At 34.6% G+C, this 135,366-nt stretch overlaps 24 protein-coding genes, 2 long non-coding RNA genes, 2 other non-coding genes and 1 pseudogene across 36 annotated transcripts in view; 17 read left to right on the top strand and 12 right to left on the bottom strand.

Annotated features, from left to right (window-relative positions):
* Window positions 1–5,176: 5,176 nt before the first annotated feature.
* LOC133677767 (calcium-dependent mitochondrial ATP-magnesium/phosphate carrier protein 2-like) lies at window positions 5,177–8,955 on the top strand. The gene is made up of 4 exons (XM_062099874.1): window positions 5,177–5,880; window positions 7,268–8,053; window positions 8,149–8,239; window positions 8,379–8,955. Exons 1-4 carry the CDS (start codon window positions 5,466–5,468, stop codon window positions 8,569–8,571), a joined length of 1,485 nt encoding a protein of 494 aa, XP_061955858.1. The 5' UTR covers window positions 5,177–5,465; the 3' UTR covers window positions 8,572–8,955.
* Window positions 8,956–12,284: 3,329 nt separating this feature from the next.
* On the top strand, window positions 12,285–12,366 carry TRNAS-AGA (transfer RNA serine (anticodon AGA)). The gene has a single exon. It is a non-coding gene; the product is annotated as a tRNA-Ser (tRNA).
* Window positions 12,313–16,074, top strand: LOC133678321 (pentatricopeptide repeat-containing protein At5g61800). 3 transcript variants are annotated; one of them, XM_062100611.1, is made up of 2 exons: window positions 12,313–15,339; window positions 15,408–16,074. In XM_062100611.1, exon 1 carries the CDS (start codon window positions 12,527–12,529, stop codon window positions 14,138–14,140), a length of 1,614 nt encoding a protein of 537 aa, XP_061956595.1. In that variant the 5' UTR covers window positions 12,313–12,526; the 3' UTR covers window positions 14,141–15,339; window positions 15,408–16,074. The 3 variants fall into 3 exon arrangements, with proteins under 3 accessions (XP_061956595.1, XP_061956596.1, XP_061956597.1); XM_062100612.1 differs by having other exon boundaries at window positions 12,313–14,720; window positions 14,994–16,074; XM_062100613.1 differs by having other exon boundaries at window positions 12,313–14,720.
* On the top strand, window positions 15,322–15,873 carry LOC133678877 (uncharacterized). The gene is made up of 3 exons (XM_062101384.1): window positions 15,322–15,339; window positions 15,408–15,530; window positions 15,622–15,873. Exons 1-3 carry the CDS (start codon window positions 15,322–15,324, stop codon window positions 15,871–15,873), a joined length of 393 nt encoding a protein of 130 aa, XP_061957368.1.
* Window positions 16,075–17,046: 972 nt separating the features above from the next.
* On the top strand, window positions 17,047–17,908 carry LOC133678490 (uncharacterized). Its single transcript, XM_062100793.1, has 2 exons — window positions 17,047–17,190; window positions 17,289–17,908. The coding sequence occupies exons 1-2, from the start codon at window positions 17,173–17,175 to the stop codon at window positions 17,772–17,774; spliced, it is 504 nt and encodes a 167-aa protein (XP_061956777.1). The 5' UTR covers window positions 17,047–17,172; the 3' UTR covers window positions 17,775–17,908.
* Window positions 17,909–18,267: 359 nt separating this feature from the next.
* On the bottom strand, window positions 18,268–18,338 carry TRNAG-CCC (transfer RNA glycine (anticodon CCC)). The gene has a single exon. It is a non-coding gene; the product is annotated as a tRNA-Gly (tRNA).
* A 3,519-nt stretch (window positions 18,339–21,857) lies between these two features.
* LOC133677982 (calnexin homolog) lies at window positions 21,858–24,765 on the top strand. Its single transcript, XM_062100122.1, has 6 exons — window positions 21,858–22,170; window positions 22,287–22,356; window positions 22,785–23,908; window positions 24,000–24,071; window positions 24,160–24,270; window positions 24,374–24,765. Exons 1-6 carry the CDS (start codon window positions 22,078–22,080, stop codon window positions 24,518–24,520), a joined length of 1,617 nt encoding a protein of 538 aa, XP_061956106.1. The 5' UTR covers window positions 21,858–22,077; the 3' UTR covers window positions 24,521–24,765.
* Window positions 24,766–26,269: 1,504 nt separating this feature from the next.
* LOC133677981 (ribonuclease TUDOR 1-like) lies at window positions 26,270–33,431 on the bottom strand. Its single transcript, XM_062100121.1, has 17 exons — window positions 33,273–33,431; window positions 32,619–32,793; window positions 32,356–32,430; window positions 32,144–32,257; window positions 31,952–32,056; window positions 31,039–31,245; window positions 30,705–30,914; window positions 30,521–30,628; window positions 29,549–29,719; window positions 29,267–29,464; window positions 28,839–29,189; window positions 28,523–28,753; window positions 28,253–28,441; window positions 28,039–28,116; window positions 27,759–27,953; window positions 27,155–27,532; window positions 26,270–26,766 (listed from the first exon to the last, which is right to left on the bottom strand). The coding sequence occupies exons 2-17, from the start codon at window positions 32,775–32,777 to the stop codon at window positions 26,578–26,580; spliced, it is 2,958 nt and encodes a 985-aa protein (XP_061956105.1). The 5' UTR covers window positions 32,778–32,793; window positions 33,273–33,431; the 3' UTR covers window positions 26,270–26,577.
* Window positions 33,432–37,975: 4,544 nt separating this feature from the next.
* LOC133678878 (uncharacterized) lies at window positions 37,976–41,004 on the bottom strand (annotated as a pseudogene).
* On the top strand, window positions 40,944–42,539 carry LOC133678753 (inositol polyphosphate multikinase alpha-like). Its single transcript, XM_062101241.1, has 2 exons — window positions 40,944–41,127; window positions 41,355–42,539. The coding sequence occupies exon 2, from the start codon at window positions 41,375–41,377 to the stop codon at window positions 42,308–42,310; it is 936 nt and encodes a 311-aa protein (XP_061957225.1). The 5' UTR covers window positions 40,944–41,127; window positions 41,355–41,374; the 3' UTR covers window positions 42,311–42,539.
* Window positions 42,540–43,156: 617 nt separating this feature from the next.
* Window positions 43,157–44,021, top strand: LOC133678754 (germin-like protein subfamily 3 member 4). Its single transcript, XM_062101242.1, has one exon. It carries the CDS (start codon window positions 43,243–43,245, stop codon window positions 43,906–43,908), a length of 666 nt encoding a protein of 221 aa, XP_061957226.1. The 5' UTR covers window positions 43,157–43,242; the 3' UTR covers window positions 43,909–44,021.
* A 2,118-nt stretch (window positions 44,022–46,139) lies between these two features.
* Window positions 46,140–51,964, bottom strand: LOC133678738 (respiratory burst oxidase homolog protein C-like). Its single transcript, XM_062101220.1, has 12 exons — window positions 51,168–51,964; window positions 50,894–51,053; window positions 50,749–50,797; window positions 50,511–50,624; window positions 49,980–50,402; window positions 49,522–49,905; window positions 49,345–49,440; window positions 49,142–49,257; window positions 48,935–49,037; window positions 48,651–48,721; window positions 47,055–47,611; window positions 46,140–46,653 (listed from the first exon to the last, which is right to left on the bottom strand). The coding sequence occupies exons 1-12, from the start codon at window positions 51,712–51,714 to the stop codon at window positions 46,544–46,546; spliced, it is 2,730 nt and encodes a 909-aa protein (XP_061957204.1). The 5' UTR covers window positions 51,715–51,964; the 3' UTR covers window positions 46,140–46,543.
* Window positions 51,965–57,708: 5,744 nt separating this feature from the next.
* On the top strand, window positions 57,709–64,648 carry LOC133678097 (uncharacterized). 4 transcript variants are annotated; one of them, XM_062100294.1, is made up of 12 exons: window positions 57,709–59,250; window positions 59,521–59,655; window positions 59,777–59,921; window positions 60,574–60,849; window positions 61,063–61,324; window positions 62,019–62,185; window positions 62,277–62,387; window positions 62,797–62,848; window positions 62,936–63,042; window positions 63,128–63,256; window positions 63,411–63,500; window positions 63,762–64,648. In XM_062100294.1, exons 1-12 carry the CDS (start codon window positions 57,842–57,844, stop codon window positions 64,281–64,283), a joined length of 3,405 nt encoding a protein of 1,134 aa, XP_061956278.1. In that variant the 5' UTR covers window positions 57,709–57,841; the 3' UTR covers window positions 64,284–64,648. The 4 variants fall into 4 exon arrangements, 2 of the variants coding, with proteins under 2 accessions (XP_061956278.1, XP_061956279.1); XM_062100295.1 differs by lacking the exon at window positions 63,411–63,500; XR_009835898.1 differs by lacking the exon at window positions 63,411–63,500 and having other exon boundaries at window positions 62,804–63,042; window positions 63,762–63,900.
* Window positions 64,649–65,179: 531 nt separating this feature from the next.
* Window positions 65,180–67,850, top strand: LOC133678507 (pentatricopeptide repeat-containing protein At3g26782, mitochondrial-like). Its single transcript, XM_062100821.1, has one exon. It carries the CDS (start codon window positions 65,301–65,303, stop codon window positions 67,449–67,451), a length of 2,151 nt encoding a protein of 716 aa, XP_061956805.1. The 5' UTR covers window positions 65,180–65,300; the 3' UTR covers window positions 67,452–67,850.
* Window positions 67,851–68,565: 715 nt separating this feature from the next.
* LOC133678582 (chaperone protein ClpD, chloroplastic-like) lies at window positions 68,566–74,648 on the top strand. Its single transcript, XM_062100946.1, has 12 exons — window positions 68,566–69,732; window positions 70,060–70,220; window positions 70,316–70,545; window positions 70,680–70,788; window positions 70,863–70,993; window positions 71,743–71,844; window positions 71,935–72,216; window positions 72,319–72,422; window positions 72,533–72,827; window positions 73,211–73,444; window positions 73,654–73,887; window positions 74,178–74,648. The coding sequence occupies exons 1-12, from the start codon at window positions 69,080–69,082 to the stop codon at window positions 74,487–74,489; spliced, it is 2,847 nt and encodes a 948-aa protein (XP_061956930.1). The 5' UTR covers window positions 68,566–69,079; the 3' UTR covers window positions 74,490–74,648.
* Window positions 74,649–79,365: 4,717 nt separating this feature from the next.
* Window positions 79,366–81,996, bottom strand: LOC133678963 (metacaspase-1-like). 2 transcript variants are annotated; one of them, XM_062101499.1, is made up of 5 exons: window positions 81,439–81,996; window positions 80,603–80,933; window positions 80,283–80,403; window positions 79,980–80,186; window positions 79,366–79,778 (listed from the first exon to the last, which is right to left on the bottom strand). In XM_062101499.1, the coding sequence occupies exons 1-5, from the start codon at window positions 81,824–81,826 to the stop codon at window positions 79,707–79,709; spliced, it is 1,119 nt and encodes a 372-aa protein (XP_061957483.1). In that variant the 5' UTR covers window positions 81,827–81,996; the 3' UTR covers window positions 79,366–79,706. The 2 variants fall into 2 exon arrangements, with proteins under 2 accessions (XP_061957483.1, XP_061957484.1); XM_062101500.1 differs by having other exon boundaries at window positions 79,366–79,766; window positions 81,439–81,995.
* Window positions 81,997–83,721: 1,725 nt separating this feature from the next.
* On the bottom strand, window positions 83,722–86,448 carry LOC133678980 (superoxide dismutase [Fe], chloroplastic-like). Of its 3 annotated transcripts, XM_062101523.1 has the most exons (7): window positions 86,093–86,448; window positions 85,943–86,006; window positions 85,781–85,855; window positions 85,499–85,687; window positions 85,224–85,395; window positions 84,828–84,854; window positions 83,722–84,571 (listed from the first exon to the last, which is right to left on the bottom strand). In XM_062101523.1, the coding sequence occupies exons 3-6, from the start codon at window positions 85,781–85,783 to the stop codon at window positions 84,838–84,840; spliced, it is 381 nt and encodes a 126-aa protein (XP_061957507.1). In that variant the 5' UTR covers window positions 85,784–85,855; window positions 85,943–86,006; window positions 86,093–86,448; the 3' UTR covers window positions 83,722–84,571; window positions 84,828–84,837. The 3 variants fall into 3 exon arrangements, with proteins under 3 accessions (XP_061957507.1, XP_061957506.1, XP_061957508.1); XM_062101522.1 differs by lacking the exon at window positions 85,943–86,006; XM_062101524.1 differs by lacking the exons at window positions 84,828–84,854; window positions 85,943–86,006.
* Window positions 86,449–86,591: 143 nt separating this feature from the next.
* On the bottom strand, window positions 86,592–88,838 carry LOC133678979 (probable pterin-4-alpha-carbinolamine dehydratase, chloroplastic). Its single transcript, XM_062101521.1, has 3 exons — window positions 88,327–88,838; window positions 87,079–87,271; window positions 86,592–86,926 (listed from the first exon to the last, which is right to left on the bottom strand). The coding sequence occupies exons 1-3, from the start codon at window positions 88,684–88,686 to the stop codon at window positions 86,835–86,837; spliced, it is 645 nt and encodes a 214-aa protein (XP_061957505.1). The 5' UTR covers window positions 88,687–88,838; the 3' UTR covers window positions 86,592–86,834.
* Window positions 88,839–91,764: 2,926 nt separating this feature from the next.
* LOC133678298 (uncharacterized) lies at window positions 91,765–92,424 on the top strand. The gene is made up of 3 exons (XR_009835950.1): window positions 91,765–92,029; window positions 92,108–92,168; window positions 92,237–92,424. It is a non-coding gene; the product is annotated as an uncharacterized LOC133678298 (long non-coding RNA).
* LOC133678297 (metacaspase-1-like) lies at window positions 92,404–94,812 on the bottom strand. Its single transcript, XM_062100580.1, has 5 exons — window positions 94,219–94,812; window positions 93,411–93,741; window positions 93,091–93,211; window positions 92,774–92,980; window positions 92,404–92,583 (listed from the first exon to the last, which is right to left on the bottom strand). The coding sequence occupies exons 1-5, from the start codon at window positions 94,622–94,624 to the stop codon at window positions 92,524–92,526; spliced, it is 1,125 nt and encodes a 374-aa protein (XP_061956564.1). The 5' UTR covers window positions 94,625–94,812; the 3' UTR covers window positions 92,404–92,523.
* A 5,260-nt stretch (window positions 94,813–100,072) lies between these two features.
* On the top strand, window positions 100,073–101,841 carry LOC133677895 (uncharacterized protein At1g28695-like). Its single transcript, XM_062100032.1, has 3 exons — window positions 100,073–100,342; window positions 100,576–100,962; window positions 101,111–101,841. Exons 1-3 carry the CDS (start codon window positions 100,229–100,231, stop codon window positions 101,609–101,611), a joined length of 1,002 nt encoding a protein of 333 aa, XP_061956016.1. The 5' UTR covers window positions 100,073–100,228; the 3' UTR covers window positions 101,612–101,841.
* Window positions 101,842–105,791: 3,950 nt separating this feature from the next.
* LOC133678075 (uncharacterized) lies at window positions 105,792–106,558 on the bottom strand. Its single transcript, XR_009835895.1, has 2 exons — window positions 106,255–106,558; window positions 105,792–106,161 (listed from the first exon to the last, which is right to left on the bottom strand). It is a non-coding gene; the product is annotated as an uncharacterized LOC133678075 (long non-coding RNA).
* Window positions 106,559–107,103: 545 nt separating this feature from the next.
* LOC133678074 (probable pterin-4-alpha-carbinolamine dehydratase, chloroplastic) lies at window positions 107,104–109,286 on the bottom strand. The gene is made up of 3 exons (XM_062100260.1): window positions 108,796–109,286; window positions 107,547–107,739; window positions 107,104–107,394 (listed from the first exon to the last, which is right to left on the bottom strand). The coding sequence occupies exons 1-3, from the start codon at window positions 109,153–109,155 to the stop codon at window positions 107,303–107,305; spliced, it is 645 nt and encodes a 214-aa protein (XP_061956244.1). The 5' UTR covers window positions 109,156–109,286; the 3' UTR covers window positions 107,104–107,302.
* Window positions 109,287–112,094: 2,808 nt separating this feature from the next.
* On the bottom strand, window positions 112,095–114,563 carry LOC133677794 (metacaspase-1-like). The gene is made up of 5 exons (XM_062099918.1): window positions 113,961–114,563; window positions 113,138–113,472; window positions 112,823–112,942; window positions 112,491–112,712; window positions 112,095–112,266 (listed from the first exon to the last, which is right to left on the bottom strand). Exons 1-5 carry the CDS (start codon window positions 114,352–114,354, stop codon window positions 112,207–112,209), a joined length of 1,131 nt encoding a protein of 376 aa, XP_061955902.1. The 5' UTR covers window positions 114,355–114,563; the 3' UTR covers window positions 112,095–112,206.
* A 2,128-nt stretch (window positions 114,564–116,691) lies between these two features.
* On the top strand, window positions 116,692–118,861 carry LOC133678880 (pectinesterase PPME1). The gene is made up of 4 exons (XM_062101385.1): window positions 116,692–117,177; window positions 117,416–117,622; window positions 118,202–118,446; window positions 118,705–118,861. The coding sequence occupies exons 1-4, from the start codon at window positions 116,692–116,694 to the stop codon at window positions 118,859–118,861; spliced, it is 1,095 nt and encodes a 364-aa protein (XP_061957369.1).
* A 1,417-nt stretch (window positions 118,862–120,278) lies between these two features.
* On the bottom strand, window positions 120,279–122,055 carry LOC133678881 (taxadiene 5-alpha hydroxylase-like). Its single transcript, XM_062101386.1, has 5 exons — window positions 121,552–122,055; window positions 121,305–121,446; window positions 120,981–121,274; window positions 120,678–120,871; window positions 120,279–120,590 (listed from the first exon to the last, which is right to left on the bottom strand). Exons 1-5 carry the CDS (start codon window positions 122,053–122,055, stop codon window positions 120,279–120,281), a joined length of 1,446 nt encoding a protein of 481 aa, XP_061957370.1.
* A 3,155-nt stretch (window positions 122,056–125,210) lies between these two features.
* LOC133678577 (polyadenylate-binding protein 1-like) lies at window positions 125,211–129,002 on the top strand. Its single transcript, XM_062100936.1, has 6 exons — window positions 125,211–125,528; window positions 125,634–125,736; window positions 126,106–126,176; window positions 126,817–127,008; window positions 127,227–127,351; window positions 128,483–129,002. The coding sequence occupies exons 1-6, from the start codon at window positions 125,385–125,387 to the stop codon at window positions 128,526–128,528; spliced, it is 681 nt and encodes a 226-aa protein (XP_061956920.1). The 5' UTR covers window positions 125,211–125,384; the 3' UTR covers window positions 128,529–129,002.
* Window positions 129,003–130,069: 1,067 nt separating this feature from the next.
* Window positions 130,070–133,103, top strand: LOC133678578 (mediator of RNA polymerase II transcription subunit 31-like; the record flags this gene model as incomplete). The annotated part of the gene is made up of 7 exons (XM_062100939.1): window positions 130,070–130,153; window positions 130,249–130,310; window positions 130,411–130,508; window positions 131,012–131,108; window positions 131,293–131,371; window positions 132,026–132,300; window positions 132,429–133,103. Coding segments are annotated over 7 exons (708 nt in total), but the record flags the coding sequence as incomplete, so codon positions are not given.
* Window positions 133,104–135,170: 2,067 nt separating this feature from the next.
* Window positions 135,171–135,366, top strand: part of LOC133678576 (glutamate dehydrogenase 2-like) — a 4,161-nt gene continuing 3,965 nt past the window's right edge. Inside the window, exon 1 of the mRNA XM_062100935.1 lies at window positions 135,171–135,366. This exon is cut by the window's right edge and continues 348 nt beyond it. The gene's annotated coding sequence lies outside the window, so the exon portion shown is untranslated.

Here is a 135,366-nt window from a genome sequence, read left to right on the forward strand (position 1 = left end):
ATCTTTAATTTTTTTATGGATAGGTTGTTTGGAACAATTATATCATTCTTGAAAAATCTTTAAATTTTTCTCATAGGCATGTCACCTAGAACAATTAGACCATTCTCAAGAAATCTTTGAATATTTTTTACAAGCAAGTCGGATAGAGCTATTAGATCATTTTTAAAAAATCTTTGAATATTTTTTATGGGTAAGTTGCATTGAACAATTAGATCATTTTAAAAGGTCGTTTGTAACAATTAGATCATTCTTGAAAAATCTTTAAATTTTTCTGCTGGGCAGGATACTTGGAACAATTAGATCATTCTCAAAAAATCTTTGAATATTTTTTACAGGCAAGTTGCATGAAACAATTAGACCATTTTGAAAGGTCGTTTGGAACAATTAGATCATTCTCGAAAAAAATTTAATTTTTTCTGATAGGCAGGTCACTTGGAACAATTAGACCATTATCAAGAAATCTTTGAATATTTTTTAAGCGTAAGTTGCATGAAACAATGAGACCATTTAGAAAAAAAAAATAGATTTTTTATAAACAGGCTAGTTGCCTTGAACAATTAGACCATTTTGAAAATTTTCCAAAATTTTCACAAACGGGCTTATTGCCTAAAATAATTAGACCACTTGAAAAATCTTCAAATTTTTCACAAACGAGTCGGTCACCAAAACAATTTGATTATTTTTTAACTTTTCACATCCAGGCTAGTCATCTAAATAATTTGACCATTTTAAAATTTCTTGTGATAAGTTTAGTCACCTAGATGACTCCATCTATTTCAAAACATCATTTTCTTTAAAACCTTACTACATAAAATTTTTTACAAAATTTTATATTATAAGCATTGTAAAGAGAATAATAATTATGGTAACCAAATTTCTTACCCCAATTTTTTTATATATTTTAAAAAGCATAATTTTTATAACATAAAAAAAGCATAAGGATGTCATTTTGTCCGTGCATGGAACACTAGTGTTGTAGAAGCAAGTATCCCTAAAGATCATCAATTTTAATTCTTTAGCAGAAACCAATCCAGGTATGAGTCGCTTTGAAATGATACAGTAAGAATCTTGCTAGCAAGAATCCCTCCAGATTATCTCCAACCTATCAAGAGTTATTCCCTCGCACAAATCAAGCATGCGTGATTTTGCCTTATATATATAATATTTAAAATTGTGATAATGATTTTTTTTAAAAAAAGGATATTTTTAACATCATTATAATCTAAAATCATAAAAATATAATAATTTAAAATAAAAAAATATTTTTAACATCATTATAATCTAAGCGTAAAAAAACAAACATATTTATAGTACTTCTAGTATCTCATAATAATAGGAAAAAAAAGATGAAATTTTCATTTATCATCTTTAATTATCTATCATAAAACAAAATTAACTTGACAGTTTTCACTTTAAAATATGATTTTTTTTAAAAAAATTCAGATTCTATATTCATGGGCTAGATAAATAAAAAGAATAATGAATTGATATAAAAATAAGCTTTTATGAGTTAAAAAAAATATTTTATAGTAAATTCAAACTCAAGCTTAAACCCAAGACCTGAAACTATGGCTTGAACTCATGTCGAGCCGAGAAAGTACATGGCTTATATTCAAAGCTTACTTCTCTTAGAGCATTTCCCTTCTAAAAACATTGGTGTCGAATGAATCTATTTTTAACTTTCAACTTCTCCCTATACAAAATATAAGAAAAATCCAGCAGTTTTTCATTATCTCATGACATGTCGAATGAATGGATGCAAAATAGTCCAACTACATATAGCAACCGTATCAATGGAACTCATACTCTTCTCTAGTGGAGCCACAGAGATCTATACATCAATAATTTGTCCGAGTAATTGGAAATTATTCATACTGCCATAGCTTCCAAGCACTCTTGTTAGGCTTTCAGGTATCAAGTCGAGTCGCTTTCTGAAATACCGCAGCAAATGCAAGTGAACTGACGATGGATTCGGCCCTAGGGGCAAGGACAAGTATGAAGAAGAATTTCTTCAGCAATGAGAGGTCGAAGGCTCTGACATTTGCAGGTTATATAGGAAAAGATTTATCTAGGCCCGTAACTACTCATCAACAGCATTGAAATTTTGAGCCAACTGATCCATTTAACAAATAACAAAAAGCACGTGTTTACGAAGACAGACTTGAAGCTTAAAACTGTACATGAACAGGCCTTGCATGTACACAGAGGAATGCAATCTATCGTAAAGAAAAAAGAAAGAGATGAATGCAATCATAGTCCAGGTTCAATTCGTTTACAGAAAACCATTTTTCAAGTTCTATCTTGCACTAGCATTAAACCCTGCCTGGCCAGCAGGTCGACTCACCCCTACCTCTGGTCTGGTGTTAAAAATAATCAACTTTAAATTGGCTTGATTTAACGTAGTTAACATGATAGGCAACCCCAATCAGATTTTTATTTTTTTTTTAAAAAAAAAATATCTAATTTTTTTCTTATATTTTCTTAAAAGAATTATTGACCTGAATTATAACTCGAATTTTACTTTGATCGACTTGAATCGAATTTAGACCTGTTTATTTTTTATTTCAAACAAGGCCTAAATATAAATGAAATTATCACAGCAATTGTAAGTGAAATGGTATTTTCCCACTTGAGAATTACGCTAAAGAAGATCTGTTCTTCACAGGAAACGAACATCAAAATGTGGATTTGTCATTTTATGTAAATTTAATGGTCATATTTACCAGCAATACGTGAAGTATAAGCATTTTAGACTTTACTCGGAATAAAGTTTTTCTAACCTGTGAATGCCTGACTTGAGGTCCTTTCCTGGGGATGAAACATTCTAGTTCGGTAGGATTTTGACTTGTGTTCGGGGGCCAATACGATGACTTTGACTGCGTTTTTCTAAATCTTGATCGTGTTGACCGAGTTGATTTGTAGCTCCAACCATGCCCAATCATTCAGCATTACTATATAATATTCCAAAATAAATAAAATGAAAATGATTTTTCTTACTAATTATTATCTAGAAACCATGTTTCTCTAAAAAAAATTACTTCAAAATGTTTTTACCTCGCATTATGGGATGGTTTTGGTAGGCTTCTGTAATAGGAATAGCATAATATTAGATTCTCAAATACCAATTATATATACATATATACACGAAAAAAAGAATCAAGAGTACGCATGGGTCGTTGCATTATAGCATGGAAATGCGATTATAATTGCTTTTCAAAGTGTTTTTCATGTTAAAATATATCAAAATGATATTTTTTTTATTTTAAAAAAATTATTTTTAATATCAGCACATCAAAACGATTCAAAACATAAAAAAAAATTTAATTTTAGCAAAAACAAAATTGAAGTTTTTAAAAATATGATTTGCATTGCGTTTCTAAACAGCCACTTAAAGTGAGATCCACTTTTAGATCCTAATATCAAGATTCTTGTATATTTTTATATTTTTTTTATTAAATTTTCTTGAATTATACTTAATATTGATAATTGTTTTGTATGAAATTAAGATTATACATACACATATGAGTTGAGAGAACGACCAGGTAAGTGGTTAATATTTTATGTTATTATTTATAAAATAATTAAATATAGAATTATATTAATTCTTCATTTATTTTTCTTAAAATGAATTTAATAAATTAATTATATAAGGATTATCTTATCGTGGTGCCACGGAAATTATGACTGTTATAACTATAAAACATCAAAATCATTGATATACTTGAAATTAATATCAAAATAATTATTATTTATTATTATTATTATTTTGCCCCTGCAAAAACTAAGTATCAGACCACGGTAATTATGAATGCTATAGTCATAAAAAAAAAATTGTTAGGCAACATATGATATTAAAATATTCTTATGCTATAATATGCTTTAAATATCAAAAATATTATTTTATAGCTATTTTCCTTTTAAAGACGTTTTCCTTGAGCCTTGGTGCAAAGTGCAAAGACTTGAAAGGATGTATAAAGGGACAGGAAAGGTTGTTCGCGCACTTGTATAAAGTGATTAATTTAAAGGTGTATTTGGGGAGTATGATTGTTGTTATTTTAAAAAATATTTTTTATTAAAATAATATTTTAATAGTATTTTTTTATTTTTAAAAATTATTTTAGAGATTACTCCATCAAAATAAGTTAAAAATATAAAAAATAAAATTTTAAATTTTTTCAAACGCTAGCCTCGAAACAATCCCTGTTTTACCCCGCCAGAAAATTAGTGGTGTTTCTGGTGCGTTGTTGGTATCGATTCTGTGACCTCTACCCCACCCCCACGCTTCAGAAGGATTCTTGACACGTGTTTGTTGCCAAGTTTTTAAATATAGAATTTTACGATGAATACATACTCAAAAATAGTTATTCAACTATCACAGATTATTTCCATAACTATCCCTGCCCGTTATTTCCATGTGCCCATTTCAAGAATAAACGTTTGGGACATGTTGCAAAAACATGTTTTAAAAAATTTAATTTTTTTTATATGTTTTAGATTGTTATAATTTTTAAAAGATAAAAAAAATATTATTTTAATGGAAAAATATTTGTTGGGCAAATCTCATATTAGCTTAGTCCCCCAAGTATATACATCTTTTTTATTAGGTCCCTCAATTAACAATCACATCAACATAATCCCCTGCTTATTTCTGTTAAAACAATTAAAGACAATAATATTTACATTTTTCTAACTAATCCTGATTTTCTCAACTCTTGGATGTGATATTTGAACATTTCTTTCAATTTAAGACAAGTACAAAAAATTAAAACATAATTAAAGTAATTAGTCTAAAAGAAGTACTTCCACCTCATATGTTTGAAAGAATTAGTATGGATTAAAAAAGTACATGATTAACACGAGCTTTGACAACTTATCATAAATATATATAATATTTTATCTATTTTTATATTTTATATTTTACAATTTAATATTTGATTTAGATCATAAGCTTCTTATTATTTATAAATATATATAATTTTTAATTTGTTTTATTAAATATGCATATTAATTTTTATTTTGCAATAAAAATTTATCTGAATAAAAAAATCAAAATGAATGTGATTTTAGATTTAATACTAATACTAAAAAATTCTCCAGACATGTAAACTAATTGATTAACGAAATCAATCGTGTAATAGACTCAACTGTGAAGTGTATATATATATGTTTAGATCTTTTCCTTTCCCTCCCATCCAAATTTCTTACTTGAAAAACCCCCCGTGTTCATTACAACGCTAAATCTCATTTACATTTGACCCTTCCATTTTTAAAACCCAGAAAACCAGATTCATTTAAATTTATTATAGCATTATAGCATAAATTAAAAAAAAAAAATCAACCTTGGAAAAAACCCAAGAAAAGCAGAAACCTTTTTTCGTGATCCAATCTCCGACACGTGCCAAACCTTGTCCGAGGCGGGTAGCGCGGTTGAGCACCACCATCGCCACCACGTTACCTTGCCAGAGATGGGAAGAAACCCGAATCGGAACCCAAATCAAACCGGTTGTTGCAACCCGGTTAAAAAACCAGGCCCAGTATCCATAGATCATGTGCTACTGGCATTGAGAGAAACGAAAGAAGAGAGGGATGTTAGGATTAGAAGTTTATTCAGTTTTTTTGATGCAGCTAATTTGGGTTATTTAGATTGTGCGCAGATTGAAGCCGGCTTGTCGGGGCTCCAAATCCCTGCCGGGTATAAATACGCCAAAGAGTTGTTGGAAGTTTGTGATGCAAATCGTGATGGACGGGTTGATTACCAGGAGTTTAGGAGGTATATGGATGATAAAGAAATGGAGTTGTATAGGATCTTTCAAGCTATTGATGTTGAACATAATGGCTGCATTTTGCCCGAGGAGTTATGGGATGCTCTTGTTAAGGCTGGTATTTATTTTCATTTTCTCACTTCTTTTTATTTGGGTTTTTTCGAGTTCTTTCCGAATTGGGTTTTTTATTTTGTTGATTTTTTTTATTGTTGTATTAGATTTTGAGATTTATTGGGATTTTTTTGTAGCATTTGGGGATAATGATTAGGCAGTGATGACAATGGTTGATTATTGCAGCGTTTCAAGTAGTCTAAATTTGTAATCTTAGTAGTTAGTTAAAGGATTTCCTTCTTTAAAGCTCGGGGAATTTGGCAATGTATTTTAATCTACTAAGAAGATTCTGATACTTAATGGTCTTTTGATTCTTCTGTTGGTTTGGATTCTATCATGTTGAACAGTTGGTTGAGGTTATGCTAGAGGACTGGGGGTTCAGCTGTTTACTACAGATTTGGAAGCATGATGTCAACTGAATTAATTTTGTTTAATGTTAACCTGATTTATTTTTTTCTAGGGTTTGGATGACAAAAAATGGGTATTTTTCTCGTTTTTTCTTTTTTTTGGTGATTTCAGCCAAGTTCTAACGCTGCATTTTTTAGATTCTTATCTATGTCCTGGATGATAGACCTGACCTCTATAATTAATTGGAGTCATGTTGCAATCATTTGTTAGCCTGAGTTAAACTGTTTTCTAAGCAGTTTGGTGGGTTCTAGATGTCTGCTTTAGTTATTTGAGGGAAATATATGGAAGCAATCGAGAAGCTTTATATGTGGAATTTTTTTTTTGAAGATTGTAGTTGCTATAGGGTATGTTTGTAGGGCATGAAGTGCTTAAGAATTGGGATATAAGTTAGGAAATGTTGTATTTGTTTGCTTAAAACTTGCGAAGGGACAGCCCCTGTGGTTCTTTGGAGTGGAAAGATGTCTTTGGTGGTACTTTACTTAATTCCTGTATGAGTTTGCCTGAAATTTGCTGGAAGCACAAAACATTATCTGGTTTTTTTGTTGTTAAAATGGTGGTATCGATTGTGAACAAGTCAAATCTTTGGTGAACCTTCCCTAATCAAGCAGAAGTTGCTACGGCGCTTTACAAATGGGAGTTTTTCTTGATTTCAAGTATCCTTTGTTTTCCTCAGTAGTTGCCTTGAATTTTTTAACCTTGTAGGATTTTAGTCTTGGAATGTTATAGAACTTGGTATGCCATACGTCTGCCCCTACCCTATGTGTGTAAGTACAACTGTGATATTTCACTGCGCTGTTTGTAATTGTTTCTTAATTCTTGAGTTCAGATAATTATGATGAAAATTAATGTTTATGCGTTGTGAGATTTTTCTTTCTTGTTCTTTTTCCCCAAGCTTTCAGTGCAAGCAAAGAATTCACTAGCCCAGTTGCCTTGAATTTTATCCTTTTTTTTTCATCATATAAGCCCCAGCAGTTTCTTGTTTACAGGGATTGAAATTGATGAGGAGGAGCTTGCCCGTTTTGTAGAGCATGTTGATAAGGATAATAATGGAATTATAACTTTTGAAGAATGGAGAGATTTTCTTTTACTCTATCCTCATGAAGCTACTATTGAAAACATCTACCATCACTGGGAAAGGGTATGCCATGTCGATATTGGAGAGCAAGCTGTTATTCCAGAAGGAATCAGCAAGCATGTTCACAGGAGTAAATATTTTATTTCAGGGGGTATAGCTGGAGCCGCTTCTCGTACTGCAACTGCTCCTCTTGATCGCCTGAAGGTTGTCCTGCAAGTTCAGACTACCCGTGCTTGTATGGTGCCTGCTATTAACAAGATATGGAAGGAAGAAGGTTTCTTGGGTTTTTTCCGTGGTAATGGGTTAAATGTTTTAAAGGTAGCACCTGAAAGTGCCATCAAGTTCTATGCTTATGAAATGTTAAAGAATGCAATTGGAGAAGTTAAGGGGGGAGACAAGGTTGATATAGGTCCTGGTGGGAGACTTTTAGCTGGTGGTATGGCAGGTGCAGTTGCACAGACTGCTATCTATCCTTTGGATCTTGTGAAAACTCGTTTACAAACTTATGTTTGTGAAGGTGGAAAAGCGCCACATTTGGGAGCACTGACAAAGGATATATGGATTCAGGAGGGACCTCGAGCATTTTATAAAGGTCTCGTGCCGTCTCTTCTTGGCATTATCCCATATGCTGGCATTGACCTTGCTGCCTATGAGACTTTGAAAGATATGTCGAAGACATATATACTGCATGACAGCGGTACATTTTTCTCATGTCTATTTTGTCATTTGATAATTTCCTTTTCTTTCTTGACTTTTTGGGAGTTGTGTTCTGAAAAACTGTGTTTTCTACAGAACCTGGTCCCCTTGTTCAATTGTGTTGCGGAACAATCTCAGGTTCCGTGGGAGCAACATGTGTTTACCCCTTGCAGGTTATTAGAACCAGGTAACATTTTATTTCTTGAAAGTCCTATGCTACCCTTGCTCTTTTTCACTCTGGGGTTTTCCATCTATTCTGCCTTTCCATCTCAACTAGTCTTCAAATCATGTAATATTTATTGTGCTTCCTGTTTTTTTCTTATCAGAATGCAAGCTCAACCTCCTAGCAATGCTGCTCCTTACAAAGGGATGTCCGATGTATTTTGGAGGACATTTCAGAATGAAGGTTATAGTGGGTTTTACAAAGGAATTTTTCCAAATCTTCTGAAGGTTGTGCCAGCAGTAAGCATAACGTATATGGTTTATGAGGCTATGAAAAAGAGCCTAGAGCTTGATTAGGGGTTGCAACTGTCATACACTCTGGCATCTAAACTGATGCCAGATCTGGAATAACGTTTATGGTTTATCAATGGTTTTTTGATAACGAAAATTAAGAATAAGATTACTAGTCAAGTAGGTGATACAATTTGCTGAATTATACAATAGGCAGTAATCCCCCTCAGGATTCGGGGCTCATAGTTTTGTCACTGGGAGTTTTTCCCAGATTATTATTTTTTGGCAAGTGTTCACGAACAACTTTTACTTGAGTTCTTTGTATCTGGCTGCAAGGTAATACCACAATAGACAAGCGTTATTGTGGTATTACCTTGTTATTTGTATTTAGCTGACGATTACAATACGCTTGTTATTATTTTGTCGAACACCAGAAAACTTTGCACATCATATTTCATTGCATAAACATTGTATTTTACGTAATTTCTTAAAACTCGAGGAATGAATGGAAATGACATGATACTACTGCGCAGCCAAAAGTAGATGGGAGTGGATGATATTGAGCTGATACAACAGCAAGTTACTGTCATTTTTTACTCTAGATTCATGCACAAATCATGTCCTGTCGCCAAGATTGACAATCAACATTGTTTGCACTAGTGCTGCGCACTGTTCTGTTGTATTCGTCAGCTATGATCATGAATCGTTTGTGTTATTGGCTGGTTGGCTAAACATTATGCAACCTTAAGCAGTACTTAGCTTATCTAGCCATCTCTATGGAAGAATTATTTTTATTAACAAAACACGGTATGTCTTGGTCATCATTAGTTTTTTTTTCAATTTACTTTTAGGTTGATTTGAAAATTCTGATTTATAATTTTTTATTTCATTTTATGTTGGGTTGTATAGTAATTTCATGAATTTAATTATTTTTCTTTTTATTTTAATTTTTAATATTAGATTTATTAAAAGTGGGGTTTTGTAAATTTTGTAAATTGTTTTTAATGAATTTATCTTGATATTATAATCCAGGTCATGAGTATAACAAATTAAATGAGATTCATTCAGGTTCTTTTAATGGTTTTTTGTTTTATTGATTTTGTAAAGTCTGGTCGCCTTCCCATTGTAAAAAATTGTTCGTCATGGTTCAACCCAGCGCGGCTTTCACGCCACATGGTTTGTTTCTGACAATCCATAGGCTTTAAAATGCGTCTTACAAGGTTAGATACCAACTGTTTTAATATCCTGACTCTGGATGCTCTTCTCTTGATGTGGGATGTTACATCGCGAGTTTAACAAGTTAGCTTAAGTTAATTTTTTAATTTTTTATCTTTTTTAATTGATTTATTTTTCTATTTAATCATTCAATATTGAGATATTAAGTTGATAGAAAATTAAATTTTATAATTTTTTTATTTGTTTTTTATGAAATTATACTCATAACCCAAGTTATGAATTTGATATGAATTTGATAAGTTAGCTCGAATTAATTTTGATAGTTTTTTTGGTTTTTTTTCAATTTTATCATTTAATATCATGTTGATTAGAAATTAATCTCCATAATTTATTTTAATTTATTTTTTTATAAGAACATGATTAAAATAAATTCAATATATCATTATTTTAATATTTTTTTAAAAAAATATTATCTAATATATCATAATATATTCAATGCTAATGATTATTATTGTTTTTTTTAGAAAACATGAAAGTAATTCTTGGATTTTTCTTTTTATATTAAAAAAAGATTCATCTAACTCAATATGCACCATGGCCAATGATGTAGTTTCTACTACATGGCTTGACCAATGTGTCCCTACTAGGACAGGTGATCCGGTACTGCTGATGACCTTGTGCTATTGAGTTTGTAGGCTGATTATTGATGCCCGAGGACTGAGCTGTTCATTTCTTAACATGCCCTTTAATTCCACGCCCACTATGTGCTTGTCTGTGTGTGAACCAGCGAAGTTTGAATTACAGGAAATCAAAAGAGGGAGTATTTTCATGTCTCGATGGTTACGCAGGGATTTACTCTGTCGCCATATTCGCTATGGTCAGCGCTGGAGACTGTTGTGATTGAACAAGAAGGGAATCTGTGGTAAATCTACAAAACTCAAAGATTTTGTGCATCTGATTAAAGGGGAAAGAAACTAATAATAACATCAAGTACGTAGAAAACTCATACTAGCATCATGGAAGGAGTCACATTTTACAATAAAAAGTACAGCTTGGCACAGCTTCAACCTACCAGTACAGGAATCTTGGTTGAAAACATAAGCAGTTTATGCCAAGGATGGCATGAACACAAAAGAACTAAGAAAACCCAGAAGAAAGGCATGACCTTCCCTTTGCCTTGATGACTTGCCTTGTGTCCCCTTGCATCCAGTGAAGGAAGAAGAGGGTAGTTACATTATCCAACACTTGGGATTCTTAGCACCATCTTCTTCCTCTTCTTTCTCGGCATGGTTCGGTGCTGGAAAGCAATTAGTTCAGACAGAAAGAAACCCGAGGACTTTGGATTTTGCCTTGGTTCAGTCTATCTAACATTCCCAGTATATAAGCCTCTTGGACCCAAGAAACAACAGTGAAAGTAAACACACTTAAATCTTTCTTTAATCCATACTTTACCTAAATTTCCGAACATAAAACCAAAGAGAACAGATCAACAAAGAAAATTAAAACTTGAAAAACTGGTCCCACGAGGCATCATTCTGTAAATGAGACATGCTTATCCCACTAAGGACCATATGATTATTCTTCTTTTATGTAGATTACACTGCTCTTTCAATTGGGTGAGGGATTCCACGTGGAGAAAAGACAGAGAGATGGATAATAAATTGGAGAGTGCCAGAGAAAAAGTTAGAAGACAAGTGTAGGGCTAAGCCATCAAAAAAGGAAGAAAATTGTAAACAATTGAAAGGTAGTTAAAGATGTTCATGGCAACAAAATAGATAATATACCTCTGCTTTTTACAAGCAAGAAGTGCTTTGCACCGTCCACTTATTACCCCATTTTTGTATTTGGACGTGAGAATCTGTGCGTCAAATAGCACTAATCCATGTCAAGTTGGAGAAGTTTTGAAGCTAAATGTGGAAAGACTGTGCATGGAGAATAGTCAAAAAGACAAAAGCTAATATTGATGAGAAGTGGTAATGAGTGAGGATATATTTTAATATGTTTCTTCTCTTTGCCCCTTTCAAACAATCGACAGTACCCTTGGATTGTGGAGAGCATGGATAAGCTCTTCTTTTTATGTACAAGTAAGATGGCCTTTTCTGCAACTTACAGCTTCATTTTCCCCTTTCAACTTGTGACTCTTGTAGTGCAGACAAATGATAAAATATTATGATAATACTGAAATGGAAAGATTTCTGCTGCATATATGTAAAAAACAGTGAGCCTACTGCATCGATTATATCTTGATTGGACCTGTCGACATAGACACGAGCTGGACAAAAATTTCTCCTCTTTAGAGGACCTAACAGGTAGACATCTAGAAACTATAATTGTCGACTCGACTCACCTTTTACGTGCTTGCAGATGCAGCAAAAAACCATAAATGTAGATAGACTCTGGTCGCTCTATGCTTTTTTTCCTGGACCATTCCCAAAATGGAAAGTGTTACAAGGGACTGGCGAAATCAAGCCCAGAAAGTATTTGCTTTCTAACAGTGTCCTGTCCACTCAGGCCTTCCTTATTCCTCTGAGGCCCATTTTAACTTTGGATTCTGAGAAATATAAATAAAATAACATTTTTAATGTAAAATCTAATACAAAAAGGTGGACGTGCCGGAGTGGTTATCGGGCATGACTAGAAATCATGTGGGCTCTGCCCGCGCAGGTTCGAATCCTGCCGTTCACGTTCTTTTTCCTTTTCTAGCTTTTTAAACCACGATTATGCATGCCGATCGCCAAACCATCAAGCGCAGCCTAATTTGCCGAGTTTTTGCATGTAAAAACTAAAAAGAAAGAGCAAGAGGGAGTGAGAAGAAGAAACCAATTCTCAACACTCTAAAAACTGAATGTTAATCAGCAGCAGCAGCAATCACATAACACCACAAAATTATCACTCAATAATCATCAAATTAATCAAACAATGCAAAACAATCTCACAGCTCCACCAACTCCATGCTTACACCATCACAAACACACCCCTTTCTTTCCACTCCTCTCCTTCTCTTTTAACCAAATTCCTCTACACTCTCACCACCAAAGCCAAAGCCAAATCCTCCACTTCTCTACTACACTATGCAAAATCTATATTCAATTCTATACAAAACCCATCTACATTTTGTTACAATACTATCATTAGAGTCCACACTCTCCTCTCTTTCCCTATCCCTGCCCTCCATTTCTTTACTCAAATGCGCCGTCTTTCTGTCCCTCTTGATTCTCATTCTTTCCCTTTTACCCTCAAAGCCTGCGCGCAGCTTGGCGGGGTTTTTTTATCGCGTTGTCTTCATTGTCAAGTTCTGAAATTTGGGTCCTTGTCGGATTTGTATGTTATGAATTCTCTTATCCATGGTTATATGGCTTCCGATATGTCAAATGATGCTTACAAGGTGTTCGATGAAAGTCCTCAACGAGATGTGGTTTCTTATAATGTGTTGATTGATGGGTTCGTTAAGGCTGGTGATGTTGTGAAAGCTAGGGAGTTGTTTGATTTAATGCCTGTGAGGGATTCTGTTTCTTGGAATACGATTATAGCTGGGTGTGCAAAAGGAGATTATTGTGAGGAGGCTATTGAATTGTTTGATTTTATGGTGGATTTAGAGATTAGGCCTGATAATGTTGCACTGGTCTCAACGCTTTCTGCTTGTGCACAGGTAGGAGAACTTGAAAAGGGAAAGAAAATTCATGATTATATTGAAAGGAATGCGATGAAAGTGGATGCCTTTTTGTCAACTGGGTTGGTTGATTTCTATGCAAAATGCGGGTGCGTTGACATTGCTTTAAAGATATTTGACTCGAGTTCAGACAAAAATCTGTTTACTTGGAATGCAATGCTTGTTGGCCTTGCAATGCACGGGTATGGTGAGTTATTGTTGGAGTACTTCTCGCGAATGATAGAGGCTGGGGTAAAACCAGATGGGATTAGCATTTTAGGAGTTTTGGTAGGGTGCAGTCATAGTGGTCTCGTAGATGAAGCAAGGAAGCTTTTTGATGAGATGGAATCTGTTTATGGAGTCCCTCGAGAGCCAAAGCATTACGGGTGTATGGCTGATTTGCTTGGACGGGCTGGGTTGATTAAAAAAGTGATGGAAATGATAAAGGATATGCCCAGAGGAGGTGATATGTCTGTGTGGAGTGGTTTGCTGGGAGGATGTCGAATTCACGGGGATGTTGAGATTGCAGAGAAAGCAGCGAAGCACTTGATGGAGTTGAAACCCGATGATGGTGGGGTTTATTCAATTTTGGCTAATGTTTATGCTAATGCAGAACGATGGGAAGATGTAATGAATATCAGGAGATCATTGAGCAGTAATAGGGTGGTAACGAAGATTGCTGGTTTTAGCTTGATTCAATTGGATGGGGTTGCACATGAGTTTATCGCAGGGGATAGCTTGCATTCTGAAAGTGATAAGATATATATGGTTTTAAATGCAATAAGAGAACATCAAAGTGAACTGAGCTAGATGCCTGAACTTTCAGAATTCGAACACGTATTTGCAACATCTGCATTAGCTATATTGGAAGGGAATTTTATATCTGCAAAAATGACCATCAGCTTGTGATGCACGGAGACAGCTGGCTGTTAAGCTAGAAATTCTTGAATGGGAACAAATATGTGGGTGCTCTTACAATTGGATGACTTTTCTAATCAAAACATACGTATGCAATTATTGGCGGCGTTACTCAGGACAGTCACCCTGTAAAAGAAAGACAACTGTAGTGGAAATGCAAGTTGCGAACTTTCAAACTTCTTCCATCAACAGTGGAAAGCCAATTTTTTCAAGACATTAGCTACTGTCCAAGCAACCACTTATCTCAATGCCAACTGACCACACATCATAAAAGGCAACCAATCCTGTGGCAAGAATGGGTATATATTGTGCGGCATAGCAGAGATCTGTACATTGATTGTTCAGAAGGCAATCTGCAGTATGAATATGATTTCGTGTCTACTTGATATGTTCAATTACTAAAGAAAATAAAGAGCTTCAGAGCTTCCCTCCGGAAACTTGCCAAGTTCCATAGCGCGTTGCTCATCTTCAGGTAGCCTGTTATGACTGATCACGCCCTGCTTGTACCTAGAATACAAAAGTAGAATGATTCAAAAGTTCTAATGAAAATTTTTGAAGCTTTTTCCTGATTGGGTACTGAGAAATGGACTTCGTCCTCGTGGCGATATAAACCGATTGACATGACTCTGAAATGAATTATAAAAACCCTTGGTCATTGGCTGTATGCTCCTCACTTGATGCACTGATAAGGTCTAAAAATGTGCTAGTAGTTGGAGCAGCTAACCAATACTGTGCGTATCTTCAGGAAAACAACTTGACTGTTTGGAAACTTGTACTGGAACCTGAAGAATCGACGTGCCTCACCAAGGCTTGAAATTGAAAGCTGAAACCATACACCTCAGCTCTAAGCGGGAACATGAGCTGCCACTTTGTAAGGCACTATGCAATTAGGATAACTATCCGTTCAGCTTCTACGTAGTGTAACATGGTTCCAGAAACTCTTCTAGCCTCCTGTCTATAAATGCCAACAGGAATCTTAGAACAACTACCAAGCATGGCCAAGAACCCTTTCTAGGTTCTATGAAATAAGTAGAACTCTTCACAACACATCTAGCTCTCCTTACAAACTAATCATGGCTTTTAGATCAACTGTAAGTGATTGCTATTTATCTGTTCATTTCTTAAAGTTATTTCCTGACTTGATTGCTACATTCTGCAGGGTTACTGGAAATGGTTGACAAGTCGGTTAAGAGGAAATGCACATGCAACATCAACCTCGCCAAAAAGGCAGGTGTATGCAGGTCCAGCAGCTGATTTTGGCCATCTTGATCTTGTTGAAGAGGTGAGGAAGACGTCAGTGAAGGCTGATTTCACATTCACCGGGGTTAATAATTTTACAAATCTCACTGGGTTTAGCCTCCACAAAACAGCAGCTGCTGAAAGCACCAAATGTTCGTGTCAAAAAGAAGTTAAGGGAAACAATTCCTGAAGTAGTGGTACCAGATAAAGTGGTTGACGAGGGCAAGAAATTCGTTGAGAAATCCTTCTACAGGAAGGCAGCTCACGTTCAGGAGTTTGAGATTGGTATTCAGTACATGCCTAATCCCATTTGCAAAGATGTTTACGCTCACCCTCTCAAAGCAGAGACACTAAAATCTGTGGGAAGAGAACCTCAGCAGCTTTGATGCATTTTCCTTTACCTTTTTTTAGATTTAGGCACTTGTTTTCAATCTTTTTTACAAACTTTTTTTTCCTCTTTATCTTACCAAAGCTCGAGGCGAAATTTTTGTACTCAATTGTAAATTTCACCCTAGTTAGTGATGAATGCAATGGTATGTAGATGGGGTTACTTTAATGAGATAGCTAATATTAATTTCATTGTGAAATATTAGTTTGTTCTTAGGTTTCTAATTCTATAGGGCTAGTTTCAGAATGTTGCTATGCTCCTTGCCTTGTTTCTGGTCTCTGATTTTGGTGCGTTATTCTATTAGGTTACTTTTGTCAGCTGAAGGAAGGAGTCGTTTCGTTTCTAGGTTTCCAACTCCAATCTCCTGCAATTCCAATTCTTTCGAAAAAATAGAAAATGCATTTGTTGCAGGGGATGGCTTGCATTAGCATCCTGTGAACGGTTTGCATGTATTTGGTCCAAGTGAGAAAATATATTCATTAAATTGCTGGATCTGGATATAGTAGAGCAAAAGAGCCCAAAGGACTCCTACCATGCGCTCCTGTGGGCATCTCTGTCTGCCCCAACTTAAAAGCTCATGCAGAGAAGTTGGAGCAATGAAGTTATTATACAGAATTGGGGCTGGTGGGAGATGAGTCATATCCATATCCTTTGCAATCTGATCACAAAAACTTCTCTTTAAGAGTTTAGACGATTAAGGTTTATCAGGAAACAATAGTAGAGTTGAGCTTTGCTCCCCGCTAAAAAGGCCAGCCCAGTTTTCCTTTCCTTGAACAAGAAAATGTCATGTTATTACCACAGGTCTGCCTTTAAATTTACCTGGTACTGTAGCAGGACATGACGTGCCACTTCCTGAGCCTTCTACTTGATGCTGTCCACTCTAACACTTCGAGGGTACGTGGAAGTATGACAGTTGTTTTTTCTTTTTATTTTAAAATATATTAAAATAATATTTTTTATTTTTTAAAAATTATCTTTAAAATAACACATTAAAATAATTTAAAAATATCAACAACAATACAGCATATTAATTTAAATTAAAATAAAAAATAAAAAATAAAAAATTTCCAAAAACATTTACCCAACCGCACACTGCCGACAACAACTATCCCTGCAGATTCCACACTCTGCTACGTGGCTCTAGAACTCTCTCCGTCTAATCACCCTCTCCTTTTTATACCCTCAAGAACCCAAAACCTTCACCTCAGCAAGCAAACAAGCCAAGCAAAGCCAAGAATCTTGAAATATTTACCAAATCTTTGTGTTTCCCTCTTCAGGAATCCCACCCAGCAATAACATGGCTTTTAGATCAATGGTGGGTCAATCATCATTTTTATTGCAATCTTTATCACTTTTAAGTGTACTTTACATATTTGCTTAGTCCCTGACTAAATTTGTTCCTATGGTTTGCAGGGATATTGGAAATCAATAGCTAGTCGCTTAAGTGGAACAGCAACCTATGCAACCTCAACCCCGCCAAAACTGAAATCATATGCACCAACAGCTGATCAGTTTGGACATCACTATCATCAAGAAAGCAAGCATGGCAAGAAGGTGAGAGGTGACTTTGTGCCAGTTTATGTGGCACTAGGGATGATAGCTGTATCAATATCACTTGGTCTTTACACTGCCAAGCAACAAGTACTGTATGCACCTAATGTTCGCGTAAGGAAGAAGACTAGAGAGACCATACCTGAAGTGGTTGATCCAGATAAAGTGGTGGATGAAGCTGATAAGTTCAGAAAGAAATCATTTTTCAGGAAAGTAGCACATGTTCAAGAGTTTGATCATTATGGACTTGAGTATTTGCCTGATCCTACTAGTAAAGATGTTTTTGCACGTAAGCCTCGTGCTGAGACCCTTAAAGATGTAGGGGTCGATCCTAAACTACAGCTTTGAGCTGCTATGGAATACGCATCTCGGATGGGATCAACCCCTTTTTAGCTTAAGAGTGAGGCTCTAGGACCTCCTTGCTTAATCAGCCAGTGTGAATGTAAATAGAAGTAATTGAAATAATGTTGGTGTTTCTTCGATTACCCGCCTTCATCATTGGATAATGTCAGTTCTCATGTCTTATCAGTCTGTGTCAACTGCGAGCTGGTTCCAAGCCTACATGACGAGATAAGGATAGACTGCAAGACCAATGCGGTATGGTATAGATAAATTTGGTCCGTTTGGGAACGTGACTCAAAAAATTTAAAATTTTTTATTTTTGTTAAAATTTAATATGATTAGTACAATTTGAATCATTTTAATATGTTAATGTATATATATTATAGTATAAAAAATTATTTAAAAATACCTACAACTACACTATTGCTGTATAGGGCACAAAATAACGAATGTAGATGAGGCAAAAAAAAAAAAGAAAAGGAGAAATGTAAAGAAAAAATGCGCATCCGGGGAATCGAACCCCGGTCAGTACCGTGGGAGGGTACTATGATACCACTACACTAGATGCGCTTGTTGATCATTTGGTGGTGTATCTATATATTATTATGATAAATCATAAATAGTATTTCATTAACAGACTCCTATGTTAAGTATTGAGTATGAATATGATAATAACTCGACTCGAATATCCATCATAATATTCAAATTCTTCTTTGTGTGATGTGATAATAGGTGTGAATAATTTTTGTCATTCTCTCTATATAATATTATTTAATATGAAGCTATGAAGGTCAACATATTCAAAATCAAATTATTGGAAACAAATTCTAAATGGAGATATTAAATTAAAAAGAAGATGTCTTTTGTAACCATGAAGTACATTTATATCAATTGAAACTATTACATCCAATTATTTTTTTTATTATTAATAAAGATTATTCAGATTATCTTATATATATCTCGATTAATTTTATAGATCTTAAAATTAATTATTATGTAAATTTTTAGTAGCTATAAAATTTATAGAATTTAAACTGATAACTTATAAAAGATAAACTCAAATATTAACCAGTTGAGTAATATTTTTCAAGATAAAATTATCTTGGATTCAATGGCTGAAAACCCATATAACAACCTGTTTTATACGGTGATGATTAATTAATGATCTGAACATCAATTTTGAGAGCCAACCCCTCGTGGCATAAAGATGGCTCATCCCCCGGACAATGCACTTCACTCTTGTGAGATCAGTGGTTTCATCAGGCGTCCATTTTCACAAGTCAGCGAAAGAGAGAATGAGAGAACGAAGAACAACAAAAGGCTGGAATATAAATTGACAAAAGCACAGTGGCCCAGTAATAAAACGTGAATGATAAGATGGAATATTGTTATAATCTCTTCATAATCCAATCCTTAAATGGATTTAACCCCGAAATCTTTTTTGTCGTGATATTGCTGGACCAACTTGACGTGGGACTCAAGACACCTTGATTCTCGATGGATTTAGATTAGATGCGAAAGCATTTTCCCGGTGAGATTATAAGGATGTGTTTATAGTGGAGAATGGACAGTAAAATGCATATCTCTGTTTGCTTTTGGTATTAACTGGTATTAACTAAGATTCGATTATAGACATGAGAGATAATGTATTGGTTATACAGAGATTCGACGAGAATTTTAACAGCAAGTGGGCAAACCAGTCTATATAGACTCCTTGAAGGTTCATATTTTAGTATAGCCAATGAAGAAGGCTGAATTTCATGGATATTAATCAAATGGTTGGAGAAGCTTTCAAGGGAGATAGAAAGCTTAGCTCCCAATGGCCAATGGCATGTATACATTCAATAAATTTAACTGGATGCATGGCTGGAAATTAGGTTTCAACTTGCTTTCTCTCATAAGATAATTCTTGCAGACTTCAGAGAGATTATATGTTAAGGGAAGAGCAGATATAAAGAGCCTGCACTTTCAAACATAAAGTCTTGGCAAATTCCGCTCAGGAATCTTTTAGCTCGGAGCAGAATTTTATGAACAATTCCACAAGTAAATTTAGTTTTTGTATGGTGCTAACTGATTCACCTCACAAATGGTTGGCTACAACGTTTTTTAAGATCTTAGAGATTCAACTATCAATTACTAATAGATAGAAGATCATATCTAGACTTTCAAGCTCTTCCCTACCATGGACTGGATGTCTGGATGTATATATGGATGGTGAGAGAGCAGCAGGGAGCCATAACCTACATATACTAGATGGCTAAATACCATTTTTTATGCTAGTTTAGTTATCATGCCACTGCTACATCTCTCCCAAGGGTCATTGCCATGGCACTACGCAAGTAATCTAGGTAATCATACGCTAATCGAATGTTTACCTATTCCTCATCCCATTATAATTTCCTTTCTGACATTTTAAGGGAAACATTTATAATTTTTTCCATATTCATATAGTTCTATAATGAATGGTTTACAACTAGCAAGGCTCTGGCCTGGTGCAACACCGGCGTAAGAATTCATGAACCACTCTTGTGATGCAGAGTGATTGTCTCACGAAAACGAAAGGGCCACTCGCCAGTAAAGAATCCCATTGAAATTTACATGTAAAGAATCGTGTGTTTAAGCATCACTTTTGTCGCACAAGCCTAGATAGTGCAAATTCTAGTATGAACAAATCAGGAATCGCTGTGGATATTAATTCCCTGGCCAAGACCCCTTTTTTCACAATGTAATTGTCCTAACCTCCTTATGTACATTAACAACAAAATTCTCATCACTAACAGCTATCATGACCAACTTTGATGGGGTTGTCAAGCAGATTTAGCTCTCGCGTTAAACTCGAAGAAGTAGTATATTTGTTCTTGAGCCAGGAATGGTTTTCCCTACCTAGTTACCTACACGGAACTGTTCTTGTAGCCATTATGGTGGTCAAATGTCATCACCACTTGGAAGGGGCGCTGTGTGATACGTTTCTTGGATGGTTATTTTTCGATAACTTCCCTGTGATTAATGAATTTTTAAAACAAACTTAAGGCCACAAGAGCAAGGTCTTGTGGCCTGTAGACTCATTGAAATCGCAGGCAAGATTCTTGTCCTTCTTTCTTGGACTCTTAAACAAATCTCTTTTTCTCCCCGTTAATTCATTGGAAAATTACATGAGATTTCTGAAGTCTCAATTTGTCTTTTGCTCAACATGGATAAGATGAAATAAATTAATGGCAAGTAGCACAGCGTACTCTGTATAAATGGTGCCTATGATTCCCTCTGACCAGCACACTCCATGGCTCTCTATTCATAAGAATGTTGGAAATCCATCTTTTTCTTAACTCTCTCCCTTAACTGCTATTCTAGAGCTTCCTGAGCTAACCCTTGTCAGGTGTTTCTGTGTAGCAGTCAAGGTGGGAGGCTCAGAAAATGTTGGTTTCTTTGCTTTTCATCACATGAGGCTGTTTTCATTAGGTAATGAAGGCAAGCACTGGTTCTGATCGTCACAGTGACATATATCAAGTATGTTTAGCAGCTGACACCACATAAATCTCACTCTCACCATTTCTTTCTCCGATTACATTGCATCACATTCTATTCTAGCACTAGACAATGCCTTGAATCTTGCTGTTGTTCTGCATTCTGTAAGCAATGTCATTGGATTTCCCTTGAAAAATCCACCACAAAGGAGATGAAAAGAAGTAAAGGTTGAGTCTACCAACTCTATAGTCTATAATTTAATTTCTATTCTCAACTGTTATTGCTGTTGTTTTTAATGATTAACTCCTTTACATTTAGAAAAGTTAAGCTCGACCAGAAATTCTTATGAAGTTTCCTTTGCTAGTTGCTCAAGAACTAATCTGTTGAGAGCGTTTCAAATTTTTTTTCACTTGGAATAGATAGAGCAGCAGAAGAAATGGCTTCTGCACTGTGTAAAAATATTGGGCGCTATTTGTAAGAATGGGCCAAAGGCCACAATGGGTCTCCACACCAAATTGATTTGACCAAGTCAAGCCCATCTCTGAAAAATCACCGATTTCCTCCTTCCATATTCCAGAAAAGGCCGTCATACAACAAAATTGCTGGTGGTTTCACGTGGCGAGAAATCATTGGTCGAATTCACGTGGCGCGTACTTTCATTGGCTCAACCAAAGGAATGACGAGCATCTTCAGATCCAAAATCTCACACTATATGTCTTCACCCTCTCTCAGTAACATAAACAAAGTCCATCTGATCGAGCCCCTTCTCTCTCAGTTGATCTAGTGTTAGATCGGAAAAGATCGAATAATCATTAGATTTAGGTTTCTTGAGAGGACGAAGGAGAAAATGAGAGAAGCGAAACGTATCACTCTCCGATTGGCGATTGTGTTGTTGTTAGCTTTCGTTTCTTTCAATCAGCTCTTTGCTGACGATGATACGGTAATTATTGTTGATTAGCTTAATCACCTTCTATTAAGCTGTAAATTAATCATTAATGTGTGTTTTTGTTCATGGATATCTGATAATATTTTTTTTTTTATCTTTTGTGTGTGTAGATCTTTTATGAGACGTTTGACGAGTCGTTCAGTGGAAGATGGATTGTTTCGGAGAAAGAAGACTATAAGGGTAAAAAGAACTAAGTGATTTACTTTTTAGTTTATTTTGGATCTGAAGTGTGTAATTTGATTTCTTTTGTTTTATTTTATTTGTGGTTATTGTGGATTTTTTTTTAAAATTTTTGTTTTTAATTGTAATTATGAGCGTGTGAAAGCTGATTTTTTTCTTTTTTTACCTATTTGTTACTATACTTTATTAGGTGATGAATTATAAATAATAATGAACATCCTGCTTTAATTAATTTCAATTATTTAACTGAATTTATTTCTGTGAGTTTGCTTTTCTTAGGCACGATGTTTAATATTGGTAAAATATTTAGAAAGGAAAATAAAAATCTTTGATCATAACTGTTTGTAATTACTATTTTGAGAGATGAATCTATTATCGGACTAGACCCATTTGTTTTGCTGGTTGTTCACTGTGTTCTGGGTTTTTAGGGGAGTGGAAGCGTGAAAAGAGTGAGGGACATGATGATTATGGACTTCTTGTGAGTGAGCCGGCTAAGAAGTATGCCATTGTGAAGGAACTCGATGAGCCTGTGAGTCTTAAGGATGGAATTGTCCTCCAATTTGAGACTCGCCTTCAGAGTGGGCTTGAATGTGGTGGTGCGTATTTGAAATATCTCCGACCACAGGAGGCTGGGTGGGTGCCCAAGGGGTTTGACAGTGAGTCTCCTTATTCGATTATGTTTGGACCTGACAAATGTGGTACCACAAACAAGGTTCATTTTATCTTGAAGCATAAAAACCCAAAGAGTGGGGAGTATGTTGAGCATCACCTCAAGTTCCCACCTTCCGTTCCACACGACAAGCTTACTCATGTGTACACGGCCATCTTGAAATCTGACAATGAGTTGCAAATTCTGGTTGATGGAGAGGAGAAGAAGAAGGCAAACTTCCTCACATCTGATGATTTTGAGCCCCCACTTGTCCCTGCCAAGACAATTCCTGATCCAGATGATGTGAAACCTGAGGATTGGGATGAGAGAGCAAAAATTCCTGATCCTGAGGCAGCGAAGCCAGAGGACTGGGACGAGGATGCACCTCTTGAAATTGTAGATGAGGATGCTGTGAAACCTGAAGGGTGGTTGGATGATGAGCCTGAGGAGATTGATGATCCTGAAGCTACAAAACCAGAAGATTGGGATGAAGAGGAGGATGGTGAATGGGAGGCACCCAAGACTGATAACCCAAGGTGTGAGGAAGCCCCTGGTTGTGGTGAATGGAAGAAACCAATGAAGAGAAATCCAGCATACAAGGGAAAATGGCATGCTCCACTTATTGACAACCCCAACTACAAGGGTATCTGGAAGCCTCAGGATATTCCAAACCCCAACTACTTTGAGCTTGACCAGCCTGACTTTGAGCCCATTGCTGCTGTTGGTATTGAGATCTGGACAATGCAGGATGGCATATTGTTTGACAATATCTTGGTTGCAAAGGATGAGAAGGCTGCAGCTTCAATTAGGGATACAACATGGAAGCCAAAGTTTGATGCTGAGAAGGAGAAACAGAAGGCTGAGGAAGCAGCTACTGGCACTGATGGTCTTGCTGGCTTCCAGGTAATGCGCCGTGCAGTCTTTGCTTTTATTTGCTGTTTTTATTGATTGCTATGTTGGGATCATAATCTAAGCCATCATTTTAATTCTGCAGAAGAAGGTGTTCGAACTCCTATACCAGGCTGCTGAGCTTTCTTTCCTAAGCAAGCACAAGGACAAAATTATTGTAAGTTAAATACTTAACCTGGTTACTTCCTGTCTAAAGTTTGTGGGTCGTTCATGAATTTGTCCTCAATTATGCAATTTCCATGCAGGAACTCATCGAGAAGGCAGAGAAACAACCGAACATCACAATCGGTGTCCTTGTCTCCGTTGTGGTGGTGATCCTTACTCTTTTCTTCAGGATAATTTTTGGTGGAAAGAAGGTGAGTCCTGAAATCTCAGTCAACCCTCTTATTTTTCTCACTTTAGCCGCTTCTTTCTCCAGAGATTGATCGGAGACTGATGTTTATGTCATTGTGTTTGTAGGCTAAGGTGGAGAAGAAACCTGAGCCAGTTGCGGAGACATCCAACAAGGAAGGAAGCAGCAGCGGCGATGAGAAGAAAGAAGAGACTGAGGCCGAGAATGAAGCTGCTGCTCCTGCTCGCAGGAGGCCATCGAGGCGTGAGAACTGAAAGACGAGATCAGAGGGCAGAGAATGCTTAACAATATTCACTTTTTGTAGAACTTGAGCTTAGTTGTTTTTTTTCTGGATGCGTTCATGGCTATATTTTATAAAAAAACATGGGAGATGTATCAGAGTGCAAATGACTTCACCTGTCAGTCTTTGAACAGACTGACAGTTGCCTTCCCAAGCTTTAGCCCTTTTTCCTGCAAGTAATTAATTAAGCTCCATATAGTTTCATGGGCTTGGTGCTAATGCATTGTAAGAATCATACCTATTTTACACATGGCCACTAGTTGGAAGCAGCACTGCTATAGATGGCAAAAAAAAATTTAGAAACTCCCTTCGAATCAACGATGGGATAATTAGAAGAAAAGCTAAAATGGATGAATAGTGTTTTTTGTAGCTTTAAACAAAGTTTGTTGCTTATTGCTACTGTAAAAATATTTTTTTACTTTTAAACGGTAAAAACTTAAGTTTTGAAATGGGGGTTTTTGTTGGTCTTTTTCACTTTCTTATTAGTCGTAGGGTACGTGTTTTTTCTATTTTTTTAAAAAAGTAATAATACTCTTCTCCTCCCAGAATTAACAAAATTTATAACCGTTAATCAAGAGTTTTTTTAATTTTTTACAAGCTTCTTACACAGTAAAAATATTTTCTTTTATCCCTGAGATCAAAAATTAATTGAGTTGCTAGACAAAGATGCTTACAATTTTTCTATGATTCATATACAGTGAAATCATGTTTTTAACCTTTAAAAACATTTAAAAACAAAAATAAGTTTTGCCTTAGGGGTATTTTAATATTTTTCATATTGATATTTTGTGAGTGTTTTGGTATTTTCAAGTTCTCTTTTCAATTATTTTTATTTTTAGAAATTTATTAGCGTGTGTTTTAAATGCGTCAATGAGTGAGTATCATTTACGTCATTCAAGTGACACACGTAATACCACGAGTGAGTATCATTTATGTCATTCATTCAGGTGGCACACGTAACACCACCTGCTAATCAAATCTAGTTATTTGTTGTCTTATTGGACATGCTATCATTTATTTCCCATGGTGTAGTGTGTGTAGATGTATTGTGGTTTTTTGTTTTTTTTTCCTTTTTTTTTTCTTATAACAGTTGGAGTATATTATTATCCTCTTTATTATTTGATTTTCAATTTCAATTCTCATTCTTTTAATTTTATATTTCATTCTTATTCATTTTATAAAAGTTTTTTCTTCAATTTAATCATTCAATTAAATTTTTTTTTTATTTCAATTCTTATTCTTTTAATTTATTATTTCAATCTTATTTTTTTATAGATTTTTTTTAATTTAATCTTTTAATGTATATGATTTTTTTTCAATTCGATCCTTTTACTTTTTATTTTTATTTTTTTTCTTGACTCTTTTATCAAAGATTTTATAATTTTTAATTTTATTCTTGAAATCAAATTTATATTTTTTTTCAATAGTAATAATATATTTTTTCAGTTTGGTTCCTTTTCTTTTTTATTTGTATCCTTGGTGGTTTATAATTTTATAAATCAAGTTTATAATTTTTTTATTTCAATAACAATAATAATAATAATAGTCATAGTTTTTAATCATTCAAATCAAATTTATAATCAAATTTATGATTTTGTTTCAATATTAGTAACTATATTTCATAATATGAATCTGGCTACGATTCATATAACACCCTACAAGGTCCACCTGGCTGACGAATGCATGAAATGCTTGAGCAATACTAAGTGCAAAACTCCAGTGATAATAACAAGTCCAAAAGAAAACACTACTGATACATTATCAATTTCGTTGAAAAAACTGTTTATAATGTTGCGCATCACGACTGAGTGTAGTTTCACCTTATTAAGACGTGTAAAAAAAATTGTTTCCTCTGCTACAACGAAAATTTTAGAACAAATAAAAAGAAAAGGAAGACAAAACTTGAGTTCGAGCTGAAACATCTCTGCATTCTCTTCTACACCAGATAAAAACAAGCCTACAAAATAAAAACTCATCTTAGGCCAGTTGGGTTCTTTTGATCTGAATTTACCTGGAGTAAACAAGTTAAGATCACCGACGGCCACCAGCCTTCTTAGCTGGAAGGACCACATCCTCGTCGTCTGACTCGATATCCCCATGCACCCACAGCCCACGCCTATCAGCCCTGGCTTCATCCTGGAATTTTTCCAAATTATCTAGGGCTACCTTTCTTTCCATAGAGTCCCACTTCTTCTTCTTTTCTATCCTGGCAAGCCCTTCCTGAAATATCCATGAAGTAAACTTAGCCAACAGAAAAGGTGAGAAAACAGAAAAAGTACTAAATTCTTGTCAAGTTTCATAATGCATGTTTTGTTGTTAACAATATATTTTATGCTTTTTCAGCAACCGGATGAAACTAAACTAAAATACCATCAAGCTATTCGTATTTCATGATCAAACATTCATGCAATCCCTTTATGGATACAGAATAATGTCAGTTATGGAACCTTCAGTAACCAATAATAACAGAGATTCATCCAATGACAAGGCGATTAATTTTCCTGAAGTGTAAGGGAACCTGTGCTCCCAAAACACAAGGCCTGCTTTTCTCATCTGGTTTAACATTCAAGCAATCATCCTCAAAGAGCATGAAACACATTACTCATACCTGAACTAAAGAAGCATTTAAGCTAATTTCTGAGTCAACAGCAACCAGAGTTGCAATAAGAACTGGTCCAGTTCCCTGGCCTTTAACTTTCCCTGCAGAAGTATCCCTTTCTTCTACCTTTGCCCTAAATTCGTTTGAACTGTTTAATGTGTTATCACTAAAATACTGGGCTGCTTCTGGACCACAATCCTCCTCCAAGCTTGGAACCTTGATGTACGCTAAGCTGCACAACTGAGCAAGACCAGATGCAGCTGACACTGATGGATCAAGAGGCCGTAAATGACTGTATGGAACCTCCTCTTGATTCCCGTAATCAATGTAGAATACCTCAAACTTGTCCTTGGGTGATTCAACAGCTCCACGAGGTGCATTCACAATCTTTACAAGTCAAAAGAGGAAAGTTTAGCTTAATAACAAGCATGGCGATGATATGGATCCAACAGTCTTAACAACAAAGATAAAGAAAAAAGAAGGCAAGTGGTGAAAGAATAATATCTACAGAACAGGAGAAAGGAAAATTATATTGATGAAACCAAACTGTGAAGGTTAAGATTTAAGCTTTGAGTGGATGGATATTGAAACTAAGTAGGAGGCTAATTCTCACCATTGCTCGGTTCCATGAATTATCTGCGCTAAACTGAGCAAGCACAATGTCACCCCTCTTGGGGTTAAAAGCACCAATTACAGGAGCTTCTTGGAGACTGAGGGATGCAAGTTGCTGCTGAATAGAGGCTATTTTCTGGTCCCCAACTGTCTGGACATAGAACCTACCACCATCCAAGACTTCTGTAACCACTACCTGAAAATAGATATTAAGTAGAAAAAAATCAGAAGCTGTTTTCTAAAACATGACAAAAAGTTTCATCCAATCATATGTCCACCACCTTGAGCACTTCTTTCTGTTTGCTTTCAACAGCTGGACCATTATTGACTTCCTCTCCTTCAACATATTTCTCCCAAATCTGTAAGGATTTTCAGTTTTTTTAAAATCAAAAGTGTAAAGATCATCAAGAAAAGAACAGCAGAGTATAGTGCATACTTCATGCATTTTTCAATGCAATCATCAAAAGATCAATAAGACATGATAATACAACTTGCCTTCAGTTTCTGCCTCTTGGCAGATTGCTCAGCCTGTTCAAGAAGGTGAGCCTCAGGGATCCTATCAGTGCCAAAGGAAGTTTGGAACTTTGCAAGGCCAGCCTCAAGAAGAGTCACTCCCATGTTAGTCCTCGACTCCCATAGCGATCCCAAGAAAGTTCCAGTTCTATCAACAGTTTCCACTTCAATCTGTGTGAAGGTGTATTTATCAAAAACAAGGAAAGCAATCAAATGGCAAAGTAACAGCATTGGAGAGGGTAAAAACACTACCTCAACATCTCTCTGCATTATCTTTCGTCTCATGAGTGCAATTGCTTCTTCTGAGTAGGGCTCACCACGACCAGGGCATCTAATGCCAGAGAATGAAAAGGCAATGCTACATGTTTCCTTGGGGATTAGTAGTTTAAAACGATGACCACTAAGGACATATTCGACAACAGCAGAGATCCTCCTATTTTTGTGCATGTGTGGCAAGAATTCCCTTGCTTTCTTGGACGATGCCTATAAGAAGCACATAAAGTTTATATTTTGGACCATGCAAGGAAACAAAAGAGATTGGCTCTAGCACAATTTTTATATTTCAAACCGTGGTAAGGTCTGTAATATGTGAGACTGGAGGGTCCTTTGCAGAATGGATCCCTTTCTTTCCAGCAATAGCTCGTGATTCAGCAGCAAGAAGGGCATCATAGAAGTTTGATCTTTCCTCAAAATCTCTATGCCGAATCACAGTGCCAAAGCCACGAGAAACAACCAGCTCAGCAACATTAATCCCCGGTTGCTGGCCATCAGCAGTGGATGGAACTGTCAAGGCTTCATCACCTTTAGAGTGAGACAACAGAAAGATGGATCCAAAATCCATAACTCTTGCATCTCCAGGAACAGGGGCAGCTGTGGGTCCATCTGTCATCTTCCTAGAATATTCCATTCTCACATTCACCTGAAAAACAAATGATCATTACAAGTACTGAAATTCTTTTAATCACTGGAATGAAAAGGTAGGTGTAACTCCCACACTTGTTGGCCAATAAGACGTGTCCTCAGAAACTCCTTAGCATCACGGGCATAAGGAGCAGGTTTTTCATCTCTGCGAGGATTACCCATTTTTGGACACCTAATGCTTGAAAGATTGACACGTCTCTCTGCCAATGGACTGCCATAAGGCACGGAATCATCGGCCACAATAACACAATCACCACTTACAACCTCCACCACCTAACAAAAACATAAATGTAGCTGAGAAGAAATCTCTACAAAATTAGAGGGATTGGAACTAAGAAGTAACGGACCAACTGCTACCTTTCCTGTAAAATTCTGGTCGTGAATTGCTTTTGAATTTGTAGCAGGGGGTACATAATTAGTCCACATCCTCAAGCAGCTTTTCTTGGCTTGAAGCTCTGCAGTCTTCAGCTGCCGTTTAGCATCTTCTTCCATCATGTTGGCACTCCATTCAACAAATTTAGCCAAACCCTGTATTAGGAGAGGAGGTAGAGGGAGATTCAGAATACCCATATATCTGGATGTACACTGAAAATACTATTAGAAGTAGGAAAGCATCAAACACGAAAAGACATTCTTAGAAATTGAGTATTGGAAGCTGCATCATGGAGCTAAGAAGGTTGTCCCAAGCCAGAAGTCAGCATGCAAAGGCGGCAATTTAGCTGAAAAGAAAGGAGTCTAAGTGGGGAATATGCAAACCATTTCCACTATACCCATTTTAATTTTCCAATCAAGCATTTAAAAATTCATAAGCAACCATTAACTTGCATCTAGCACATGAGATACGCACCATAAATCATTCCCATGCAACAGAAAACCCAAAGCACATAGGCTGACATTTCTTTTAAGGTAATATAAACTACTAACAACAGCTCAAGATATACAAACTCTACAGGAATCTAACTAGAGCACAAACTACATCTTTCTTCCTTTATCAATATATGCAAGAGTTTATTTTTACCCTATGCCCTTACTCTATTCCAGAATGATAGACCCCTCCACGCTCTATTTCACAATGATAGACCCCTCCACCCTGCTCAGCAAATATCAACCCTAAAACCTATTCAAGCTCCCTCAACCTTTCATTTCTAGCACTTGACCCAATGCCTTGAGGCTGAATTCAGGAGTGGATATGTACAATTATGCATTAGATGACTGAAAGGGCTAAGGCAAACAGCAAGATGATATAAGGCAACTCTTTCATCAGTTATTTTATGAAGATTAATTAGTATCAATGACTAACATAATGAAGCAACACAATTCAGCACATACATTTTCCACAAGCTCTAGTGCCAGGTCCTTTGGAGATTCCCCATCGGGATAATATACTGATCCAATCAAATTGCTGAACTTGTCAACACCTTCCAGAACAATGCGAACCTACAAATCCAAATAGAATTTAGTCCATGTTTAAAAAATAGCACACAAAATTACAGCTAAAAACTTATTTACTTACATCCCTATTCAAAGTACGGAGCTCCGTAAAATATTTGGCTTCCATCCCAAATGGGTCAGGAGCAACTTCTGGGGGTGTTGTTGAGGCTGCAAGTCTTTGTGCAGATGTTAAAGGAGCAAGAGCTCCAGAAGCATCACCATTTGTTTCATTAGAGATTGTTTCTGTTTCAGCAACAGTTTCGACTGCAGCTCTTCTACCCATTGATGGGGCCTGATTTAATAAGTTTTAATGTTAGGTATTTAATGAGTATTCTCTGACAACAGCAAATTAGACTGACAGGAAAGCTACAACTCAACATGTAGGGAAAATGCAAAACAGAGTGCAACAACCATACCTGGATTCCGGCAACAAACACTTGGACAAATTGAAAGTCTGGAAGCAAGTAGACACGGACAGTGCTACCATCACGAACCTGCTCCACAATGCCTTGCATGGGTCTTCCCTTATTTTTAGCTAGCAGATCCATGGCATCCAAGTTACTAGGATCACCAATGGCAGAGGGGGGTAGATTTCTGATGGATGCCTCTGAGGCTCCTGGTGCCTAGGATCAGAAATACAAGGTGACAAAGTCCCATAAACTTGCATTACAAAAACATGATTGAAATTCCTAAAGCAACCTATTCTCAAATTTCTAAATGATTTCTTTGAAATGGGAGTTTTTACAATTTGTGTACAGTGGGTGCGGTGTTTACAGGACAGGCGGGGTGTGTAACAATTATCAGCAAATAATTATTGAAGATGCTACAGATGCTGTATTTCTTTTTCTTGAGCTCACAAACATGCCCAGCTCAGCAACTTCAAAGAAATCATGCCATTAAATAATTGAATCTTAACCAATCAGATTGTCTGAACAGTAACTGATTCCAAGTCACATCAAACAATGAGTAAAGCATATCTGCAGAATGAAATTTCAATTTTCACTATTTGAACTCCAGTGGCAGAAAAATCCAAAACGCTGACAAGTATCAAGTAAGCATGATGTATCCAAATGAAATTCTAAATGATCAGAACAAAGCCATTCAGCTGCAACCAAAGAGGTAAAAAACTGCCCATTGTGAATTCTTCAACTGGTAAGCGGTAAACATGTGAAATCATCATTCAATAGCCTCTAATCATAGCTACTTAATAACGCTGAAATTGTTTGATTACGGTAATGACATTTGTTCAGTGCTACTAATGAGTCAGAAAACAAAAACCATGAACCAGAAACTGAAATTTGTAATGGGTGGGAGGGTGGGGGCGCTCACCTTACTCCATCGGCCAAGACCCTCCTGTTTAGCTTGTTCTTCAAGGCGTAGGAGGTCAGCAAGAAAAGGACTAGCTTCACCTTTTTGCTGACCCTGCTCCCTGACCTGCATATGACAGATTCAGTAAGCTCCCGCACAAAAATTAGTTCAAAATCATATCAAGGTAACATGTCAAAACAAAAACGATTTCACCTTTGCCCAGCCTTCAGCCACAACCAGCAATGCAACATTTTTGTCACCAAGGAACACAGAGCCAAATTCTCTTCCGATGGATGGGACAGCATAATCTACCTTGAAAGTCACTTCCTGTGAAAACAAAAGGAAGTTAAGCCACGCTATCATCCTGATTAACCAAACAATAATAATAATCCATCAAACAGATGACATATTTCAACAGCATTCACCTTTCCTATGCAGAGGTTTCGCAAATACTCTCTACTCAGCCAGGCAAACGGCTCATCAACACCACCTCTACGAGCCTAACAATCCCCAAAAAAAAAATTCACAAAATTAAACTTCAAAAAATAGCACAAAGAATCTAATTTCCCACTCATAAAAACAAAACTTACGTAATTAACTCCAAAATACGGCATTACAATCATAAAACCTCCCGTGCACAATCTTTCTAATTATTCTATTGAAATATCATGAAAAGCACGAGCTTTACCAATCTGGGGGCAATGAGAGAGGACAAAGTGATAGTCTTTTCCGGTGGAGGGCCAGGCTTATTGATTGTCACGGCCATTATCACCAAGCTATCTCCTGAAGGAACTGCTTTCACTCTCCCTCTGTACCATCCTGTAGCCCCAGCTGTCGACGTAGCCATTCTCAACAGCTAAGATCTACATATTACAACAACAAACAAAGTAAAAAACAATCAGATAATATTTTTTTCTTAAAAAAGAAAATTATCCTATCCATAACTCCCATTATTTCCGTCCACAAATCATAAAAAATCAAAATTTAGCTCAACATTAATTAATCAATTGACATGATCAAGCACTAAATATCTTCTTTGAAAAAAGAAAAAAAAATAGCTCATTCTTAATCGCCACAATCAATCACTAAAATTATCAATATTTTTTAATTTATTAAAAAACAATCATAACAACATGCACTGATCAACAAAGAATTTTTAAAAAACAACAGATCCGTTACATTGAATTAATCAAAACTCAAAAATTTAAACAAATCATCAATCTCTTCATAGTAACTCGATCTGTAATTCGATTTCAAAATAAATTAATTAATCACAGAAACCGCAAATTATAAGAAAAATCGATGAATTGATTAACCATTAGGATTTTTCAATTGTAATTACCTCGATCTCTGTGTATATTATTAAGACAAAAATGCTGTTTTTATTTAAAGAGAAAAAAAAAACAGATCCAGAGAGGGAGAGAGAAATGTTTTAGATAGAGAAAAGAGCAGAGGGAAGGCGAGAGAGAGCAAATTATGAAATATAATAAAAGAGAAGAAGAGGGAAGGGAAGAGGAAGTTAGCAGTTATAATATCCTTGTTTTTAGTTGTAATTACCATAAATGCCCTTGGAGAGATTGAATTTGAGTATAAATACGAAAAAGAAAATCTCTAGAAAGTTGGGATTGGATTCCGTGTGCTTTTTTATTTCTAATTTAATGCTTTTGGCTAATCTGTTTTGGACACTGGATGACGTGGTGACATTTACGGGCCCACCTTATTTAAGCTTGGAAATGGGGTTTTGTAAAACCTTGCCTATATTAAACGATCTTGCTGCTGGTTTTCTACCTTAGATTTTGGACCTGCTTTTTTTCGTTTGAAAGTGTTTTTTAAAAAATTAAAAAAATATATTTTAAATATTTTATCATTTTAATATATTAATATTAAAATATTTTTAAAAAAAAATATTTAAATACAAAACAAGATTTTAATCACATCAAATATGATTGCGGTTATTTTTCAAAATATTTTTATTTAAAAATGTATCAAAATAATTTTTTATTTTTAAAAAATTATTTTTAACATTAGCGCATCAAAATGATCTAAAAACATAAAAAAAATATTAATTTAAAGTAAAGAAAAAAATAAAAAATATATTTTTTTTAAAATTATTTTTGAAATGTAAAAATAAATTGTAAATTAGTAGGATTAATTATTTTTTTTGTAATGAAAAAAAAAAACTTATCCTGATCGTGATGATCATGCATCTATGTATGTTGTGATCTCATGATATCAATGTTTGTTATGTTGAATACATTTTCGGATGACATGGAATGTTGCAGTAATTTATTGTAGTAGTTTCAAATCATTATGTAATTAATTTTTTACTAGTACTGCAGTGTATATATTTTTTAAAAATATATTTTATTTAAAAATACATTAAAATATTTTTTTTAGATTTTTTTTATATTTTTTACAGCAATAATACTAAATAAAATATCAATTTAATATTTTTTTAAGACATATATACTTTTATAATATATCCAAAATTACATAGAAACGCAATGCAAAACCGATATTAAATCATATAATTCTAAATTCTTGCATCGATTTTAGATAAAGAAAAAAATATTTAAGCATTTTTAGTGGTAGCTAAGCAAACTATGCTAGCTCTCTATTTCCATGTGATAGCCTTTATAGAATAGATAAGTTGAATGACAAGGGATTTAATTTTCTCGATTATTATCGTATCGATACTGTATATGTCACATAACATCACGATGTCACCATGCATGACAAATAAATAATATAATTATGTTATATACTGTTGTTGTTAGGGGTGATTATTTTCGGTTCAGTTTGATTTTTATTAAAAAATAATCAAACTGATTTTTTTTAAAAAAAATCAAAATCGGTTCAAACTGATCGATTTCGGTTATTTTAGAATAAAAATCAGTTGTTTCCGGTTTGACTCGGTTTTTTTCGATTTGAATTCAATTTGGTTTTTTCAGTTTTAAGTTTATAAAACCGAACCGATCAGTTTTATTAAAAGTTCTAATCAAATTTTTTTCACGACTCAATTTTTATAATTTTTCAAGTTTTTTACTCATTGTTATAGCTGAAAGTTAATAGTTTTTAAATCACTTCGTAAACTAGATCACATGACTTAAATATTTGAAGTTAATAGTTTTATTGAAGATTAATTCTTGGTCATTCAACTCCCAAGAAAGTCATTTACATTAAATTTTTTTAATAGAAAAGTATTACGATGCAAAATATTTTTTATATTTATTTTAATTTTTAATACTAGCACGCAAAGACATGCAATATATATTTGTGGTAAAAGAAAAAGAAAACAGACACTGCTGGGGTTCTTACAGTGGTGAGTTTACTTGAGTGGAAAGAAAGGCAGTTGAACTAGATCCTGGTCTCTGACAAACATGCTAGATGCGTGATGCTAGTGTGTAGTGACTCGATCTTCTCTCCCCTGCCACGTCACCTATTTTAAAGCTGAAAGTGACAGTACAAGGAAGGGTAGTAGATGCTTAACTTGTGCAGGCTACTAGGATCCTATCCTTGATTCTTCGGTTTCATTCCTGTTTTTCTTTTCCCTGCAAGGACAACGTGATAAATCCCGCTGGGCTAAATTACAATTTAGTCCCTATTTTTTCTTTTGTTATGCTGGGTCCTCCTGTTTTTTTTTTAATCACAAGTTAGTCCCTTCAAGGTAATTGATATTCTAGGGATCAAATATATATTGATTGGCAAGGGTAAAATCTCGCGTTTACAGTACAAATGGTGGCAGAAAAAATTAAACACGAATCCTTTCCGGTTTTCACTGAAAAAACAATAGTTTTGGAGGATGTGAAAATATGGTTATGGTTTATATCTAAAATATTATTTATTTTTAAATATATTAAAATAATATATTTTTATTTTAAAAAAATTATTTTTAACATCATCACATTAAAATATATAAAAATATTAAGAATATATTAATTTAAAATATTTTTTTTTAAAAGTGCGAGGTTTCTAATTTTTAAGTCAGAAAAAAAATGGAAATTTCTATAAGAGATGTACATCGAAGAGATAAAGTGGGGCTGGTGGTCACGATCACACTACTCCACTCGCCCATTGTCGTTGATTACAAAGTGCGGCAGCCGGTGATATTTGACTATCTTGTCTAAAGGACTATGGATGGGGCTCAGCTTAGAATGACAGTGACCGGCGATGTCTTAGTGGTTACCGGATAATGTGATAAATGATATTTTTAAAAAATATTTTTAAATTGAAAATAAATAATAATAATAATTTATTATTTTAAAAAGTATTTTTTAATTATAAATATATTAAATTAATATTTTTTAATATTTAAAAGAAAAAATAATTTAATATCTTTATGAAAAATAATTTAAAAAACAGAAATTAGTGTAATATCAAATTGTTAGAGAATAATATAAATTATATCCGGGAATCTCATCTAACAACTTAAACTATTAGGTTGAGATAGTTGTTTGACATGGTATCAGAGCCTTGATGACCAAGCGGTCACGAGTTCGAATCTCACCATCCCTATTTATTTGATAAAAATTAAACACAAGGTAATGTGGGCCTGTGCGAGTCTCATTATCAAAAAGCTTTCACTTGAGGAGATGTGTTAGAAAATAATATAAATCATATCCTAAAATCTCACCTAATAGCTTAAACTATTGGGTTGAAATGATTGTTTGACACAAATGGTGTGTATTTGATAAAAAGATACATATTATATTCACAAAATATTTTTCCATTAAAATGGCCTTCAAATGCAAATAATTGTTTTTTTTTTTAATTTCAACTAAAATCAAATCCTTTGGTTTTTCAGTACAGCAAACTCTTCAACGAAGGCACATCTTTTTTAGGCAGAACAGGCCCAGATCCAAAATGTTTTTGAGCCGAGCAGGCCTAGAAGAAGAATACTGCATGGAGGAGTCCATTTCACATCTAGAAGCATGTCTTTCTTTTATGCATCAGACCAAGACATAATCTTAGCAATCTTGTATTTTAGAACCCATTTGACTACGTGGTAGCGTCTATATTTTCTGTGGCTAAATTGTATAAGTTATTTGGTTAAGTAATAACTATTTATTACTGTACATGGAGCTCATACAATACTACGTTTGAAACACAGGAACAAAGAAAGCAACTAGGAGGTGCTTTCTCCACGTTGCAAGAAAAGAACCATGTTTCACTGTTCAGCGAACAGTGAATGCATGATTCTACTGTTTATTGAACAATTTTTTTTTTAATAATCAGTGCAGTTAAATAATTTCATTCGTACTGAACATGAACAATAATTTTTTTTATTTTTTTAAAAAATTACTTTAAGATGCATTACATTTACTTGTATTATAATCTCAATTTTATTCCTGATAATATTTTACCTAATTTTATAGTTTTTATCGGATGAATTTTGTACGTAATGGAATTGTAGATAGTTTAATGAAACAATAATTTTTTTATATATAAAGTATGATTTATTTCACGATATAATAATAATAGTTAACTCCATAATATTTAAATTAAAAACCATCACTATTAATATATATTTTGTAAAATTATTTTATAACCTCAATTTTAAAAGCATTTTTAACCAAACACATTAAACTACTTTTTCTTCAACCTCAATTTCAACCACAGTTTTAACCAAACACCTATTTTTTCAAATCAATCTCAACTAAAAATACTTTTTATAAAACAATTTTTTTTAAACCACAACTACAACAACTACTATACCAAACACACTTATTAATGTCACATCAGAACAGGCAGCAAGACATTGCTTTGCTCATAGAATCCTGCTCGCTACTGTGTAGGCTTCTTTGCCAGAAGTTCTGCTGTTTCATTTCCAGAAACCTAACGAAAATACTTGTCTTTTTATATGCAAATTTTCCGAGAAAAGGATGAATTTAAAACAGAAAAGATGCAATCTCTAACCACTTGTATTATTTTTACGTTTTTTTTATAAAACCTTTCTGCTTCATCCACCGCAGTTTCATTGCCCTGCCACAATAACTGCCGCACAACAATAATGTCAGGATACAAAAGATGTTGATTAAAAAGCTTTCAGTGATGCCGCCTTCTGGGGCGGATGATAAGTGTTGGTGGATCTGGTATACTGTCATTTGGCCCAAGATTATCGATAGGTGGGTGTTGCTTGTGGTGATCGGTGACTGATTGGTACGTCATTGCTAATGCTAGAGCCTGCGAGAGCAGAACAGATACAAATAACTAATTGGTTCATTAACGATGTTAAATGATGCAACTTTCAATCACAAAAGAGCTGTAAATGTGCAAAATAATCAAGGAGCTTACAATGTGTTCATGGTTAGGACGAGCGTAGATGCCAGTGGTGATGGTGGTTCTTCTCTGAGTACCCTCTGAAGGTGGGCTGGCTATACTTTTAAAGCCAGTTGGAACAGCAATTACTGGAAGACCAAAAATATTTCCCAGGCAAACTTTCTCTCAGTCAGTTGCATTACCAATTAATGAACGCATCGACAGTGAAACTTTCTTTCACTTCTCGAATTAATTTTCCCCGAGCCCTCTGTGCCTGTGGAGAAGATCATCTAAATCTGAATATATGGCATATCTCAAAATAAGTATTAGGTTGAATCTTGCCAACATTCTCCACATTGAGCAATGTTCTCAGCATTGCTCATAACGACTGTTACTGGCCTATATATGCTACGAATTCTGATGCATTGCAGAACTTACCAAAGGCCCATGGAAGGACTGCACCACAGCCATTTGCTTTGTCATGCCATGGACCAACCTTTTATACAATCACGGCAAATTATCTAGCCCCTTAGGTCTCTATTTATCATACAAATGACCAGATTCCAGATTTAACATATATAGTTCTCTTTTTCAAAGAGAACTACAAAAATTGACTCCATTTTAAAATCATATGGTAGAATGGTAGATAGCACACCTGCACATAATCAACTGCTGGAATCACGCGTGCATGGAGCAATTCGGTTGGCCATTGGTCTTGAGCTTCTTCATAAAGGTCATCTTGTCTGGCGCGTTGCCACTCATCAAAGTGAGCCAACATCCCAACGTCCATGGTGAAATTTAAGATACCTTGAACAGAGTCGACGGTGTAGTTCAATTTAAAAGGAACCACATTCACGCCCTTTGATATGAGAACATGAACAACCTGGCATCCACATCCCAATGAATTAGTTCAACTTTATGATCTGCAAGAACTCAATCTCAGATTTGCCAGTCAGTAAATTCAACAGAAAGCAGCTTATCTCGTAAGAATTTCATGATCTGCTTATGGCTGGTGTTATCTGTCTTTGATTTTCCTTTTCTTTTATGCCCCTGGATTCAGTAATGCGATATTTAAAATGAGGAAATAGGTGTGCTAACCTCCATTTCGGCATCATCTGTATATCCAACAGTAAGCCTTTTAATGTCAACAGAAAATGGATCATCAAGGGGAACATCTCTTGATGAGAGATCACCAGGATCCTTTCCTCGAATGGCATCCAGAACAAGTGCACAGTCTGCAGCATTTCTGCTCCGAGCTTATCCTGCAAAACAAGTGTGATTTAGATTCCACAGGCATTATAGTAACTTTAATTCAAATAAAATTACAAGCTACCAACAGGAATTAAAAAAACAAAGATTAAATAAAATTAACACTGTAAACTTTAGTTCATAGCAAAATAAGAAAGAAAGTTTGGACTTATATTGATACCATTATAATATAAGAAAAAAAGAGGGACATTTATGTAAAAAGGTGATGGACATGCTCGTTTGTTGTATATGACTTTGGCAGCGCAGGTCTAAACATTCTGACCGTTTCTTTATTGTTGATATTAAATATCATAGTTATTAAAAAGGTGATGGACATGCTTACACGTGGTATTTGTGAAGGAGATATTTTTATTTTTAAAGATTTTAAAAGTGTATTTTATTTGAAAAATATTAAATTAATGATTTTTATTTTTTTATGATGATTTTTATATGCTGATTTTAAAAATAAAAAAATCTAAAAAAATTACTTTGAAAAGTACCTTACATACCTAACACTATAGTGTTGTTAAATATTTTAATTGTATATTTGATATTAGATAAGTTGATCCAATGATAATTTATTTAGATATGTTAGGTTTTATTTTGAGCTGTTCTGGATAATGATTTAGATATTTTTTGGTATTGTGTTTTCACTTGTATTTAAATGTATTTTAAAAATAATTTTGATATGAAAAGCATTAAATTGATAATTTTTAGTTTTTTATGATTTAAATATCCTAATATAAAAAATAAAATAAAATTTAAAAATATTTTAATATATTTTAAAGTAAAAATACTTTTAAAAAATACATAGCACTACAATGCTAAATACACACTTATTAAAACTTAGATAATCTAACAGATTGGTTTATAACCTAGTTGATCCAATTAGGTTAATTTTGATACATTTTTTTAAAAAATTTTTATTCAAACCAATGTTATTTTATTTTGTATTTTATTTAAAATAACATTATTTTAAAAATAACCATGGTTTTCGATGTGATTAGAGATTTACACAAGTTAGTAATTAGAATTTATTTGACAAATTATAATTAGTATAATTGCTTGTCTAATTTTAAGGGATTAGTCAAACAATAAAGAAAGTTTTTTTTTCCCTTTTACCTTTGAGTTTAAACTTTGGGTTAGTTAATTTTTTAAAATGTATTAAATTAATAAGAGAGGAATTGTGTTTTTTTTTTAAATTTAAATTTTTTTGTTTAAAATTAATTTTTTATATTTTTAAATTATTTTAATACTGTGAGGTTAAAAATAATTTTATAAAAATCTATTATTTTAATATATTTTTAATTAAAAATCACTTTAGAAACAATTATTTTTTTTTCGGAGAAAAAAAAACTCTGACCTTTACAATACTTTTACGAAAAAAAAGTCCAAATAGAAAAGGTTTACTAAATTCTCTTTGCACCATCCATTCTTCAATCCGTTGACCTCGACTACAAGAATATTTAATCCACCGTCTTTTTGAATACTTTTCTGATACACATGCACGTACCCGATTTTTTGCAACACGAGCTGCCCAGATCCCGATTCCATCCAGCTACAGTCATGACTCTTTTTACCCTTTCAACTGGACCCACCCACAACTAGATAGAGCAGAGGAGAGGAACTCACCCTCTCCACTCACCACCTTCAGCATTTCAGCGACCGCTCGCTCTGTCTTCTCTTCGAAGGTAATAATAATTCTCTCTCAATTTCCAATTACTTCTTGAGTTCCATCTTTTAGGGATTTATAGAGTTCGATCTTGCTAATTTCTGACTCTGAATTTATGTTTTTTTAACTTGGGATCTTAAGGTTATTGTCGGTGCTATGATTTCTTGTACACAAGTGTGTTGTCTACAAGATGCTTGATAATATGATAGAAATTTCATGCTCTGTATTTTGCTTGATTTTTGACAGAATCAAGTGCTCATATAATAATGCTTAAGGTCCCAGATCACCAGGTTGCGGGTCACCAAGGTAGTCATGGCCAGCCTGGTCCCCTCATTGATGATTCAGGGCGTTTCTACAAGCCTCTTCAGGACGATGACCGGGGCGCGATAGAGGCTGCGTTTTATACCTCCTTTTCGTCGAACACGAGGGTTCCAGATCACATCCGAAGATTCTTTCCTGTTTTTCACGGGACTCAGCTAATAGAGGCATCTGATGGGTCTGGCCAGCGGCCGCACCTTGTTTTGGAGGATGTTGTCTCTGGTCGTTCGCATCCCTCGGTTATGGATGTTAAGATTGGTTCTAGAACTTGGTACCCTGAAGCTTCTGAGGATTACATCCAGCGATGCTTTGAGAAAGATAGGAAATTTAGTAGTTTGTGTTTGGGGTTTAGGATTTCTGGGTTGCAGTTATATGGAAGTGAAGAGTCTGAGTTGTGGAAGCCGGAGAGAAAACTTGTTCAGAATCTTAGCGCGGATGGGGTTAGAGTGGTGCTGAAGAAGTTTGTTTCTTCCAATTCGCCAATTGATCCAAATTTGAACCCTGATTTTGCTTTTGCGTCAAGCGTTTATGGTGGTTCTTCTGGGATTTTGGCTCAATTATTGGAGCTAAAGTCATGGTTTGAGGATCAAACGATGTACCATTTGAATTCTTGTTCCGTTCTCATGGTGTATGAAAAAAAGAAAGTGCTAAAAGGAGGGAGTTCAGATGCTGAAGTTAAACTTATTGACTTCGCTCATGTCACAGAAGGCAACGGCATCATTGATCATAATTTCGTGGGTGGGCTCTGCTCTTTGATAAAGTTCATCTCAGAGATTCTTACCAGTCCCGATGAGTGCACAACTAAAGTATGTTTGCAGAACTCTGACAACAAAAATGAGATTCTTACCAGTTCCAATGAGTGCACAACCAAAGTTTGTTTGTAGGACGAGAACAACAATTGAATCCATTGAAGGAATGTAGTATTTCCAATGTTATAATGGTCAGGCTAGTTGACGTTTATGAAACTGTTTTAATGAATTTGCACAACTTATTGAAGAATTTTCTTCCCTGCCACCATTCTACTTTTGGCTTGGGAAAGAAAATCAACGACTGTAGACCCTATTGAATTTTTATTTCCCCACTATCCGATCTTCTCACTTCGTTATTTTGCTAGTTCGATTCTTCTGGCTGGCCAAAGATTTTCTCTAGTTCTTGCTGTGTAGGACAGGATATCCATTCCATTATTGCTGTACATGTTGTAACGTAGTTCTAGGTGATGGGAAGAAAGATTATTTGCTTGAAAAGAAAGGGGAGGGCATTGAAGGAGATGGCCCATGGCGACTAGTGAATTGGCGCGTTTGAGTTGGAGAGGCCCATGGCTATGTTGAACAGCGTGCATATTTATATAGGAAAAGAACGGAGGAGTGTTTGAACTAGCATTTTAGCTCCTGGTAATTGATAGTGCATCTTTTTGGAATTAAACTAGCGAAAATTGCCAGCTTATTTAATCACAATTTGCTGTCAAAATCCCAAGGTCATGGGTTGCATTCAGTAGAGCTACTTTGCTTTCCTGCAATGGCAAGAAAGGTTGCTTACACAGGAAATTCAAATAATTACGTAGTTATTTGTTAGTGACTCGGAGATTAAACAGAAGTAACAGTGGGGAACCATCTTGGTTTGTATATTAAGATTTCAGGAAATCCAGCTGACTTCAGCTAATCTTTCTTCTAAGCAATGCTCTTCTTACAGGATAATCCATTTGAGATCCAGAAGTGAACTCCAAGCCTCGAAAAAATGACTTGTATTTCTTGCAACCTCTAAAAACTGCGTATAAAACAAAGAAAAACATTCACCAACTCCACAAAAAGAAACCAGGATGAAATTCACACTTTTCTTCTGCATTTTCCTGTGCCCTTGCATCACTATCTGCTTGGCAGACAGCGATAATCTTCAGGATACTTGCCCAACAGCTACTATAGGCATGCAAACTGTCTTCATCAATGGCTTCCCTTGCAAGAACCCAAACAGCATCGTTGCTTCAGATTTCAAGTCATCAAAACTGAGTCATCCTGGTGACACAGGCACATTCTTCCGTTCATCACTTACCCTTGAAATGGCTGCGGATTTCCCAGGTCTCAACACTCTCGGCCTCTCAATAGCCAGGACTGACCTTGAAGTTGATGGTTTGACCATACCTCATTCCCATCCAAGAGCATCCGAGATATTCTTCGTTAACACAGGTGTGGTGTTTGCTGGCTTTTTCGACACTCAAAGCAAACTATTCTCAAAAACTCTCAAGCCAGGAGAAGTTTTTGTGGTTCCTCAAGGTCTGCTCCACTTTTTCATCAATAATGGCGATGAGGCTGCAGTTATTTTCTCTGTACTTAATAGCCAGAACCCAGGGGTGGTAAAGATTGCCGGTGCAGCATTTGAGCTTGATGATGAGGAAATGGTAGATAAACTAGTAAGGAAAATAAAATCTGCTGCTGCCTTGGAGGTCAAAGCATCTGGCATTCAGAATGTGACTTCGACTGACTTTTAACATATTCACAGTCAGTAATCAGAACATTGTAAGTCATTACATGACATGTGAGCTAAGTATATACCTATTTCTGTGTGTTTTCTATAGTTAAAAGCACACTATTTGCTCAAGAATATTAGCTATGCAGCCGCAAATTATTTGATTAGAAATCAAAGAACAAAGGGAGACAAAATTTAACGAGTCTAAAACAAGAACCCTAACATTTTTTTTTATTCAATAATTATTATCCAATTGTCATAAAAAAGATAACCAACCTTTACAAAAAAAGAAAATCAACGTGCATGAGAAATAAAACAAAATCTAAAATTAAAGCTGGGAATCCAAAATTAAAGAGGAAAATAACAAAACTAACCAAATCAGTATCTCTTGGATTCTTTCTGAAAAGCTTTTCCGAACCTGAGCTAAAAAAGCAAGCTGAACCTCTATAAAACAAATCCTACAGATCATTTTTGTTAAATAAACCGTTTAGCGTGGCTATATACTATTTCTTGAACTTGAACCTATCCATCTGGTTCATAAACATCTGCAATAAATCCGCATCCAAATATTCAAAATTGCCTACATCACTTTGCTGAATTTGTTATACAGTGATCTATAACCAAAATCTTGTTTGGAATTCATTCTGAGAAATACTATATAAGTAAAAAAAAAAAATTGTATACCTTTTTCTTTGATGTTAAAAATATCAAAATATCCCGGAACTAAATTTTATACACAAATAAATCACTAAAAAAAGATCATAAACAACATTCTCAGAGATCACTTGCAACCTTTTGGTCTATTGTTACTCGTGTCTAGAAGTTTTTGAAGTTGCTGAAGATGATGATGATATATTCAAGATCATACAAAGCATTGTGATCAACTCTGGACCGACCTACAAGGTCACCAGCTCTAGAAGCCACCCATAATCAAGAGATACAGCTTGAGGCTGCAATGGAGGATGACAGAGGTCGATCTACTGCAGATACTTTCAATAATATTAAGAAGATGGAGCTTGGGGCATCGACAATTGTAACCTCTGGAATTGAACTATCACAAGTTCAAGAGCTGCAGCAGATGACTGAGAAATAGATTCTTTTGATTGCTTTGTATTTTAGTTTTCAATGATAATTGAAAATCATTTCTCATACCTTTTCTCTGCAAGATATATTCAAAACACAATTGAGAATTACCACTCAAAAAAAATCTCTGCAAAATCATTCCAGCCCACCAATGCAATAGACCAAAGCTTGACTTCAAGCAAGTTAATGAAGCCCAACTTCTAGAGGCTCTAAAGGAAACATAAATGAAAAATAAGGCTCCATTCTTACTGTGGGAGAGCATGGTTATTCTTGTGGAAGAGGCTGATATTCTAACACCCTTCAATTATATAATAACATACTACTAGATGCCGGGACCGTCTACTCTATTTTTCTCATTAAATATTCTAACACCCTTTAATTTTTAATTCAAAACAACACCATTTTGAAAAAAAAAAAAAAACAATTGACCCTATCAACTCTTTAACCCGTGAATTGACCTGCTTAACATGAGTCAGGCTGAGTTTGATGACTATGGAGGCTAAAAATAAGAAGCAACTTAAGGTTCTCCTATACGCTCAGGCTCCATTTCGCCAATATCCTACAATATACTGCGTGTATTTTATGGCTTCTTAATTAAATTTTCGTTCTATGATCCAAGCTGTCAGAACTCATGAACGTATTTCTTTGTGTGCTGGTATAGAACATACATACCTTCTCAGTTTCATCTCTTCTCGAAAGTTAATACGAATGTTTATGATATAGTACTAATTATTATTCCTTGATTGTTTTGGGAGATGACAGGAGCCTCACTCCCAAATCTTTGCTGGTGTATACAGAATCCAGGTAAGGTATTGGACATGTGTATTTGATTATGCTTTAAAATATCCAGGACGTTGATGGGATAGTTCAATTCTGGACGAGAGAGCAAGAAAATATCATAAACCTGGTTTGGGTTATTAGTCAGTACGATTAACTTGGATTAATAAAAATGATGTTATTATATATATATATATATATATATATATATATATTTTTATTTATAAAAGTTAAATCGAGTTTTGACATGGTCAAGGTTAACCCACGAGCAACTAGATTAAACTGGGTCAATTCCAAGTTAAATTTTTCTTATACCTGGTTTGAGCCAAGAGATAAATTAGCCGAGTTTCAAATTAAGCCATGGAAAATATAATGATTGAACAACAAGAAAACTAATCATTCAAAGAAGTTATTAGTCAGAAATGGCTGGTATCATTACATACTACTCATCAATCTTATTAAAATACGTTCACTCTTCTATCCAAAAAAAAAGAAGAAGCTCACATTTATTTCCCTTGTGTAGAGATAGGTTAGTAATGAGCATGACGCAATTTTCTTATATTTCCCAACTTTTATGGTGGGTGCTCCTCCATCAACCAAGGCACTATCTGTATATATCGATATTCTATTAATGATTCTAGAGCAGACTTGATAAAGAAAGCATTATGACAAACATTATGGTCAAATTGCAGGTGGGCCAAAATCTTTGGCCCTGATGGATACTGCGATCAGAGTGGATCGAGCTCGAGAGGACTAGTCTTGGGTGTTTCTGCTCTTGTTTGTCCATCGAAGCTTGGTTAGAAGTTTTCTTTGTGAAAATCAAACTTGGTACTGGTCTTGTGAGAGAAATCCAAGGCTAGTTGGCGCAGCTCTTTTGTCAATGCTGGAGCCCCGCAATAAAACACTCCTGCAATTGTGAATACACACAGATATCTCAATTTTCATTTCTAGAAGAGATGAATAATGCATGGCATGGATCCTGTGAGAAGGATTTCATTTGTTATCCTCAGCAAAAACAATAATCTGTCCATATCTTTCTTTTGTGGTATCAGTATCTCTCAACTTTCTAACCTGGACCCAGTAAAAGCACCTGCTTTCACATTAATAAACCTTTTTCATCTTCTTTTTGAGGAAGTGACAGTGTAAAGAAAGATTACTTTTCAAGCACAAAGAAGATTTTTCCTCTTAAGAGCAAAGGACTCAAATATGCAAAAACTCTGAATTAGTTCAAGGAATATGGAAGATTCAGAGCTAGATCTTGGCAAAAACAACACACAATAAACTATAGGATAGGAGAGGTGCTCTTACCAACTCTAGAATCAGGGTGGTTAAGCGCTGTGCGCTTGTAGACATTACGCCAATTAGGCTTGGCGAAGTGAGACTTGACTCGCGTGCCAGAGACGATGTCCACACCATTCTTGGCGTGATTTATGGATTGAAGCATGGCAATCAGAGCAGACCTTGCGTCACCCTCTTCATAAACACTGGTACAATAGTTGTGAAGCTCTATAACATGGTTATGGTCTAGTTCAGCCACTTCATTCATCACCCCTTTAAACCAGTCAAAGGATCCTTGCTCTCTTGTCACCCAATAGAAGTATGCTCGCCTCGTCTTGAAGTTTTCTTTTCTTTTTTGTGTATAAGGACTTGGGATTTTAGTTGATGGGCTATTGCCTATTCCACCAGCACCATTTTCTACTGCATTTTCTTCTTCCTCCATCGTCCTAATGTTACTCACTATGTCCTTCACAATGCTGATCATTGGGGTTGCTCCAATTCCTAGACCAACAAGCAATACCACCTCATATTTCTTGTAGTCCTGTGCTGGTGCCCCATATGGACCGTCAATCAAGACTCTTGGCAAACTGTTCATGGGATAAAAAATCAATACATCACTATGCACAACCTAAAGGAGAAACATTTTTTTCAAGGCAGACATCATTTTTGCTAGAGAATAGCCACACGATAAAGTAAAATTTGCAGTCCATGCTTGCACATCCACATCTTGTGGGTGGACATTAATCACATGTCTTTTTCAATGATGTGACAAGCTGTCCTTGGTGACAAGATTCATCTCAACTGTAATTATCCACTCAGCGTACAATAATAATGTTTAATCACTTGGATTTTGGACGCGCAGAATCTTTGAAAACACAGTTGGCTGGCTGTTCGTAGCTGGGCTAATTAAGTGCATGGACAAGTATTTTTCAGACTTGAATTTGTTGAATAACCTAGTAAACTTGCTCTCTCTTTTGTCAATGATAATGCTAATATATTATCTTGTATTCTGGCGTGGTAAAGACTAATGATGCAAGAGATAACTCTGAAATGGACAGCATCCCATACTTTCAATCCGAAGCAGGATTGGAGGTACAAATAATAGAAAAGCTAAAGGAAAACATATTCCAAGTGAAACCAACCATGATTGGTCTGGTGGTCCTCTCATTTACTTGGTTGTTTTCCTTCCACTGATGCCTTTTGCAAGTTATGCAACAAAAAGTAGACTATAACTGTACTCCATTGCTCTATATTTATGAAAGTAAGGTAGATCATCTAGCAGCCCTTGATAGTTGATAGAGTGCTTGGATGAGACTAAAGGCCATACCAGCAAGTAGCCAACACACACAGAAAGTGATGCAAGCACTTGCTTTACTAGGGTAGGTAAGCAGCACTGAGGTTGTCGTATCCCACCACCTAATATTCGCTCTGGAATGAGATGTTTGACCTAATGTAATGCTTGTCAAGTATATATGCATACCAAGATCTCCTAGCCCTCTACAGGGATTCCTTTCTTTGAAATGGTTATAATATTATCATTCATGAACCTGCGTTAATATTTTTCTTTTCCCAGTATTTATACGTGAGTAGAAAATATCATTTCTTCGGTTAAAAATTAAAGCTTACTTTGGGTTGTGTCCTTGGAAGCAATCAGCTCTCAGAAGTCCACTCTTCCCATCAGGAGGTGGCTGACATACCTGACAAAATTAAGAAATGCACCAGGCAATTAGCCACAATTAGCGGCACTGAAAGTTCAGTGGAAACATATGGTTAAAAAAAAAGTCAGCGAGAAGATTAATTTGCATCTACTTTTTTTGCAGTATCTTTTAGAATCTTGGAATGAACAAGATACTATGTAGTATAGCTTTGTTATCTAGAAGAATGACAGATGCACTCGTCAGAAAACAAACCTCTGAGAACACTGTTCGAAGCTGCCTTGTCCAATCACCGAGAGTTCTAATGTGAACACTGAGGTAGTCATCTCCAGGGGCTGAAGTAATAGAAAATGGGTGCCTGTAGACATGTGATTTCCCATAAGTAAAGCAATGACAACAACATTCTTTGAAGTGTTTACAAATGGACAGCATATGGAGTGGCAATAATTTGAAGTCACCAACCATTCAAATGGAGAGACAGCAGCGCAGTTGACAAACATGTATTGCCCACTCTTGTATCTAAATCCATGAGGCTTTGACATGTGCAATGCCAAGACATTTCCAGGGTAAAGTGCCACCTTCAGAACCACCAGAAGAACATTAGCACAGCTTCTAAGATTCTTTTAGAAACACAAGTTTGCGTTGAAATGGTTAAAATCAATTACTTTTTGTATGGTAACAGCCTTAATGCTAGATCTCAGTGCTCTAATCAATCTTTCACTGCCGTAAAGTATCACAGGAACTGCCAAGTACATCCAGGTCTGCCAATGGAGTTGGAGGTTTAAGGGCGGGCTAATTTCAATGTAGTGAAAAAGAATGTATGACAACTGAGAGGTACATACCGTCTTCTTATACCATTTATGAGTCAGGTAGAGGTAATAACCATGGGCGACGAGCAGGGTGTAGACGATGACGAAGAGATGGTGAGAATACCAAAATGCATTAAAACCAGTGAGTTTCTTGAGCCATGTTGGCAAATTGAGCTTATTACGTCTGAACCAAGGGGTGGCTAGGGTGAAGGCTATGGCCATCAACACAACCATTACGATCCCGGTTACTCCTTCCTTTGACTTAACAAAATGCCAGTAACTTGAAGGTTGATCCCCGAAAAATTGCTGCATAAGCTCCCACTTTTCTTCACTTGCTTGAAGAAGACGAGGGAAGTCGCACGCTAAATGTGAAATCCCATGGATACCAACTCCCACTGCAATCCCCACTGCTATCACCTAAACATGAACACCACCATTAGCTTTTTTTGCTTCCAATGTAGTAGAGATAAAGTGTAGATGCTAGATAGTACCTTGTGGAAATTGAGATTGTCGTCAAAAGGTACCACAACGCCTAGTTTGGTCTTGTTCCTGAGCCAGGTGAGGGTGTTTCGGCAGACAGGTAGTAAAATTAGAGCCATATTCAGTTTGAGTGTCTCTGCTGCTCCCTTGGCCATGCATACACAATGGCCCATTACCTCATATGCCTCTCTTCGTCGATATTGTATATACTTGTATGTAAATAAGCTAGCCATGACAACAATCCATAGAGCCATTACCCAAACTCTCTGCCAGTTGTCTAATAAGAAATATTTTGTGCTTCTACACCATCTGTGTAATGGGTTGCTATCCAATGTAGGCTTAAGCTTCTGGCTTAGCATATGGCTCAGGTTTCGGCTTTCTCCTCTTACAGACTGGTTTGATCCTTGCAATAGAAGCATTTCCAGGTTCTCTATCTGTTTTTTTTTTTGGAACAAGAATTATGCATAATTAATGACAGTATCAACAGTCTGCATAGCAGACCCTCAACACATTAATAATGATTTCAACTTGTGGCTTATTACCAAGATGTATCCATGATTTTCTGGATCCAATTCTTCCATGATCAATGCTGCATATTCCTCAGCTTGCTTCTGGATATTTGACAGTTTATTTGCAGAAGCACTAAGGGTGATGATCTGCATATATAAAATTCCAAATTATCTTAGTCCAAATCTTTTTCTGACATAAAGCACATGCTTTGATTCAAGACAAAAGAGTAAAACCAAAGAATTGTTTTGTAAGGCATTCAAAAGACGGTACCTCTCTGACTTCCTCTTCTGTGATTCTACCATCAGCATCTTTATCCACCCTGCATTTAACATCACTTGGCATAAGTTTCAGCTTGAAAATCAATACAAGGTGAAGGACTTTTCATTAAAATGAAAGACAATCTCTGATCATTTACATGTCAAAGAAAGTTTGGAGCCTGGAGTCAAAACTTTGATTGGAAATCTGATCCCAGAATTCCCTCAGCTCAGCTTTACTGATCGAGTCGCAGTGCATATTCCGTTTCCTAGCCAGCGCATTAAACAACTCTCCTGCAAAGTCTTTTGACTCCTTCATTCCTGCCATTGCACAAATTTACACAGATTCTTCAAAAATCGAGACTAACTACATGAAATTACATGTAATCCAAACATTAACATATATACAAGGGAGAAGGATTCACAAAGAATTACCTATACATTCACAGAATCGTGCACGAGGAAGCAAGCCATCAGTAGAAGCAGTAATTTCATCGAATCGCTTCTCCACAGCAGCCCATCCTGCCCCGCCATCAGTCTTGCTGATAAACTTTAGTCCTTTTAAAGCATGAGCCGCTGCAGATTTACTCCTGTCGAGGCGACCAGGAGGAGGCCTCTTCGAGAATGAAGCCAACCGCTTTATTTCATGAGAAACCTGTCTAATTCTTGCTGAAGCAGTTCTCACAACATTGGAAGCAGATCTTTTCTCTAGACCTTTGGCAAGTAATGCCATCTCAGGATCTTCCTCAACACCGTTCGCAGCTTTAACACTGTGTACAGCCACGGAATCATTTCGGACATCAAGGGTGATCTCCACGTATTGTTCATCTTTGGATGTGGTCGTGCCTGGTATGTTAAACCTTGCACTCTTTCTTCCCGGTCTTTTATTAAGAGGTCCACTCAATGGACCGCTGTAAGCTAACCTTTCGCTCCCTGACATCTCTGAATCAGATTGATGATCTTCTCTACCCATATCTTGCATCTTAGAGACAGATTTAAACAAGTTAAATTGTTTCAAGCTCTCTTGATGTATTCAGCTCTAGACTCACCAGAATTCTAACACTGCGAAGGATGTCTAGAGTATGTGACAGTTTTACAGAAGCAACAAAAACAAAAAACAACTGCTTTAAAGCTGAATTCTGGCGGATTGCTGTAAAGAAAGAACGTGGAGACACAGAGAGGGATTTTTTTCCCACCCTCTCTGAGTGTTGGGTCTGCTAACTTCTGTCCTAAAGTGAGCCATTACCCGTTATATAAATATCACTTGTAGAAGTTGTATGTCACTGTTGACAGAAAGACAGGTATATGAATATACAAAAAACCTATTATGTCAGGTAATGACGTTTAGATAACATAATCATTGTTCTGAGGAAAGAAACTTCACAATAATCGCATTGAAAAGAAATGAACTTAATGAAACTGATGAACGAGTTATATGTTAAAATTTTTGGAGAAAATTTTTATTATAAAAAAATGGAAATACAATTAAAATATTCAATTTTTATTTTGCATGTCTTCACTTACTAAAATGCTATTAAAACATTTTATACTGAACTGAATTGAAAAAAAATAAACTAAAAAATATTCCCTTCAAATAAAAATAAAATAAAATAAATTGGAGCAAGAAAATAAAAGTAAAAATATATATATTTCCTAAAATAAGCTATTGCATCAGTTTTCCTAGATAAGAAGAAGCTCATCTAGCCCCACAAACAAGATTTCAAATGACAAAAAAAATGCAAACAAAAACAATACATCAGTTTCTAGACGTTATTTTGTTTTAAAAGGAACCTCCTTATGCATTGCTTTCTACACAAACACGTTCTATTCTGCAACTTTTTCTAGTTATGGTGGTTCTGTAACATAATAAAATAAAATAATGATAAAAAATCATTGGACTTTGATACCAATTAACATAGATGTGAGCGAAGAATAACAAAGTTTACTACATGTGAAGACCCTCAAAAAGATCAAAGACACTAAAATTATGGGGAGACAACCATAATATATATATATAAAATTCATTTATGTCTGTATTTTTCAAAAGGCTATTACAACCATATAGAAAAAACTAGAAAACCCTAATAATATCGAATAGAAAAAATTTTCTCTTCAAATAAAAAAAAACTAAAAAAACATCATAATAAAGAATAGAAAAACAAAAACAAAAAAATGTATATTTTCTTAAAAAAGCTATTGCATCAATCTTCTCAAGTTGGAAGGAATTTGCCCCCGAGTTCACTCTTTTGTTAAAAACTATCCTTCATTATGAACATCATTTTATACATGAACCACCTCATCAAAAGTCTTTATCATCTTTGTATGAGTCACCTTATCATGGGTTTCTAATACAACACATATGTATAAATCATTTCATTGTGTGTCTTACTAATAGGATTTCAAATGACAACAATTGATGTAAAAAAAAAAAAAAAAAACAACACAACAGTTCCTAAAAGTTTGTTTTCCTGAGAGGGAACATCCACACCCCCTCCTGCACAAGTACATTATGTGATTACTTTAATACAATTATATTTTTATTTTTTATAAAATAATATAATTACTTTAATACCCTTAAAACAAGACCAATTAAACTCTCATCTAATGATTTTTTTTTTATCATTTTACTTTGTTTTCATTATAAACTTCAAGGGTATTAGGAATAGTATTGTAAATTGTATTTATTAAATATAATTAAAAAAATCATGTTGGCACATGCGATGCACGCACCAACATATGGGCTGCCTCCATGCCATTCAGGCAGCGTGTAAGAGGCTATCCAACCATCAAATATTGTTTTTCTGAACAAAGTTTGAAAGATCTTAGCGTTTTCGACTCGATGAAATAGTATATGATGGTTTGACGCAAGCATGTTCTCAATAAAAAAAACTTTACCCTCTTGCTATGAGTTCCTGTAGTCTCCCTGTGCTTAGAATGGAAAAAACGTGTAAGGAAATTAATTAATCTTTGTTTTCTTGATACAACTAATTGCAAATTCTTGCATTATTAACCTGATGAAAAAGGTGGCTGTCATGTAGTAATAAAGTCACACGCACAATCCTCAAACCCCTTGGATTCCTTTTTTAACAGTATCCTTCCTTCTATGTTAAGGGAAGAAAAATTTGGAGACTCCAACACGATACATCTCACCTGTTTTGCTTCTTGCAAGAGTACCACCCGACAAAATAATTCATGTATGGTAAGGAAAATTATAGGTTTTAAATAGAAAAAAATTCTAAAAACAAGAAGAAACTGGGGTTTTAAGCAGTCCTAAACCCAGCCTATATTTAATTTAACTATATATTAGTGCTATTAAACATGAGCCGGGTGTGTTACAAAAAACTGGAATGATTTTTTTAAAAAAATTTAAAATAAAGTTTTTTTATTGACTCGGATCAACACTTGGTTTTATAACTTTGTAATATATATTCCTGATCGGTGGCTTCTGCAAATTTACATGTGCTAAGAACCGAGTAAAAAACATTCCACTCGATGCACAAGCAGAGGAATGGCCACCACTTCCTAACCGCGTGTGAGTGTTAAAGATGGTCAAAAATTGTGTCTTCAATGTGGTTAAAAACATACACAGCAAGCATAGTAAGACCATTATTTTCTTTCCATGGCTTTGACAGCAAAGTTGATGGAGACCATTTTCCTTCAAAATTATTTCTTCAAGGCCACATATCGCTATCATTTCCCCTTGGATGTTAGCAAGGACCATCTCATTGTCCACATGGATTCTAGAGGGCTACCTGCTTATTTCACATAGATTGGTCGGAAAATACGGTGATTGTTGTTATCAGTCGAACTTGGTTGGCGCCATCAAGTTGGATCACTAAACTAAAAATGAACCTGCAAAAAATGGAAGATTGCCACTCTAGATGTTGATGGAGAGTAGCGAAACGCGTCAGATTTGATTTTAAGCTGAGCTCTCCAGATCTGTGGAATGATGATGTGTCTGCGAGAGAATGGCAGACACTTGTTAATCATGCACTGTTCCAAGAGTTTCATTTCAAACCTTTTTAGGTATTAACCTAGCTAAACTAGGGTAAAATAGTAGATCGGCTCGTGACCAAGTTAATACAAACAAACTTGGATGATATATGATATAGTGTCAACTTTAATGATTTCTTTTAAAAGAATAAAAATAATATTATTTTTGATAAAATAATTAACTTAGGTTAACATTAACATGAAGCATGATTCAATAATCACATCCTAAACCGAGTTAAATAACAGTCGAGTTTGACGATAATAATTTTTATAAAATCCCATTTATAGCTCCCTGTGTATGTAATTAACTAAATTAATCCAATAACATACAATAATTAACACAAACACTTGTATAAATACATACAAAATGGTATAAATGGCCAAGTTCTTTCATTTGGGATTGGATATGGAATGTTATCCTTTCCCATTTCTTGAACAATGTTAATGTTCGGTCTAACAATAATAAATATTAGCTTTGGAGTTAGAAATCTTGAGAATATTTGACCTAATTAGCAAATGGATATGCTTCCTACCTTGTCATTTACAGTTCAACTCCAAGATCTGTCCATGAAATTAAGCCTATTTTCCCTATGATTTCTTTTTTTCAATCTTAATGGATGCATGAATGTTTGCCTGTTGGATCAGAGAAGAAACTCAATTTGATATGCCTGAACTGGGACAAGACAAGAATACTCTGATCATCAAATAAAATAAAAAAGGGGCGTTTATGGACGCGAGAATTGCCTTTGTCAGCAGATACATTCAAGCTAATTAAAAAACTTGGCATGAACATTTGAACAGTTCTGGTAGTAGGTGAAGACCCTCGACCGTCCATGGCGCATTACAGTAAGGAATTAAAAAAGATCCTAGCAAGGGGAAACATGCAATACAAAATTGAGTTTGACGAACACAAACGTGGATATGATTTATTGGGTTGACAAAGTGGGCAATGCCATGGTTTTTTTTCCCCCAAGAAACATCTCATTTATTCAACTTTAGACTTTTTTTTTTATTATTACTGTGGATGTTCGGGTCAGCTTGCGCACACCTCGACTAATCCTACAGGTTCTGAAGTTAGCGGCCATATAAATCTCCAGTGATCATCATATCAGCAACTATAGGGTTCGAACCTGAGATCATAGAGAGAGTAAATTTTTTGATCTTAATTTTTTACCACTAGACTACCTACTAGATAGTTAACTTTAGATTTTTGATGTATATATGTCTGTATCAAGAACATAATAATAAAAAATTACTCGTACCTAACCCTTCATGATCATGCCTATGAGATCATGGTTAAATATTAATTTGTGCCCTAAGGAATCACTATATTGCATGCATGTCTTAAATAATTGCTTGCATAGTTTAGGTAAACATTTATGAGGTAGCATGTGGCTTCTATGCCGATGCGATGCTAGAACGACGGCGACTGTTTTTCTGGGATTTAATTTTTTATTTTAGTTGCCAGGGATAATTAATATGTTAGCGTGCCGGTAAAATAAAGAGGTATTATTAAAAAATATTAATTTTTCTTGAATAACTACAATTTCTTGGACAGTTTAGAATGCTATAAATATAATAGAAAATAAAGACTTTTTATTTTTATAAATATAGACACATTATTAAATCATGATAATTTTTTTTCTCTTTCTACTATTATAATAATTGTTGTCATTGCTCCATATTCAAAATTTTCTGCTCTTATGTACTTTTCCTCATATATATATATATATATATATAAACAAAGTCTTTCCCTCACGGTATTTTTTTCAACATTGCCACACCACATTTTCTTTCCCTCCAATCTAAACAAATTCACTAGCAAATGCCAGATGTCTGAAGACTGCATTATACAGCACCATTAAAATAAATCCCATTTCGACCCAAACATAGATACTACTAAGCCCGGATTGTTTTTATGTTTTAAAAATATTTTTTAAAAAAATTTATATTTTTTACTTCAAATTAATATTTTTTTAGTATTTTCAGATAATTTTGATATATTGATGTCAAAAATAATTTTTTTAATAAGAAAATATTATTTTGATATATTTCCGAGTAAAAAACATTTTAAAAAACAATCGCAACCACACTCTCAAACACGCAGAGTAGAGTGAGGGTAATGTTTTTTTTTAAAGTATATTTTGTTGAGAAATTTATTAAAATAATATATATATTTTTTATTTTTAAAAAAATTATTTTTGATATCAATATATTAAAACGATTAAAAAACATATAAAAAATTAATTTTAAACAAAAAATAATTTAATTTTTTAAAAAACATGATTTCAATCGCGTTTCCAAACGCTAATTACATATTTAGAAGCAAACAAAATCATGTCTCTTAGTATTTGGTATCATGATTTTCAAAATTACTTTTTAATTGAAAATATATTAAAACAATATATATATATATATATATATTAAAACCATTCAAAAACACTAAAAAAAAATTCAATATTTTTTTAAACAAAAAAATAATTTAAAAAATAAAAAAACACTCCTCAACTTCACTCTCTCTAGGAGCATAAGTAACACAAATATCATGATGGTCTCAAAATTTTCGTCGAAAAGAGAACAATCGAGACAAAACAAGACGAGCAAACTCTATTAAAATTCAAGTTACACCTCTCATTTTGGCTGCTTTTTCCACCAAAATTCAGGTTTAGCAGGTGAGTTGATTTTAATTAATTAATTTTTTTTATAAAAATTTTAAAATAATTTTATTTTAATAAAAATAAACGAGTATTTTCACTAACACAGCCAATCATGTCTCTAGTCGGTTTAACAAGTTGACTCACCAAGCTATCTGGGCTGACGTGCATGAAAAAGGACTATTCATAGGGACTGAACAGGCTAACGTAAGCCCAGATATATCAAAGCTGAAACAATACGCATCCCCACAAGCCCATTACCCGTACCGAAAAAAAACGACACCACCTTAAACAGCCAACGACATCCTCACACAACTGACACCCCTCACATTTCCATTTAGGAGGGAAAATCAAAAAACTCCCCTCAAACTCAAAATCCCCCGCTTCAAAATCCAAATTAGGGTTTCACAGTCCACAATTACTACACGGAGAGAGAAAAACAAAGCAAAATCCTTTATAACCATGAAGGATTCAATTCTTCCTTCCAATAAAAAAAGAACAATTGAAAGGAAAGAAAATGAGAATCTCTCATCAAAATCCCCAATTTTGCTAAAAAAACCCAAACAAATTGCCAGATCAGCCCTAATTCGCCTCCAAACTTTCAATTTTCCTTTGATTTCACCGGTCACGGGTTCACCTATCAGCTCAATCAGCCTAGTACCGGACCGGCTTTACACTATTGGTCGAACCGGTGATTTTCAGTTCAAAAATCGGTGTGTGAGTAAGCAACATTGTCAGATTTTATTTGATAGTTACAAACGCAAGATTTATATACATGATGGTGTTTTATTATCGAAAACTGTTGATAACAGTGGAAATGATTGTGTTGTTAGTGAATTCAGGAGAAGGTTAATTTGTTGTGATGATAATGAATTGGAAAGTGAGAGGATTAATGAGGGTCTGAGTTTTAGTGTTTCATTGAATGGGGTTTTTGTTAATGGGGTTAGGGTGAAGAAAGGGATGGTGAGGGAATTGTGTGCAGGGGATGAGGTTTTGCTTGTTTGTGGTAATGATGGGAATTGTAGTTTAGGGGGTAGAATTGGGTTTTTGATTAAAGGGGTTGCTTTTAAGGAGGAGGTGGTTACGGGGCCGAATGAGGTTCGGGTGGAGAGAGACTGGTTGTTTGAGTCGATTGGACAATCACAAGGATTGGTGTCCAGTGGTAGTGGAAACAAAAGGGTTTTTGCTATCCGGGGAGATGAGATTATGCTTTCAGATTTTGATTTTCAGAGGCGGAAATGTGGGGGTGCTATTGAGAGATCCAGATTTCTGTTGAGTCAGTGTAGAGACGTGCTACATAGTGATGACCCCATATCTTATATTATGCAATGCAATTTATTAGATTTTGAAATGGATGTGCCTTGTGTTTGTATTGACAAATCAAACTACTCTGTTGATGTTGTTGTAAGTGATAGAAGTAAATTCCCTGCTCAAAGGGAAAAGATGGTAAATGGTGGTGTGCCTTTGGTCAGGGATGAAGTGCAACATCATAACTTGCAAATTGATCAGGATATCCATACTGATAGAGCAAAGAATGAGAGAGACCATGTTTGTGCTGGAGGTGGCCATTTATATCAAAAAGACGTGTCTACAGTTTGTTTTGAGAGTTTTGTTGCCAAAGATGCTTGTAAGACTTCCTCATTGAATGCCATGGCTAACGAGAGTGCACCTGGTGCCAACAGCTTTATCCAGATGAACACTTGGAAAAATTGTTGTCCGCCACCCGGGAAGAAGTTTTACCTGAATCGTCTCCAATTTATGGACCGTGGTTCATTCACCCATCCCAACGTTGTTTCCTTGCCAGAACTTCTCTATCCAGTTGAAAGCATTTCAAGAATATTTATTGCAACCTTTACAAGTGATATTTTATGGTAAAGTTTTACAATTTGTTTCTGTTTCTTTCCTCTGCTTCATGTTCATGTATATCCGGTAGAAAATCTTGAGACCAGCAATCCATTATTCTGTTGTGAGCTTAACCATGTAACAGATTTTACAACTTCACTGGCTACTCCCCCGTTAACCATTGCTGGAGCAGTGACTGGATTCCTTTATAGTTTTCCATTTGATATTGGTGTAATTTTCTGTTTGATTGGTACATTCAATTATGTTTGTCATCAAGTCTAACAAGGATCTTTTCACAGGTTTCTATCACACTGTGAGATTCCGTGCCATCTGCCAGTGACAATTGCGTGTCATAACACCGAGAGATGTTGGAGTTCCAGCCCTGATAATAGAACCTCTGTGCCTTACTCGGATTTTCCAAACTTAGTTGTTGTGTAAGTAGTTGTTTCATCTTCCCATTTCATTAAGGCTCTCTTTAAGTTGGTTACTCCATACATAAGCTTTTTGTGTGTTAATCTTTAATCTTTCTGCCTTCTGGTCCAATTTCTGTAATAGGTTTCCCCCATTCCCTGAGTCTATAGCATTTGGTCAAGACCGCAAGAGACGAGGGATTGCTTGCCATCATCCAAAATTGCTTGTTCTGCAAAGAGAAGATAGCATTCGTGTTATCATTACTTCTGCAAATTTAGTGTCTAATCAGGTTGTTGCTCAATCTAAGGTCATTTTCTATATGTTATAAGGTGTTCATAAATGTGAAATGAAATGTTCTCTTTTATATGGAAGGAGACATGGATACTTACCATACAGGATGAGAAATTAGTCTTTAGAGTGGTCAGTTTAATGGTTGCAATTGAAAGTTTCGATTTCTTGGCTTCTTCTACAGCTTTCTAGAAAGTGCTGTTCTTTTTTATTTTTTTTGGGGCCTGATTGGGGGACCAGGGGGCATGTCAGCACTACCATCACATAACTTGCTGCAGAATGTACCACGCCTTACCATGAGCGTGGAAAAACCCCATAAATCTGGCGGGTCATTCTTAATGATGGAATTTTGAGTTTAGTTTTGGTGTCTCTTGTACTAGTGATCTACTTCATTTGTTGTACAGACTAATATCATTTGGCATGTGTTATAATGCAATGAACTTGACAGTGTCCCAGAAATTTTAATATGATTGGATTTTATTTTGGTCATAATTTGAAGGAAAACCTTGCTAATGCTCGTTGATCTTTGCTAGTTTGGCACTGTTTCTTTTAATTTTTTACTTAATTAATTATATTTTAATTAATCTGGCAAATTACAAACTGTTTGGAAATAATTACAACAATGTTATCCACCATTTCATGCCTATTTACAGTGGAATAATGTGACCAACACAGTGTGGTGGCAAGATTTTCCGGCTAGAAGTGCACCTGATCCTTCACCTCTATTTATTCGAGTTTATGATGGAGATGCAAATAAAGATTCAAGATCCGATTTCGCTGCTCAGCTGGCTGGCTTCATGGCATGTCTTGTGATCGATGTACCTAGTCAGGCCTATTGGATTTCTGAGTTGACAAAATACAACTTTGAAGGGGCAAATGGACATCTAGTTGCTTCAGTACCAGGGATTCATTCTCGCAGATCTCCCAATGTGAGTATCTTTCTTTCTGATGCATGCATGCATGCATGAAATGTGTTAAGTTTTCTTTTGAATTGAAGCAAATTTTTAATTATTAAGTTGCTGTCCTATTGGCTGTTGGAATCGCAATAATATCCATTAATGACCAAAGCTTGCTTTTTTCCCTGACAAGGAAAGGTGCTCTGTATGGTGGACTCATATTTCACCATTTAACTCCTTTTACAGGCTTATCAGTTGCCATCAGGGTCATCTGGTGTGCAATTCCTTGGCTCAGTTGAAGCTTCTGTTGTTGGATTAAGCCACCTTTTTCACACTGCAGCTGACAGAAATGGCACGCAGCTGAAGCAACTGGCTGCTTTCCTAGGGAAATGTTGTGAAAATGTATATGGGATGTCAGAGATTGTTTTGAGAAGAAACCTCAATGTGCCTGCAGATGTGAATGCTGTGAGCATTCTGGTTCCTAACCCCGATCAATTTTCTGAAGGAGGTGAAGCCCATTGCTTGATTTCATACCTTTTTACTGCTTTCTTTTGTTCCCTGTTTTTTGTTGTTTCTCTAATAATACATTCTTGTGATGTTTCGTAAAATATAGCTGTAAGATCTGTATGCTGTTTAAAATTTTGCCAAAAAAGTTTCACGTGTCATGGGAAAACCTTGTGCTTCATTTTCACATACTGGGTAAATATATCGTTTATAGGTCAATTAGTTTTTTTTTTGGTGCTACTGTATAGGTCAATCATTAAATAAAACCATCAGGAAAAATGTTTCCTCCTCCCAGTATGCATGATCCTTGAGTTTAGCATGACCGTCTCTCCAGGCTGAGTCACTTGCCTGAATCTAGGGCTTCCTTGCATTATGGTGCTTTTCTATTTATGCCATCCTGGAGTCTCTCATGACATTTTCTCTGTCCAAATGTATTCAGTTATTTAGTTTCTAAATATTTTAGATCCAGTATTGGCCTTCTCTCAACTTGGGTTGTTTTTCCATCCTTACTCTCATTGTGTCCATGCCTGTTGTAGTTTGTGGTTGGATTCTGTTAGGTTGCCAATAATATGTGGAACTCCTTTTCTTGTCCTTTGTATTTTGAGGATACAAGTAATTTTGATATCAGGTCATGTTATAGCCTGCCATTTTATGGTTTGGTGGTAGACTGAGTTATGCTGCTTCATTTCTTGCACTAGATTGTATTCAACTTGGTTTTCTGCCTAGAAATGTTGCAAAGTGGGTTTCTCCATTGTGGGATAGTGGATTCTTCAGATTCTCTGGATATGTTTATCCTAAAGAAGCCCTTGCTGCTGCTTTAGGAGGAAGCAACAGGAAAGTGCATCTGATACTACATGTGGCACAGGCATGTTATTTCTGTCAACGATTGTGCTAATGAATGTTCTGTATTTTGATTTTGGTGTGGTCTATATAAATGATATTCATGGCTTGTCCAGGGGCCTTGCTTTCCAAATATGATGAGTTTGATGCGAACTGAACTCGTTCTTGCATTTTGCTCTCTTGTTGCTTCAATTCAGAGGTGTACTGGCATTTGGCGACTGGAAGAGGTAATAGCAGCAGCTTTTAATTCTTAAGATGACAGAGTATTTGGTCCCCCACCTGCCTTTGATAAAGCTTTAACTGCTCTCCTATTCCTGATCATTTGTGCATATGCATAGCAACGTTTTTCTTCATGCCTGCATCCTCAGAACCATCTTCTGGGATGTCATTTTGTCCATGAGGTTTGGTGAAGAGCACCCTGCAGATTTGTAATGCAACATGCCACGTGCATTACTTTACTACATGTCTCTACATTTGACACTGAAGCATAATGAAGTGCATTTTAGTGGACATAAAACCCTTACAAGTATTATAGGATGTTGCAAACTTTAATTGTTAGCTTGGTTAGTGCTGACTAGAATGTGTCTTACATTATTGTTTGTGATTTCTAATGATTTCCTCTTTAATTTTTACAAGGTTCTAGGTCAGTACAAATGGCCTGATTCTCAACAATCTGATTTCATTTATGGTGAGTGTCTTTCACACAATCCTTTTTCTTCACCAGACTTTGAAGAACTGGTTTCCTCTCTTTTCTGATGCCCATCCTGTCCTCAAGGCTCGTCCTCTATTGGATCTGTCAATGCACAATTTCTGGCTGCGTTTTCAGCAGCTGCTGGAAAAAGATCACCAGAACTCTTTGATTCTGAAGAATCTGATCCAGAGGTAATATGAATGTTCTGCTGCAACTATGGAGGAAAAACTGAAGTCATGTTAATTTTTATTCACTTGTTCATTGATTTCTCAACAGTGGGGCTGCTGGAGTGCTAGTCAAGAGTTGAGAAATCCATCAATCAAGATTATTTTTCCTACAATTGAGAGAGTGAAGAATGCATGCAATGGGATCTTGCCATCGAGGCGCATTCTTTGTTTTTCGGAGGTACAATGGCCTTTTGGATTGGCTTCTAATTATGTTATGTCACATGTGGATACTCTATATGCTACACTGTCGTTCCATTTGTAAGTAGTTCATCTGAGAAAGTTGCACTTATATTATTTTCCCCTCCCTTTCCCCATCTTTTCTGTTACAACAGAAAACATGGCAACGGTTGAGAAGTGTGGGGATACTTCATGATGCAATTCCTCATCCATATGATAGAGTAGGCCAGCCAATGCATGTTAAGGTAAATTCCCGCCGCCCTCTCCCCTCTCTCATAGGCTGAGAAATATACATAATTCACGATGCAGAATCTTGTTTTTCTTGATCATACTCTATTTTTTGGTGGCACCTTCATAATTCATTGATTTACACTTCTCAAATTACTGCTCTCCTACTTATTTATTTATTTATTTTTTGCCTATTACTTCCTTGACCATTATTGTCCCTACTGTGTGCCTATTGATTGTTGAATATTAAGAAACTGAAAGAAGCAAATTGTAAACAGGTTGCACGGAGACGCTTCCAGTCTACAACGAATGCATCTTCTTTTGGTTGGGTTTATTGCGGGTCACATAATTTTAGTGCTGCTGCCTGGGGACGACTAATCTCTAATCCATTCGGTTTGAAATCAAAGGAAACTGGGAAAACCAACACTTATTCGAGTTCGAGGCTTCATGTTTCTAATTATGAACTTGGAATCATTTTCACCTTCCCTCCAACAGAGATGAAGGGTATTACAAACAAAGATTGTACAAACTTGGATGATATTGTTTTGCCATTTACTGTGCCAGCTCCCAAGTATGGACCGACAGATCGACCAGCAACAGCTAGAGCTATGAGCGAGGCGGTAGCTGAACTTGCTGGGCTAGAGAGAGAGAGACTCATAGCTGAAGAAATGATAGAAGAGATTCCTGATGAAGAGGAGGAAGCTGTCGAGGCAACTGATTATGCTGCAGTGGAGAAGGAAGAGGAGAAAGCTTATGCTGGGATGCTATGGAACCAGGTCGATTCATCTCAGAGCTTTTGATCTTCAATTCAAATGCAAAAAGATTTTCACCAGCAAGAGTGAATTTAGTAAATTTAAGTGATATGTGGTGACTTGAGATATTCATTCAGGTTCCCATTAAGTCATCCAAAACTGTTAATAGCAGAGAAAATAGAAACTTGCTGTATAGAAATCAGAAACAATGTAGAGAATGGCTAATGGAGTTGAGTATAGTGCTGGACCAGCCAATTCACATATACAACAGAGAGTGGTGAGTGTATAGTTTAGTTTTAATCAGGGATTTGTCAAGAATGATTAGAGGTGAGCCATTCTATATGCATCCTTGTATTTGTTAATAATTTGTAATTTTTTCTTCTAATAAAAAAGGTATTTTCCCAGGGGCAAAATTACTTCTTGGTAAATATTGTTAGACATACGTGCTACTCACTGCATTTCGCCTTCAAGCAAGAATCAATTTGGATTTGCCTCATCGAGTAAAATTGTTGTGAATTTCCCCATTCCTTGTTTTTTTACCAGACTTTGAATGTGGGTTTAGTTTTGAGCCGTGAGTTGGCTTGAAACTTAGCCATAGCCAGGTTAAAAACAAATATTTGAGATGGATTTGATTAAACTTGGTTGACCTAGTAGATTAGTTTTATTTCTGTTAATCAATTCTAATTAAAATTTCATTTGATTTTTTTTTAATTTTCCAAAACAATATTATTTTAAATCTTTATAAAAAAATTAAAACAAATTATTTTTTATTTTAATTGATTATATCAATCCAAGCTCAACCTGCTTACTCAAGTTTTATATCGTATCTTGGGTTTATTAATTTTGAACTTGCTCAACCTACTAACTCAAGTTTTGCATCGTATCTTCGGTTTAATAATTTTGGTTTTTTGTGATATTTGGTCCGAGAAAGTTATCTAGCCCTATCAAGTTTTGAAAGTTAGGTCCAAGAATGCTCCTAGCCCTCTCAAAAAGAGCACCACGCTACACCAGCATCCTAGAAAGAGAGAGCACATGCAAACTCCTCTATGGTGACAAACCGAAGGAATGCACCGGTTGGGATCGCTACTCTCTCATAAACCTCTCTTAAATCCTCGAGCTCCTCTATACTCACTCATCTCATCCTCCACTTTTAGCTACTCTCCTAATTCCATAGAAATCTTCTATGACCGTCTTTTAAAATCCTGTAATGGGCCATCCTCTCTCAAACAAATTCACTCAGCTCTCACAACCACTGGCCTTATCACTACAAGCCCTCATTTGGGTGCTCAGATTATCATTAAATATGCAAAATTTGATGACCTTAATAGGGCAAGATTACTTTTTGATAACATTAATGTATGTTATGATAAACCCACTTCTTTCCTTTGTAATACTTTGATTAGGGCATATGCAAATGTAGGTCAATGTTTTGAAACGTTAAAGTTGTATTCTTTCATGCGTAAGACTGACACTTTTGTGAATAATTACACTTACCCTTTCGTATTCAAAGCTTGTGCTTTGAATTTGTTGGTTCGTGAAGGGAAAGTTGTTCATGGAGATGCTTTAAAAAATGGGTTCGGTTCGGATTTGTATGTTGAGGCTGGTTTGGTTGACATGTACGCAAAATGTGGCCTTTTTGATGATTGTCGCAAGATTTTCGACGAAATGTCTACGAAGGATTTAGTTTGCTGGACAGCAATGATAACTGCTTATGAGCAGGCTGAGAAGCCTGAGGAGGCTCTCATTTTGTTCAAAAAGATGCAGCAAGAAGAGGGTCTTCTAGCAGATTCGATTGCTGTAGTGAGTGTTGCATCTGCTGTTGGTCAATTAGGAGATGTTAGGAACGCTCACACAGTGCTTGGTTATGCCTTTCGTAAATCATTGATTGAGGAATTATGTGTTGGTAACTCAATTTTAGCTATGCATACAAAATGCGGGAATACAGAAAAGGCACGTTTGGTTATTGATATGATGATGGAAAGAGATGTTATCTCATGGAATTCTATGCTTTCTGGTTATACTCAAAATGGGCAAGCCACTGAAGCTCTGTTGCTGTTTGATGAGATGCGTGATTCTGATTGTCAGCCTACTCCTGTTACGGCATTGATCATGGTTTCAGCTTGTGCTTATTTGGGTTTTCGACATCTTGGAAGGAAATTCCATGATTTTATCGTCGATAGCAGAATGGAAATTGACACAAATCTTTCAAATGCTCTGATGGACATGTATGCCAAGTGTGGAGACTTGGAAAAGGCGGTGGATTTGTTCAATGGTATTCCTCCCACTGAACGGAATGCTGGTTCTTGGAATGTATTGATTTCAGGGTATGGCATGCATGGACATGGTAAAGAAGCACTAGAACTCTTTTCAAGAATGCAGGAGGAAGGTGTTGAGCCAAACCATTTCACTTTCACTTCAATTCTTTCTGCTTGCAGCCATGCAGGCCTCATTGATGAAGGTAGGAAATGTTTTGCGGAAATGAAAAGGCTATCTGTGACACTGGAGGATAAACACCATGCTTGTGTGGTTGATATGCTTGGCCGAGCTGGGCTCTTGCAGGAAGCATTTGATCTGATTAAGGAAATGCCATCACCTCCGAGTGATGGAGTATGGGGTGCTCTGCTGCTAGCTTGCAAAATCCATGGGAACATGGAATTAGGGAAAACTGCAGCCAGTAATCTACTCCAGCTTGAGCCAAACCATACAGGGTACTATGTGCTAATGTCTAACATATATGCAGCATCAAACAAATGGAAAGAAGTTTGGAAGTTGAGGCAAGATATGAAGAATAAAGGATTAAAGAAACCTGCAGCCTTTAGTATGATCGAGTATGGTAAAGATATTCTTGGGTTCCACACAGCTGACCAAGAAAATCCATATAGGCACGAAGTTTACAAAAAAATGGAAAGCCTAGCAATCGAGATGAAGATGGCTGGGTATGTACCAGACCTATCATGTGCTCTACATGATGTCGAAGAGGAAGACAAGGAGCGTATGTTAAACTATCACAGCGAGAAGCTAGCTGTAGCTTTTGGTGTTCTGAAGATAGACCCTGGAATGGTAATTCGAGTAACAAAAAATCTTCGTGTTTGCAATGACTGTCATTCAGCGTTTAAGTATATTTCACACATTTATCAACGAAAGATCATTGTCAGAGATGTAAATCGGTTCCATCACTTCCAGGGAGGTACCTGCTCATGTAAGGACTACTGGTGAACAGTGGATTCTGGAACCTTACTACCCCCAGTTATTGGAACTAGAAGCTGACTCTGGACGTGTTTTGGCAAGACTCCTAATTTTTTTGCTACAGAATGAACACGGAGAGTAAGACAACCGAAGGATAGAATCTCATTCCAACAAACATTGAAGATTCGTTTCAAAAGATGGCTGTCTGGTTCCTGGTTCGTGATCATTCAGTGTATAAAGTAATTTGGAAGACTGTTGTCCTTTAACAGCTTGTCATCAAAGCCTTTGTTCTTAAATAATAAATACAGGGAGTGGTTAACAGAATTTTTGCACATGCTTCGCCATCAAATGGCACGTGTAACCGCTACCGAAGCTTGGACAGGCAAATGATTTTTTCCCCCCCAATTATTGAAGACTTCACTTTGATTATGATACGCTCTTTAATTGCTTTCCCAAATCAATTGAATTTTCTCCTCCTCGGGTTTGAACTTGCCCCACTTGGAGAAAGTTCCATTTCGAAGAAATTTCCTCTGCTTTCTGCCACACATGTGAACCATATAGATGATTTATTCGAGAATACCAGTTTTATTCTCCATTTTGTTAATAAAAATTAAATCTTTTTTCTTAAAATAATGTTTGAATCATATTTATTTTATCAGTTTAACATATTTTAAAAAAGTAAATTCACTGACTGTGTTCTCAATATTCAAACTTAAATAATAATAATAATAAAAATAAAAAGAAGAAGAAGAATACATGTTTTTATCATAGAATAATCTTTTAAAATTGATTAAAAACTATCCTTATATTCATTTTCATCAAAATTGTTAAACCTAATCTAAGATAGATTCAGGTTACAAATTGAACAGATTTCTTTTTTTTTAAAAAATTAAAATTATTTTATGATGAATTTTTTTATAAAATATTAAAATTAAATTCTGAATTAAATTTAACCCGTTAAATTCTTGGCATGTAAAGTTTAATAACATATATTTTTACACGAACTGATGACTCCAGAGCTACAATCTATTTGTAAAGTCAATATCATGAAAATTAACCAGTAAAATCTCATGTCTTCTTCTCTTGACTGCACCAGAAAATGAAAAAAACATCTCATTGATAAAAAGATTTCCCTAAAGTCAAACCGACAAGTTGCTGTATACCTAAGCAGATACATGTACTCAACTTTCTTTCTCAGACACAAAAGGGGTTCGAAACTGACACCATCGATCGAAACTGGTTCATGGCTCTCTCAATATCTATGCTTCCGCGAGCAACCGGGGGTTTGGCACTGGCTAACTTTCTATTACAATCATCAAGCAAGGTAAAGTAGACTTTTTGACATAAGAAAACAGTATTATGTTCAACAATAGAAAATCAAAAAAGAAAAACGTGAAAAGGTCGGCTATGGTGGCTTGACGTGTCAACCAACCCTTCCTTCCTTCAAATTTCCCTTCTATTTCCATTCCTTCCTTTCTCCTTTCTCTCTTCCATGCTCTCCCTTGTCTCTTCAATCAAGATTTAACAGATACCATAGTTGAAAAAGAAGCTCCTTCTTGTCTGGGCTCAATCAAGATATTGTATTTATTGTCACCAAAAACCTCAAACAGAAGCTGTTAAACAGTCAATCAAGAAATCATTTCTTGAGACCTGAAAAAATGGAAGTGTTACTGTCTTCATCATCTCCTTTATCAGTTCATTCAAGATTGGATTTTTATCCACTTCGAAAACCAAAAGATTCTAGCTTCGTCTTTCACTCCAACAACTATAACACAATATCTTCTCCTTTTTCTTCTTGTTTTGGTATTTCAATCTCACAAAAACACCAAAACAGGAAGACTCTTTTGTTAAAACGTTTTAATTCCAGCAAAAAACGAAGAATTCTTCAAGTTTCGGCTGTTTTTGAGAGGTTTACAGAGAGAGCAATAAAAGCTGTGGTTTTTTCTCAGAGAGAAGCAAGAGCTTTAGGCAAAGATATGGTTTTTACGCAGCATCTTTTGTTGGGTTTAATTATTGAAGATCGTGATCCAAATGGGTTTCTTGGGTCAGGAATCAAGATTGATAAAGCTCGTGAAGTTGTTAAAAGTATTTGGCAGAGGGAGAGTGATAGTGCTGAAGCTAGTGAGTTAGTTTCTAAAGGCGAGAGAGGTGTTTCCCACAGTGATGTGCCCTTTTCTGCTAGTACTAAGAGGGTTTTTGAGGCTGCTATTGAGTATTCAAGGACCATGGGTCATAATTTTATTGCGCCAGAACATATAGCCATTGGTTTGTTCACAGTTGATGATGGAAGTGCAGGTCGGGTTCTTAACAGGTAGCTGTTCTAATTGTGAAGGTCTTTCCATTTCTGTACATTTATTGGAGGGTTAGTTTTTTTTTCCTGTCAGTGAATATTCTTTGTTGATTGGTTGAAGTCATAATTGAATTCAGTGATGGGCTAACTTGTTTTCTTAAACTTGACTTGATTAAGCTGATGTATAATCTTAGAAAGCAATGCTGAAGAAGCTAAACTTGACTTAATTACGAGAAAATGTTGTTGGATATGAACATATTGGCTTTATTATGTTTTAATGATGTCAAGTGCCTGCATTGATGAACATTACTTGGTTTTCTTGGTGGGCATAATTGATTTTGATTTCAGATTGGGGGTAGATGGTGATGCCTTAGCTGCTATAGCAATAACCAAACTTCAAGGGGAGCTTGTGAAAGATGGAAGAGAACCATCTGTGGAATCAAAAGGCAAACATGGGAAATCTGTTTCCAAGAGAGCTGCTGCTTTAAGATCCTATGAGAAAACAAAAGGTAAGAATTCTGGTTTCTTAGAATAATTTTGTTTTTTTAATTGCTATAACTGACGCATTGAGCGGAATGGTTTACAATTTGTTTATGCTTGCCAGAGAAAAGTGCATTGGCCCAATTCTGTGTGGATCTTACTGCCCGTGCAAGTGAAGGACGCATTGATCCGGTTATTGGGCGACACTCTGAAATTGAAAGAATTGTCCAGATACTTTGCCGCAGAACAAAAAATAACCCCATCCTTCTTGGTGAAAGTGGAGTTGGAAAGACAGCCATTGCCGAAGGATTAGCTATTAAAATTGCACAGGCTGACATTCCTGTGTTTCTTTTGGTATCTTTCTTCTGATCTAATTGTTGTTCCTATGGTTCTTTTAATGGTGTACTTACATCCAGACTTTTTTTTTTTTGCTTATGACAAGAAAGCTTTGTTTTGCAAACCTACTTAGCTTCTTGTTTTATGCACAGGAAAAGCGTGTAATGTCCTTGGATGTTGGCCTGTTAATTGCTGGTGCAAAGGAAAGGGGAGAACTAGAGGCACGTGTTACTTCATTAATAAGAGAGATTCAGAAAGAAGGTGGCTCCATTTTGAATTGCATATAGGAAGAGAGTGATGCTATTGTTGCTCAGACATGATATGTGTGCTTGCAGGTGATGTCATTCTTTTTATTGATGAAGTGCATACGCTTGTTGGGACTGGCACTGTTGGACGAGGAAACAAGGGATCTGGCCTTGACATTGCTAATATATTGAAGCCATCTCTTGGGAGGGGTGAATTACAGGTGATGTCTCATATTAAATGATTATGTGAATGCATACCTAATATCTGAACGTACCATGGAAATGTTTGTCCTAGATGCTAAATTTCTCCTATGAAAGTTTCAAGGAGTGATTTGAAACAAGCAGAATATGCTAAAATGGATAGAGGAAGGCAGTAGAGTGGCATGCGGGTAAAAAATTTAAACATTGCCCAGGGAAATTGTTGAGCACTGACCAGAAAGGGGATTTATTTACCTGAAAGTCATACATTTAAAGGTTTTATTTAGTTTAGTAAAATGATCTAGCAGGCAAGTCATTATTGTCAGTGTTCCTTTTTACAAGATGAGTTTAATCATTATTAACTCTCCTGAGTTTCCTTGTCTCTTACAGTCCAAGCTTTTCCTGGTAAACACTGTAATTATGTCTCCATTATTTATTCCAGAGTTGGTAATGAGGACGGGGATGGCACCTAATCTATTAGAAGTCCCTCATTTTTCAAGTGCATGTATCAACTTCTTTTAGTTCATTTTAGTGTCATTTGACTCATTTCAGTTTGTCCTCCCCCTTTGTGTTTTGTGGTCTTGGGTCCATAAGATGGAACAACTTATCTTCACTGTATATTTTGTTGTTTGAATCAATTGCTCAAGCTGAGCAAACAGACAGCATATAGGAAGCTCTTTGTATGTCTAAACAGTGCTCTCTTTGATTTTCTGTTCTCAGAGGAAATTTACTTGTATCCTTCATTTCTGAACCATATATGCATTTCTTGCAGTGTATTGCGTCCACAACACTTGATGAATACAGAACACATTTTGAAATTGATAAAGCATTAGCAAGGAGATTCCAGCCTGTTTTGATTAATGAGCCAAGCCAGGTTGGCTTCAAATATGTACTGTCATTTATTTTTATGAAAGATGTTTTTTGTTTTCCATGTCTTATTTGAAATTCATATAAAAATATGTAGGAGGATGCAATTAGGATATTGTTGGGTCTGCGTCAAAGATATGAGGCCCATCACAACTGCAGATTCACGCTGGAAGCCATAAATGCTGCAGTGTACCTGTCAGCAAGATATATTGCTGACAGGTATCTTCCAGATAAAGCAATTGATCTCATTGATGAGGCAGGAAGTAGAGCTCGTATCGAGGCCTATAGAAGGAAGAAAGAACAGCAAACCTTTATACTTTCAAAGACACCAGATGATTATTGGCAAGAAATTAGAACTGTTCAGGCGATGCATGAAGTGGTAATAATATTGTTCATATGGTTACCATGGTACAATTACATAATTCTTGCTCTGTTGATAACACTGCCAGTAGTCTTATATCTAAGACAACTATATTAACAGGTTCTAGCAAGTAGATTGGCAAATGATGGCAGTTTATCCAGCATGGATGGCAGTGGAGAAATCACTATAGAATCTTCTTTACCTCCCGCATCAAATGATGATGAGTATGTTGTTTTCCTCTGAAGTTCTTCTGGAGGGATAAAAGCAGCAGGCCTGCATTTTATCAAGCACTCACTCCTGATTTAACTGAATTTTTAGCTGTGATTCTTTTCAGACCTGCTGTGGTGGGGCCTGACGATATAGCAGCCGTTGCTTCCCTCTGGTCAGGTATACCAGTTCAGCAGCTGACTGCTGATGAAAGAAAGTTTCTGGTGGGCCTTGAAGAGGAGCTCAGGAAACGAGTGATTGGTCAAGATGAGGCTGTTGCTGCAATAACTCGAGCTGTTAAGAGATCCCGTGTTGGCTTGAAGGATCCTGATAGGCCCATAGCAGCAATGCTGTTTTGCGGCCCAACTGGGGTCGGCAAGACTGAACTAACAAAAGCTTTGGCTCAAAATTATTTTGGATCCGTAAGGCCTCAAACTATATTACACAAGATGTTTCGGTTATTCTTTATACAATTTGACTATTTTGGTATAACAACAATGCAGGGTTTCTCTGCTATTAACAGTTGAAAGAAAGTAGCATGTTCTCTAAAATATTAAGGCTCTTAGATATTAACTATAGCATATAAGAAATCAAACTTTGCTGGCTTGTTACCTAGTGACTAGAGTCGATAACAAATGCAATGGACAAAAACAAATCTGAATATTTTGGAGAATTGCACGTTACTTGGGGGTAAATTGACTACTCTGACATGATTACTGTCCTTTAAAGAGTGATCTAGAATCCTGATTTCTTAGGTTCAAAATTCTGATTCGCCTCTGCTTCTTGCCTGACATTATTGTTGCAGGAGTCAGCCATGCTTAGATTAGATATGAGTGAGTATATGGAACGACACACTGTGAGCAAGTTAATAGGAGCTCCTCCAGGTTATGTTGGTTATGGCAAGGGGGGCATTCTGACAGAATCTATTAGAAAACAGCCTTTCACTGTTGTTTTGCTTGATGAAATAGAGAAAGCCCATCCAGATATATTCAACATTCTGCTTCAATTATTTGAAGATGGCCATCTTACAGATTCTCAGGTTGGTATTAAATGTTACACATTTGTCTCACATTTTCAAAATTTTCATTTTGATAAAGAAGTTGGCATCGCCTTTTATCTTGAGTGTGAAACAAGACAAAATATAGTTCCATCAATTAAAGACTTCACATTAGCCAAATTTTTTGCTCATTTTTTTCTTAGCCGGTACCTCTATTGAGTCGCTTATCATAGAGAGATTGGGTTTTACAGGGAAGGAGAGTATCTTTTAAGAATGCATTGGTAGTAATGACATCAAATGTTGGTTCTGCTGCCATTGCAAAGGGTGGACGAGCCTCCATTGGTTTCATGATTGAAGATAATGAGAATTCTTCATATGCTGCAATGCAATCATTGATAATGGAAGAACTCAAGGGATATTTTCGTCCAGAGTTGCTCAACAGAATAGACGAAGTTGTGGTATTCCATCCCCTTGAAAAGGCTCAGGTTTGTCAACCTTTTTTTTTTCCCTTTTCTTTTCACCATGAACACCAGTGACTTTAGCGGTTGGAAGGCTTCAGCCATGTTTTATTAGATAAGGAGGCCCTGACTTGTATCCTCGGTGACTTCTTACAAGCCCTTGATCTCTTTCTTCTTTTCTTAGTTCCTCTTTGGTGCATGTGTGATCATGCATGTACTCGGTTTTTACGAGTTTGAACTTGAAATTCTAACTTCGCAATGCAACATTAACGACATTAAACTTAAAAAATAGTTCTTAGATCATCCGTTTATTTCAGATGCTCCAGATTTTGAATCTTATGCTGCAAGAGGTGAAAGAAAGGCTGATATCTCTTGGAATTGGGTTAGAGGTGTCAGAGTCGATCAAAGATCTTATATGCCAGCAAGGCTATGACAAGTTTTACGGTGCCCGGCCTCTTAGGAGAGCAGTTACTCAAGTAATCGAAAACCCCTTGAGTGAAGCATTCCTTGCAGGACAGTATAAGCCTGGTGACACAGCTTTCATTGATCTGGATGCTTCAGGCAACCCAGTTGTCTCAAAATGGTCAGATAGGAGCATGCACTTGTCTGATACATCATCAGCCTCGTAGTAACTTGGTATATAGTCTAATTTCTTATGATAGTATATAATCTTTGTACATATTCTATAAGTTTTGTATGGTAACTACAGGTGATTATTCGATTCAACTGTAAATAAGTAAAGCATTATGATTATTATTTAAATCCATTATCAGAAAATAATTACCTCCTTTATTTGTCATAACCCATCACAAGCAACCTATTCTTTCTTATGAATTAATCTCTATCTATACAGCTTTTGGCTTTGAATGAAACAGAAATGTAGATGCACATGCAGTGCATTCATTTGAATATTTCTTAAGAGTAATGCACGCAATGCATACAGTTTTATGAGCACTTTTTGGTATTTAAATCGTATTTGTTTTTGCGGTTGGAAAGGGTTTTTATAAAAAATTTTATTAAAAAATTTTATTTTTTTATGTTTTTAGATTGTTTGAATATGTTGATAATATTATTTTTTTATGTTTTTAGATTGTTTGAATATGTTGATATTAAAAATAAATTTTTAAATAAAAATATTTTAAAAAATAATTGTTATTCTGCTTATGTTTTGTAAATTTGGACTCTTGCATGCTTTAACTCTGCCTATTTCAAATAAAACCGAGTTAAACTTTGTTTGACTAGTGAAATGACCTAATTTTATTTTTTTTTGGATATAAAGCTTCATCTAGGCTGGGATTTCAGTTAAACCAGATAAGATATAGTTCTGGTGACATCTAGTCGGTTGATTCAAGTAGTCAAACCTTGTATAAATCAATATTAATTGTTTGATTTAACTAGTCAAACGTTGTCCAAATCAATATTAAGTGTTTGTTTGACCCATCAAGGTCTTATTCCCGGGTTTGTCATTGAGCCAAGTTTATCATCGACGGTGCAGTGCTCGACTGTTTGTGCAGCCGATCAAGGAGGGTTTGTTATTTGTACCACAGGCACGCAGATCTTGCTGCTGGGATATTCTAAGATATTGTGGTCCTAACCGAGACTAATTGTAACTGTTTATGAGCATGCAAATCCTGGCTGGTTCTTTGCATGAAAATTGTGAAGTGCAGTGGTTCTACTTGGCTCTTTCGACAGTCTATAAATACCTTGTGGTTGGTTTGATAGGTGCATCGACACAACATATTTGCCATAGGCAAAGTGAGCGAGGGGAGGTTGAAGCTTGTTGCAGTCAAGAGTACTGTAGATTTTGTATGTGAAGATTGGAGGGAACTAAAGAGTTGGCACTCCTGTCTTTCTTGCTGCTTACTGTTTAGTTTCCTCCAATATTTCATGTCCAGATTTTCACTGAAACATTTTTTCAGATCAAATGACTAAAACTGTCATGCAGAGTTTTATGTGAGGATTGGAGGGAATTAAACAAAACGAAACTTTGAGTATTTTTTTCGCTTAATTTTCTCCAATACCTCATGCTCAGCTTGTCATTCATGTGTATCATAATTTTTTTCTTTTTCTAGTTTCTTCCAATATCTTTATGCATGGCATTCATACATGATATCTGCAGTGCAAAATGCTGGGAAATTGATGTAATGTGTGGTATGTGGATGTGAGAATTGGAGGAAACCAAAGAGATTGATGTTTGAAATGCATGGCGCTTTCTCTCTGGTTTTCTCCAATATCTCATATTCAGTTCCCATTGAAGGAGTTGGTACTCCGAAGGAAGTGATTTTGAAGAGTTTGGGAGATGATTGCTTTATAATTTTTATACTTGGGTTTAGGTATTCTTCTAAACTTTACTTTGAACATTTAGCTTTTGTCATCATCTTTATATATAAATTTATGTGTTTAATGGTAAAAAAAAAATAATAATAAAAACTTTTCTCATCAAACGAAATTATTTGACATAAACATCGATTATTTTGATGGTCTAAATCGGTATCAAAGAAATTATATGAAGCTCTCTCTCTCATCTTTTAATTAGAAATTAAAAATTAATAAAAAAATTTGTTTATATCAAAATTAAATTTGAAAAAAATTGCACTCCAAAATTGTATAATTTGTATTATTTTTAAATTTAGAGGATCAAAGTGTTTATTTTTTGAAATTCTTGGCATGCCACCCATGTATAATATCTTTTTTGTTTTGGTTTCTATTCTTTCAATTCCATTATTGACTAAAAAATCATAAATAATTAGCTTTAATTTAGGATCAAATTACCTAAAATAATACTTTGTGTTGGTTGCAAAGCGCTCACCCTACATGTTTTGTTTTTTAAGTTTTTTTTTTTTATATATATATATATATATATATATATATATATATATATATATATATATCACATGAGTTTTACGTTATTCAAAGTGAGAATTTTGGATAATTCATTTATTTTTATTGTAAAAAAAACCATATGAACTTCAAGCGATTAAAATCAAATGAAGGATTGATATCATCATGTTAAAGAACTAATTGAGATTAAAAAAAGAAGAAGAAGATTGGATACCTAATAGACTAACCTCAAAGGTTGGAGACTTTTCTGAGGTATGCCCAAAATAAAAGAATGGGTCAACATCGGTCCAAATAACCCGTTTAGTGAAACAGCCTTAACCCGACCCGACTCCAGCAACTGGCGCCTTTAACTAACAGAACACCTGACACCAACCTTCAATGTCAAAACGGTTTGGGTTTTTGGAGGGAAAAGACCATCACCCTTCGCTTCGACGTCTATCATTCTTTTCACTCTCTTGTTAAATTGGTCTTCTTGTGCTACGATTTCTCTCTCAAAAAATGGATCAAAGCGAGAAGAGACTAGTTCAATCAGATTGGTACTCTCCAAGAAAATTACATGACAGCCTCGCTAAATACTAATTTCCAGTACAAATTTATCATGATTTTTTGAATCTTGAATGCCCCTTTTCACTCATTTTTTTACCAAGAATTTCTTGAATTTGATTTTACTGTTTTCTTGTTCGTTGTTTTTGCATGTGTGTGGATAGGGGGATAAGTTTATACCAAACAGGAGTTTGATGAATCTTGATCAAGCCAACTGTTTGTGGACGTGCATAATCCCAATTTCAGTGTAAGTTTCTTGCAATCTATGCCATTTTAGGAAATGGGTTTCCTTTGTTTTGATTAAATTCATGATTGAGCAAAGATCATGAGGGGTCTGGTCTTGAATCTCTAACGATCGCATCTTTCTGTCTGATCGGAGGTCTGCAGAAAGAAGTTGGAATTCTGGATGCACCAAAAATAAAGGATTACTACTATGTGAACCTTATGGATTTGGGAAAGAATAATGTTCTTGATGTCGCATTGGGCTCGACACTAAACTTTGGAACGCAGAGAACAAAGATGTAAGGAAACTGGAGGAAGTTCAAGGTGACAATGCCTCCCCATCAAGTGTAGCCTGGTCTGAGAATGCCAGGAGTTTGTCAGTTGGATGCATGAAATCGAGACTTCAAATTTGGGATCCCGAGACTTCTAAATCTGCAAACATAGCATATAAAATTCCATTTATAGTATTTTTGTTAATATTAATGTTGTGTAAATAATAATATATAAAAATCTTCCAGAAATCTTTTATATTTTTATCGTATTAATATTTATATAAAAGATATTTATTTATTATTAATACATGTATTATAGATATTTTTTCTTATTAAAACTATCAGGGCAAAATCACATTTTAGTCTTTTTTTTTATAAAAAAACAACTTAAAGGTTATAAATACATCATGAATCCTTCAAATTTCAGATTCATAATTTCTATTTTTTATTGTATATTCATTTTCAAAATCTCTCTCTAAAATATTATTATTTTTCTCTAAAAAGAATACTTAAGCATCAAACCAAATGAAACATTTTACATATACCGGTTACTGACTATCTTGGCTTACCAGACACCAGCCATTAGTCATCTTGGCTAAAAAAATAAATCATATTGTTAAAATTAAAAGATTAATCGATTATTCAACACCTAAACCTTGTTCTTAAACTATTTAGATTTTTTAAAATATTATCATATCTTTTTATAAATTTTCCATCTAGCAGAAAAGATCCCCCCATGCACTGCACTTTTATATGAAATGATGATTCGAGGTTGAATTGTTCAGATATGTGTCCACGGCTACGGTGATCCTAGCGTTCAAAACCATCTATGCTTGTGGAAGTACCTTTCCATGGCTAAAGTAGGGGAAATAAATGGCCATGAACGCAGATTCTCAGGTTTGGCGATTACCCAAGCCCTTAGCCCTTAAGTTGATATTACTGGAAAATTTATTCTGGTAGCTAAACACTCCTTGGACCTTATCAATTGGCCAGCTTGTTACAGAGTCCTGATGGATTAACTGTTGTATCAGCTGGAGAGGATGAGACTCTACGCTTCAGGTAGATTTTTGGACCTCCCCGTGTTGAAAACTTTGCTTCAGATTTTGAAAACCTTTTGTCTTTGAAAACATCCCTCGTGGGATGAGTGCAAGTGGAACTGTTGTTTCATTCTTTGGTGCAGTGTTTTTTTTGTTTAATTATCGTGAGTTTCTAGTTTAGTTTGTGTATATCTTGATTAATCACGCGGGTTTTAAAATTATAATAATTATATAAGTTTTCAGTGATCATGAAAAAAACTCAAATACATAATTATTGAAAACTTAAATTTATAATTATTAAAAAATAAACTTGAAAGTTGATGAAGTGGTCAATGGTGACCCAAAAAAAACCTACGGGATCATCTTCGTTGAACCGTGAAAAATTCTTTAAAACAACACACTTCTAAACTGTATTATATCGTACCGATTCTTCCAATACCCTCTGTTGTTGATTATGTTATTGTTTGTTGTTTCTTACCAGCCACATTTTTTAATAACGGAAATGTTTTTGCTCTGTTTGTCGTGGTTCGCCAAATTTGAAAAAAATTGAAACTTCTATTGAATGGGGAATGAATGAATTACAAAGAAAATTGGACTCAATTAAAAGGAAATAATTTTTTTAGAAAGATTCAAATGGTTACTACGTGTGTCAATCCTTCATTGCTCAGCAAACATCCACCGTCCACGTGACCCTCCTCCTTACTGAAAAGATCCCAGCCATTCACTTACCTTCATCTCTTTCAACCAAACTTCTTCCCGAGTTCTCGGCCAAAATGTCCAGAGAAAGAGAGAGAGAGTAAGCTTGTTCCTTCCTCCTGGGTCAAATGGGTCTCTTGCATAAAACTAACGATGGGAACTGGTGTTTACTCAGGGACTGTACAGTTGACCCCCTAAAACGTATCAGATGGTTTCATGGCGATTTCTTCTCTCGTTACAAGGAGAAAGGCTTTGAATACACGTCAAATGGTTCATTAGCAGTTAACTGTGGTTCCTGCAGAAAAATCTTAACATCACCTATCAGCATATATAGCCAGCAATATATCCCCATGTCTATCTTTTGCTAAGAAATGGAGATTAAATAATGAAAATGATGCATGAGCACATTCAAACAAAGAAGATCAGAACATTTATGTCACCACAGCTTTTGCAATGGTGATATGTGCAGAATACAAACAGCGACAATATTAATGATGAAAAAACATACCTGTGTGATCTCTCCACTGAAAGTCCGCCCTGTTAAGAACATTGAGATAAGTGATGTTATAATACCACCACGAAGCTCATTGCTCGTATCACGGATGGTAGACCGCATTGCATTTAGCATGCTCCCGTATGAAGTTGCATGTCCGCGCTCGATTGCTAGGATGAATGAGTAAGTCATTGCACCTGTTGAAGTGATCTTTGATAGAGCCTGTCCATATGGATTCGGATTGAATAAGTGAATTTCTGCTGTGAATTGTAAAATCCGTTCTTGATTATAAAGTTCGATATGTTTAGAGGGAAGTACCGAGGTGTCCGCGGAGGTTTGATCATCGTCGCAGCTACTGAAGGAGATCGCTTCCCCACCACTTGTTCCTTTCCATTCTCCTGATCGAGGACGATGATCTTCCCAAACATACTTCCCACTCCTACTTTCAATGATGTAAGCATTCATGAGCAAGAAAAGTACAAAAATGTGGACAGTGTGGATGCAAATAGAATCGACTTTCATTCAAGGCCAGCATTTGCTGCAAGTGCCAAAGGCTATGAACGAGGATTTATGCTTGTATTTCTCCACCACAAGGTTACGCTACATTTTTAGTGAGAAAAGAACGGGAAAATACAAACCTGTCCATTCTGCAGAGAAACGGTAAATCCAACACGGTGCCACTATGGCAAGCATCAATGATGGCATGAAGCTTAACACCATGGGAAAGAGGCTTGACAATTATTTCATTGATCTCATCATCAACGATCATTCCTTGAGTTTCAAAGTCTGTTGGACAAAGTGTTTCATCATATCCATCCAGCTCATCTCCATTTTGATCCTTCTGCTGCGAACCATGACCGGAAAAATGAAACACTAATGAATCTCCAGGCTGACATCCTTGCACGAGCCATGACAATGCCAGTCTCATGTTGTATTTCGTTGGCCGCCTATAAGGATCGGTTTCTTCCTCTGCAAATTGATTATTAATCAGAATGAATAGTGATATAATCACAAAAAACTCCATGTTCCTTAAGCACTGGACGCATTGGTCAAACTTAAACCTGAAATAACTCTTGATTTTTTTTAAAACTTCTACTCGGCCAATTATAATCACAATTGCTTTAGCTACACAGGATTAGCACTGCTAGCAAAATGAACAATGGGCGTCATATGCATATATTTGGAAGTTTATGATATGCTAAAAACAATCCAAAATAACTGAAATTAAGCTATCAAGACAACACCAAGAAAGTGAAATCCAGAAAAGTCAATAATTTGGAAAGAAAATTTATCTCAGCGATGTGAATCCATTACATGCCATCTGTGATGGAACCAATAATTTCAAGAAATAAAACATTCCAAGATACTATATTAAAGCAGTTTTAATTAATAATTAATCAATTGCCAAGACATTATAAATCAAACTATCAAGAAAGAAACACAAGAATGGAAATATATTTCGGAAAATTCTTACCAGTGAGCACGATGATGGAGGATTCAGGGAAGTTGAACCTATTAACCAACAAATGCTTCATGCACACAACATCATTAATGCTCCCTTTGAGTTCATTCTTAGTATTCTTATAAGACACCCCGCAAATAACAGCACGCTTTGTGCCATGGACAGCAGGTGGTGGACCAGGAGGTGCATGATTGTATGGTGATGGAACCACTTGAGAAGGATGATGTGGGGGGTGGTCATGGTCGTCTTGGCCTGAGGAGGAGTAAGATAGAGCAGGCGGTGGCGGGGCAGAGCGAGAATCAGCTACGAGGGTGGTGGCATGGCAGATAGCACAGCAGATGGAGTTGGCTCCTGGTGGAAGCTGCAAAGGGCTGCTGCAGTTTGAGCAGTTGAGTGACATGTACACGGTGGTTATTGTCTCTGAGAGACACAGAAATGTCAGAACTCAAAAAAATTAGGAGAAAGGATTAATGGTAGAGCTATGATTAATGTAATGTTGATGATAAAAGTCAAGCAAGCCTTTAAGGGATTTGGAAGGTGAGAAGGGCTTGCTGGGAGGGTAGATGAGGTGGAAGGTGAGAATGAAAACTTTGACTTCCATGTACAGTTGGAAACGTGTGTTTCGTATAATGAAATTGTTAGCCATACTTAAATGACTTGCTATCTTCTTAATCATCATACTTTAATGGTTTTAATAGTATTTTATCAGGAAAAAAATGATTTTAATATTATAGTATGAGTTGATTAATTCATAAAGAAAGGGATTATAAAATTAATTAAGTGTACTATATATTATACATGGATAGGCTTTTTCCTTGGATGGTGAACGTTGAAGAATATCCCTATCATGAAAATTAAATAAAAATAAAAATAAAAACAAGAGAAATTAGTAAAGTGGTTTTGGAACTCTGATTTGTCCATCCAGTTTTTGTGATGTTCAAACAGGTGTTTTAAGTGATAATTTTTTAAAATATTTTTTAATTAAAAATATATTGAAATAATGTTTTTATATTTTTTTATTATTATATTAACACGTAAAAACAATCCAAAAATATATAAAAATTAGTTTTAAAAAAATTAATTTAAAAATTCATTAAAATAATATATTTTTTATTTTACTTTTCTATTAATATATTAAAAAAATTTAAAAAAATTTAAAAAAAATTCTTTTTAAAATTTTAATAAAAAATATGTTGAAATTCAATTTCAAATACCCCCGACACTACCATGGTTGCCCGAGGGGCAACTTTTAAAGCAATTATTAAACATAACTTGATTTGTTTGTTATCATGGTGATATAAGATAATAACTTTTTTTTTATTTATGATTGAATTTTAAATTAAATTAAATAAGAGTTAAGCTGATATGGTTATGTTAATATTAATATAATAGTTGTATAAGTAGATGTATATGAGATTTCGTGATTAAATTCTAGTTTGACTTTTTAAAAAAGTTCAAGACAATGTTGTTTATTCTTTTTTTTTAATATTGAAATGATAATGATATTTTGGATTACCACAAGTTAACTCTTAAATTATAATTCAGATTATGGGTATGACTGGATTTAATAATTTTTTTAAAAAAAAATATATGATAATAAAAATAAATATTTAAAAGGAAAGGCAACAAATAAGATTACGGAGGAGAAATATATTTTTTACAAATTTAATTAATTCTTTTTGTTAATAAAATAGTTATTTTTTTAAGAAACATAGTTTATTAAATAAAAAGCAACAAGAAAAAAAACTATAACAATATGAATTAAAAAGGAAAAATATAAATTTTTAATTAAAAAAATAAAATTTTGATTCACATTTTTTTTATTTTAACAAAAAACCATGTTTTTTTTTATGAGAATCATTATTTTTAAACTAAAAACTTATTATGATTATGAAAGAAAAATTCAATTAAAAAAGTCTTGAATGAATTATTTTTACGCAACTATATGATATGAAAAAAGATGAAAATAATAAATTTAAGAAAATTATATTAAAAAGCTTTAAAACAAACAAATAAATATTTTATTGTCATTTAATATTAATGAGCAATTGAATTTTAAAATCTTACATATCGTGTTAATACATAATTATTTATAAAACAATTCATAATATCATATTAAAGAAAGAATCAATCTTCTTTAAAATAATGATATAATGTTTTAGTAGCATTACATCTTTTTAATAATAATAATAATAATAATAATAATAATAATAATAATAATAATAAAGATGTATTAAAAATCTCAATCATTTAAGTTTGATGAATCTTGTTCAATCTCCCTGTTTGTTAAATCTCAATAATAAAGATTTATTTTTTTTACTTCAAAAGTTTTGGTTTTTTTAGCATGGAAACCAAAGCGAAGGCAAGTTGTGCTTTATAGGATCATTTCCATTCATGCACTTCTATATGAATTGATTATTCGATGTTGAATTGTTCAGATACGTGGACTGTAGGCGGCATCACAAGGAGATAGCAAGTGGCCACGGCGACGGCGATGGCGATTCTAGCGTTCAAAACCATCTACGCGTGTTGAAGCACCCTTCCATGACTCAAATGGGGGGAACAAAAGGTCATGAACACAGATTCTCAGGTCTGGCGGTTACAAGTCCTTAGCCCCAAAGTTGATATTACTGGAAAAATTATTCTTGTAGCACTTGATGGATAAGATATATCATCTCTGTGACTCTCCAAGTTGCATTACTTGATGAATTCAACATTCTCTGTAGGTGTTCTTGGATGGATAGGAACTGCCTAGCAGAGCTGTAACTTGAGAATGAATAACAGTGCTTGAATTATATATTTCCTTGTTTCCCATGCCGATGCCTGGATATTCATGGGACAAGTTTTCAGTCTGTCCTGCTGAAACTGACCTCCATATCACCTTCAAAGAAAAAAAGAAGGATGTGCAGAGCCTCGAAACTTTCTGCACATTTTAACTGCAAAACAATCTAAAGTAAATCAGTCTCAGAATCATCAGCTATCCCATCCACAAAAACCTCGGCAGGTTTTTTTGTCTATAAAGTTCCTCCTTTTTCTTTCTTGCTTCTTCTATTTCTCTCTCGGCAGCTCGAGCCTTTGCAACTTCAAGTCTCGCACTAAACACAAGCTTCTCCATGGAAGTTGATGTGTAATCAGGTCGTCGATTCTACGTGAAGAAACAACACATAATCACTAATCAGGTGCTTTAATAATGAGTCCAATAAACAGGGGAAAAATTTTTAAGATGGAAAGCAAACTTTAACTAGTGATTTATTACACCGAATCTGAAAGTCCAGGTAGTATGCATAATTGTTGAAATCAAGCAGAAATCCAATGCCAAATTAGTAATCAGAAAAGTTCAAGACTTTTCTCAAAAAAATCAATTTGTCAATTAATGAATAAACAGCAAAGTTGTTGAATACCTCCCAAGCATCAATTGCATGGAGTGGCTGCATAAAACAAGCAACAGCATCAGGTGAATGAACCAACTCAAAAATCATAATTTATTGGCAGTATTTCCTTTTACATGATCGATATCATCTTATATTTCTGCAAATGAAACAAAATCAAGAAACTGAGGCATCAAACAAGGGGGTTTTACTGCACTGGGACTCTTGACCACTACAAGCTTTTTATCCTCCTCTGATGAACGAGGATTTACAGCATTTCCAGTATCTAAGTCTATTTTCCTTGTCTAGAGAGAACAGCAGACACGATATATTACTCTTATTTTCACTAGTACATGCAAGCAAATTATTATAATTCAAGAGAATCAAAAGAAGGAAATGCAGTTGTTGGCAGAGGGAAAGATCACTAACAAACAAGCCAAGCCCATCCAGAACCAAACTGAGTAGCTGCAGCCGACTTGAACTCTTGCACAAATCTATCAAAAGAACCAAAATCTCTTTCAATCAATTGAAGAAGTTCCCCTGATGCCTTTCCTCCACCTCCCGGTTTCATGGATTCCAAAAAGAATTCATGGTTCCATGCCTATCCAGCTTAAAAAAACATGAAAAACAAAACAACGCTTATGAAAACAAAAATGTATGACTCCAAAAATGTAAACTTGTATGCATAGGATACTTTATTATACCTGTGCAGGATTGTTGAAAGCAGGAAGTGGACCACCCTTGTTGTATGTAACGAGCACAACATCATCTAAGGACATGTCATCTCGTTCTGTTCCGTCAATTTGCTTGTTTAAGTTATCCACATAAGCCCTGTGATGCTTTCCCCGGTGATACTCAAATGTGTCCTTGCTCATATGCGGCTCTAAATCATCCTGTCACGTATAAGAAACCCAAGCCCGTTATTTCACTCATTACCAAGTAACTTAATTTCTTGGAAAAAGATATTGCTTTGTTTCAAATCTTACCATGGGATATGGAGGAGGTTTCAGCTCAAATTTAGCTGTAACTGTCAAAGCATCAGCCTTTCTGGTACATTGCCTCTGCAACATAGAAAATCAGTACAAAGTTCAGTCCCTACATAATTTGCTAACTTAATAAGCATTTTGTCGAACTTCATAAGTGCACACATGGTGTTGCTAATCACATCAGCACCAAAAGTTCTGACTGACTGAACGTGTAATACTGGCAACCCTGACAATGCAGACATTTTCGTTATGTGTGCCTTCAAATCAGAGAAACAAAAGTGCAGAAGCTTTCTGGTAGGGAAACTAAACTACCTCTGTCCATCGCAGCACACCAGTTGCTGTAGGACCTGAAATGCAAGAAAACACTGAGTCGGATGAAGAAAGAAAAAAGAGAGTGAAGGTAAGAAAAACATTGGGTTCTCTTTCCTCAAAGTTAGTGGATTATCTGTAGCAGCAGCTGCTGCTGCAACCATTTTTGTCTGTCAGGTTCTCTTTCCTCAAAGTTTTGAACTTAGGAGATGTTGTTGCCTTGTACTTTAACAGTAGTTTGATACTAGAAACCCAAATATGGTTTTCAAAAATATTGGAGAAGTTAGGCCCGTGCCCTTGATTTTTCCGTGTAAGATTGGAATTGTGTAGAACTCAAGTACTAATCAGCTACTAGGAAAGTACTGATTTTGATTTTGATTTTGATTTTTTTTCCCCGCTTACATCCTTAATTTGATTTTTGTCTGTGAAGATATGTCACAGAAGTTCACAGATTTTCTAGCTAACATTACAATATCTTAGTTGGAACACAAATGGAAGGTAGTTTAGCAGATTGCAACTTAATTGATTGTATATCAGAAGTGAACGTAGAAGGATCAAGAAAATCATAAATTCTGAATGAATAAAAATTCATATACACAAGGACTGAGGAAAAAGCTGAGTGAGTTCTCTTCATGAATTGTGGAAAAATGAGGCCTCTGTAGACTGTTGTTGGATTCTGAAACACCAACTTATTAACAGACCGATCTCTCAGGTTCCTTTAGGAAAGCTTACAAGGAAAATCCAACTATGCCCAGACTCTTTTTTTAGGGACAAGGTCAGATGTCTTAATCTCATCAATCTTGGCCGCAACAATGAAATCATTCAAACTCAAGCCACCTGCAGTTCCAACAGAAAACTTTTAAATTTCGAGTGCTGTCAAAGAGATCATTTGGTTCAGGTTGCATGTTGAGTACAAGGAAATTCAATATTAGCCTTCAAGGTAAAAAGCATTGGAGTTGAGAGAGAGAGTTGTGAACTTGAAAGCTTACCAAGGGATGCAGTCCATAGTTCAGCTCTAACTTGATTGGGCTGTTCCAAGTGCACATTTGGGAAATGGCCACATGATTCTGTAGCTTTGTAAATTCTATTGACAAGCTCAAACCCACATTTAAAATCTCTCAACTTCCACAAGCATTGCAGTTTCAGTCCGCCTTCTTCATCCAGGAGTCTCCAGCCTAGAACCTACAAATGAAAATCTTTTCCTTTAAGCAAAAGCACATTGAAGTTTTCGCAGTTGGAAGCTGGACATGGAACTCTCAGAATTTACTTCATATGTCTATGCAAATGAAAAAAACAATGCTGAATATGCTACCTTTGCTTTTGTCTGTCAGTATCCAAAATGAAACAGAAGCAAATGCACTAGGATGTTAAAACAGCTAGACGAGAGAAAAATATTGGATCAGAAGTTTTTACTTCTTTTATCGGGTTCTTAATGTGAGAACCTTTTTTAATTATTTCTAAGTGGTAGCATAGAATATTTGATAAATATTATGGAATTCAAATATGCTAGGAACTTCACTTATCAAAGCATTTCAACATGATCTATCGCAAGAGAAGAGTTGCTTCTTGATAATGATTTTCTCTTGGAAACACATACTGCTAATTAGTTTTTCTGAGCACAGGAAAAATAAAAAGAAAATGTTATATAGAAGCTCGAAAAAAGGATACTTTTTATCTGCTAAGAAAAAAACTGAGAGTTCTATTAAGAACATGAAAAAGAAAACCAACCGTGGAAACAATTTGTGCAAGTGTGCAGAACAAGCACTTCATTTCAGAACCAAGATGCTAAGTAGAAGAATAAAAAATCCGGCAACACAAAATGCAGGCAAAGGTTGGTCCAAAAGAATTGCTGATTCGCAGCATCAAAGATTCAAATCGACTCCTACAGTCTGCAAATAAATGCAGCACTGCAACTTGCAATTTCTAAAGGTTCAAACTTTTAAGTGCCATGAGAAATAATGAATCCGGCATTAAAAGAACAAAACCAAATGAGTGCTCTTCATCTTCCATCTCTTCAGAATCGACTAATTTGCATACATGAAGCAATTTCAGGTACTACACCAACTCCACCACCACAAAACTAACATTTACGAGTCCAATTCAACATTTATCAACTAGCATAGAGAGTAAGTAAAGTTGAACAAACTACAACTGATAAAACATGCTGTACATAGCAAACCACAAACTTAAAACAGAAAACAGGGGCAAAGCAATCCGTATGTGGACATGAAATTTACCTTCTTTAAGAGTTTTTGAGCATCGTCTTTAGACATGGGATCTTGCAAAGGAGATATAGGAGTACACTCTTGCTGAGAAAGAGAAAGAGCAGAAACAGTAGGAATGAGAATCTTATGTTCAGTATTAACATTTCCTAACACTTTCTCAGCAAACCCACTTTCTATTTCAGCAGGAAAAGGGTCTCTGGCACCAAATTCACCTAACTTGTCGCCAGCTCCCATAGCTTGGAGTCTCAAAGTGGGGGTTATAATGGGAGTCAAGATGGAGACTTTGAAGTGGTGGTGGTTGTGTGGAGGATAGGATTTGGGGGGTGGGAGGGAGAAGGGGAAGCGAGTGGTGGTTGTGGCGGTGGTACCCATGGTGGTTTACTGTGACTGGTGGTGATAACGGGAGCTAAGTTCAAGGAGGGTTGTCTTTGTCTTGCTGTGTTTATCTGGTGGTTAGCAGGGGTTTTTGGACCAGACGTTTTTCGCAAGGACGGTTCAGTTACCAGTGGCTGAGGTGAAGTGCCACCGGCCACGTCTTCTTGATGACGTGGACTTCAATGTCAACCGGCTTGCCGTTTCAGTAAAAGAAGACGACGTCGGTTTTTGTGAGCTAAAAGGGCTGTTTTCTTAGGGTTTGCAAGTAAATCATTTATCTAAAAAAAACATTTCAAAACATTTTTGTGTCTATAAATCCCAAAACAAGAATTCATATCAAAATAACCTACATATCTAACTATCACTTCACACCTTCAATTAATTTGGACTGTTTTTCATGTGAATTAAAATTCTTAATATATAAAAATGTTTTGATAAATTAAAAAAAACGCTTTAATGAAGTTATAAATATATTTTATACATATATAAATATTATAATATGTTAAATATGAAATTAACCCTGGACCAAAGCAACCTCTAGTCTTGATCGGGTTATACAAAGCTAAAAAACAGAAATATAATTGCTCCGATCAAAATCGATGACCTGCCGGTCAATTTCAAATCCAACGTGAGTTTAATGAAGAAAAAATCAAAATTGAAATTGATCTAGTCAAACTAAATGACCCATTAAGTCTACTCAGAACTCGAGTGCGGCCAGATTTTTTTTAATAAATATCAATTTGTGTTATGGATAAAAATCCTCATTTCCCTTTCTTCCCTTGTTCTTCTTCTCCTTCTTAGTTGATTCCTCATTTCTTTTTTGATCTAACCTCCATTACTACCTCATCTGTCACCAACCACTTTGTACCGACGACGACAGTTACCACGACTCCTTATACGATGAGGAAACTAAGGAAATAAATGGAATTATGAGTCATTGCAAGAGGAAGCTGAAGCTGGTTCCTAAATTGCCCAATTCATGTATTAATTCAATGTTGCTCAACTTGTTTGGAAAGGAATCATCGACAAAGAAGAGAATGATACCTACAACGTTGATCTGAGAGTGAAAAGGCAAGTGAGAGATTCAAATGTTTTGGTAGACAGAAAAAATAACACTGGGATATGATTTTTGATCTCATCTTTCATTGTTTGGCTTTTTAGATGAAGTTTTTAATTAGAAATTTCAATTATACAGACTCAGATTTTTTAAAAAATCCTGTGTAAGTATTTGACAAAAAAAATTCATTGAAAAGGGGTGCTTGTGTAAGTATTTGACGGGAAAGCTTCTTGAAAATTAGACTGTATTTGACTGTGAAAAAAATAATTTTTTACATATTAAATCAAAACTTTTTATGTTTTTATTTTAAAAAATTAGATTAACTCAAGTTAATGCTACCAATTTAAAACTTAGATTTTGGCATGAGTCATCCATCGCAACGAGTTTAAAAATTATATGTTACAAGTGTCCTTGTGCAATTCTCTATAATAATTCAGTTATATCTTTTAAAATTTACTAATTATGTGGCCCGTGTTTTATTGTAGGTCAAATATTTTTATTTTTTATGAAAAAATTATATACGCAAGATTTTCAATGTTTTTTTATAGTTCAAAAAATCTAGGCGCAAGTTAAAAAGTTTATGCATACATGTAATTAAATAAATTGAGAACTATAAGTGCTAATAAATAAATAAAAAATCATTAATGATACTTAAAAATAAAACTTGAACAATCAAGAGACACATTTAAATCAAGATATTTAATCTTGCATGACGGAATATTTACCCGGTTATGTTTGCTAAATTCTATTTGTTACAATAATTTTTTTATTTAATTAAATGATAATTGAAATGAACAAACACATTAAATTGACTGAATAAAAAAAATAATTATGCAAGACTACACATATTAGAAATAGTATATGAAAATAAACATTTTTTATTTTTAAAAAATATAGCTCATTTATACAAAAGATTAAAAAAAATTATAGATAAATCAGAAAAATCTCTTTATAAATTAAACACATAATAAAAAAATAACCATTCTTTACAAAAAGCTCTTTAAATAAAATAAAAGAGAGAATGAGTATTAATATAAATATAAATATTTTTTTGAAAAATAAAATAAAAAAAAAGCATTAATTGAAAAAAGAACAGATGCTGCGAGGTTTGGCCAGCTTGCTTAGCCTATTTGGATAGGGCTCACATGATTAGGCCTTTATTTTTTTTTGCTCCACCAAGTTTTTTTTGAAAAGAAATCAAACAATGCATCGTTTGATCTTACCTAGATTCTGCCCACTGTGATGATCGGAAAATAAAGACTTAAGTTTTTTTTACCCAAAAACTTGTTTTTCAACCTATTTTGACCCAAAATACCTCAAAAATCATGATAAATCTATCTATAGCTTTAAAAAAGCTGAAATACCGTCCCAAAAACCAAAATCAACACAAACTGAAAATCAACCTGAGCTTATATTTATTTTTTCATGAACTTTAAAGGTAAAAAAATCACCTAATATAAACTTCTCTCATCAAAAGAAACCATTTGACACTAATATTGTTTGTTTTAGTAGCTTAAATTAATGTCAACGACATGTTTCTTTTTCTACTGTCAGAATTCGACGGCCTATGTCTTCTCTCATAACAAAGGACTAAAAACAACAAAAATGAATATTTGTATTTAAATTGAATTTAAAAAATATTGAGGTATTGAAATTGTATAATTTGTGTTAATTTTTAAGTTTGAGGACCAAAATGCATCTTTTTCTAAACTTATTGAACACCATTCATTTTTAGCACATTTTTTATTTAGGTTCATTTTCTTTTAATCCAATCTTTTCATAAAAAATTAAAATTAATTGGTCTTTAATGGGAACTAAATCATAAAAAAAAAATTTAACAATCAAATTAAAAAAAAAAACACAACAAAATTTATACAATCTATCTATAGTAATGTGTAAAAGGACGGATATTGAGATCATGCGCAGTGATAAACTCATGCCAATCACACATTAACATAGCAGTTCAAAATACGGTGGGGCCTCAGGCCATCATGCTTTTAAAAGCAAAAGCAGAGAGGTAACCCAACTGCTGATGGATGATGTAACCTTTTTAAAAACCTGGTTCTTGTAATCTAATGGTTTGTTTTACTGCTACTCTCTACTCGTGCAAAAAACATGACCAACCATTTGATTCTGCTGACAATAATTTCATTTTCCTTTCCCTCTGTCAGGCACCGTGTGAGAATTTACAAAATGATTTAGAAATGCCAAGAAGAAGAGATAGAACATATCAAAATATCGCTGGTATGAAAAATACAATCTTCAAGAAATGGGAACGAAAGGGTAATTTTTAATTTTCGTATCTGAAGTTTTGATTATTTTTAGCAGTTGGGTTAACACAAAAAATTTGTATGTGAACAGTTGAAGTCTTCTGGAAGATGGGAGGAGAAAGAACATGTTACTTCTTCCAACCATATCCTAGGTAGATACATGTTAAAGGCAGTAATATTTATGTTTTCGATTATTAATTTGCGCACTTTTAATTTGCAGCTGTGAAAATGGATATTACGATGGCATCTGAAGAGGTTGTCGGCAGCCGTCCTAACGGAGAAGCGGATCAAGAGGCTCGAAATCCCTCGACAACATGATAATGTAAATGAATCTCATCTCCAATATGATTGATCTCTGATTATGCTTCAGCTATTGGATAAAGATAATGAAATTCGAACTCCTAACTACTAAGCTTTTTTATTTTGTTGAAAAAACATTTGCTCAGGAACTGTACATATGACTCCCTCGAACATATCATGTAGTTTCATGACAATTTCTTCTCTGGGTTACAAGGAGAAAGGTTTTGAATACACATCAAATGGTTCGCTAGCAGTTAACTGTGGTTCCTGCAGAAAGATTTTAACATCACCAATCAGCATAAGCAGAAGGAGATCAAAAAATGAGAGCAGAATTAATGAATGTGATGTAAGAGCACATACAAACAAACATGATTAGAAAGTTTTTGTCACCACAGCTTTTGCAATGGTGATATGTGCGGAATACAAACAGCAAAAAGTTAATGATGAAAAAACATACCTGTGTGATCCCTCCGCTGAAATTCCCCCCTGCTAATAGCATTGAGATAAGTGTTGTTACAATACCACCACCAAGCTCATTGGTCGTCTTACGGATGGTAGCCCGCATTGCATTTAGCATGCTGCCATATGTAGTTCCATGTCCGCGCTCGATTGCTTGGATGAACGAATAAGTCATTACACCTGTTGAAGTGATCTTCGATAGAGCCTGTCCATATAGATTCAGATTGAATAAGTGCATTGCTGCTGTGAATGAGAAAATCCATTCTTGATTTCTAGATTATAAAGTTTGACATGTATGCTCAATTATGGAAGTACCGAAGTGTCTGCAGAGGTTTGATCGTCATCGCAGCCACTGAAGGAGATCACTTCCCCACCACTTGTCCCTTTCCATACTCCTGATCGAGGGCGATGATCTTCCCAAACATACTTCCCGCTCCTATTTTCATCAATGTAAGCATTTATGAGCAAGAAAATTACAATATTTGGATAGAGAGGATGCAAATATAATCGATTTGTATTCAAAGCCAGCATTTCCTGCAAGGTGCCAAAGGCTATGAACACGGGTTTATCCTTGTATTTCTCCGCTACAAGGTTATGCTATGCTTATAGTAAGAAAAGAAAGGGATAGGACAAACCTATCCATTCTGCAGAGAAACGGTAAATCCAGCACAGTGCCACTATGGCAAGCATCAATGATGGCATGAAGCTTAACACCATGGGAAATAGGCTTGACAAGTACTGCATTGATCTCATCATCAACAATCATTCCTTGAGTTTCAAAATCTGTTGGACAAAGTGTTTCATCATATCCATCCAACTCATCTCCATTGTAATCCTTCTGCTGCGAACCATGACCGGAAAAATGAAACACTAATGAATCTCCAGGCTGACATCCTTGCACGAGCCATGACAATGCCAATCTCATGTTGGATTTCGTTGGCCGCCTATAAGGATCAGTCTCTTCCTCTGCAAATTGATTATTAATCAGCTTGAATAGTGATATAATCACAGAAAACTCCATGTGCCTTTAGCATCGAACACATTGGTCAAAGTTAAACTTGAAATAACTCTGTATTTGTTTTAGAATTTCTACTCGGCTGTTTAGATCTGAGTATAGGAATGTATCAAGTTGAAATTCGGGATAACAATACACAAACAAGCATATCATTCATTCCAAAATCAACCAAACATAAGAACATGAGAGAATCCCCCCTGATTATGAAAGCTAAGACATTAAAATATGAACTTAATTCAACCAAACAGAGTAAATGACTTTGTAAAGAGAACTTATATCCAACAAAAAAACCTAAATTATGAGGGTATAAATCATTAATTAATCAGTTACCAAAACATTATATATGCGGATTAAAGACGGTATAAATCAATCTATCAAGAATCTTTCAAGAAACACAAGAACGGAAATAAATCTTTGAAAATTCTTACCAGTGAGCATGATGATGGAGGATTGAGGGAAGTTGAACCTATTAACCAACAAATACTTCATGCACATGGCATCATTAATGCACCCTTTGAGTTCATTTTTAGTATTCTTATAAGACACCGCACAAATCACAGCACGCTTTGTGCCATGGACAGCAGGTGGTGGTCCAGGAGGCGCATGATTGAATGGTGATGGAACCACTTGAAAAGGATGAGGTTGGGGAGGGTAATGTTGGTATTGGCTCGAGGATGAGTAAGATAGAGCAGGCGGTGGTGGGGCAGAGCGAGGATCAACTATGTAGGTGATGGCATGGCAGATAGCACAGCAGATGGAGTTGGAGTTGGAGTTGGCTCCTGGTGGAAGCTGCAAAGGGGTGTGGCAGTTTGAACAGTTGACTAACATGTACATGCTGTTTAGTGTCTCTGAGAGACGCGGAAATGTCAGAACTCAAAAATTTATGAGAAGGGATTATTGGCAATAGTATGATTAATTTAATGCTGATGATACAAGGCAAAGTTGGTAAGAGGTTTGGAAGGTGAGAAGGAAGGCGAGCGGCTCGTCGGGGAGGGCAAAACGTGGAGAAGCTGGGGATGATAACTTTGACTTCCATGTACAGTTAACAAGTTGGTCAGTAAACAATGATTGGCCAAAAAGCGATGTTAGGTGTAAGGTTTTCTATACAATAAAAATTCGTAGCCGTGCTTAAATTTTCAATCATCATACTTTAATGGTTTTAATAGTATTTTATCAGAAAAAATGATTTTAATATTATAGTTTGAGTTGATTAATTGATAAAGAAAGGGATTATAAAATTAATTAAGTGCACTACTATACTATACATTGATAGGCTTGTTTCTTGCATGTTGCCCGTTGAAGAATACCCTAATCATGAAAACTTAAAAAAAAAAAAAAGAAATTGGTAAATGGTTTTGGAACATTGATTTGCTCATCTAATTTTTTTTAATAGTTTAATCTATGTTTAGTAATATAGTTATTACATATATTCTTTTAAAGTGTTTTTCGTTCATCAAAATAATATTTTTTATTTTAAAAAAAATATTTTTAACATCATCACATCAAAAAACAATCCAAAAACATGAAAAAATAAATAATTTTAAATAAAAAAATAAAATTTTCAAAAATACCATTTTAAATACCATTCCGAACACCAAGTAAATATTTAAACGGTCAAGCAACAGGGGTTTGAATATTCCATTTGCACTCAGTTTAATCTATGTTTAGTAATATACTTATTACATATATTTTTTTAAAGTTTTGTTCGTTGGTGAAAATAATATTTTTTAATTTTAAAAAAATATTTTTAATATCAGTATATTAAAATAATTTAAAAATATAAAAAAATAATTTTAAATAAAAAAATCAAAATTTTGAAAAATACCAATTGAAATACACGAAGTAAAATTTTAAACAGTCAAGCAACAGGGGTTTGAATATTCCATTTGCACTCAGTTTAATCTATGTTTAGTAATATACTTATTACATATATTTTTTTAAAGTTTTGTTCGTTGGTGAAAATAATATTTTTTAATTTTAAAAAAATATTTTTAATATCAGTATATTAAAATAATTTAAAAATATAAAAAAATAATTTTAAATAAAAAAATCAAAATTTTGAAAAATACCAATTGAAATACACGAAGTAAAATTTTAAACAGTCAAGCAACAGGGGTTTGAATATTCCATTTGCACTCAGTTTAATCTATGTTTAGTAATATATTTATTACATATATTTTTTTAAAGTTTTGTTCGTTGGTGAAAATAATATTTTTTAATTTTAAAAAAATATTTTTAATATCAGTATATTAAAATAATTTAAAAATATAAAAAAATAATTTTAAATAAAAAAATCAAAATTTTGAAAAATATCAATTGAAATACGCGAAGTAAAATTTTAAACAGTCAAGCAACAGGGGTTTGAATATTCCATTTGCACTCCGATGGTGGGCTTCCGGGAAAAGAACAAGCATTATATAATCTTCATATGATATGTGACTTTATGCTAAGAATTTGACAAGTAATCAATGTGAATGAACCTTTTTTCGACGAGGAATTCTTGTTCTGGGTGTGAAAAGCATGCAGATGCAAGTTTTCAACATCCTTTTTTAAGACCAATCAACAATAATCCTAGAAAACCATGACCTAGTGGGAAGAATTTGGAATTAAGAGGTTTGCTCCTTCTTAGGTCTCAGGTTCAAACCCTATAGTTGCTCATATGATGGCCACTGGAGACTTACATGGTCGTTAACTTCAGGGCCCGTGGGATTAGTCGAGGTGCGCGCAAGCTAGCCCGGACACCCACGATAATCAAAAAAAAAAAAAACAATAATCCTAGAAAGGTACGATGATGTTTTCATCAATGTAAACAAAGGGTGACTGGTAGGAATCTATTTTATATAATAAAGTTACTACACATTAAGAATGGATATTTTTTTTCTCTTTGTCACTCTTAACAACCATGTAATTTAAAAGTAGTGTTGTGATTATAACATATGAATTATTTAGGTGTCAATATATTTAAGTTTTTGTTAATAAAATTTTAAGATTAATTAAAAAAATTAAATGCACATATTGGACCATCTTACCACATATACAAATAAAAATAGAGAAATCAAAATATTGATGTCAAGTTTTTTTGAAAAACAAATAAGAGGGCAAAATATTTAGATAATGTGGGGGTTGATTTAATGTGATTCAGTTGACTTGATGAGTTCAAAAATAATCCAAACAACTAATAAAAATGTAGTTTGACTAAAACAAATTGTAAGACGATATTTTTTTTTAAAACAAGCATTGAGAGAACAACATATATAGATTAACTTAAATTAATTTTGGTTTATTTAACAAATTCATGACTCGGGTTGATCTGATATGATTTGGTTGACTTAGTAAATTCAAAATCAATTCGGATGATTAATAAAAATATAATTTGAATAAAAAAAATTTAAAACTATATTATTTAAACCCTCAGGCCATACTGCCACAGGACTTCTTGCCCTCTTTGTTTAGCTCAAAGCCCAAGTGCAAGGAGCCCATGCATTAAGAAAGTTATGTAAACTGCTGTGCTCACGCCCTCGATGAATCTTCCAACACAGTTTACTAATATGACCTCAAATATGAAATTAATAATTTCAAATTGTCAACAAAACCTAATTAAAAATTACTATAGTTCAAGATCCACTGGAAACTGTATACTGCTATGATTTTATTTTTTCATTTACTTTCAAGTGTATTAAAGTCTTTTCATATAATTTATTTCTTATTTTTAAATTTATTGGGAATAAATAAATATTTTTCCATCTTAATTACACAAAAAAACAATCAGAATACTCTTAGAAGTAAAAAAATTAAATATAATTTCAAGAGATATTTTTGTATTTTTATAATGAATTTTTTGCTATTATAATTTAAATTAAAGGACAATTTGGTCTTTAACAAGATATAAAAAAATACTCAGCAATTAAAATGCATAATAAAACAACAAAAATAACCTTAAAATTAAAAATTTTAAGAGTGAGATCAAGGAGTGTTTTTATTTTTTCACAACTTTTTTATTTTTTTATAATTAGAAAGTTAGCTTTGTGACACTTTTGTATTTATCTAAAAATAAAAAATAAACATATGCATATTGCACACCTAGAAGCGCATGGAAGGCGCCTACATCCTTCCACTATTTTGTTGAAAGAGCTGTCGTATCCTTTTCCTGTTGGTACAACGAGTGTCCTTTAATGGTGTTTTAATTTGACAACGGCAAGTTTTTATTTTTTTTTATTTCTCTCCTCCTTGAAAATTACAACTTGGTCCTCTTGATTTTTTGGTATTTCAACTTCAGTTCTTGATCTTTTTAATTTCTCATTTTTTTTTGTCTTGATCCTTTTATAGAAGTTTTATTTGTTTTCAATTTCAATTTTAAATCCCAATTTATCAAATATTATATTCTTCAATTTGGTCATCATTCTTTGAATTTTTTTTCCTTGACCCTTTTGTAAAAGTTTTATGAGTTTTTAATTTCATCATTGAATTCAAATTTATTGTATGATGTTTTTCAATTTGATTTTCATTGCTTTGATTTCTAGATTTTTTCTTGACTATTTTATAAAGGTTATTATTCTCTTCAATCTCACCTTTTAATTACAACATATTATTTTTATTTTTTATATCAATTTTGAGCCTTGTTCTTTGATTTTTTTTTCTTTTACTAAATTGATTTTTTTTTTAATTTCACCTTTCAATTAATATAAAATTTATTTTTTATTTTAATTTGACCCTCATTTTTTTAATTGCTATTTTTAAAAAATCCTTTTATATAAGTAAAATTATTTTTTCAATTATTTTTTATCGAGTTATTCCAAACATATGATATAGGTCATGATTTTTGCAGGATATCCTGAATTGGTTCAATCTTAAATAACATGGTTGCAAGTTTGTTATGATTGGGTTTTTTATATATATATTATTCCATTTCAAAACCTAAATATCATTTTTCTACACAAAAAAATATAGTCTGGCTTTATGGCGAGTGTAAACACCAATGCTAGTTTATAGTTTACGCTAATGGCAAGAAAACTATTTTAATTATATATACATTTTTATTTGAATTAACTTTAACTGATCAAGTAATTTAGGGTAACTTGAATTTCTCACCCATTAACCCTATTATCTGTTTTTATCTAAAGTACTATTGTTTTTTTGAAATTAACTAGAAAACCAGGCTTGAGGGAAGTTTTGACTAGCCAAAAACTCGATCAAATAAAAAATAGAAGTCCAATAATTTAAAAAATTTATGAATAAGAAAATGATAAAATATAATTAGAGTAATCCAAATATCTTTTAGTATCACCCGAGTTGCTGAATTTACTTTTATTTTTTAAATTTTAAGAATTATCATTTTCCAAAAATTCTAAAAAATCATTACCCCAATTGGTTAGAATAATTCGGAAAACTCATTTTTCTTCCTTGAAAAATGCTCACCCCCTATTGAGTAGTGCTCAATCATGGCACCAATCCAATGGGCAGCCATTCCCCTAACATGGCAGTGCGATATGCGGTGGTGAGGACTCAGGTCATCGCGCCTGGCTAGGTTTATGGGCTAAAAACATTCCAAACCCAACCCAAAGACCACGTAATTGTGGGCTCCATTCTTCCACTGGGAATGGCGTCAAACCGCTTACAAAAATTGACGATACAATTCACTAATTTAGTCTCTGAGTTGTTGTTGGTTTTTTTTTTCTCTAATGATTTTTAAATTTAGTCTTTCTGGTTTTTGAAAATTATAAGTTACTTTATTACTCTGTTTTAAATTACAAAAAAAAAAAAACATGAAAATATAAGAACTCGATATTAGGTTATTTAAACCAAAGAGATAACACTAATTATTTTTAAAAAAACAAGTGATTAAATAATAATTTATTCAAAATTGACAGGAAGGTAGAGATTAAAAAGCATAGTTATTAAATTTTCAAGAATTATGTGGCTTAAAATCCAACTAGGATTAGATTTTAGGTTGAACTAAAAAAGATATTAATTCAGTAAAATTTAATTTGTTAACCTTGTCATGTTTTTAGAAATTAAATTAACTCAGTCAAACATGATAAATCAAGTTTATTTTTTCAAATAAAATAATATTATTTTAATATAAATAATTGATTCGGATTAATTTAAAAATTCATTAATTAAATCAATGACCCACACCTTTTATTCGAGTTAGTTTGGGAACTACGGTCCATGAGACCTTTTGTCCGTGTATTTGTTATGGAAGACAGTTTTTCGTATTTATTAATTAAGGTTGAAATTGGAGACAGTATCATGATGATCTTATGAGTGTCCTAAACTCCATAGACCAAGACTTTTTAGATCTCACTATGAGAATAAATTTCATCAAGCATAAAACTCCTCAAAAACTCAACTTCCTGCACCATCCACCACCGATTGAGGGAACCAAAACCAAACATCCAGACGAAATCTAAATCTAAAAATTGAAGATTTTTCAAGAACATGAATGGTCTCAAGAACCATTGCAACCACATCATTGCCTTTTCCCTTCTGTTCCTTACTTTACTATGTGGATTAATCACCTTCAAGCCTTTCTCTCCATTCCAGTATTACACAGTAAGCATGCTTTCTTTTCTTCTTTATTAATTATTTTTAAGTACCCTTTCCTTTATTAGGAAGTTTATTGGACCTTAATTAGCGAATATATATAGTCAAATGTAACGTAGATTAATTTCTCTAAGTCTTGGTTTTCTTTTTGTTCGATAAATGTATGAGGAGGCATTGACCCTAAATCCAGTGAAAAATTTTATCCTTCATTCTTAAGATATGAATTTTTTTGCGTATTGTAGAGAAACGTGACCAGTACTAGCCAAAAAGATGCACTGGGACTGGCTTTGGCTGAGGCATCGACAGAAAACAAAGCTGTGATAATCGCTATGGTAAACAAGGCCTTTGTAGAGGGTGACGATAAGTCAATGCTAGACCTTTTCTTGGATAGTTTCTGGCATGGTGAAAATACGAGAGGTTTGGTTGATAATCTCCTGCTTGTTAATGTTGATCAAGCGTCCTATGAACGGTGCAAGTTTCTCCGGCTTCACTGTTACAAACTTGAAACAGATGGTGTGAAATTTGATAAGGAGGAAGTGTACATGTCCGATGAATTTATCAAGATGATGTGGAGGAGAACCTTGTTTCTTGGACAAGTACTCAGACGTGGCTATAACTTCATTTTTACGGTATGTTTTCTAGTATCTTTTTCTCGGCACTTTTCGTCCAGGGCAAACAACTTGTTTAGGGCAAGACGCATCGCATGTATGGCTCAATTTACATAAGGGTGTGTGTTATTTTGTCACTCAATAAGCTGATCAATTCCTTTCTTGACAGGATGCTGATGTATTGTGGTTAAGGAACCCATTTCCAAGGCTGAGCTTCAACAAAAACATTGATCTACAAATAAGTACAGATAGGTTCAATGGTGATCAATGGTCACAGACCAACCCAATAAACACGGGCTTCTTCATGATCAGGTCAAACAAGAACACTATTCAATTATTTGACTTGTGGTATGAAAGGAAAGACAAGTCTACTGGACAGAAAGAGCAAGATGTTTTAAATGGAATGCTTCATGGAGGTGTATTTAAGAAGCTAGGCCTTAGAGTAAGGTTCCTGGACACCCTCTACTTCAGTGGATTCTGTCAGGATAGCAAGGACATTAGAGCTGTTACAACTGTTCATGCCAATTGTTGTCGAACGATTAGTGCCAAGATTACTGACTTATCTGCTGTTATAGATGATTGGAAGAGATTCAAGCGGTCTGCGGTCAATAAGACATCAACATTTGGAAATTTGAAGCATGAGGCGTGTGCACATTCATGGGGGAAATGATATATATGGCTTTGGTTTGAATGATTTTGTTTAAGGTTATATATATATATATATATATAGAGAGAGAGAGAGAGAGAGACTACACTACTTGTTAATTTATTGGTTTTTAGAATACTAAATTGAAGAAAAAAAAAATTTTAGTTACAATATCTAACATGAAGGTTAACCCGGTCCAAGATCAAAATTGTGGATTCAACGAGCTAATAAAAACTATATATTTTTTTAAAAAATCCTTAAACAATTAATGTCAAGAACTTGAAAAAAATTGTTTTATAAAAAAGATTCGGTTCAAAATAAACCAACATGGATTGCACTTCAAGTTGTAGGTCATTGGATTAAATTAGCAGGCTAAATATTTTAGATTTGACATGTTCACCAGACTCATATTATTTTGGATTGCGTTGATCACTAAACTCAAGTGGTTTGGATCTGACATGTTTAGTAAAGTTTGGTATAATTATCAAATCTAAAGTCTTGTGTCTATTAAAATACCAGATCTATATGAGAGTTCAATAGATAACCAATACATAAAAATCTTTTTAAATAGTATTTATTATTTACAATAGAACCTCCTAGGCTAAACCAAGACCGGTTTGACAAAATAGAAGGGTGATTACAAAACCTTGACCGATGCCGTTCCATCGGGAATACTCAATGTGTAATCGTCGATATCGGTGCCGGAGTCTACAACGAAAAAATCGAAATTGAGAAAGATAAGCCTTTCATTACGTTTAAAGGATCGGCTAGTACCATGCCAACCTTGACATTTGCTGGTACGGCTAGGGTATATGGAACTGTTTATAGTGCCACCTTGCAAGTTGATTCTCCTTATTTTGTAGCTTCTAATATCATTATTAAGGTAAGAATTACTCAGAACAATGGTGCTTGCTTTTTTCTTTTATTTAAGGTTAATGTTTTTGTTATGTTATAAATATTTTCTATTTATTTTTCTCATGGAATTGCTGGATTAGGATTCTGCTCCAAGTCGAGTGGGAGATTGAAAGAAGAACAGGCCGTTGCTTTGAGAATCGGTGGGGACAAGGCTGCTTTCTACAATTGCAGACTGATTGGATTTCAAGACACCTTATGTGCATTGCAAAGTAAACGGAATTGGGAAAGCCCTCGGGTGGTGTTTGCCTACACAGAGATGAGCAGTGTGGTCGATCCTGCTGGATGGTCCGATAATCTCCACCCTGAACGAGACCGGTAATTGATTGATCTTGATTTCTTTTATATCAATTTGATTTCATAATTAATTAAGGTTTTTTTTTTTAAAATATCTCTCCTCAATTCATTTTTTTTTTAAATTCATCAATTGAAAATAGATACGGTCTATTAATAAATTTTAATGGTTAAATTTTTTTTGTAAACTGAATTGGGAAACTCTTTTGCCTAGGATTAGATTGTTCTTAATCTAAGTATTAATCGATCTCACTAATTTTTGATGGATTAAGTAATCTATGCGAGGTCATACATGGTAGGTAATTGGTAAGAAAAACTAGCAACTATGTATGGAAAATATGGTTAATAAGGAGCCGCCGCCGCCGCCGTGCATGGCTTTCCATGTCTTATTTGGCAATTGCATTCAAGTCCAAGCCACTCTAAAAGTTTCCAATCTAAGTGCTAGTAGTTAATTTTTGACAAGGAAATAACATCTAAGAATTAAATTTGTGACTTTTTTTGACTTGGATATTGATGAAAAATCCAAATTCGAAAGGACATGAAAAAGTTTGGACTAAATTAGCACTATTCATTTTAAAAATGGCTCCATGAAATAGTTTTTCGAGGAATGTAAAATAATTAACTTCAGTAGTGAGTGGTGAACTCTCCCTTACAATACTCTAACCCTAGTACTGGCCGTGTTAAATTCAGCAAGCAGCTGACCCCTCTGCAAGTGAACCCTTTAATTTCTCTTGCATATATTTAGGGTTCCAAATGGCTGCTTCATCCTCCGAAATAAGGTGGAAAATTGTTCATTAATTATTCTAATTATTAGAGCATAGAGGACATATAATGTTATATAGGAAGCTAATTGAGTAGCGAGTCTGACACATGTAAAAGGTTAAGTAAGGAGACGAGAGATAGAGTGTATAGTAATTGAAAAATCAAGTAACAGAAATAAATAGAAGACAGAATGATCAATTGATTCTCTTTTGATGTACAGTTTTCCCATTAATGATAAAAGCTTCAGTATATAATTCTTTCTGTTTCGATTTGTAACATGATTTAGTGCTTTCCCAATAAAATAAAGTAAAATAAAACTTGGTTTAATGGATTGATTCTCTTTTCATTTCTTTTTTGTTTTACTTCTGCGTATCTTATTTTTTGATATATCGATTTTTTCAAAAAATAAAAAAAAGTGCATTTAAACAAAATTTGTTTAAATAAAAAATGATTTTAAATTTTATTTAAAATTAAAAATTACCCAAAATTTTTAAGATCGGGTTCAACTGCAAAAATAAAATAATGAGAATTTTTTGTTTCTATAAAATAATATTCTTTGGCATATCTAGGCCCGCAGGAAAATGTTTAATGTCCTGGATTTTTTTTATCATTATTTTTTGCGTTTTGGAAGATGAAAAGGTAAAAAATACCTGATTTGGTTTTATAATATAACTCTTGAGTTGTTTCTTGTGCTCTAATTTTTTCCAATTTGATCATAATGATTGGTTTGGTTCTTGTTCTTGGCATGTATGGACTTGGTGAAATAAAAGGCTGTTACTACTCCAACTGCAATCAGGCACGGGAAGCTAATTGGGTGGATGAGGCCACCAAAAGGATTGAATACGGATGGTGTTTTTCAACAAACTCGAGGAACTTCTACTGCTGGAGGGCTGCTAAGGGACGATTCTAGGTCCTGCATTCAATGATTCTCTTATCATATTGGTGTTTTTTCGGTGCTTTGCACTGAACTGTGGGGTATTTTGATTGGATTGGAAATGGCATGCAATGAAGGTTACAGAAAGCTTTTGCTTGAGGTAGATTCAGCTACAGCAGTGCAACTGTTATCTTCTGCAAGCAATCTTCATGGTAGTCATCAACAAGTAGTTTCAGCCATACATCAGCTATGACAAAGTCGACCATGGGAGGTCCTGTCGTGTCATATTTACAGGGAAGCAAACGGGAGCGGTGATTGGCTTGCAGCTTGTGCTTGCCCATTGCTCCTAGGAATTTCTTATTTTTCTGAAGCTGATCCCTTTGGGTGTGTTAATCTATTATTAGAAGACATATATAGTGTTGTAACACCAAGGCTTTGTTAGATTTAATTCAGATCTTAATTAGCACTCCGTTGAATCCAGAAAAAGAAGAAGAAGGGGGTATATATAGAGTGAAATCTAAGTTAAGAACATTGATAAAGATAGATAATGGTCAACTTGCTCCATGTATTTGTAAGAAAAAAGAAGAAAATTCTGCTAATTTCAAAACGTTCAAGTTCTTTGTGTTCATCGCATGTATAATAGAGAATAACAGGACAATGAAGAGTTTACAATATCATTGGCAATATGAACTTATGAAGGGCTAATGGCATAGGAAACTCTCATTTAAAATTTATAGTGTTTGAAAACTTTTGATTTTAAAATTTATAGTCTCATATAATCATATATATAACAAGATATATATATAAAAAACAAAATAAAATAAATTATACAAGATACCCGATCACCTCCTCTAACTAGGTGATTAAATAATTTTTTTCATTTGTTTGAGTTATTCAATTTCTTTATTCGTTCTTTTTATTTATTAGAAAATAATTAAGAATATTTACCTTGATTATTTTCTTAATATTATTTTACTCAATAAATAGAAAAACATTATATTTATCCCTATTCTAAAAGAATTAAATTTCAATATCCTATATTTTTAATTATTATAAATCATAATTCTTTATATGAAAATAAAATTCTAATTAAATTTAAAATATCAATTAAAATTAAAATTTCAAAAGATTCATCATGGTGCATTTATCTTGATGTAATTAGACATTTTAGAAATAAAAAAGAAAAAAATCTTAGGTTGTAAAAAAGAGCATACGATATAATGTTATGATAAATTTAAAAAAAAACACTTTAACGAAGTTATAAATATATTTTATACATATATATAAATATTATTATATGTAAAACTCTATCCAGCCTAACAAGTTAGCCTTGGATCAAAGCAACCTACAAACTTGATCGGGTTATACAAAGCCAAAAAATAAAGTTGTAATTGATTCGATTAAACTCGATCACCCGCTGATCAACTCTAAACTTAACATAGGTTTTATAAAGAAAAAATCAAAGTTGAAATTAGCATAGTCAAACTCAATGAACAGTTATGTCTACTCAGAACCTGAGTGAGAAGACATTTATTTTTTTAATAAATATCATTTTGTGTTAGGTATAAAAATCCTCATTTCCCTTTGTTCCCTTGTTCTTCTTCCCCTTCTTAGTTGATTCCTCATTTCTTCTTTGATCTAACCTCCATTACTACCTCATCCGTCACCAACTACATTGTTATTACCAACGACGACAGGTACCACGACTCCTTATATGCGGCTCTAAATCATCCTGTCACGTATAAGAAACCCAAGCCCGTTATTTCACTCATTAACAAGTAACTTAATTTCTTGGAAAAAGATATTGCTTTGTTTCAAATCTTACCATGGGATATGGAGGAGGTTTCAGCTCAAATTTAGCTGTAACTGTCAAAGCATCAGCCTTTCTGGTACATTGCCTCTGCAACATAGAAAATCAGTACAAAGTTCAGTCCCTACATAATTTGCTAACTTAATAAGCATTTTGTCGAACTTCATAAGTGCACACATGGTGTTGCTAATCACATCAGCACCAAAAGTTCTGACTGACTGAACGTGTAATACTGGCAACCCTGACAATGCAGACATTTTCGTTATGTGTGCCTTAAAATCAGAGAAACAAAAGTGCAGAAGCTTTCTGGTAGGGAAACTAAACTACCTCTGTCCATCGCAGCACACCAGTTGCTGTAGGACCTGAAATGCAAGAAAACACTGAGTCGGATGAAGAAAGAAAAAAGAGAGTGAAGGTAAGAAAAACATTGGGTTCTCTTTCCTCAAAGTTAGTGGATTATCTGTAGCAGCAGCTGCTGCTGCAACCATTTTTGTCTGTCAGGTTCTCTTTCCTCAAAGTTTTGAACTTAGGAGATGTTGTTGCCTTGTACTTTACAGTAGTTTGATACTAGAAACCCAAATATGTTTTCAAAAATATTGGAGAAGTTCCTGTGCCCTTGATTTTGCCGTGTAAGATTGGAATTGTGTAGAACTCAAGTACTAATCAGCTACTAGGAAAGTACTGATTTTGATTTTGATTTTGATTTTTTTCCCCGCTTACATCCTTAATTTGATTTTTGTCTGTGAAGATATGTCACAGAAGTTCACAGATTTTCTAGCTAACATTACAATATCTTAGTTAGAACACAAATGGAAGGTAATTTTGCAGATTGCAACTTAATTGATTGTATATCAGAAGTGAACGTAGAAGGATCAAGAAAATCATAAATTCTGAATGAATAAAAATTCATATACACAAGGACTGAGGAAAAAGCTGAGTGAGTTCTCTTCATGAATTGTGGAAAAATGAGGCCTCTGTAGACTGTTGTTGGATTCTGAAACACCAACTTATTAACAGACCGATCTCTCAGGTTCCTTCAGGAAAGCTTACAAGGAAAATCCAACTATGCCCAGACTCTTTTTTTAGGGACAAGGTCAGATGTCTTAATCTCATCAATCTTGGCCGCAACAATGAAATCATTCAAACTCAAGCCACCTGCAGTTCCAACAGAAAACTTTTAAATTTCAAGCGCTGTCAAAGAGATCATTTGGTTCAGGTTGCATGTTGAGTACAAGGAAATTCAATATTAGCCTTCAAGGTAAAAAGCATTGGAGTTGAGAGAGAGAGTTGTGAACTTGAAAGCTTACCAAGGGATGCAGTCCATAGTTCAGCTCTAACTTGATTGGGCTGTTCCAAGTGCACATTTGGGAAATGGCCACTTGATTCTGTAGCTTTGTAAATTCTATTGACAAGCTCAACCCCACATTTAAAATCTCTCAACTTCCACAAGCATTGCAGTTTCAGTCCGCCTTCTTCATCCAGGAGTCTCCAGCCTAGAACCTACAAATGAAAATCTTTTCCTTTAAGCAAAAGCACATTGAAGTTTTCGCAGTTGGAAGCTGGACATGGAACTCTCAGAATTTACTTCATATGTCTATGCAAATGAAAAAAACAATGCTGAATATGCTACCTTTGCTTTTGTCTGTCAGTATCCAAAATGAAACAGAAGCAAATGCACTAGGATGTTAAAACAGCTAGACGAGAGAAAAATATTGGATCAGAAGTTTTTATATCTTTTATCGGGTTCTTAATGTGAGAATCTTTTTTTAATTATTTCTACGTGGTAGCATAGAATATTTGATAAATATTATGGAATTCAAATATGCTAGGAACTTCACTTATCAAAGCATTTCAACATGATCTATCGCAAGAGAAGAGTTGCTTCTTGATAATGATTTTCTCTTGGAAACACATACTGCTAATTAGTTTTTCTGAGCACAGGAAAAATAAAAAGAAAATGTTAGATAGAAGCTCGAAAAAAGGATACTTTTTATCTGCTAAGAAAAAAACTGAGAGTTCTATTAAGAACATGAAAAAGAAAACCAACCGTGGAAACAATTTGTGCAAGTGTGCAGAACAAGCACTTCATTTCAGAACCAAGATGCTAAGTAGAAGAATAAAAAATCCGGCAACACAAAATGCAGGCAAAGATTGGTCCAAAAGAATTGCTGATTCGCAGCATCAAAGATTCAAATCGACTCCTACAGTCTGCAAATAAATGCAGCACTGCAACTTGCAATTTCTAAAGGTTCAAACTTTTAAGTGCCATGAGAAATAATGAATCCGGCATTAAAAGAACAAAACCAAATGAGTGCTCTTCATCTTCCATCTCTTCAGAATCGACTAATTTGCATACATGAAGCAATTTCAGGTACTACACCAACTCCACCACCACAAAACTAACATTTACGAGTCCAATTCAACATTTATCAACTAGCATAGAGAGTAAGTAAACTTGAACAAACTACAACTGATAAAACATGCTGTACATAGCAAACCACAAACTTAAAACAGAAAACAGGGGCAAAGCAATCCGTATGGGGACATGAAATTTACCTTCTTTAACAGTTTTTGAGCATCATCTTTAGACATGGGATCTTGCAAAGGAGATATAGGAGTACACTCTTGCTGAGAAAGAGAAAGAGCAGAAACAGTAGGAATGAGAATCTTATGTTCAGTATTAACATTTCCTAACACTTTCTCAGCAAACCCACTTTCTATTTCAGCAGGAAAAGGGTCTCTGGCACCAAATTCACCTAACTTGTCGCCAGCTCCCATAGCTTGGAGTCTCAAAGAGGGGGTTATAATGGGAGTCAAGATGGAGACTTTGAAGTGGTGGTGGTTGTGTGGAGGATAGGATTTAGGGGGTGGGAGGGAGAAGGGGAAGCGAGTGGTGGTTGTGGCGGTGGTACCCATGGTGGTTTACTGTGACTGGTGGTGATAACGGGAGCTAAGTTCAAGGAGGGTTGTCTTTGTCTTGCTGTGTTTATCTGGTGGTTAGCAGGGGTTTTTGGACCAGACGTTTTTCGAAAGGACGGTTCAGTTACCAGTGGCTGAGGTGAAGTGCCACCGGCCACGTCTTCTTGATGACGTGGACTTCAATGTCAACCGGCTTGCCGTTTCAGTAAAAGAAGACGACGTCGGTTTTTGTGAGCTAAAAGGGCTATTTTCTTAGGGTTTGCAAGTAAATCATTTATCTAAAAAAAACATTTTTGTATCTATAAATCCCAAAACAAGAATTCATATCAAAATAACCTACATATCTAACTATCACTTCACACCTTCAATTAATTTGGACTGTTTTTCATGTGAATTAAAATTCTTAATATATAAAAATGTTTTGATAAATAAAAAAAAACGCTTTAATGAAGTTATAAATATATTTTATACATATATAAATATTATAATATGTTAAACATGAAATTAACCCTGGACTAAAGCAACCTCTAGTCTTGATCGGGTTATACAAAACTAAAAAAACAGAAATATAATTGGTCTGATTAAAATCAGTGACCTACCGATTAACTTCAAATCTAACATGAGTTTTACGAAGAAAAAATTAAAATTAAAATTGATCTAGTCAAACTCAATGACCTGTTAGGTCTACTCAAAACTCGAGTGAGCTCAGATTTTTTTTAATAAATATCATTTTGTGTTATGGATAAAAATCTTCATTTCCCTTTCTTCCCTTATTCTTCTTCCCCTTCTTAGTTGATTCCTCAGTTCTTCTTTGATCTAACCTCCATTGCTACCTCATCTGTCACCAACCACTTTGTACCGACGACGACAGTTACCACGACTCCTTATATGGTGAGGAAATTAATGAATTAAATGGAATTATGAGCCATTGCAAGAGGAAGCTGAAGCTGGTTCCTAAATTGCCCAATTCATGTATTAATTCAATGTTGCTCAACTTGTCTGGAAAGGAATCATCGACAAAGAAGAGAATGATACCTACAACGTTGATCTGAGAGTGAAAAGGCAAGTGAGAGATTCAAATGTTTTGGTAGACAGAAAAAATAACATTGGGAAGGAAACAATTAAAGAAAACTCATTGAAAAAGGAGAATGTGCAAGTATTTGACAAAACAATTCATTGAAAAGGGGGGCTTGTGTAAGTATTTGACAGGGAAGCTTCTTAAATTAGGCTTGTGTATTTTACTTGGAAAAAATTAATTTTTCACATACTTAAACACAAGCTTCTTAAATTAGGCTTGTGTATTCAGCAAATGTTTTTTTTCATGTTTTTATTTTAAAATATTAAATTAATTCAAGTTAACTCTCCAACTTAAAACCTATGTTTTGGCATGGATGAACCATCGAATTGGGTTTAGAAATTATGTGTTAGAGATATCATTGTGCAATTCTCTATAGTAATCCAGCTATACTTTTTAAAATTTACTAGTTATGTGACTCGCATTTCATTACAAATTAGATATTTTTACTTTTTATAAAAAAATTATATATGCATGTTTTTTCAATGTTTTTTTATAGTTTTAAAAATCTAAGCGCAAATTAAAAAGTTTATACATACATGTAATTAAATAAAACAAGAACTATGTGTGCAAATAAATAAATAAAAAGTTATTAATGATACCTAAACATAAAACTTGAAAAATCAAAAGATGAATGTAGATCAAGATATTTAATCTTGTAAGACGAGATATTTACCCGATTATGTTTGCTAAATTCTATTTATTATAATATTTTTTTTATTGAATCAAACGATCATAGAAATAGACAAACACATTAAATTGATTGAGTAAAAAAAAAGAAAAAATAATTATGCAAGATTACACATATTAGAAATATTGTCTGAAAATAAATATTTTTTATTTTAAAAATATAATTCATCTATACAAATGATAAAAAAAAATTATACATGAATGAGAAACATCTTTTTGAAAATTAAATGCATAACCAAAAAATAACCTTCATTTAAAAAAAGCTCTTTAAATAAAATAAAAGAGACAATTGGTATTAATATAAACATAAATATTTTTTTTTTGAAAACACAATATAAAAAGAAGCATTAATTGAAAAAAGAACAGGTGTTACTAGGCTAGCCAGCTTGCTTCTCCTATTTCGTTAAGGGTCACATGATTAGGCTTTTTTTTTTTGCTGCACCTAGTTTTTTTTTGAAAAATAATTAGATGATGTATTGTTTGATCTTGTCCAGATTTTGGCCACTGTGGTGGCTAGAAAATAAGGGTTTAAATTTTTTTACCCAAAACCTTTTTTTCAATTCATTTTGACCCAAAACACTTTAAGAAACATGATAAATTTATCCATGACCTAAAAAACCAAATTACCATCCCAAAAACCAAATCAACCCGAGCTCAAATTTATTTTTTTACAAACTTTAAAGGTAAAGAAAGCACTTAATATGAACTTTCCTTATCAAAAGAAACTATTTAACATAAACTATTTAAAGGCCCAAAACACTTAATATGTTTTTTTCTCTACTGTCGAAATTCGGTGACCTCTCTCTCTCCTTTGTTAACCAGGAACTAAAAATAATAAAAATAAACCTTTATACCAAAACTAAATTTAAAAAATATTGAGGTGTCAAAATTGTATAATTTGCGTTAATTTTAAGTTTGGGGACCAAAGTGTATCTTTTTCAAAACTTATTGCGCACCACCCTTTTTAGCACCTTTTTTATTTATGTCCATTTTCTTTTAATCCGACTCTTTCATAAGAAATCAAAATCAAAATCAATTGATTTTCAATTAGAACTAAATCGCTGGAAAAAAATTTGATGACCAAATTAAAAAACAATAAAAATTTATAGTTCATCCATAGTAACGTGTAAAAGGATGAACGATAAGATCATGCACAGTGAAAATCCCACACTTTTAATTTTATAATTAATTATAATTAATGATGGAAAGTGGTGTTTACTCAGGAACAGTACATATGACTCCCTCGAACATATCATGTAGTTTCATGACAATTTCTTCTCTGGCTACAAGGAGAAAGGTTTTGAATACACATCAAATGGTTCGCTAGCAGTTAACTGTGGTTCCTGCAGAAAGATTTTAACACCACCAATCAGCAAAGGCAAGAACATGTGTTCTAGTCTATCTTTTGCTAAGCAAATGGAGATAAAAAAATCAAAGCAGAATTAATGAATGTGATGTATGAGCACATACAAACAAACATGATTAGAAAATTTATGTCACCACAGCTTTTGCAATGGTGATATGTGCCGAATACAAACAGCAAAAAGTTAGTGCTGAAAAAACATACCTGTGTGTTCCCTCCTCTGTAATTCCTCCCTGCTAATAGCATTGAGATAAGTGTTGGTACAACACCACCACCATGCACACCACCACCATGCTCATTGGTCCTCTTACGGATGGTAGCCCGCATTGCATTTAGCATGCTGCCGTATGTAGTTCTATGTCCGCGCTCGATTGCTTGGATGAATGAATAAGTCATTACACCTGTTGAAGTGATCTTTGATAGAGCCTGTCCATATAGATTCAGATTGAATAAGTGCATCGCTGCTGTGAATGAGAAAATCCATTCTTGATTTCTAGATTATAAAGTTTGACATGTATGCTTAATTATGGAAGTACCGAAGTGTCTGCAGAGGTTTGATCATCATCGCAGCCACTGAAGGAGATCACTTCCCCACCACTTGTCCCTTTCCAAACTCCTGATCGAGGGCGATGATCTTCCCAAACATACTTCCCGCTCTATTTTCATCAATGTAAGCATTTATGAGCAAGAAAAGTACAATATTTGGATAGAGAGGATGCAAATATAATCGATTTCCATTCATAGCCAGCATTTGCTGCAAGGTGCCAAAGGCTATGAACAGGGGTTTATCCATGTATTTCTCAACTGCAAGGTTATGCTACGTTTTTAGTAAGAAAAGAAAGGGATAGGACAAACCTATCCATTCTGCAGAGAAACGGTAAATCCAGCACAGTGCCACTATGGCAAGCATCAATGATGGCATGAAGCTTAACACCATGGGAAATAGGCTTGACAATTACTGCATTGATCTCATCATCAACAATCATTCCTTGAGTTTCAAAATCTGTTGGACAAAGTGTTTCATCATATCCATCCAACTCATCTCCATTGTAATCCTTCTGCTGCGAACCATGACCGGAAAAATGAAACACTAACGAATCTCCAGGCTGACATCCTTGCACGAGCCATGACAATGCCAATCTCATGTTGGATTTAGTTGGCCGCCTATAAGGATCAGTCTCTTCCTCTGCAAATTGATTATTAATCAGCATGAATAGTGATATAATCACAGAAAAGTACTCCATGTGCCTTGAGCATCGAACACATTGGTCATAGTTAAACTTGAAATAACTCTTAATTTGTTTTAGAACTTCTACTCGGCTGATTAGATCTTAGTATAGGAATGTATCAAATTGAAATTCGGGATAACAATACACTAACAAGCATATCATTCATTCCAAAGTCAACCAAACTTAAAAACACATGAGAGCATTCCCCCTGATTATGAAAGCTAATAAGACATTAAAATATGTACTTGATTCTACCAAACGGAGTCAATAACTTTGTAAAGAGAACTTATATCCAACAAAATAACCTAAATTATGAGGGTATAAATCATTAATTAATCAATTACCAAATCATTGTATATGCGGATTAAAGACGGTATAAATCAAACTATCAAGAATCTTTCAAGAAAAAGTACAAGAACGGAAATAAATGTTTGAAAATTCTTACCAGTGAGCATGATGATGGAGGATTGAGGGAAGTTGAACCTATTAACCAACAAATACTTCATGCACATGGCATCATTAATGCACCCTTTGAGTTCATTCTTAGTATTCTTATAAGACACCGCACAAATCACAGCACGCTTTGTGCCATGGACAGCAGGTGGTGGTCCAGGAGGCGCATGACTGAATGGTGATGGAATTTCTTGAAAAGGATGAGGCGGGGGAGGGTAATGCTGGTAGTGGCTCGAGGATGAGTAAGATCGAGCAGGCGGTGGTGGGGCTAAGCGAGGATCAGCTATGTAGGTGATGGCATGGCAGATAGCACAGCAGATGGAGTTGGCTCCTGGTGGATGCTGCAAAAGGGTGTGGCAGTTTGAACAGTTGACTAACATGTACATGCTGGTTAGTGTCTCTGAGAGACGCAGAAATGTCAGAACTCAAAAAAGTTTGAGAAGGGATTATTGGCAATAGGATGATTAATTTAATGCTGATGATACAAGGCAAAGTTGGTAAGAGGTTTGGAAGGAGAGCGGCTTGTGGAGGAGGGCAAAACGTGGAGAGGGTGGGGATGATAACTTTGACTTCCATGTACAGTTCATTGGACACAAACAAGTTGGCCAGTAAACAATGATTGGCCAAAGAGAGAACTTCTGTGCTTAAATGACTAGATATCTTTTTAAATTTTCACTCATCATACTTCAATGGTTTTAATAGTATTTTATCAGAAAAAAATGATTTTAAGATTATAGTATGAGTTGATTAATTGATAACGAAAGGGATTATAAAATTAATCAAGTGCACTACTATGCTATTCATTGATAGGCTTGTTTCTTGCATGTTGCCCGTTGAAGAATACCCTAATCATGACAACTAAATAAAAAAAAAAAGTAAATTGGTAAATGGTTTTGGAACATTGATTTGGTCATCTAATTTTTCATGATCGGGTCAAACAAGAACACTATTCAATTATTTGACTTGTGGTATGAAAGGAAAGACAACTCTACTGGACAGAAAGAGCAAGATGTTTTAAATGGTTGGAAATTTGAAGCATGAGGCGTGTGCACATTCATGGGGAAAATGATATAAATGGATCTGGTTTGAATGATTTTGTCTAAGGTGTGTACACTGCTTGTTTATTGGATTTTAGAATACTTAATTGAAATAAAAAACTTGATCTAATATGTTCGTCAAACGTATATTTTCTTGGATTTATATGATTGTCAAATCTAAAAATTTTGTATTTATCAGGATCGCCATATGATTCATTATAGAAACACTTAATACAAACCTTTTTAAATAATATTCGTTATTTATAACCTGCCCTTGAAAGTGGTGATTACAAAACCTTGACCGATGCCGTTGAAAGCTTCCAATATTGTGTAATCGTCGATATCGGTGCCGGAGTCTACACGAAAAAATCGAAATTGAGAAAGATAAGTCTTTCATTACGTTTAAAGGATCGGCTAGTACCATGCCAACCTTGACATTTGCTGGGTATATGGAACTGTTTACAGTGCCACCTTGCAAGTTGATTCTGCTTATTTTGTATCTTCTAATATCATTATTAAGGTAAGAATTACTCAGAACAATGGTGCTATAACCTTGACATTAATTACTTTTTTCTTTTATTTAAGGTTAATGTTTTTGTTATGTTAACCCACCTTCTATCCATTTTTATATAATATTTATTAAAATAGCATGCTGTTATTTTATGTGTAGAAATTTAAAATTAATAGAAAAAATGCTATCTTTTAATAATTTGATATATATATATATATATATATATATATATATATATATATATAAAACTCATGTAGAGTTTATGTAATCATATAATAAGACATAAAAAGAACAAAACAAAATAAATTATACAAGTTCCCCGATCATCTCCTTTAATCAAGTGATTGAAATAAATTTTTTGATTTGTTTGAGTTATTCAATTCCTTGATTTCTTCTTTTTATTTATTAGAAAATAGTTAAGAATATTTACCTTGATTATTTCCTTTACAATATGTTACTCAATAAACAGAAAAACATTATCTTTATCCCTATTCTAAAAGAATTAAATTTCAATATCCTATATTTTTAATTATTATAAATCATAATTCTTTATATGAAAATAAAATTCTAAATAAATTTAAAATATCAATTAAAATTAAAATATCAAAAGATTCATTATGGAGCATGTACGTATCTTGAGGCAAGTAGACATTTTAGAAATAAAAGAGAAAAATGTAATAAGCAGCCAAAATCTTAAGGTTGTAAAAAAGAGCATACGATGTTAAAATTTAGTATTATAATGATTTTGCAACAAGAAAATACTGTACGGAAAAGAATACTATTCTAGCAAAGTAAATTAAATTTGATGCTAGATGATGAACAGAAGTACAAAAATTGAAAATTAATTCTATTTTTTTTTTTTATATATATATATAGAGACACGTAGAAGTTTTGAAAAAAATGTCCTTCCTTCCTGGTTTGGCCAATGGAGAAACAGCTATCTTTGGCTATGTTAAAAAAAGAAAGAAAGAAAGAAAAAGGAAAGAAGGAGAAGATGCTATTCTATCGTATTGCTTCATATATATCAAGTGGTTGTGAGGTAACCAGCAATTTAAAATAGAGGGAATTATGCGAAGAGCTCTCTCAATCCCAAGTATTCCAAGTCTCTCTTGCTAGTGATCAGCCTATAAATTCCAATCTTATTCCACGAAAATATTCCACCAGAAAAAAGAAAGATGGGTTCCATTGCAGCTATTCAGTGTGCCATTACGGCCATTCTTCTCGTGTCCACCACCGTTAGTTCTGATGATAAAAGTCCGATACCTGCCGATCCATCGAGCCTAAACACATGGTTTCAAGACAATGTCAAGCCCCTGGCAGCCCGTAAGGGCACCATAGACCCTGCCCTCGAAGCGGCCGAGGCCAAACCAAGAACCATCAAGGTTCGACAAGATGGAAGTGGAGAATTCAAAACCTTGAAGGATGCTATTAACAGCATTCCAACAGGGAACACAGAACGAGTGATTGTGGATATTGGACCTGGAGAGTACATTGAAAAACTCAAAATCGAACGTACCAAACCTTTTGTAACATTCTTGGGATCGCCTGGTAACAAGCCAACCTTGTCATTTGACGGCACGGCAAAAGAATATGGAACTGTTTACAGTGCTACCTTGGAAGCTGAGGCTGATTACTTTGTGGCTGCTAATATCATTTTTAAGGTGTGTGCTCGTTTCATAAAATATTATCAATGATTTCCATTTCTTTTCACTACTTCACATCGCCCTGCTGAAGTTTGAATGTTAATGATGAGGGGAACTTAAGGCCATCTTGATCATCATAGAGCAGGCAAATTCCCACGTCTTAAAATTAAAATGTATTTTCACATCTCACTGATTCTTTTCTTTTTTTGAGGTTATTTTATGTTGCCTTTTCTTTTCTATGGAATTGTTGGAACAGAACTCTGCACCGAGGCCAAATGGGGAATTGAAAGGAGAACAAGCAGTTGCTCTGAGGATTTCTGGGGACAAGTCTGCTTTCTATAACTGCAGATTAATTGGATTTCAAGACACATTGTGTGATGACAAGGGACGGCATCTCTTCAAGGATTGTTATATTGAAGGCACCGTTGATTACATTTTTGGTAGCGGAAAGTCCTTGTATTTGGTAACCCTTAAAAAATTAACTCTCCGAATTAAATTCTATTTAAAAATTGATTGTGTTACTGTAGATGGATAATATTTATTAAACCAAGACCCGCCTACCCGGGGGGTCTTTGTTTGATTTTGAATAGTACAGAGAGTTGACCCGGTTAAACCTGAGTGACTCGATGAGTCAACCAATAACCCGATCAACATCCTTTTTTTTCCAGAAAAACGTGGTTTTTATTTTTTTTCAAAATACAAATTGTCAAAACAATTTTTTTTCATGAAAAAACCAATAGAATTGGTCAACTCGTCGATTCACATATTGACGAGCTCAACCTGGTGACCCGGACCCTAGTTTTGTTTGGGTTCACTTTTGAACTGCCTGGAGACTTGACATGGTTAGGTTCGAGTGACTTGTTTAGATTTTAAAAAAAGCTTGTCAAAAACAATTTAGTTTCTTTAAAAAAAACTAAATACACCGTGTCAACTCATCAATCCATGGACTGACCCTCCTAACTCGTATCCCGGGGCTATGGTATGGATAGCAATTGACGTCCATACATGTGGTGTAATATATTGAATATCCAACTAAATGCAGGGAACAGAGTTACATGTGATTGGTGATGAAAATGGGAACTTCATCACTGCCCATGCAAGAAACAGCGAGGCAGAAGATACTGGATTTTCGTTCGTGCATTGTAAAGTAGATGGCACTGGCGCCAAGGGGGCGTATTTGGGACGAGCATGGCAGGCAAGGCCACGAGTGGTCTTCTCATACACTACCATGAGCAGTGTTGTTAATCCTGAGGGATGGTCCAATAATTTCCACCCTGAACGAGACCAGTATGTATTTGATCCATCTTCTATTTATAATTATCTTAAGATCGTGTTTACTCTGTGTTTTAAGATACGAAAAGGATAACCATGTTCGGTTAATTTCAAGCTCGTTTGTTATGAAAAAAATCAAAAGGGTTTTTATTATTTTTAATGAACTGGACCCCTAATTATTTAGATAAAATCAAGTTTACATTTTTCGAGAGTGGAATCATTAAATTTTAGGGATTGAATGCTTTGTTAATATATGCGAGCCATTGCTTTCAGGACTGCTTTATTTGGAGAATACAAGTGCGAGGGGGAAGGAGCTAACCCCGCAGGCCGCGCTAAATCGAGCAGGCAGCTAACACCTGATCAAGCAGCTCCCTTCATTTCTCTTGGCTTCATTGAAAGTTCCAAATGGCTGCTTCATCCTCCAAATTAATTTTGGATGTAAATCAAAAATCATTATCCTTAGGCATATAGAGATAGAGATGCAGAATAATTGTTAACCATATATAGAGCAGTAAAATCCATCTTGTGGAAAAATAAATCAATATGCAGAGAAACCAAATGAAGGAAATTGGATTCTCTCGTGTTCATGTTCTTACAAATACCATATATATATATCGACAAGAAGGAAGGCCAGGCTTGAAGACTAAATCGACTACAACAGCAACGTTGAGGTGGCTAACATGATCGCCTGAGCAGACATGAAAAATTGGAAGGCTGATCAGTCTCCCAAATGGAAGACTCGAATCTGTAACTTTTTGATTTGATGACAGGCGAGAGATATCGAATGTGTAACTTTGCTGGCAATTTGACCGAGTCTTTAATGGTTAGAGCCACAATTTTCTTAATACTACAAAAAAAATAAATTGTTATCATAATTTTATCTGCTTCGAATCAGTCCATGCCCTTAACTGTTTAGAAAATTCAATAAACCCATTAAACAACACGCCTTGTTCTTTAAGAACGTAAATAGATGCTACTTTTAGACCAAAATTGTATCAAGAAAACCAAGCAAACAAATGCATGCATATATATTAAACATCCTATTTAATTCTAAGAGGTGTAGCTCAACTGGTCAGATCCTGAGTTTGCTTTTCAAATATCATCAGTTCGAGTCCCATAAAATTTAGGATCACTGAAGGTTTACATGATCGTTAACTTCAAAACATGTGGGATTAGTTGAGGTACGTGCAAACTGACTCAGACACCCACGTTAATATAAAAAAAAACATCCTAGAACATTTTGCACGACGCAACATCAAAAGGGAAACTAAGACTTCCATTGAATGATATATAATGATAGAATAATTCGTTATGAGTTCATGATCTTGTACATAAATACTACACATTTTTCATTCTTTATTAATATGAGATATTTACCACTGAAATGTATAATCCACAAGATTTTCCCTCATGCATGAGCTCAATCCAGCTTTGCAATTACAATGTAATAGCTCAATCCTATCATATCTCATTTACATTTGACATTTTAGATATCTTCCCCAATTGGATTCCAGGCTGGTTCAATTCATAGATTCTTATGATCCATTATTGCAACACACAGAGATAACACCAGATTGATTCGGGTGAACGGTAAACTGTGCAAAATGGAGATGAAGAGTCTAACTTATTTCAAGAGAAAACACCAGATTGATTATGTTTTCCATCCTATATGTACCATGATGATGATGGTGATAATGATGATAATTATTATTTATTCAATTCAGTAAATCAATACATAATAATGAAGAACATTTATATGAAAGTTGACAAATTGCCAAGCATAAAATTAAAATCTTTCGACCTCTGATAAACCTGACAGTTGATTCCTAAAATCTGTGTTCTATAATCTATATGTTGTGCTTAGGATAAATCTTGACTGGAAGGCCCTTGTTTGGGAAGGGCATGGGGTCACGTACGACTATCTCGTCTTCAACCATTGCAGTCCATTTGTAGTTTGTTATCAGATGATGAATTATCAACAACACTTCGGTTCGAGCAAATTCGGCACCAGGGCAAACTCTCGGCCCTGCTCCGAAAGGAATATAAGTGTATGGAGGAACTGATGACTTTGAATTCGTGTCAAATCGTGATGGATTGAACTTTACTGGGTCTTCAAAAACTTTCTTGTCCAAATGTGTGCTAGTAGCTAACCAGAACACCTGAGATTGATCATAGATTAGGTCTTAAAACTAAACTTCAGACGCAATGCCATTGCTAATATATAAAGAATAGGGTTATCGCCATACCTGCCATCCTTTGGGGATATCATAGCCGTTGAAAGTGGTGTCTCTCCAAGCATGCCTGAAGTTTCCAATGATTGGAGGTGTTAACCTCATGAGCTCTTGAGCCACATTCCATGTGTACCTCATCTTCTGTATTTCTCTCCAGCCAAGCTGCCCATCACTTGCAATTAATCTGACTTTAGCAATTTCATTTTGCTCTATATATAGACATTCAGAAATTTTACGATTAGATTTTGATTGTAATACTCATGAAACGTAATCAAATGTTTTGGGCTAATTAACATGGTTCTCCTAGATTTCAGTTACCTTCAAGCACCTTGTCGTAAACACTGGCATTTTTAGCTAGTTCCCTGACAATAAGGCTTAGAAGAACTGAAGTGGTGTCATGGCTTGCCATCATTAGAGCAATGAGATTGTTGATGATCTCCTCATCTGGCAAGGTTTTTCCATTTTCATCTCTCAGACTAAGCAAGCACAGGATAACATCATCATGAGAACCCATGCTTCCATCTTCCAATCCTCTCTTTCTTTCCGCGATCAGATTAGTAAACAGCTTGAAAATCCTGCCTCGAGCCTGGACTGCTTTTCGAAAGGTACTCCCTGGAAGATTCAGAGGAATTGACCACATACCTTTAACAGCAATTGTAAAGTCCTTGAACAATCCATCTCTTTCCTTCGCTTCTGGTAATCCAAAAAGCAGACTCGCCGTAGCAATGAAACTAATCTTCTTCATCAGTAGTACTACTTGCACAGTCTCTTTGTCATTTAGCTCCTGCAATTGGCAAAGTCACACAAGAAATTATCAAGAGTTGGATTGATATATGTATTTGGAGTCTGTTTCAGGGCCATAATCATAAAGGGTACTAATTACCATTACCTGCAATACTTGTTCCTTCACCAAAGAATCCATCTTGCTAACATATCTTTGGATGCACTCAGAATTTAAGAAGCTCATTATAGCACTTCTAACAAGCTTATGTGGAGATCCATAAAGATCGAAGATGTTGTTCTTTCCTAGTATGGCCAATGCAGAAGTTGCTAGCTTGGCAGCAATCCCATTATCGCGGCCGCTAAATATGAACCTATGACTAGCTTCACCAGTCATGACTACCACGTTTTCACCCATGAGTGATGTCTTGAATACTGGTCCATACTTGATAGTACGCTCTTCAATCCATTTACCAATGTTGTTGTGCTTGTGGGCTCGAAAGAAGCTTATTGACTCTCCAATGAAAGGAAGTCCTAATTTCCCTGGAGGAAGCTTCTTCCTCTGTAGTAGTGAGAATCTATAGGTCCATATCACTGCCACAAGGGTTGTCAGGGTGGCTAGACTAATTACAGTTGTAGAAGAGAGCTTATCTAGGCCAAATACTGCTTCCATGATAATTATTAGTGTGAAGAAATTGATGGTATTAGTGAATCATTCATTAAAAGCTTATTTATACACGCAGAGGAGCAAAAGCAATACAAAATTAAGGCAGGATTTGATTACTGCAGAACAGAAAGCCCATGTTTTGTCTGTTTCAGCTTCCAGTGAAGACATATATGGGAATCCCTTGAGAGGATTAATTGGCCATGCTGAAAGCTGAAAGGTTTTCCTCAGTACTCGTAGATTTGTATGCAATGCTCAAATTCCTATTTTTGTCTTGGTTTTAGTGATTACCTTCTTTGTTCTTTCAGAATGGAGCTTCTTGACATAGTTTGACCTCGCCAAAAAAAGACAAGAAAACAGTAAATTATTCTTTTACTAAAAGTAAATATAATTATGAGAAAGGGACTTTGATGCTATGTTTACATTTAATATTTTAATTGCAGAAGTAAACTATAGAATTGAAAGCAATTTTTCCCATTTATATAATTGAATGCAATTTTGATGGACTCTTAAATGAATTATATAATTTTTAAATTCTTTTGGTTTATCCATTTTGGTCTTAAGAAATCATACGGATATTAAATTCCAAGATCCTGGACTTTTAATTATATGGAAGTAAATTTTATTATTATTTCACTGGTAAAAATAAAAACCATCTTATTTTTATAGATCAAGCTCCTCTTGTAACATAAAATAAATTTAATTTTAGAATAAAGAGACAATTGTAGAAAAAAAAATATATAAACATGTTTGGTTGAAAAAACAAAAACAAAAACAAAAATATAAAATAAATTTATTTATGATACAATTCTAAATTAAGTTTTTTTATTTTCAAAATAGAAAGACCAAAGAGATTTATCTCCTCTATTTCAATTATCTTTATCTTTTCAATCTCGTATTACAGCAACCAACTACTAAATTCTCTTAGATTCAAGTCATTCTATTACCATGAATGGTAACACAATAATTTACAATGAATCAACACATTTTTGTTTCCATGATAAACACCCATTTGTTCTTTATGCGGGGCAAAGATTTCAACATAAAACTCTCCTGGATGGGCATAAAACATTTGTGATTATTTGTTTTCATGAAATGTATGTGTTATGAATGATGAAGTCCTAAAAATCCAATCAGTCTAGAAATAGGGTTCTAACAATCTTTTTTATTCTTTCAAGTCAAGGTAGTTGATATTTTATATTTGGTCCTTAGTATGTTAAAATGGTTTGCGGATAATACCTGTAAAAGGTTCTTTTTAGTACAGATAAAGACTCTCCAATGTTTAAATAAGTATCCTTTTTAGAGAGAGAGAAATACAATAATATTCTAGAAATGGATGCTCTGAAAATATATATATACAGTAGAGAATAAAGATTGTGAACCTTTTTTAAAAAAAAATCTTATTGTATATTTATAGCTCATGAGTCTTGTTTTTTTATGAAAAGAAGGGTTTGAAGTGTAATCTTACTCTGATAGTATTTAATAAGTGATAAATATCTCTTACATCTATATTAATATTTGATAGGAATATGGCGAGTCCTTGAAGGACTTTAAACACCTAAAAAAGTATAGAAAGATTAGGACTTTAAACACCTAAAAAAGTATAGAAAGATTAGAGTTTAAGAAGTCAAATATAGTTAAGCATATGGAGACCTAATAAAGGTGGTCATTTCGATGGACATGCCAATAGAGGATGATCGTTACCTTGGATTTTGCTAACTACCAAGTTCAAACGTCTTGAGTCTGACATCTTTACAAGATCCATGTTGTTTTAGACTCGGTTAGCTGACAAGTCCAAGTATATTGGATTTAACGGACTATCAAGTCAAAATGAATTAGGTCTAACATATTTATCATACTCGCGTTATCTTAAACTTGGTTAATTGTTAAGTCTAAGTGTCAGACTTGTCACAATACCAAGCCTAAAAGGCGTTTGGGTTTAGCTTGCATCAAACCTAGTATTCTCGAAACTTGGCACACTACCAAGCTCAATTGCACCTAGTCTGGCAAGTGCCAGACCCATTATGTTTAGGGCTTAGCATGCTATCAAGCCCCCGAGTGCTTGACACACTATTAAGCCTCTACTTGAGGCATGCTCATTCCTTTAAATGTGTTTAAGGAATAAGGGTCATGAGGGTTTTTTAAACCCATTAAAAATAGATGTATCAATGAATAAATTATGAGAATTTTTAAATCAATAACTATATAATTTTTTATTTTACTACTTAGAGTATTATCGTATCAGGTTTTATGTATTGAAATTAATCACACAAAGCACTTTGAAAAAAGAAATCGTATGTATAAAATTAAAACATTAACCATTTGAAAATTAATTCAATTAGTTTTTAACTTCTAATATTTGGAAGTTGTTGAAGTGATAATAAAAAAAAAAAAAAACTGTCGAATATAAACCACTTGTCTCGTTGATATAATCAGATTTACAATTCAACCCTATAAATGGCAGTTCCAACTTTCCAAGGCTACCTGCCAATTTATTTTGTAATTTATCCATCAAAATATATCTCGATAAACAAATTTATTAAAAACAAATTAATGGAAAAAAAATCTCTTTATTATATTTTTTTTATTATTAATGTGGATGTTCGGGTCAGCTTGCGCACATCTCGACTAATCTCATGGATCCTGAAATTAACGACTATATAAGTCTCCAATAGCCATTATATTAGCAACTACATGGTTCGAACCTGAACCTGAGACCATAAAAAAAACAAATTTTTTAGTCTCAAACTTTAATTATTAGATCACCTACTAGATAGTTAAAAAAATATATTTTTATTATTGAAGCTATAGTTGTTAGATCTATTTTAGAACAGGTTGAGAAAAAAAATCTTTTTTTTTTTTAAATTGGAAAAAAATATAAATTAGTAAGTCAACATCAAGGTTTAAGTATTTTTTTCCAACTTATTTACTCTATTAAATTTGTGTCGAGTTTGGTCAATTAAGTAAAATTATTAAAAATCTGATTAGATTAAATAAATTTTGTTGTATTAATATTTTATTCAGTTCAATTAAAAACTCAAGCGGGTTTTCCTGGTTGATTAACAGTGAGATTGAGTTAAACATCCCAATTCAGCTGGACTATCATTGGGTTTTCATAAAGCCCAAAAAAGCCCTTCTTAAATTCAAAAGAAAATTACAAATTAACCTGTCTCTCTCAATTAGAGAAATCGATCACGCTATCATATCTATCACTCGCATGAAAACATACACGCACACCAACCTCTCAAATCCCTTATTTTTTTCCCAAATTGAAACCCTAAAAGAACCCTAATAAATTAATTCCACGAGAGAAAATAAAGCCTGATAAATAACTAATAATGGATCACCTTCACGATCACGAAGAGGACGAGCACGAGCACGAGGTCTACGGAGGAGAAATCCCCGATGAAGGAGAGATGGATGCCGATGTCGACATGTCGTCTAGAGCTGAAGAAGATGAGTACCAAGACCCTAACTCCAAGGTCTGTTTGATATGAACAATTATCGCTCTCTGTCTATGATATACTTATTTTTTTTCTTTTTGAAATGTTTAGGATTTTTTTATTTAATTTTGGTATTTTTTATAGGATTTAGAGGATATGAAGAAAAGATTGAAAGAGATCGAAGAAGAAGCCGGTGCACTACGCGAAATGCAGGCTAAGGTTGAGAAAGAGATGGGAGCTGTTCAAGGTATGTGTTGAATTTTTTTTTTAAGTGATTTGATTGAATTGTAGTTGAGATAATTAAGTTGATGAAGATTTATGGTATATTTTGGGTAGCTGAACCAAAATTAATTTATTTGGATTTTTGTTTCTTTTTGTTGATCTTTTGGATCTGCTTTTTGCAATGTGTTTGTGATTTTTTAGTTGGGTGTTGGGGATTGCTTTGTTAGCTTGATTAGGAGACTTGTTAATGTGGCTTGATGGTGTTTTATGTGGATAATTATGTTTACTTTAATTTGTAATTTAGGGGAAAATAATATTTTGTATTCTGTTTCAAATGTTAGTTTTATTGTTACAAAACTCACATGCTCTTTTGTTCCTTTGGTTATGTGTGAAGATTCTCCTGGTGCTTCTGCTACTCAAGCTGAAAAGGAGGAGGTGGATTCCCGATCTATTTATGTTGGTAATGTGAGGGTTTGCTATCCTTTTCTCTCTTTATTTGTCACATTTATTTGCATTATATGACTGTGTTCATATATGGTATATCCTATTGTTTTCCTGTATGTCTGTCAATCTGTCTGTTGGTGGTTGTATATTTTGTGATGTCAAATTTGTGTCTTTTTCTTTACTTTCTTATGATGATAAGTAGATGGTGTTTAACTGTATTTCAGAGGAAGAATTTGAATGATGATTTGATCAATACTGTATTTCAGAGGAAGCATTTGAATGATGATTTGATGTATTAGAAGTATTGATGGGGGATATAATTCAGGGTGCAAAACTTGGTTACTTGATGCAGTGCAATATACCAGTTTAGTTGCTCAGTGAGTTGTGCTTCATGATTTCTTTTCTGGAAAATCTTTCTCTCATTTATGAACCTGTGGTTCTGCTTCATTCTTTATAATGTTAGGCAAGTGTAATAGATCCTGGTTCATGAATTCAAGTTCTTATTCATTGCAATTGATTTCCTTTGTCTGTTACTTATTGATAAGTTTTTATTTCTTTGGAGTGGAAAGTTGCACTGTTTTGTGTATTCCATGTTTCAACAAGCGACTCTCTTAAGAAGCTTCTGACAGAGAATAACATTTACTTGTGTGCTTAACACCAGGTGGATTATTCTTGTACCCCTGAAGAAGTGCAGCAGCATTTTCAGTCCTGTGGAACTGTGAATAGAGTGACTATTTTGACCGACAAGTTTGGTCAACCAAAGGGATTTGCTTATGTTGAGTTTGTAGAGGTTGATGCTATTCAGAATGCTCTCTTATTAAATGAATCAGAACTTCATGGCCGCCAGTTAAAGGTTTTTTTTTTTCTTTAGATATTTTACTTTTGTATTAAATTTTTTCCATCCTTGCTCCTAGATTGATAAATTTCGTCCTAAAGAATGAATTTAAAGACCTCCGATTTGGAGGATTGCTACTTCAACGATTCACCTGGAGGGCTTTTCGCCCCTTGTTATAATCAATAATTACTAACAAGTTCCTAATAAGATTGTAATTGTTTATGATTCTTTCTCAGGTTTCTGCGAAGCGAACCAATGTTCCTGGAATGAAGCAATTTCGAGGAAGGCGCCCAAGCCCTTATGGGTTCAGGTCCCGGAGGCCATTCATGCCAGCTCCCTTCTATCCTGCATATGGTTATGGGTAAGCAACTAAAATATTTTTGTGTGTTGATAAATGAAATTTTATGTCTCCACTGTTTTTCTATCGGATATTCTTTTGATATTCAAACTATTTGATATGCATACTTTATCTAGAAACATTTCACTTTACCTTTTATTCTCGTAATAGATTATTTGATATTTTTCTAGCAGTCCATAAGATCTAAAAACAGCATTATGAGAATGAAGATGCAATGAATCCAATAAAAGGGAGGAGGTTTCAAACAGATTCCTTTACTTCATGCCCTCTCTACCAACTTATATGTTGCTCAGTCTACCTCTTCATTCTGTCATATTCCTTGCAGGGATATTAATGTTTTTGAGTTTTTTAAGCAGCAGATATTGCTGTTAATGGTTAGGATGTTATGAACTGAATTATTAAACCTGTGAAGTAGTTCATTAATATGTTGGGGTTATTTAGTGTAATGAATTCTATCCCTCACCTTAAGTGGATACTAAATCATTTGTCTTTTGATTGGAAGATTAGCAAAATTTATTAGTTCACTGTGGTATATGTATCCTAGTTCTCTTTCTCTGCATGCATTTGAGATAATTGTGACTGCGCAAGTGTGATCTCTTTACAAGCATTGAGAGAATGAGAAGCTTAGTTGCTAGGTTGATGACTATGGCTGTTCACAAGTTAATTGGGTGTCCTTTCCACATATGATTGGATTAGGTAGAATTCTACAGTTCCAGTTCGACATGGTTATAATGTGCCAATATTAAAAGTGGGGAAGGCCATCTGTCTAATACTCTTTGAAAGCGGCTATCTCTACCGCAATGAAAATTTATTTCTTTGTAAAGGGAGATCAAGTTGAGGATTGAGTGGAACTTAGCCGACCGGAATAGTTTGTTATTGAGGCTTAGCTGTTGTTGGTTTCATTTAGAGGGAGATCAAGTTAGGGAAAACCTGTGCCATTCAAACCATGTCCTGCTTTTTAATGGATGGGAATTCTGGAGTTTTTCTTTTACCAGTGTATCGTACAATTTCCACCAAAGTGTTTGTGATTTCATTTTGATGCATTTTATGGTATAGATTACTTTCTGTGGCATGGAACTCGTTTGTTTGTTTGTTTTTTGGGAAGTATTAACCTTAATATAATTTCATGTGCAGAAGGGTTCCGAGGTTCAGGAGACCTATGCGATACAGGCCATACTAGTGAACAGGTATTCTGTTAGTCCGAGGTTCAGGAGACCTATGCGATACAGGCCATACTAGTGAACAGGTATTCTGTTAGTAGTGATAAAAGTGGTCTGAAGACAGCTGGCTCATGCTTTGTGATGACCATATCAATATTGTGATAATTTAAGGGACGAAAAGACTAGTGTATCGTTATTTGCATGGCAAAGGCTGGAAAGATTTTTCGCAATCAATAGCTTGCAAGAGTGCTGGATTCATGTTCACCAAATCTTGCATTTACCTGCTTTGGATGGACAAAGGGTGCCAAACATGCAAAATGTTGTGGAAATGATTTTCATGTACTTGTAACTTCGTCTACCAATTTGAGTTCTTAAGTGAGGTTCAGTCAAAACTCTGGAGGATTCATAGCTATAGCTTATAACTCAAGCGGTTTGTTCTTCAGTTTATAGATGCCGCGTTGGTTCCCTTATTATCACATTGATTTTCAGGTTAAGTCTTGCATTATGTTTGATTGATGTTCGGCCTTTATTCATAGAGAAACGTAACACCCGAAACTGTTTAACTTGGGGGAAGTTGGAGCTATTTCTGCAGTTGCGCAAATGTAGTCATATATGGGAAATTGCCATGTAGTTTATCAGGCTGTGATGAATTTTTTCCTGAGTCTGCCGAACCGAGTTATCTTTGTTTTTATCCAGAGACCAGAGTTGGTATGTGATCTTGCCGAGCTTCAATCAATTGAATAAGTTGCATGGGCATTAATCTATCAAATATGTTTTCATTAATTCAAAGTGAAGATAGAAAGTTCAGGTGCGAGAATTGCCGACCAATTATTGTTACAAACTAGGTTCTCCAGCAAGTCATTTCTTCTTCTTTTTCTGAAAAATAAAAAAAATAAAAATCAGTTTGGAGGGTCGGTCATTCTTTTTTCACACAACATCCATCACAAAGCAAATTGTCAGGGGGGAATCCGAAGTTAAAAGATCAAGTGGTGATCTGCACCATGCAGCGATGCCGATCCCTTTTCTCCTTCGTTTATTCGCGGTGTTTGGAGTTACGGTTAAATTGTAGTTTTGTAATTTGTTTTTGTTTTAAATTAATTTTTTATGTTTTTGATTTTTTTTTACTTGCAGATTTTAAAAATATTTTTTTAAAATCAAAAATATTATTTTAATATATTTTAAAAAAATCAAAAAATAATCTCTATTACTATCTGTTCGTTCTTTGAATTGAGCCGGGTGGTGTTGGGATGCATGGCCCTAAGAGTAATTTTCTTGTGTGTGCTTTATTCAACAATTCTGGGTAATCATCATCCAACACTACAAAGATGAACACCATATTTGTTTTATGATAAATTAACACAATTTATGTTTTAAGTGATCTCAGGTTAGCTACGATCACCTTGTTTTTTCTCCACCCTAATTGATCACAGGATTTTTAGAGTTACAGAATTTAAATTTGGACCAATCTTTTAAACTTGACATAAATTCAACCCAGCTCAAGCCCAACAGTCCTGGATCGGCATAGGATCTTAGCCGAGCCCCTTTAGCACTCGAGTATTAATGTAAACCGCAGCTGGACACTTGGCTGTTGGCTCCTCAGCCCCCCTCTCTTTCTTGCAATTCCTCGAAGAAATCTCAAGATCAGGTAATTTTCAAGCTCTTCCTCGTACCACCTTTATTTCCTAAAACCTTAAACCTTAGTGTTCTGTGCTTATTTTTCCAATCACTCTTTTTTTGTAGCAAATATTTCAATGGCTTCCTCTAAAGAAACCGATAATAATCCAGACACTCCATCCTCGTAAGTACGCATATTTTTCTCAAAAAGAAATATCATTATTGTTTCCTTTGTTCACTTGAGCTCATTCAGTTTCTTTTATTATTTTGTGGGTTTGCAATTCTTAGGCCAAAGAAGATATATAAAGACCCAGATGATGGGAGGCAACGATTTTTGTTGGAATTGGAGTTTGTTCAATGTCTTGCTAACCCCACTTACATCCATTGTAGGTTCATTAAATTCTTTTTGTTTTTTCATTTGTCGTTAGCGTTCATTTTTGTGGTTTGCAGTGGTTTTGAGAGTTTCCGTATCTTGTATTTTATCCAAAGTGAATAATTGTGGGGATTTGGTGGGGTTTTGTTTCTAAAGTTTATGCTTTTGTTACGTCTAAAACTTAAATGGATTCGGATTCTATTGTGTCCAATTTTAGACTTGTGTTATTTGCTCATTTTAATGCTGATTAAAAATAAGCTAACCTCGATGGATCATACTGGTGGATCATGCATTGATCTTTTCATTTCATGTCTTGAATCAATTAAAATAGGGATTAGCGGAGAAGGAGATTGTTAGCTTGGTGTGTTGTTTTGAGTGTGAATGTGTCACCTCCCGCTTACGTCTTTGTCTTTTAATGCTAGGAGACACCGCTGCTTACTAGTGTTTTTGCGTATTGTGAATCTTCCACTGATGTTGGGCTTTTCTTTTCTTTCTTTTTTTCCCCTTAATATGTAGATTTGGCTCAGAATCGTTATTTTGAAGATGAAGCATTTATTGGCTATTTAAAGTACCTACAGTACTGGCAACGTCCAGAGTACGTGAAATTTATAATGTGAGCTAATCTCCAAAAGTATTGATTTTATTGCTTAGGATCTGTCACTTAGATAAACTTTAAATTTGAGATCAAGCGATTAACAAGTCTTTTGATGTATGTAGTGCAACGTTTTCTTTTCCCTTTCTAGCATTTTTTTTATTTACCTTTTGATCAATGAACTCACCAAGTAAGATTTCTTCAGGTATCCTCATTGCTTATATTTTCTTGAACTTCTCCAAAATGCAAACTTCCGCAATGCAATGGCACATCCTGGCAACAAGGTTAGATTTGGCTTTCTGATCACCCTCTATCTCGCCATCAGATTTTTTTTTCAATTTTGACATTGGTTTGATGCGATAAATAGATATTTGAGATAAACCGCATGCGTAATTTATTTAAATCTTTTTTATTGATTAGGGCCTCTCTGAGATTTTTGTTTCTCCTAATTATACATATTTATCTGTTCATGCTTTAAATGCAAGATGACTTTTCATGGCCAAAATTTCTTTCTTGTTGCTTTATATTATAGCATGCATGGGATGCCATCTGGCTGAAGGTTTATTCCGCTGGATTTGTTAGCATTTGATGTGACTGACATTTGGTTCTCTTGTCTTCCTTTCAAGGTTTATATTACAGAATGGTGATAGTTTTGTCCTGACCATGGTCTGAGGTTCTTATTAAGCATTCTAATGAAGGTCAATATTCATGTAGTCAGTTTTTTGGTGTTTTTAGCGCTGACCTAGCTCAGATATTCTAAGTGCTTCAGGAGGCCTTTTTGGGAAAGCCAGTTAAAAGTGGTTGGCTTTAACAATAAGTTCCTCCAATCTTTGTGGTTCGCGGGAGAAATCCGTGCATATTAGCATAACATTTGCATAAAATGGATTTTTTTGTTCATGGATATTTCTCAATTCACTTGTTGATATTGGAACTTTTAGGAGTTGGCACATAGACAGCAATTCTTTTTCTGGAAGAACTATAGAAACAACCGGTTGAAGCATATTTTACCCAGACCTCTCCCTGAACCTGTCACTGCACCCCCTGCTCCAGCTCAACCTCCTGTTCAACCTGCACCACCTGTGTCTGCTGCAACTCTTGGCATGCCGGCTGCTCCTGTTGCAGTCCCCTCTCCCATGCCTTATGGCATGCCTCCTGGTTCTGCTTTTGGAAAAAGCGATATCAGGAGCAGTGGAAGTGATAGAAGAAAGAGGAAGTATGTGACTGACCTTTTTTTCCGAATTAGCAGTGAAAAAATACATTAATTAGACGCATCCTCTCATTTCTTTCACAAAAGACCATGATTACCAGCATTCTAATGCATTTGTCTTCTGGATATTGCAGGAAAGAAGTTTAACTTGAACCACTCTACTATCTATGTTAAAAGTAGCGGGACCAGAATGTCTGGTAAGGTAGCTATACAAACTCGTCGACTGGGTCCATAGTGCTGAAAAGGTGTCAAAGATAGATTTGATGGCCTTTTTCTTTTCCATTTTGCATCTTCTTGTTCACTGACCAGGTATTTCATGAATTATTGCTGTACCATACTGGTAAAAAGAATGATAGAGCAATCATCATTTTATCGTTTGAGGACCTGCTGAAATACTTGTTGATTTTATGAAGGTGGTGAAGCCTAATTGAACTACTCAGCTTCAGGATTCTTAGATGGTTCAGGATAAAAAGAAAAATAGCTTCGTTTCTGTTTCTGGTTCCACCCCACAGTGAGCCTCAGAGTTAGTCCCTGTATCGAAATCTGACAACTATGTCTGAAGCATCTCAGTCCCTACTGTCAATCAGGGAGGAAAATCATCGAAAGAAATTTAGCTTGTAATATCATTCATCAAGTGAAAAGGGTCGTAGTAGGCGTGTGTTAGATGATTTAGCTGGTGACTTGGAAAGATTTATATTTTATTTGCACAGATCAAGTTTTGCCAGCACTAAAAATGGCAAAAATTCCAAGAGGAGGGCTGGCCCTCCATTACGCATGATTCCAAATGCAATGATTCGTTTTAAGGAAAAGGCAGGCAAGATCTTAGATTAGTTTTGTTCCTTCTCTCGCAAACTCTGATGAATTGAGTAATGTCGGTAACAAAAATCTAAGGTGGCTGATTATTATGTAATTATCCATCTAGTTGTGTCCAAATTTAGTAATAAATAATAAAATAATAATTTTTAGAGATAAGATTGTCATAGTGACGTGGCAAATCTCATAACTGCCACCTCACGTCTAACTGTAAACCCTATAAAAAGATTAAAATAAAGCTCCGTACTTTTTTGAATCATATCTACCACGTCATCACGTACGCGGAGAAAAGAAAACGCCTCCTCTCTTATCACTGGCGGCTCGCCGCGTCAACGTGTAAAGTCACCTGCCAGGAGAGAGTTCAATCTAGAAAATATCTTTTTTGGTTGAAAATTATATTTATTTTAGAAAAATCAAGAATTTATGAGTTTTCCACCACTCATATAAAAAATTTAGACAATTTTTTTAATATATTAAATAAATAATCCAAGGTTTTTGAAATCCACAGGATATTATCACTTGCCTCATTAATTAATGTGTTATTTTGTCTTTTTATATATTAATAAATTGAGTGTATAAATTGATAGACTAAATACACAATTGGGAATATTACATCTTTATATCTATGTATTAGGTTTATCTCTATTTCATTAAGGTGCTGTTTTGTTAAATACGTTTGAGTATATTTTAAAAATATATTTGAATTGAAAAAATATTAAATTAATATTTTTAGTATTTTTGGATAATTTTAATATAATGATGTTAAAAATAAAAAAAATATAAAAATAAATTATTTTGATATATTTACAAGTGAAAAATACTTTAAAACAATATAACGCATCTCAATACCAAACATACAATAAGTGCAGTGTACAAATGCATATCTAAAATTAGGTTTATTTTTTATCTTAATGCATTGGATGAATCTTAAATTAGGTTTATATTTACCCATTAAATGCTATGAACTAACATTTTATTTTCATATCCATTCATATGAAATTAGATTTATATTTAGACTTAAGTGTAATGGGTAAAACGTGTAACTTGTAGTGTATGCATGATGCAACATTATAATTTGTACTATAATATATTTAGGAGTATAGTAAAAAATATTTTTAAAATATTTTTTATTTAAAAATATATTAAAATAATAATTTTTTTCTTCAGCTCTCTCGCAGCATACAAAAGAGAGAATAAGAGCTCACATTCTTTCTCTTCACCTCATTATTTTTTGCATATTTTGTGCAAACAAACACACATTCATCTGCAAAGCTACATCAATGTGAACTTAAATATTGGAAGGTAACTTGAGTTCTAGTATGTTTGGTAGTATAATTGCGGTTATTTTTCAAATAATTTTTCGTATTAAAATACATATTAATGATTTTTTAAAAAAAATTATTTTTAACATCAACACATCAAAACTATTCAAAATATATTAAATTTTAATAAAAAAAAATAATTTTTTTTAGAAACACGGTGCAAAACCGTGTTTCCAAACAGTTTCGATCAGGGAATTTATTTTCCAGGTGTTCTTGAAGTTCAAGTTTAGCAGCTATTTTCAATAACTCATTCTCCAAAGCTCATCAACCAGCAATGGTAAAGGCCTGTAATCTTTTGAAGTTACTTCGAAAAATTACTATAAAGCCATAACCGAGAGTTGTGATGTTAGCTTTCAAGTATTACTAAACACTTTGAAATTTTTCTTTTAAATAAAAAATCATGAAAATTAAAATAAATAATAATAAAAAACAAGTGATTCCCGTCTCATTAAACTAGATTGAGTATTGATATTTTATCTTTAATCAAATAGAAAGAACACATTATACAAAAATATCATATCTTATATAAAATAATAACAACAAACTACTTAAATTGCAACTTTGAATTTAAAAATTTAATTAGTAGTATTTATATCTTTTAGGACTTATTAAGCAATTACATGAGGGAATATAGTAAACTCTTATTCCAAAAAAAAAAAAAAAAAAAAAGAGGATTTTTTCTCCCCTCAAAATAGAAAAAAAGGTAGAACCATCAACAAGACACAACCACCTTCGAACCTAAACAGAATGGCTTTAAATTCACTTGTCCTTTCCCTAAAATTAGGCAATTTTATCAATCAAGATTCTCTCACCTACTTAACATCACCAATGTAAAGATTTCCTTCAAGAAATCTTGGGGAAAACAAAAGAAAAGAGAAATTTTTTTTCCTAATGGTCATCTCAAATCCCATCTGGATTTTGGACCCAAATAGCTCCG

The sequence above is a fragment of the Populus nigra genome, chromosome 18 (genome assembly GCF_951802175.1).
Source record: "Populus nigra chromosome 18, ddPopNigr1.1, whole genome shotgun sequence".
Classification (NCBI taxonomy): Eukaryota; Viridiplantae; Streptophyta; class Magnoliopsida; order Malpighiales; family Salicaceae; genus Populus; species Populus nigra.

What these genes read in the sequence shown, in the direction of transcription:
- LOC133677767 (XM_062099874.1), top strand. Translation starts at nt 5,466, where the DNA reads ATGGGAAGAAACCCGAATCGGAACCCAAATCAAACCGGTTGTTGCAAC. An exon ending in GGATGCTCTTGTTAAGGCTG is followed by an intron (nt 5,881 to 7,267) that starts GTATTTATTTTC and finishes TCTTGTTTACAG; the next exon opens with GGATTGAAATTGATGAGGAG. An exon ending in TTGCAGGTTATTAGAACCAG is followed by an intron (nt 8,240 to 8,378) that starts GTAACATTTTAT and finishes TTTTCTTATCAG; the next exon opens with AATGCAAGCTCAACCTCCTA.
- LOC133678321 (XM_062100611.1), top strand. Translation starts at nt 12,527, where the DNA reads ATGTTAATCAGCAGCAGCAGCAATCACATAACACCACAAAATTATCAC.
- LOC133678877 (XM_062101384.1), top strand. An exon ending in ATCTTGATCTTGTTGAAGAG is followed by an intron (nt 15,531 to 15,621) that starts GTGAGGAAGACG and finishes ACAAAACAGCAG; the next exon opens with CTGCTGAAAGCACCAAATGT.
- LOC133677982 (XM_062100122.1), top strand. Translation starts at nt 22,078, where the DNA reads ATGAGAGAAGCGAAACGTATCACTCTCCGATTGGCGATTGTGTTGTTG. An exon ending in GGAGAAAGAAGACTATAAGG is followed by an intron (nt 22,357 to 22,784) that starts GTAAAAAGAACT and finishes CTGGGTTTTTAG; the next exon opens with GGGAGTGGAAGCGTGAAAAG. An exon ending in ATGGTCTTGCTGGCTTCCAG is followed by an intron (nt 23,909 to 23,999) that starts GTAATGCGCCGT and finishes TTAATTCTGCAG; the next exon opens with AAGAAGGTGTTCGAACTCCT.
- LOC133677981 (XM_062100121.1), bottom strand. Translation starts at nt 32,777, where the DNA reads ATGGCTACGTCGACAGCTGGGGCTACAGGATGGTACAGAGGGAGAGTG. An exon ending in GTCTTGGCCGATGGAGTAAG is followed by an intron (nt 31,246 to 31,951) that starts GTGAGCGCCCCC and finishes TTCTGATCCTAG; the next exon opens with GCACCAGGAGCCTCAGAGGC. An exon ending in CCAAGAGGCAGAAACTGAAG is followed by an intron (nt 28,117 to 28,252) that starts GCAAGTTGTATT and finishes AAATCCTTACAG; the next exon opens with ATTTGGGAGAAATATGTTGA.
- LOC133678753 (XM_062101241.1), top strand. Translation starts at nt 41,375, where the DNA reads ATGCTTAAGGTCCCAGATCACCAGGTTGCGGGTCACCAAGGTAGTCAT.
- LOC133678754 (XM_062101242.1), top strand. Translation starts at nt 43,243, where the DNA reads ATGAAATTCACACTTTTCTTCTGCATTTTCCTGTGCCCTTGCATCACT.
- LOC133678738 (XM_062101220.1), bottom strand. Translation starts at nt 51,714, where the DNA reads ATGCAAGATATGGGTAGAGAAGATCATCAATCTGATTCAGAGATGTCA. An exon ending in ACGATTCTGTGAATGTATAG is followed by an intron (nt 51,054 to 51,167) that starts GTAATTCTTTGT and finishes GTGCAATGGCAG; the next exon opens with GAATGAAGGAGTCAAAAGAC. An exon ending in TTCCAAGGACACAACCCAAA is followed by an intron (nt 47,612 to 48,650) that starts GTAAGCTTTAAT and finishes TCCCATGAACAG; the next exon opens with TTTGCCAAGAGTCTTGATTG.
- LOC133678097 (XM_062100294.1), top strand. Translation starts at nt 57,842, where the DNA reads ATGAAGGATTCAATTCTTCCTTCCAATAAAAAAAGAACAATTGAAAGG. An exon ending in GCATTTGGCGACTGGAAGAG is followed by an intron (nt 62,388 to 62,796) that starts GTAATAGCAGCA and finishes AATTTTTACAAG; the next exon opens with GTTCTAGGTCAGTACAAATG. An exon ending in GCCAGCCAATGCATGTTAAG is followed by an intron (nt 63,501 to 63,761) that starts GTAAATTCCCGC and finishes AATTGTAAACAG; the next exon opens with GTTGCACGGAGACGCTTCCA.
- LOC133678507 (XM_062100821.1), top strand. Translation starts at nt 65,301, where the DNA reads ATGCACCGGTTGGGATCGCTACTCTCTCATAAACCTCTCTTAAATCCT.
- LOC133678582 (XM_062100946.1), top strand. Translation starts at nt 69,080, where the DNA reads ATGGAAGTGTTACTGTCTTCATCATCTCCTTTATCAGTTCATTCAAGA. An exon ending in AAGAGAGATTCAGAAAGAAG is followed by an intron (nt 70,789 to 70,862) that starts GTGGCTCCATTT and finishes GTGTGCTTGCAG; the next exon opens with GTGATGTCATTCTTTTTATT. An exon ending in TTGGGAGGGGTGAATTACAG is followed by an intron (nt 70,994 to 71,742) that starts GTGATGTCTCAT and finishes CATTTCTTGCAG; the next exon opens with TGTATTGCGTCCACAACACT.
- LOC133678963 (XM_062101499.1), bottom strand. Translation starts at nt 81,826, where the DNA reads ATGTCACTCAACTGCTCAAACTGCAGCAGCCCTTTGCAGCTTCCACCA. An exon ending in TTTCTCTGCAGAATGGACAG is followed by an intron (nt 80,404 to 80,602) that starts GTTTGTATTTTC and finishes CATTGAAAGTAG; the next exon opens with GAGTGGGAAGTATGTTTGGG. An exon ending in AAACCTCCGCGGACACCTCG is followed by an intron (nt 80,187 to 80,282) that starts GTACTTCCCTCT and finishes CCATATGGACAG; the next exon opens with GCTCTATCAAAGATCACTTC.
- LOC133678980 (XM_062101522.1), bottom strand. An exon ending in CTTTCAACAATCCTGCACAG is followed by an intron (nt 85,396 to 85,498) that starts GTATAATAAAGT and finishes TAAGCTGGATAG; the next exon opens with GCATGGAACCATGAATTCTT.
- LOC133678979 (XM_062101521.1), bottom strand. Translation starts at nt 88,686, where the DNA reads ATGGGTACCACCGCCACAACCACCACTCGCTTCCCCTTCTCCCTCCCA. An exon ending in CTCAAAAACTCTTAAAGAAG is followed by an intron (nt 87,272 to 88,326) that starts GTAAATTTCATG and finishes TTTCATTTGTAG; the next exon opens with GTTCTAGGCTGGAGACTCCT. An exon ending in ACTATGGACTGCATCCCTTG is followed by an intron (nt 86,927 to 87,078) that starts GTAAGCTTTCAA and finishes TTGGAACTGCAG; the next exon opens with GTGGCTTGAGTTTGAATGAT.
- LOC133678297 (XM_062100580.1), bottom strand. Translation starts at nt 94,624, where the DNA reads ATGTACATGTTAGTCAACTGTTCAAACTGCCACACCCCTTTGCAGCTT. An exon ending in CTCCATCATCATGCTCACTG is followed by an intron (nt 93,742 to 94,218) that starts GTAAGAATTTTC and finishes ATCAATTTGCAG; the next exon opens with AGGAAGAGACTGATCCTTAT. An exon ending in TCAGCGGAGGGATCACACAG is followed by an intron (nt 92,584 to 92,773) that starts GTATGTTTTTTC and finishes ATCTTTCTGCAG; the next exon opens with GAACCACAGTTAACTGCTAG.
- LOC133677895 (XM_062100032.1), top strand. Translation starts at nt 100,229, where the DNA reads ATGAATGGTCTCAAGAACCATTGCAACCACATCATTGCCTTTTCCCTT. An exon ending in CTCCATTCCAGTATTACACA is followed by an intron (nt 100,343 to 100,575) that starts GTAAGCATGCTT and finishes TGCGTATTGTAG; the next exon opens with AGAAACGTGACCAGTACTAG. An exon ending in GCTATAACTTCATTTTTACG is followed by an intron (nt 100,963 to 101,110) that starts GTATGTTTTCTA and finishes CTTTCTTGACAG; the next exon opens with GATGCTGATGTATTGTGGTT.
- LOC133678074 (XM_062100260.1), bottom strand. Translation starts at nt 109,155, where the DNA reads ATGGGTACCACCGCCACAACCACCACTCGCTTCCCCTTCTCCCTCCCA. An exon ending in CTCAAAAACTGTTAAAGAAG is followed by an intron (nt 107,740 to 108,795) that starts GTAAATTTCATG and finishes TTTCATTTGTAG; the next exon opens with GTTCTAGGCTGGAGACTCCT. An exon ending in ACTATGGACTGCATCCCTTG is followed by an intron (nt 107,395 to 107,546) that starts GTAAGCTTTCAA and finishes TTGGAACTGCAG; the next exon opens with GTGGCTTGAGTTTGAATGAT.
- LOC133677794 (XM_062099918.1), bottom strand. Translation starts at nt 114,354, where the DNA reads ATGTACATGTTAGTCAACTGTTCAAACTGCCACACCCTTTTGCAGCAT. An exon ending in TCTGCAGAATGGATAGGTTT is followed by an intron (nt 112,943 to 113,137) that starts GTCCTATCCCTT and finishes TGATGAAAATAG; the next exon opens with AGCGGGAAGTATGTTTGGGA. An exon ending in AAACCTCTGCAGACACTTCG is followed by an intron (nt 112,713 to 112,822) that starts GTACTTCCATAA and finishes CTATATGGACAG; the next exon opens with GCTCTATCAAAGATCACTTC.
- LOC133678880 (XM_062101385.1), top strand. Translation starts at nt 116,692, where the DNA reads ATGGGTTCCATTGCAGCTATTCAGTGTGCCATTACGGCCATTCTTCTC. An exon ending in CTGCTAATATCATTTTTAAG is followed by an intron (nt 117,178 to 117,415) that starts GTGTGTGCTCGT and finishes TTGTTGGAACAG; the next exon opens with AACTCTGCACCGAGGCCAAA. An exon ending in GCGGAAAGTCCTTGTATTTG is followed by an intron (nt 117,623 to 118,201) that starts GTAACCCTTAAA and finishes AACTAAATGCAG; the next exon opens with GGAACAGAGTTACATGTGAT.
- LOC133678881 (XM_062101386.1), bottom strand. Translation starts at nt 122,055, where the DNA reads ATGGAAGCAGTATTTGGCCTAGATAAGCTCTCTTCTACAACTGTAATT. An exon ending in TGAAGGAACAAGTATTGCAG is followed by an intron (nt 121,447 to 121,551) that starts GTAATGGTAATT and finishes TGCCAATTGCAG; the next exon opens with GAGCTAAATGACAAAGAGAC. An exon ending in ATATCCCCAAAGGATGGCAG is followed by an intron (nt 120,591 to 120,677) that starts GTATGGCGATAA and finishes GATCAATCTCAG; the next exon opens with GTGTTCTGGTTAGCTACTAG.
- LOC133678577 (XM_062100936.1), top strand. Translation starts at nt 125,385, where the DNA reads ATGGATCACCTTCACGATCACGAAGAGGACGAGCACGAGCACGAGGTC. An exon ending in GATCTATTTATGTTGGTAAT is followed by an intron (nt 126,177 to 126,816) that starts GTGAGGGTTTGC and finishes GCTTAACACCAG; the next exon opens with GTGGATTATTCTTGTACCCC. An exon ending in TTCATGGCCGCCAGTTAAAG is followed by an intron (nt 127,009 to 127,226) that starts GTTTTTTTTTTT and finishes ATTCTTTCTCAG; the next exon opens with GTTTCTGCGAAGCGAACCAA.